The following is a 126,307-nucleotide window of genomic DNA, read 5'->3' as shown; positions in this document are numbered from 1 at the left end:
CGGGGCGGCCAGCGGCGGGGCGGGCATGCTGCCCCCCGAGCCTGCGGGCGCAGCGTCAGCCCCCCCGCCCTCGGCAGGCCGCCTCGGGGGGCTGCCTGGGGGCTCCCCACGCGTCGGAGCTCCCGAGTCGAGCGGGCTGCGGGAGCCCGAGCGCGGGGCACTCCCCCTCGGGGAGCCGGGGGGCTGCTCGGCTCGGGGGAGACGCGCTGGAGGGGACTGCTCTACCCACCTCTTCCCCTGGCCACTCTTACCCGCCTTAGGATCCTTCCTGCTCCGGGGCACTGCTCAGCCCTCTGTCCCAGAGGAGCCTGTACCGCTCAGCTCCCCCCACGTGGACCGGCCACCAGCCCAAATGGCAGGAGCAGCTCCAGAGTGAGGGACAACAACAAACCACCGCCACCCCCCCCCAGCTGCCCATTTAAATGCCCCCTCCTCCCAGGCCAGACACATGCTCCCTGTAAGCGATACTGCTCCTCAGCCTGGGACCCCATTTGTCGGGGTGGCGGTGCTGGGGGAAGAAGGGGGGCGAGGAGCGAACAACATCTGCCCTCCGCAGAAATGTGGGCTGGCAGGACTGGGGTCCTGTTTCCTACAAGGCTTCGCCAAAGCCCCTGAGCCGGCAGATGGGTCCCAAATATGCTTGCCTGTCATTCTCTGCCAGCGCCAGCAATTGCCACCCTGTTCCCACAGGGACCAGGAATGCAGACCAGGCGGGCTGCCAAGGAGTGCCACGGGATGGCCCATGGCACAGAGCGTTGAGGAGCAAATGGGCACTCCCCTGGGGAAGAGCTGGGATCTGGCTCCATGCAGGGCTCCAGAGCAGGCTGGTAACCAGTGTCCCATGCTTTCCAGCTGTGCTCCCAAGCTGAGCTGGCTTGGGGCAAGCAGCCAGGGCCCTACAAACCAGGGAGCACAAGCTAGCCAGGGGGAGGGTGCAGGCAGGAAGGTCCGTAGCTCACGTCTGTGCCCTTCCGCTTCCCTCCTGCACCTAACCTTTGTTTTGTTCCTGGTGGCTGTCTGGCTTCGTTTCCTCCCCTTGTTCCCTTCAAAAACCCTGCCAAGGCCCTGCTCTTGGCTCCCACTCAAGCAGAATTTAGGAGAATGAACAGACGCGAGGGACTGAAATCTACTGCTCCATCTCCCGGCCTCCCTGATGCAAGCTGTCCCTTGCTCAGTGAGTCCCATCCAAGGCTGGTTAGTTCAGCCAGGGTGACCTTTCCCAGCCCTGCGGATTCCTCTTGGGGAGCCAGCCATGGATGAGGAAAGTGGGCTGGCTGTGCCTCAGCACAGAGACGCCATGTGCCGAAACCAGAAACAGCTCCCCAACAGCTCAGCTCCAAGTCCAGGAGCTACAAGGACCGGGGCTGACGTCAGCCCCTTGGGACTTGCCTCCCGGAGGCTCCTGGGCTCTGGGTTTGCCGTGGTCAGAGGGCTCCGGCACAGGCACACTGCCCTGCTGCACGCTGCTGCCGGCCCCGTGCCGGCGGTGTTACGGGAAGTGGGAAGAGCTCAGGCGAAGGAAGCAAGAGCCAAAGCTTTGCTGCAGCTGTGTCAGGGTTTACATTTTTCTGGGAGGGAGCTTCTCCCCTTTTATCAGGGAGGCATGGGTGCAATGCTTGGCCAGCTCTTGAAACTCCTGGGTTTGCTGTGCTACAGCCGATCCCAGCTAAATTTCCGCTTTGCTTGGTGCCTCGGTTTCCCCAGCAGTACAGCCCCAGCCAGAATATCCCCTTCCTGTGCAAAGGGCCCATGCAGCATCCAGCCTCTGAGCAGGCTGGGGAGCACTGGGGGGAAAAGCGCAGTGTCCCTGGCCAGTGGTAGTGACTGTGGTGGTGGAGGAGCATGGAGAACTTATTCCCCAGGGAGCCTTACCTGTTCCTAGGAAAAGCCCTGCCTGAGCCAGGGGAACTGCCCAATGTCTGCCAGGAAAATCCTGTCCTCTGATCCCATGGGGAAAGGGAGGTGCCAGCCAGGTGCAGAAGTGTTGCAGCAGAGTAATTTCTGCATGTTCCTGGGGGCATTGCACCTGAGCATTAGGTGGCAGAGATATACAAGGGAAGGGTTTGAAAATCCCTTGGGAACAAAGGGGCCTCAGTGTGTGGCCTCTGCAGAAACCTGCTCCTTGCCAGTGCAGGTAGCAGCAGGAGGTGCTCTGCTGTGACAACCAGATGTTTGCAACACCCCAGCACTGGGCGGCAAGTGGGGCAGGGCTTGTTTGCCAAGCTCTTGGGACTCATAAAGAGGCAGATTTTTGTCTCTGCCAAAAATGCAGAGACGCTGCTGGGCCACTTTCCCCATCTGGAAGGTCAGGGGCTTTAGCCTTCTTTCACCGTTGAGCAAAAACACAGCCCAGGGAGCTGAAGGTACTTAACCCTGCTCCTCCGGTGAGTCAGGCATAGAGCTGCGAAGGGAATGCAACCTTGACAGAAAATAAAGTCCCACCAGTATCTACTTCCAAACATGAGATTTAGGATACTGGAGTCCTGTGCCTGTATGTTTCTTGGGCCAAGGTGTGTAGAGCCTTGCTTCACGGGAGGGCAAGACCCTCGTGCCACCTCAGAGGCAGGCACAGGGGACAGAGCAACCATTGGCACTTGCCAGTGCTTAAAGTGGCTGTCACATGGTTAAGGCTTCAGAGGATTTAGCAGGGAGCAAGGTGCTGGGAAGGAGAACATGGCCCTCGGGCACCTCTTCGCAAGGTGTGCAAGACTTGCTGCAAATCTAGCTCTGGGCATAGCACTGGGAGCTAACAGAAATGATGGGGAAGGAAGATGAGAGGAGGAGGAAGGGGGAGCTCTCCTCCTTTCTTTCAGGAGACCTCACCCTTCTGGCAGGGACCCGAGAGGGCGGTGGTAATGGTGGGGACACCAGTGTCACCCAAGCACCCAGCCCCATGCAGAAGGAATACGGGCCATTCCTGCTGGGGAGGGATGCGAGCACTATAAATAGTTTGTTTAACACACTACGGCCAGGCCCTGGAAAGCCCCGGCCCATGCACATTCCCTGTTGCTGGCGCTGAGACGGCAGCTGTTGAAAAAGGCCGAATCCAGCAGCTGCTACCCGGAGCTCTCAGCCCCCACCCGGCACCCCCAGCTCTCCCACTCCCTCGCTGGGTGGCTGAGCCCATGGCATCCCTTGGCAGGGATGCCGAGGCTCACCAAGGAGCTGCTAGCTCTGTGCTCGTGTTGGCACTGTTCCCCAGGCCGGCAGTGGCTGCAGGATGCCCCTGCTGCCCTGCTGCTGGTGCTGGAGGGGCGAGGAGGGTGCGGAGGGGGCTTTCCTCCCTGACAGCCCTTGCAGCAGTGGGGATGCTGCTGAGCCTTGCTGGGAGTGGTGAGGCCATGCCCCAATGTGGTGGCAGTTGCTGCCCACGCACGTGCCCTCGGCTGCGGCTCTCCCCAGCTCCGGCTCAGGGTGCTGGGCTGGGCTATGCCCCCCGCCCGCCCGCTCTGCTCACACAAAGGCCCCTTGTGCCCACGGGAGTGACATTCCTGCAGCCATGGGGCCAGGACAGGGCGAAGCACAGCCGAGGGGGAGACAGGGCCAGAGCCCGGCTGCCGGGGCAGCTGGTGGGGCCAGGTGGGGCCAGGCTGCCGGTCCTGCCCCCCCTCCTACGCCTGGAGGATGGACGTGAGCAGCTGGTGGGAGAGGAGGGACCCCCAGGACGGGCAGGCAGCTCTGGACTGCAGGAGGCGGAGGCACAGGGCGCAGGAGGAGATGTTGTGATGTTGGGGAGCAGGAGCAGTGGTGCTGTGCACCCATGGGTCCTGCCTGCTGACCTTGTGCACTCCCACCTAAGGCAGACCTGTGGGATAGGTGTGGGAAAGGTGGGAGTGGGCTGACTCTCGCTGGCGGGTGCCCGTCGCAAGGCAAACCCAAAGCCAGGAGCTGTTTTGGCCACATCTGGCCCCCGGCCCCTCTTGCTCCTCACCTGATACCAGCATTTAAGGACTCTGCTGGGCCTCCTCGTCTCCTTTGCAACTAGGGGGATGAGCCAGGCTACCGAGTGGCGTTAGCTGGCAGCTGGGGACCCCCTGCCGATACTGGCCTGCCAGCTGCTGGGGCTGGTGAGGGAAGGGATCTGCCAGCTGGTGCGCGGAGGGAGGGAGGGGGCACCTGTCATCCCAAAGCCAGGGTGTCACTGTGCCCTACAATCAGGCCTGTGTGTGCGTGACGAGGCCTCGCAGCTGGGACAGCAATGACAGCTCCGCGTGCTTGCCCCGGTGCCCTGTTCCCACCTGAGCCCTTGTCTCCTAGAGACTTTGGGATTGCACGGAGGACCAGGGAGCCCTCCACTTGAAAAATCCCTGGGATAACCACACAGCCCTGCTAACAGCACGCTGCTTGTTCTCACTTTGAAGAGCAGGGCTCCCTTACACCTCTTACGTAGCGCTGCTCCTGCATGTTGGCATTAAGACTCTCCTCCAAAGGAAGAGACGAGTTTTATAAAATCCTAGGGGATACAGACCCGCTCCCCACGGCAAGACCTGCACCTGGTGATGCCCATCCACCCATGCCCCAGGCTGGGCAAGCAGCATGCCCTGGGCTTGGCTCTGCATCTCATCCCCCCCTAACCCAGTCCACGGTGAGCAGAGGGAGGACGTGACCCCCAAGTCGGTGCCCAGGCCACACGTCCAACAGATCTTAGTTTATTCCCGGATTGTGCGGTGAGTAGGTGAGGAAGCGGAGCTGCCAGGCTGGCAGCAGTGGTTATTGCTGCAGGTGCATCCTCCAGCAACGGCAGGGGTCTGGGGGATGCTAACTGCCTGCCTCTGAAGGGCAAAGGATGGCTGCCACCCGCCCCCAAGCTGGAGCCACCCCATTACCTCAGAAGGTGAGTGGAGTGCAGGAGCACAGAGAAGTACAAATATGTTGACACTGGAATCCGTCCGCACTGGGTGCAGGAACCCAAGGGAAGAGAGTGTAACAGTGTGGGAGGGTAAGGGGGAAGAAACCCAACTGTGTGCTGGAGAACACTCCCCGAACCACTCCCCCCTCCTCTCTGGGGGAGGGCATCACCTCCTGGGTGCTGGACCCTCCCAGCCCTGCTGTGGGCCATGAGCAGGGGCAGCAGATGCCCCAAGAGCTCCCAGGGATGGAAGAGGAGGCCAAACTGCCATGATGGCAGTGGCGTTGCTGTGCCCACGCAGAAGAGAGGAGCTTCCTGCTGCACTACAGGGTGGCACGTGCTTATGTGGCAGGGGAGACCCCAAACATTCAGTGCTTAAGTTACAGGGCTTGACCCAGTGGAGGGATGCAGGGGCATGGAGCTGGAAGGGATTGTGTTGAAGGCCACGCAGAAGGAGCCAGTGGGCTCCACGCTTTGGTCGTGCTTAGTGGCGATGAGTGCAGTGCAAGGACTTGAAGAGGAGTATGGCCCTTCCTCCTCCCAGAAGGCCACTGTCTCCCCAGGAACCCACTGCATCTGCCTGAGCAAGGCAGTACCTTGGCAGCTGATGCTCCCAGGTGTGGTCACAGAGACAGGCAACGCGTGCTGGTGGGGATGGATGGGGCAGCACTAGAGCAAGCGATATGAGTGTCCCCCTTGGCTCTTTCCCCTGCAGCTCCTGCTTCTCCCTGCTCCGTAGCTGGCGCTCAGCCTGCTCCTTCACTCCAGCCATGCAGACGTACCCCATGCTGCTTGCCCTCCTCCTGTTCTGGAGTGGGGAGAGGGGAGGGGGGAGTGGAAAGAAGCCCAGCCCAGAAGAGGAGAAGGGTATCCTCTGCCTGCTTTGACCCCTGGTCCACCAGAGAGTGGCGTGAGGCTTGCTGGGAGGCAGGGCTGGTGGCTCAGCGCAGGATGGAGCAAGGGGGGGAAGAGTATCCTATGTCCAGATCCAAGGGGAGGCACTTGGAGTGGGCCTGGCCTGCTGGGGTGTCCCAGTCGCAGTGGATCTGTCGTGGCTTCTAGCCGCACATCGTCAGCAGCAGCCACTGGGAAGGAAAGGGAGAAGGGATGAGCAGGGGCTACTGCGTTTTTGACATGCCCTTATGTGTCAACTTTGTCGGCCCTCCAAGAAACACGGAGCCTGCAGCAATCCTGTCTTCTCATCTTGATCTTTTACAGGTTCTTTCCCTACCCAAGGGGCCGGAGAGCTTTCTACCACCCACCTCAGGCGCTCCCTTCACACTAATGCCTTGTTCCCTTGTCTCCCACCCCACCTCCCACTGAGCTGAGCTCTTACCTCGGATAGGTTCATGACAGCGGTGCCAGTGCCTTCGGGGTCCATGCTGCGGAAGAACCCTGCAGGGGCACAAGAGCAAGGTGAGCAATGCATCCTTCTGTCCCTGCCCTCCCTGCCCCAGAGCCACCACTCACTGAACATGGCCTCCAGCTTCACCAGGCAGCAGACAAAGTTGTCGAAGTCTACACCCATGTCAGCATCTGCATAGCGGGCCACCACCACCTGATGCAGCTTGTTGTTCAACTTGAAACCTGCAAGGCAGAGAGCAGTCGGCACCCTAGGGAGGCTGGAGAGGAGGGTGTAACTATGAAAGTCCATGCCCCAACCTGAAGGGGCCACCAGCCCAGCCAGGGAAGGGCACCATGTCCAGCCTCAGCAGGAAGAGGCGATGCTCTCCCTGGAGCCATATGACTAGTTAGCAAACTATTCCACCCCAGGTCTCTGCTTCGCTAGGATGGGACCCTGCTGGCCAGAGGACAGAAGCTGGAACCACCTTGTGTGCGTCTCTAACTCCAAGGCTCCAGCACTCAGCACAGCTGGGATGGAGAAAGCCCCATGTAGACATGGGCCACATCTCACTATCACAACAAGTTGGCTCCAAGCATGTAATATAGGCTGATTACACTCTTCTCCAGATATTTGGGACAAGGCTCCAACAGCAGGAGCCCCCATCCCAGCCACATCCTTCTCCAGACCTACCGGCTGACTCTAGAGCCATGCGCATTTCATAGGAGCTCATGGTGCCCGACTTATCCAGGTCGTGTTGGCGGAAGATTCCCTGCAAAACATCATAGAGGATGTGAAGGGCAGGCTCTCCTGTGGCCTCTAGTCTGGCCATCCCCTCATGGTGCTGCCGCAGGAGGGGTGCTACCCCTGTGCAGTGTGCCATGTTCCACGCTCCTCCTCACCAGCCAGCTGCGGATCTTGTTCCACAGGATCTGGAACTCCACCAGCCCGAGGCGGGCACTGCCATCTTTCTGGGGAGCAGAGGGTCAAGGAGAAAACAGCCAGCAAAGGGGCTGGTGTAAAGGCAAAGCCATCAGATCCCTGCCACTCGAGGTGAGAAAAGCCTGGCCACACTTGGCCTGCCCAATTTCTCCCCTAACTTCCCCTCTCTGTCCTCCACCATCAGCAAGATCAGAGCCTGCAACCCAGCAGTTCTGCAATGCTTAAACTTGCTGCCATGTCACTCCCTGTGAGCAGCTGTGCCGCTGCTGTAGGTACCACATTGCTGTGGTGTCCTCGGAGCAAAACTGAGCTGGCCTGCAGCAAAAAGGGATGCTGCAGGGCCAGAATAGAGAAAGGCTCGGAGGTGTTCCTCTACACCCGCCTGACCTCTCAGGTGCGTGTCCTCATGCAAGCAGGAGCACAGGCCATGGCTCCTGTTGCTTTACACCCCTCATTCTTAACTGCTGGTCAGGATGGTTTGGGGAGAAAGAAGCCCAACAGCCCTCATTCCCGTCCAGGAGTGCCTTGAAGGCTGGGTGGCATCCTCTGTGGGGAAGGAAAGCACGGGGAGCTTCCTCCCAGAGGGGAAGGTTGAAGGTGTGAGTAGGGCTGGGCTGGGCTTCTGGTGGTGGAGCCAGGGCCCAAAGCAAGCAGGGGAACTGATGGCCCTTTCCAAAAAGCCTGCTGCTAAAGCCCAGGGGTGTAGGACAAGCGGCCCTGAAGCCGCAAGGACGCTTTCCTTCCTTCTCCTGATTAAACAGCCTTGGCACAGCCAGAAAGCCAAGCCCCAGCTCCCACGGAAAAGTCTTGATGCTGGCAGGCTGAGCACCAGGGGATCTGGTCCCTGCCCACAGCGCCAAGAGGATACATCCATCAGGTTGACCATATTGCGGCAGGAGTCCAGGCTGAACCCATCTGTCTTCAGATCTTTGTCTGCAGACAGAGGAGGAGGTTGAGGATATGCATCAAAACCCAACCTGCTGAGCAGGCCCAGGCTGTGGGGAGCAGGGGGAGGATGGGCAGCACTTACGTCTAGCGATGACTCTGTTCAGAATAGTTCGGAGCTCGAAGACGCTGATTTCCATGTCCTGCAGCAGAAGCAGAGTTAGCAGCACCCCTTGCCTGCTCTCTGCCCCACTTGTGGCCCTTTCCCTCCTCCTGCCTAAGCATCTCCACCTTAGTCACAAAGCATCAGGGTGCCAGTGCATTTCCTGCATGCCCAGAAGAGTTTGGGCCACAGCTGGATGCCCCTTCTCCAAATCTGTCCCCATCACACCACCCCTGGGGGCAGCTGGGCTCAGCTGTGGTGGAGATGGACTTGTCTGCAGGATGGGACTGAGTGAGCATGGGGTGGGCTGGAGTTCTCATGGCCAGGTGTCCCCTCCCATCCCCTCTCCAAGCCAGGGCTCTCCAGGGCTTGGCGCAGCTGTACCCACCTCCCCTGCCAGCTGCTGGAACATGTTCTTGAAGCCATCCTCTATGTCATCCTCAGTTATTTCCTCCTGGGGTGACGCAGGCCAGAAAGAACAGGTTAGTGGTCAACCTGGGCTCTGCCCTGCCTTCCATGCTCAGCAAACCCAAACTGGAAGGAAAGCTCTTCCTTGTTCTTCTCATTTTTGTTACTTCCCACATCCCATCACCTTGACAGCCCCTCTCCAGACACTGTGACATCCCAAACCCAGGCAGCCTACAGCTCCTCTTCCCAAGCCCCAGAGCCTCAGCATCAACCAGACCAAAGTGGTGGCTCCTACCTCATCTGCCAGATCTGCCGAGATCTCCTCATCCAGCTCCCTGGGAGCAGAAAGGAGGAACGAAGTGATTAAATGGGGTCCCCAGCCAGCAGGCTGCCTGTGGTGGGGAGATGTCCCACTGTTCACAGACACAGGGCATCCGCTGGCCAGGCAAGGACTCACGCTGTGTCTGACTGCTTCTCAGTGAAGACCCGCAGGATGAAGTCGGCCTCCTTATGTGGCTCAAAAGTTGAGGGCACAACGATGTACTCGCCCGGGGGCAGCCGGATCTGGTTGCTCACCTCCCGCAGGTTGATGAAGGTCTCAGACCGTGCCCGTGACTGGTTTCGCAGGAAGAAGTCCTTCTTCAAGTGCACAGGCTGGCTGCCCTGGGCCTGGGGGAACAAACGTGCTATGGACCACTGCCCCACAACACGGGGGACCCACAGGGAGAGGTGGGACCAAAGCCAGCCCTGTCGGGCAGGACATCCCTGCCCTGTCCATCCCAGCAGGAGCCATCCCTCCTGCCTGCATGGAGGTGCCCAGCACCCATTAGCACCCTAGCCACTGCCAGCACGGTGGGAGCTCCCACACCACTGGGTGCACAAGTATGCATGCATGTGCATTAACCCATTCCTTGCACTCTGCCCAAGAGGGGGTAGGCTCCAGTGGCGCAGGACGTACCTCCTCAGGAACCTGCAGGGAGGAGAGAAAAGGGGAAAAAAATCAGAATCCCTGTACCTGCTCCCTTCCCTTACAGCTGCAGGGAGCACGGGATGGGGGACATTAACCCGCAGATTGGCCGAAGCAGGTGGGAAAGGTTTCCTTGAGGACTGGGGTGCCAGGCTGAGGCAGGACTGGCAGGGCTGACCCAGTCCCAAGGAAGCAGCATCAGGGTGGGCAGGGGTTACCTCGTAGACAGCGAAGCCAATGGTGTGCATGTCGCCCCCGACCCGCCGCTCCCGCCGCCGGTGCTTCTGCATCAGAGCCACCAGAAAGCTGCAGGCTACCTCGTCGTCCCCAGGGTCGTCATCCTCTTCCAGCAGCTTGATCTTAAACTGGGGGTTGATCCAGAATGTGGCTGGGAGGAAGAGGATGCATGGATGAGACATCCTGCTCCATCATGCTGCCAAAAGCGGACATATGGATGGGAGAGGTACCTGGGTGATTCCTGCAGCCCCCAGCAGTGCTCCCCCGGCGCCACGTGCCCTCAAACACCTGTGTGTGCCATCTGCTGAGCTCGTCCTTGGTGAGGGCATCGGGGGTCAGGTTGCAAATCTCCAGCCTGGAGAACTCCCTCATGAAGTCCCGGAAAGACATCCTGTGGGAGGCAGGCAGGGGCTGAGGCTAGGCCGCTGCTGAGGGGGAGGGAGGAGAGCACAAGCAGCTCTGGACCCAGCCAACATTTTGGGAGAATTAAGTGACAGCAAGACCTTCTACCCTGAGTTACAGCTCACTTAAAGCCTGCTGCTGGGCTTGGGGAAGACTGTGTATTTACCCTTCCTAGATGTTTATTTCGCATTTAGTTGGGCTGCATTTCCCTGAAGGGAGGAAAATTATTAACTAGATCAGATGACAGAATGTTAGCAGGCTCTCCAGTGCTGGAATGTCAGCTCATAAAGTCAGGTCATGTGCTTCAGGTGAAGTAGGACGGCAGGATCTCCCTCCAGCTACTCTGCTCCTTCCCAGGCTAACTGCTGAAAAAAAGCAGCACTTTGCTGTGGCACTCACCAGAACTCTCCATCCTCCATCTTCAGCTGCAGCTCTTCCCTGTCATCAGGGTCAATGTTGTCCCACTCAGAGGAGCTGGAATAGCAGGAGAGAGACAATTAAATGAGGACTACTCAAGGTGAATTCAGAGCTGCCCTCAACTGCCCCCCCCTCTCTGATGTGAAGGGCACGGCACACTGAACTTGCAGTGCTCTTGATTGCTGTGTGTGCGGAGCCCACTGGCCTGCCAGCAGCGGGACTGAAGTCTCCCATCTGTCCAACTCACCCATCGCTCCAGGCTCCGGTCCACTCCACCTGACCCCAGGGGTTCCTGATGCGGATGAGCTGCTCCTGCTGTCCCCGGTAGTTCACCTGCCACAGGAGGTTTTATTTTATTTTATTTATTTTAAAGGAATTTTATTGCTATTCAAGTCTCATCTAGCCAACTCACATCTCTGAAGGCTGTGACAGAATAGGCATGGCCCTTCACCAGCTTCTTGAAGGTCACTGCTTCCATATCAAAGGCACTTGTGATCTGAGGAGAGTGTGCAAAACTCAAGTGAATGCAATTGAATTCGTGCAGTCCTATCCCTACCTCTTCCCTCCACCATGTGGAGAATTCCCCTTGCTTTGCACTGCTCCAGCCACGAGAAGCAGAAGGTAGCAACTCCCTGTGCTCAAAGGCTGCTGGCTGAGGAGGATTTAAAGACAGTTTCCCTGCCAGAGGACCCTGGAGATCCAGCGGGGAACCACCCAAACTTCAGAAAGCAAGAAAAGGATTTAATGAGAGGGAGATGGAAAACGCTGTTCCAGCTAATTCACAGACACTGATGCAAGACGTGGCCAGAGCTATAGGCAGACCCTTGCTCAGCAGTCCGCACTTGAGATGGACATTCCTGTTCCACCCAAAGGAGCCCATTCACAGCAGCTGGGCTGCAGCCCCACACACAGTGCCCCAGGGCTGCCACGCTGGCTCTGGAAAGTGTGCTCTGCTAAGAGGGGAAAGAATTAACCTCCTGCCCAGTGTCCCAGCGAGGGGACTGCTGGCACAGTCTCAGGCTGCGAGGGCTCGCTTTGGCCATTACTAGGGCAGAGCCCCTGGTTCATGCCAGTGCACCACTTACGTCGATGGAGCAGCCCAGCAGGGAACCTCTCTCCAGCGCCTTGCGGATGATGTGGCCCATGTTGCGCGGCGGCCGCTTGAGGTCATACATCTCTGCCACGCCGCCGGTGAAGTCCTCGAAGCCCTCGGTGGTGCTGCCCCCTGACAGCGACTCATAGCAGCCGTTCAGCCTGAGCACCGGTGGGTGAGGGGGCACGTGAGGTGACAAGGATAGCACACTGCTGCTCCCCAGGCACCCAGCGCCAGCAGGGCCAGGGACAGAAAAGACCCCCTCGCTTCTGCCCCGCACAGTGAGGGGCCCTGTCCCCCACCCGCCCACGTGCCCACCACAGGGGTACCCACTTGGCATAGGCCTTCTCCAGCAGAGCACTCCAGAACTCGGTGCACTCTGCCGAGTGGACAAACAGGAGCTCCCCGTCCTTGGTGGGCAGCTGGTCATCCACTACCACATCCACCCATTCACCAAACTGCCAGATCTGGGGGGTCAGGAGAGAGTGGGGTGAGCTCAGAGCATCACACAACTTGCTCATCCCTACCCCAGAGGGATGCCCTCACCCAGTGCCCTCCTTCCCAACCCCAGCCCAACCAGCTGTGGAGGGCCAGGAGCTCCCAGCCCACCTGGAAGTGGAAGATGCCAGCATAGTCCTCCTGGAAGCTCTGCCCGTGGGGCACCACACGGTGCAGGAGCTCCTCATTAAGCGTGAGGGAGCCGATGGCAGCCAGCAGCCAGCAGTCACCTGGGGGAGGAGAGGAAGCTGGTGTGAGCACCCACCACCTTCCTAGCTGGCCGGGGTAGGTGGTGGATGTGTAGGACCCCACAGCGTGCTTTTTTGCAAACGTTTGGGGCTTCCCCACTCAGAAAGCACATGAAGAAACCAGAGAGGGTCCAACAGATGAATGGAGCTCAGGGAGCCAGGCTCACTCAGCCTGCCTTGGAGAGAAGTGTTAGCTCAAGGCAACAAGGAACGATCCTCCCTGACTTGGAGCCTGTGTCCAGACCATGACATACAGCCAGCCCTCCTGCAGCCGCTTATCTAGGCCCTCCAGGGACTCATTCATGTGTCTGCCCTCTGTATCTCAGACACGGAGTTCTGCAGCAGAATTACACTTTGTATTTAAAAAAAAAATTCATCGAGCAAGAGGTCTAATGCTTCTGCCCCAGCTTCTCACATTGTGAGCAACACCACTGCACTTTTCCTTCCAAGTGCTCTTAACCACAAGTGCTGCTCCAGGCCAGCACTGCACTTTAAAATCCATTGCCGCAGTTCCCCTTTCCCTTTTGCCTTTGAAGACTGTCGCACCATAGCTTTAAGCCTGGATAACCTGTATGGGACTGTGGTTTGACCAAATGGCATTTTAGACTTTTTAATAACCACCTGAACACCACCGCAGTGCTCAGGGCTGTTATCTGCTCCAGTTACCACTGCAAGTTTGTTCTAATTACTGAATACATTAAATGTGGTCAGCCCTGAAACCAGCGTGCTATATGTGCTAAGGCACATGATACTTCCAGCCAAATGCCTAATTCAGATCAGGATGACACTCTTGGTGGTACCCAGATCTGGTTCTGATGACCATGAAATCCCAGTTGCCAGTCCTTCCAGCCTACCCAGCCCATTAACACTGCTTCCCTTGTCTTAGTGCCTTTGCCTTGGAGAAATGATAAATTGCCACTTGCACTTTGTAGCTCTCCTCTCGGTTCCTTCCTGCCACACTGTGTTCTTTCACAAATACTTTGCCATGACCAGCATGTCCTCACCTCAGTTTGTTACTGTCATCCAGCTGCCACCCCTCACCATTTACCAAAGCAGAGACCTCTTTGGAGCAGCTCCTGGCACTGTCAGCATGTTTCAGGCATGAATACACCCAAAACCTCCCCTGGTCTTAGCATGGTCAAGCTGTGCACACAGCACCCCATTTTCATGGAGCCTTAACCTAGAGCCACCAGGAGGCACAGGGTGTCCCCAGCCTCCCAGTTTCCACCACACTAAATGGGAAGGGAACCTTTGGTACAGAGATGGCTGTGCAGTCTGGCATGAAAATGTGCTGCATGGGCCTGGGGAAAGGTGCTGTGAAACAGGTCCACCCTCAGCCTTACAGAAACACCTCTTCTCCAGCCACGCCAACCCTCCCCAGGCACTGCTCTCCAGACTAAGGTCTGGGGATACAGCTCCAGCACTCACCCAGAGCCCCCTGGCAGATGTCTGTCCGGGTTGCACCGCCAACGATGAACTGTGGGTCATCCACTAATTCCTGCAGGAGAAGGAGAGAATCAGACGCTGGTGCTGAATCTTGGCAGGGCCTAGGCTTCTGTGGGGCTGGCCCCCGCTGCAGCTCTGACTTCGGAGGAAGGGAATACGGTCCCTGAGAGACGCACCCCACCTGCCCTCTGCCAGGGAGATCTGCTTGACTGCAACCCCAAGGCCATCACAGTAAGGCAAGACAAGATCTGCAGTAGCCATGTGCATACACAGCTAGACAGACTAACGGCATTCCCCTTGCGCTCGAGGCACCGGGGAACATACACCCCCAAAAGCCCCAGTAACTGAGGGTGACACATCCATGCCATGACACCTAGAAGCAACGACACAGCCTGCCCACTTTAAAGCCCACAGTCTGCTGCCCAGAGGAAGCAGGACCTGCTAGACACAACGCTCTTCTGAACAGACGCTTATGGGGCATTGCCAGGCCCTTGGGATAGGATGCTGTGAAGCACTGGAGAAACTTTGAGCACTGAGAGAAGCAGGCCAGGGCCAGGCTGCAGCTTGGCAAACCACGTCAGTGCAGACCTTGCAGGGCAGGGACGCCAGCCCAGCCTGAAAAGAAGCCAGCCCAGCACTTACCGATGGACGCTTCCACACCACCCCCCGCGTCTTGCTGGAATGTGGCCCCAGCTCCTTGAATCCGAGGGCAGAGGGGCCGGCTGGGAACTGGGGGTCCCTAAAGAGGGTGCCGCTCTCAATGCACTCCTGTTTGAGGGCCTCATAGTCCTGGTTGAGGTATTTGATAGCGTTGTCGTGTTGGCCAACGCCTTCGGCTCTCAGGCGGTCCCTTTGCAGACGGGCAGCCATCCCACCAAAGGGCATCATGGCTGGGCACCGGCAGCACTGCCTTCAGCTCTGCTCCCTGCAACGAAACAGGCACAGCCAGGCTGAGGCAGGGCCCAGCACCCCTGCACCGCCCTGGGGACGTCAGCCATTTCACACAGTGCCAGGCTCAGGGCTGGATCCCCAGCTGCCCACCACCTCCACGGCGGGGACCTTTTCTGCTGGCACTGCCCAGGAGCAACGAGCAGAGCCTGCACACGGAGCATCCCCAGGGTGTGCCGGCGTGCCAGGAGAGCTCCCTCAGATGCCACCCCCAGCTGCAGCCCCATTCTGGGCCACAGCCTCCAGCCCGGCCACCGCAGCCCTGCTGTCCGTAGGGGACACTGACCGAGCAGAGCGGCTCTGAGGGCCGGCTGGCAGGAGGCAGCCCGTGGCTCTCCCGTTCCATCCCGCTGAGCAGAAAGGCCAAGCTCAGAGGAATTTCAGGCACTTTCGCCACTTTCCGCCCCCATCAACAGCCTCTCCTCCCGGCACAGCCTTCCGGGACCTTCCCTCCTCTCGTCCGTTGCAGCTGTGATGGTGTCAGCGGCCCGCAGCTTCTCCCAGCCCCGGGCTCCGCTCCCTCTCCCGGCTGCCCCAGCACTGAGTCAGTAGGGCCGGGAAGGGAGGAGCCCTGCGGGGGCAGGAGGGCCCTGTCGGCCCGGGGGGGACGGCGGAGGGAAGAGGCAGGACGGCCCAGGGTGACTCAAGTGGAGCAGCCTGCGGGGAGGCGCCGGGGAAGGGATGGGGGATGCCGCGGGGAAGGGATGGGGGATGCCGCGGGGCACCCGGGGACGGGGCAGGGCAGAGCCCCCCACTGTGCCGGTCCCTTGCCCTGGCGAAGGCCTTGCCACAGGCGTCCCCTGGCAGCTCACGGCTGGGTGCTTCGAACCGGCAGGAACAGCACAGGGCGCTGCCCGGGTGGGAAGGAGCTGTCTGGTCCGCGCAGGCAGGGTCACCTGCAGCAGGGCCGTGGGGCAGGTGCCACCACCACGGGCCCACCGGCGTTGCGGCTCACCCTGCCCCGCTCCCCAGCTGTCTCAGCTGCTGCCAAATACTCCAGAGGTTTCTCCGCGTGAGGCAGCGGAGCAGTCCTTGGGCGAGTAACCCAGGAGCTAGCAGCCCACTCTGAGCGGCTGAGGGAGCAGGGTGCAGCCTGGCTCTGGAGAGGCAGCTCTCCTTGGCTGAGGGAAGGCAAGTGACAGCGAGAAGGGTACAAGCCCCTGGCACAGGGCATAAACTTGGCTGCTAACCCAAGAGGCTGCCCTAACCAGAAGCTTTTCAGGAGGAAAATCTACTCCTCCCCGTCACTCTGCCAGTCTGGGGATGCTCTAAACTCGCTATCCTTCTCCAAGGCAGTGCCAGCTCTTCTCTACAACGGCCCCAAATCTATGGAGCTCAGCCCTTCTCCACTGCCTCCTCCCTCACACTCCTGCTCTGCAGCCAGCACCCTGGCAGCCTCTCCCAGTGTCGAGATACTCGTTGCCTGCAGGGCTGGCGGGATGGCTCCTCTGCTCCAAGCACCTGCCCAGAGCCCAGAGGGGCTGTGGGAGGAGGAATCCTAAATACAGCCACTTGCACAGCCTCCAGCACCCACCTCGCCACCTCCCCGGCACTCACACCCCAGCACCCACACCCCAGCCTGCCGAGGGCCAGGAAACTCCCCCTGCCCACAGCCCCTACCCCCTCTTCCCCCCTGCCTACCGGTGCTGGACATGGCCGCAGACATGGGGAGCTGCGTTGCAGCCCAGACACGGGCACCGTACAAGTTATTCTTAGCTCTGTGGCTCAAAATACTTGGGAAGGTTGTGCTTAGTGGCAGACGGAGGTCACGCAAGCGCAGAGCAAGCAAAAACATTTCAGACCCCTGGATGGGACAGGAACCACGCAGGGGCCTTAAGCGATGGGGTCAGTTGCTGACACCCCTGCCAGGCTGATGCTGCAGGCTCTTCTCGGAGGAGGAAAGGCGGTTGCAGAGACAAGCCAAGCCCCCAGGGCAGTTTTCCACACCAGGCAATCTTCATCCACAATATGATGCTTTCCAGTATCATGGGCATCTCTGATCCCTCCCAGGTGGGAGCAGAAAGACATGCTGGTCCCTGCCGGGTCCCTGATACCTTTGCACCTTAGCACACACTGAAAAGCCCCTGGACAGCATCATTGCTGAAACCCAGCCAAAAATCTCTGCAGATCCCTGGTTGCCAGCTGCTCTCGGAGACGGAAGGAAGGGGGAGCTCCCTTCCTCAACACGAGCCAGGCCGAGTCCGGACACCGCATTCTGCCGCATACTCAGCTCGGGGCAAGGGGCCACAGCCGCCCCGAGGGTCCCACACTGCGCAAGCAGCTCTCAAGCCCTTCCCAGCCCCCCGGGTGACAAAGATCCTCCTTTCCCACAAGCTCCCCTTTGTCCTCGCGCAACCCCTCAACGAGATGCGGCGTTGGCTGGGGGGTCGGCAGCGCATCCCGGGTGGCTGCGGTACCCATTTCACTCACCGCCCTGACTAGGAAGCCTCCGGGTCCCTGCGGCTGCGTTACCTAACGCAAAAATCCCCGCGGACCGGCGGGGCCGGGAGGGACCGGGAGGAACCGGGAGCCCGGCGGGAAGCAGCCGCGGGGGCCTCCGCCCTGCCCGCCGCCCGCCAGCGGGGACCGTCCGCGGGGACCCCCGGCGCTGGCCCTATGCTGGGGGTCGGATAAGGGCGAGGATGGAGGAGGGGGGAGGAGGGGGACTTACGGAAGCTGCCGCCGCCGCCACCGCCCTGCCCGCTTCAGCCCAGCCCAGCCCGGCCCGGCTCGGCACGGCCCCGCCGCGGAAGGTGGGGTTTCGGCGGGCAGGATGTGCGAGCAGAGCCGGGAGGGCGGTGGGAGGGGGAATTAAAGGCGCAGCGACTGCTCGCAGCTACCGGGAGATTTACCGGGGCCGCCGGGCTGGGCGCCCTCCTCACCTTTGATCTAAGCAATGGGCTCGGTCCACAGGGAAACCGGGGCTGGAAGGAGTAAAGGAGGTGACCTGCCCCTGGGAAAGGGTTTAGGAGTGACACGGCACTGCCCCGTGCTGCTGGCACCCCAGCTTGGCTGGGCAGAGCTCTGTGCTGCGCCTCATCCCTTGTTGTTGACCTTACGGTGCCACGGCTGAGCCGAGACATCCCTTCTCCTTCCCCTGTGCCCGGCGGGGCTGTGCTCACACCACCTTCTCGTGCAAGCCTTGGCGGCCATGGCCAGCACCCACCCCACCAGCTGCCCCTTGCTGCTGGGTGCCGGCAGGGCCCACCTCCAGCAGGCCCCGCTGCCTGGGGCTGCCCGTACGTGCCCTCCATGACTCATGGCATGGCTATGCGGGGTGGTGGTGGGGTGGTGCCATTGCCAGCGGGCACGGCCACAGCGGGGCTCGGCACAGCACCACACAACCCGCTGTGGTGCAACATGGCTTTGCCTGGCATGGCATGGCCCAGCATGGACTGGCGTGGCTTAGCCCAGCACGGCCAACGTGGCTCAGTACAGCATGGCTTGGCCTGGCATGACCAGCTCAGCATGGCCCGGCCCAGCCCCAGGAAGAAGCTCTGCATTGCCATCCTTCTGGTGCCAGGGCTGAACATGGTGATCCCAACGAGTGTCACCAGCTGCGGGGCTCCTCCTCCTCCCCTCACGCCTGGTTGCAGCCGGGGAAGCTGTGCCCATACCCCCTCACTGCCGGAGCTGGCATCCAGCTGCTCCCCAAGAGCACCTGCCTTCTAACCCACCTGTCTTGCCCCAGGAGGGCAAATCCTTCCTAAGCAGGGAGCAGGTTGCACATGGGATCAAGAGCTCTGTCTCTTGCCTGAGGGAAGGGCAACTAGAACATTCAAAACCAGCTGTAGCCAGGTCCTGCTACACCTACAAGAGAACACGCCAGCCCTGGCTGCCACCCAGTGGCACTGCCATGTTGCCATCTCCAGCTAGGAGAGCCCACCCACCGCGGGCAGCTCATTCTGCCCACCCTGGTGCAGAGGAAGCTTTGGGGTGCCCTGCTCTGGGTTGCCACAGTGGCTGCTCCATCTTACCTTCAGCCAGAAGGCGGCTGCATCACTGCCCGCGGGCTAGAAGCATAGGGGGGTCCCTGCTGGGGCCACCAGCCAGCTCCGAGGCAAGCTGCAGGCAGCAGCATGCTTTCAGAGGAGCAAGCAGACCTGAAGCGCCAGGACTTGTTCCTGCTTTGGGCTTGTGCCTGAACAGCTCTGTAGCTTTTCCTCTGGTCTTGACCACTAGTGATCCACTCAGATCCACCCAGAACAGTGCCTGTCCTTGTTGTGACCCATTCATCGCTTGCCTCATTACCCCTCGATAAGTCTTTAAAGCTGCTTTCACAGCTCACTCTCCTGGGGTAGGAGGCAGCTCCCCCGTAATCCTGTCACACACGTAATCCTGTCACACACGCTGTCTCATGTCCTGGCTCTTCTGCTTGGGAGCAATTTTTGTCAAATGTGCACAAATACCTGCACAATTTCCTTGTTCCCTTCCCTCAAGCTTCCCTTTGCAGCGATGCCTGCAAGGACTTGGCAGCAAGCACTGTTCTTCGGTTCTCTTTGTCTGTGCCCAGGCATCGCCTCTTCCCAGTACCCTGGCTGTGGGCTGCCAGGGGCGGGAGAGTGCTTTGTGCCCAGCTCACGCTGCGCTGCTGGCACACAGAGCCACAGAGCCTGAACACAGCGAGGTGGGAAGGGAGCTGGGAGCCCGGGGTCACTCCGCCCCGCAGCTCCCCTCTCCGCGGTGCCATCCTCTGAGCAACGGCCCCCCCAGCTCCGGCCTGCGCCAGGGCAGCAATCCTGCGGGCTGGCTGAGCTACAAGCAGCATCACATGGCAGGAAAGCGCTCCCCGCCTGGCTGTGCTCCAGGGGTCTGGCACCCCTCACCCCTTCCCAAAGGCTTCAGCTGTCCACCCAAACCAGGCTAGGTGACAGCAGCCACATAAACTGCTATTAGGACCGTACGGTTGGGCTGACCCGTCCCGCCAAGGCTACAGACAAAACTCCCCTCCTCTCCCACACCATTCCCAAAGCATCTTCCCCCACCCAGCCTCAGCGCGTGCAGCTCCCCAGCCACCTGCTTTTAGCAGCAATGCCTCCGATGCCTCCACCAGCCAGAGGGAGAGCCCACTTGGGCTGGGAGAGCCCCCGAGCCACGGCTGGGTTCCCGGCAGCTGCGCAGGGCTTGTGCTCACAGGGGGGGCAGCACAACCCCCCACTCCTCCTTTTGTACCACGCATGCTCCTGGATCCCTGCTGCAGCTGGGGTCCTCTCCTAGGTCCCAGCCCCCAACCTGCTCGACAAAGAAAAGACTGCAAGAACAATAGCTCATTTTTTTCCTTTTTTCTTTTGTACACAAATATATACAGGGTATTATACACATCTCTACACAGACAGTGCCACTCAGAACACACAGCTCTCCGTGGGCAGAGCCCTGATGGCCACAAAGGCAGCCCTGGGCCACGGCCGAACCTACAGAGACTGGAGCATCCCAGTCTGCCTGCTGGACTGGGGGGCAAGGGCAGTAGGTGGGTGCAAGATAGGGAAGCAGGATCAACATCCTCCCTGCCCCAGCCTGGGACTGGACCAGGAGCTCTCGGCTCATATGCTCATTTCATTTCTAGCCCATTCCTGGAGCAGATGGGTGACGCTGTGCCCCTCCGCACCTGCACGTGCTCCAGCCCTAGCCAAGCCCTGGGAGCCAGCATCGCCTGCCCTCCCTGTGTACTGAAGACTCACAACTCTTCCCCTGCGTCCCCCCTTTCCTCCAGGCCTGGGATTCCTACAGAGAGGCATACAGGACAGTCAGCTACACCCTCCCCAGAGCAGCCCCCTGCCTGCTCTGTGGGTCCAGCTCCCCTCCTCTCACAGGGAAGCAAGGGGGAGAAAAGCCATGGGATGTGACCGCCCTTCCCTGGAGCAGAGCTGACGCCTCACTTGTTCAGGTCTGTTAAAGTGCTTGGAGCTCCAGGGCCAGCATGGGTGATCAAAAAGGTTAAGTGACTGTCCCCTTCCAGGTGGCCCATCAGACCCTGGAGGGCACACCCCAGTGAGCCCAGCACCCACAGATGACAGGCAAAGGGAGGGACAGTAGTGTCTGCAATGAGCACCAAACAGGATGGTGGCAGGGGATTGAGGGAAATAAATATAGCTCAATAGCAGGGAGATTTATTATTTTCCTTTACATTTTACACAAGGGGAAGGGGGAAGCAATTGAGGGCAACTGATCCTGACCAGAAACCTCCTCACAAAGAGCCTTTAAAGAGGGTCAGGCTTCCCTGCAGGTGCCAGGGGATCCAGTCCACCTCTCCGGCCCATCCTGACCCCTGCCTGCCTCTGGACACAGCTATTGCCAGGGAGGGGGCAAGGGCAGAGGTAGGGGAGGAATAGCCCCCCTCACTCAGGCTGGGTGATGGCAGGGGAGCCTGCACCCAGTCAGGGCAGGTGAAGAAAGCCAGTACAGCCCCATGAGGATTTTGTGCTCCTACAGATGGTAGTCTTGCTCAGAGAGGGCTCCCAGGGGCTGCTCTCCCAGGGCTCACTCCCTCTCTGACAACCTCAGCTGGGGGAAGACCCTGCAGCAGCTCAGGGAAGGCAGCCTATGGGGCCCCGTCACAACCAGGCAGCACCGACCCCGCAGGGTGCCAAGGGCCTGCAGTCCAGGACCCTTTCTCCCCTCTTCCTAGCACCCAGGAGACCCCCAGCACAGCCCCCCTGTCCCCAGGTCTGACCCTGCCGTGCAGACAGAGGGCAGCAAAAGGGGCTGTGGTACCACACAGGGGTCAGGTTGATTTGTTTGAAAGGGGAGTATAATGTGCAAAAAAAGCCACTTAAAATGATGCTGCAATCCCCTGCCTGTGCCCCTGGGGAGGAGGGGACAGGACCTGGGGGAGAGGCTGCCCGCGCCTCCTCCTGCCCATGAGAAATGCCCTCAGAACCCCTCACCCTGGGAGGGGGCAGCCTAGCTCACACTGGCCCCACACCCCTTCCCTGGGGTGATGTCACCTTTGACCACAAGGCCAGGCTGTCACCTTCCCTGGGGTGGGAGTGAAGTCTGTCGCCAATCCCTGCACCCAGCCCAGCTCCTAGCACATCACGCCAAGTGGATGCTGCAAGGGGTTGAGAAAGGGCACAAGCAGGCACAGGGAGAAGGTGCAACAAAAACCACTCCCCTACCAAGGTGGGGCATCCCACACACTGACTAAAGCTTTTCGTTTACCACCTTCCTGTAAATCTAATAAATTATTAGTGTTCCTTGCCAGGACAGGGGACAGAGGGGCCTGCTAAGACGACCCCAAAGATTCTCCTTGTGCCCCTCCCGACAAAGCACCCAGCCTTCCTCCTCCCTGCAGATCCAGAGCAGCACCAGGGGGGTCACAGTCCCCCTCCTCCCCAGCCCCCAGGGTTTTGGGGTCCAGGGATGCATTAAAGAAGGTAGCTAGTAAAGAGCATGCCCGCCGAGCTGCCAGGCTGGTGCAGGGGTGGAGGGGCAGGGAAATGGAGAGCTTGAGGCAGGGCCCCTGCCCTCACTGAAGGCAGTGGCCCCGGGGGTGGGCAGGCAAGGGCAGCAGCTGGCACCCGTGGGCGCCTCTCCCTAGGTCTCCGTGCACACAGCCTGCCCCGCTCCTGGGCATCCTTCCCCATCTGCCCTCTGAGGTCCCTACTGGTGGATCTCGTTCTCTATCAGGCTGTCCTCACACGACTGGAAATCCGTGTCATTCATGCCATCTGTGTTGATGAGCTCCTCATCCTGCGACCCCTGCTCCTCCGACTCAGTTGCTTCACCCTCCGGTGAAGAGTCCTGCAGCACTTGGGCGATGTACTTCTGGCCAGGGCCAGGCACGGTGTTGGTGAGGCGTGGGGAGAAAACAGAAACGCATGTCAGCCTCAGAGGCTCCTCGTGGCAGCAGAGCACAACACACACAGTGCGACACAAGAGGTTGAGCATGGGGATACACTGGGAGGCTGAGGAAGTGTTCAGACCCCATGGGATGTACTGGGAGAGGGGGTAAAAGCAGGGCTGGCTTGGCCCTACAACAGCGGATGTGCCAAACACCAGCATCCTGGAACAGGCGGCATCCCCAGGGAGCCAGGGCTAGGAGAGCATGGGGTTTCTCAGCTCTTTGGAGCCCATTATGACTAGGAGACTCTGCTCCCTTTTTTTTGCCAGTGGACACATCCTTCTGAGGCTGTGTCTGCCTCCTATGGGGAATCTCCTTTTGGCAAGATGCCACTGCCCTTAGGTACATGGAGACTGGGAAAGAGCCTGGGTTACACGTCCACACCCCAGCCCTGCTCTCCCGAGGAAGCCAGTGGGGGGCTCTGCTTTACACCATCTCTGCATGTATCCCCTGAACAACTCTGCAGGCCTCCAACTAGAAAAATCTTACAGTGGAAGGAAGCAGCTGGAATGAGCCAGTGAGCCAAGAAGAAGTAAAGAAAACAAGACTCTGGGATCTCAGAGTTGGGCAGGGGAGGGGAGAGTCTCCAGAGCATTTTCATGGCCTTAAAGGCAATGCCCACAGAGACCCCATTGCACTGGAACTAGGACCAGCCCCCCAGTGGGTGACAGCCTTTGCTGATGGGCAAGCACGCAAAGATGCTGAACGAGAACGGAGACTGACCCAGCTGGATTCACCGTCCCAGCTGAGAGAGGCAGAAAGTAACACGGTGTCTGGGAATCAGCAGGAAAGAGTTGTGTGGGGTGGGGTAAGCTGGGGAGGTGTTACACTTCATCACCCAGCTCAGGTGAGGGGCACAGCACTCAACACTTGCCTCCCACCCTCACTGGGAGACTTTGGGTGCTGCCTCAGAGAGGTTAGGAGCAAGGTACTTAGGAAGTTACCTCCCCCTTCCCAAACATGAATAAGGAGCGTGTCAGGGTATGGACAGGGACTTACAGCTGATTTGGGAGCTGGCAGACTGGTGGCAGGTCTCCCATTCTGCCTGTTTTCTATGGCATCCACCTCTGTGTGGTCAATCTGGAAAGGAAAGGAGAAACCAAGAGACTGCTGGGGCAACACGTTTGCTGTTCCACCACAGGAGCAGCATATCAGCAGCGTGGACAGCCTTGGGACTGTTGCCTCTGTGGAGCCAGGGTTGAGAGGCTCTGCTGGGGAGCAGGCTGGGACCCCTGCTGTTCTGCAGCTCAGCTGTGCTCTCGAGGAGAAGCATCCTGAACCCCCACCCAGCACTCCACCTCACCTTGTAGTTGTGTGCGCTGAGGTATTTGAAGTGCCCGAAGCAGACGTGACACAGGCAGATCACAATGGTGATCACAAGGACCACGAAGGTGAACATAGAAGTGGGGGCCAGGAACCCTGGGGCAAAGGAAGACCAAAGTGGCAGTGTCAGAGGGATGCTGACCATGCTCCGTGGCTGGGGACTGCCAGGACCACAGCCTGGCCAGGGAAGCAGCTCTGTAGGTGGTCAGGGCTGGCATCCCAGCCCAGCACTCACCTGTGCGCATGGTAGAGAAGAAGAGAAGCCAGAAGAGGCAGAGGATGGGGGCTGCCACCACCTGGTTTACAGCCCCTGAATGGATCTTCTTGTCCAGCTTAGCAGGCAGGTAAGCATAATACAGGTTGTATCGGTCCACCAGGTGCTTCAGCAGCATGTACATGAGCCCTGGGAGAAAGGGAGCGATGCCAGCAGAGTGGGGCATCAGCCTCTTTCCCAGTGCCTCTGACTGGCAGGTAGTATCTCCCCAGCCTCTGACACAGGGAAGTGGAAGGGTATCACTTACCAAAAGGGACAATGATGGGGCAGGTGATGCTGTATGTCATGACCACAGTGAAGACGCACATCATCCAGGCGTAAGCAGCCCCAAACTGGAACTCATAGGCCTGGTGCTGCAGGAGGGAACAAAGAGCCATCAGCATGACCCTGGGAGCTGAGCGAGGGTGTGCAACACCCAGCTGTACACACAACACTGGGCAAGCGCCACCGCAGCACTCCCATCCCTGGGTGGGGCCACGAGCCACCCCGCCAGCCCCGCTACATACTCTTTTGACGTTCCTCCGCTCGGCCGCTGAGCGGGCCAGGCAGAGGCGTATCATGTACATGAGCAACCCAGGGATGCGCAGCAGGTCCATGGCGTTCCCAATGAAGGCAGAGGCAATGACGTAGTTGACAAAGAAGGCCCCGTTGTCGGGCAGGAACACACACCTGGAGAGATGCAGCAAAAGTGGGCTGCAGGAGGTGCTTCCCCCTTGCAGGGCAGCAGTTAGGAGGCCCCAGTACCTTTGGACACCAACAAGAACCTCCCCCACTGCAAAGAAGGGCCTTCTGCCTAACTCCACTTACTCAAATCGCACGGCAGCTTCAGCGAGGAATTTTTTGTCAAACAGCCAGCGGAAAAACACATCCAAGCTGTGGGGGAGGGGGACAAGAAGAGGAATGTCAGAAGCAGCAATATGGACATGCACATGCAAATATAGGGAAGCTGCTTTAGGAGGGCTCAAAGCTCTGACCATAGACTGCTTTGTTCCCTCTTTGGGTCTGTCACCAGCAATTATGTAAATCAGACACTGGAAAAAACAGTGCAGCACCCAGAAGGGTGCATAAAACTTCCCACTCATGTGTCGTCTTCTCCCTTTGCCCTGATCCTATCAATAAACTATTTTCCTCTCTCCCCTGTTTAGGCATAACAACCATGCAAGGAAGAGGTGACTGACTCTACAGAAGAGTACTAGGTACCCTCCAACAGAGATTTAAGGAAATCCCTTAGGAGAAACAAATCCCATTTCCATCAATTCTAATTTTTTGATATAAAATTGTCATCCGCTGGCACCTTGGGTTCTGGTGGAATACAGAGCTCCAGAGGCAACAGCAGGGGGACCAAATCCTCAGAAGGAAGTGCAGTCTGTTTAATGGTATCTGGTCAAAATGCAAATCTGAAAGCATTTACCTGCCCAGATCATAAGGTTATATGCAACAAGGTGTTTTTAACCCAGCCAGGAAACGTTGCTGTAGTCACCCACTGGGAAGGAGGACTATTCTTTTGCCTCCGTCAGAGGGTTTGTCTGTTCTCAGGATGAAGTTCACCACTGAGGGGCTGTACCCTGAATCCTGAATTTGGTGTGTGTGTGTGTAGATCCCCACCTTACAATCTGTAACTCACTCCCTACCACAGTAAGGATCCCCCCCATCTCACTCCCATCCCCGGTTTTTCCTTCCTCACAGTTTCCCTACTCAGCCACTGTTCAGTGCTGGGAGCCGATGCCGATGGCTGGCAGCTGGTGCATTGCTATTTGCCACAGGGCATTTCTATAACCCCTGCAGGAAGATTTGGGGCTCACATACAAACAGATGAGCATTGCTGCAGCCTACACATAACTATCCCACACAGACAGACAGCGCAACCTACTCAGTTATGGCTCTAATGGGGAATTCACTAGTTTTGTGCAAAATCTGGAGTGCACAGAGGTGAGGAGTGCCTCCTTCACCAGAAGACCTCGAGTAGACTTTTCACATGCATCATCAACTGTGCCAATTCTTGCCGAGTTATTTCTAACAACTTGTTACATACACATGTCAATACACCTGCAGGTTAAATCAAAAAGCTCCTAGAGACCCAGCCAGGTATGGTCTGGCCTAGTCCCCCAACTAGAACTAAATGCTACCTTACCACGGGGATGGTGGCCAGGGCACTTGTGCAGAGAAAAGGACGTGGTGCAGGAGAATAACAAAGGGCGCACCTCAACCCTCCCCACACTCCAGGCCTCTGCACTTGCTTTTGCTTCCCATCACCCCTACCTGCTCAGGCCCAGCGATGGCAGCAGCAAGACCATGAAGATGAGGAAGGTGTAACACTTGTGCATGGTCGTCCTGTTCTCCCCAGACCTGAGGGCAGAGAGGAAGCTGTTAACCTTTCACTATCACCCCATCCATCCCAGGGGCTGCCCCCACATTGCCTCCTTATCAAAAAGGACTTCCCAGTATCTAATCTGAATCCCACCCTGTCCACCTACTGGTACATGGATATACTCCCTTTCCCTCCAGTATGTCAGAGGTCTGTTTGCAAGTCCCAGTTCCTCCCGCCTTGTCCCACAAGCCCCCCGCCCCTCCCCCTCAAATTTTTAGAGGAATCTCTGCAGTCATCTCTCTTGACCTGTAATCAGAGCTGGTGACATCCTCCCCACCAGTCTTTGCAACATAGAGTGGAAAACAAAGTTTACATTGCACGTCCTGTGGGAAGAGTGCCTCATAGGTAGCACTCTTCTACTGCTTTGCACTTCAAATACCTTCCCTATGGCCAGAAGCTGTAGGAGCTAAGGCGATTTTCCCTTGGAAAAGTTATAACTTACACACGGGTACAGGCACACCACCCCTGCCCATTCACCTGAGCCAAGGCTTTCTTTGCTACTAGCATTTCTCACAGTAACCAGTTCCAACTCCTCCCAGGTTTCTTCCTGTAGTGGGTTTGCACGGCAAGGCTTTGGTAGCAGGGGTTATAGGGGTGGCTTATGTGAGAAGCTGCTAGAGGCTTCCCCCATGCTCAATGGAGGCAATGCCAGCCAGCTCCAAGATGCATCTGCCACCGGCCAAGCTGAACTAATCTGTGGCAGCGGTAGCGCCTCTGGGATAACATATTAAGAGCTGGAAAAAATATCTGTGCCAGTGGAAGAGAGGAGTGAGACTATGTGAGGGAAACAACTCTGCAGACACCAAGGTCAGTGCAGGAGGTGCTCCAGGTGCTGGAGCAGAGATACTCCTGCAGCCCGTGGTGAAGCCCACGTTGAGACATGCTGTCCCCCTCAGCCCATGCAGATGAACCGTGTAGCAGATCCACCCACAGCCCATGCAGGACCCCACGCTGGAGCAGGTGGATGGGCCTGAAGCAGGCTGTGACCTGCTGGAAGCCCACGCTGAAGCAGGTTCACTGTCAGGACTTGTGGACCCACGGAGAGAAGAGCCCATGCTGAAACAGGTCTGCTGGCAGGACTTGGGACCCTGCGGGGGACCCGTGCCTGAGCAGTGTGTGAAGAACTGCAGCCCGTGGGAAGGACTCATGCTGGAGAAGTTCATGGAGAACTGTCTCCCATGGAAGACACCCCACACTGGAGTAGGGGAAGAGTGAGGAGGAAGGAGCAGCAGAGACAATGTGTAAGGAACTGACCATAACCCCCGTTCCCCACCCCCCTGTGCCACTCAGGGGAGAGAGGTAGAGAAATCAGGAATTAACTTAAGCCCAGGAAGAAGGGAGAGGTGGAGGGGAAGGGTTGGTTTTGTTCTGATTTGGAACGGTAATAAGTTTGACTAATTCTTCCAAGCCGAGTCTGTTTTGCCTGTGACGGCAATTGCTGAGCGATCTCTCCCTGTCCTTATCTTGACCCACGAGCCTTTTGTTACATTTTCTCTCCCCTGCCTGGTTGAGGAGGGGAGTGACAGAGCAGCTTTGGTGGGCACCTGGCATCCAGCCAGGGTCAAGCCACCACACTTCTTGTAGACCTATGTCAAGCTCTGCTCAGCCAACCAGGCTGCACAACAGCAGCCAAGGGTTGGCAGAACAGCTGTCCACGGCACACCACAAGTATCCATGAGGTGTAACATAACACTGCACTTGGGAGTGGAAGGCAGCAGTTCAAGCAGAAGGATCCAGCCGGGAGCTTTACGTCAGCGGGAAGTGTCTAGTGGCCAGGCAGCACACTGGTATGACTACGAATAGGCATTGGCTGTCCTTACCTGGTCCAGTGTGCTTCGAAGAAGGCAGAGTAATACACGATGGTGGGCAACAGAGCAGAGAAGCACCACAGCAGCAGGGTAGGGAAGAACTGGGTAATGATGGGGTTCTGCAATGAGGCAGAGAAGAGACCAAATGTTACATGGTGTGGCAGCTCTTGTACCAGACACGGGTACAGCTGTCTTTGCTGATGCTGAGCCCCCCGCACCACGGCTGCCGCTGCACCCCCCCCTCATGGTCAGGCTGACAGGACCTGGGAAATGCGGGCAATCTCCTTCCCTACCCTCCAGGGCTGTTGTGCCTCAGTGTGGTTCCCATGCTACTCATCCTGCACCCATCTCCAAAGGCCTTACGTTGAGGTACTCCACGGGTTTGGTGACATTGAACTTGTCCATAGTGGTGATGATGATAGCAGGTGTGGTGAGGAAGAAGAGGAGGATGAAGAGGACCACGTTGATCACGAGGCAGCGGATCCACCAGATGAAGCCCCGGATGGAGAGGTGTTCCCTGGGAGGGGGAAAGGAGGGCATCAGGATGGCTGCATGGAGGAAAAGGGCAGGTCCAGGGCCTCATGTGCACACCATGGCCCAGCTTGCACGAATAGCACTTGAGGTGTCAGCCCTATGCCTTCCTCCTCCAGGTCAGATCAGACCTCTAGCTCAGCCCGGCTGGGCTTCAGCAAGAACAACTCATTCAGTCACCAGAGGAGCAGATGGGGAGGAAGAGAAGGTGCACCCCTCTCTCATCGGCAGGGCCCAGTGAGCCCCACAGAGCTGCTCACCAGTAGATGTTTTGTGGGTCAGGGGCATAGCTGACGGTCCAGTTGGAGACGTGGAGGGACTCGCTGCAGGAGGAAGCCCTGGGCTCCCCACGGCATGCACAGCCCTGGCACTTACAAGCGTTGAAATCTTTGAGGATTCTGCAGAAGAAGAGGTAGGTGCTGACACAGAGGCCTGGCAAGGACAAGCTGAGGAGCATGCCTTAGTGCTGGCATTCCTCTGGTTTAAGGTGAGAGCTGGGACAGGTCACCTTTTGGGGGAGGACAGGACCCTTTGCACTCACATGGCTGTGATGGTCTCATTGTGGAAGGTGACAAAGGCCATCCCCAGAGGTTTTTCATTCACCTTCTCCTTCTCCCTCTTGTAGTCATCTTTGAGCTTCTCCTCCAGCTTGGTATAGTACTCGATGGCCTCCACCTGGGCAGGGGGATAGGGGTCAGAGCAGAGACCTGGGGACCCAAGCCCCCACATGCCCCACCACCCAACATCTCCAGCTCTCCCCCCACCTCCTCACAGCCCCTGATGACACAGCAGCACAGATGGCCGCAGGGCTTGGGATTGATCATGGATGGTGTGTTCTCCTTGCTCTGCAGGTTGGTGAAGTAGATTCGCCCACGCTCAGCTTTCTTCCTGAAACAGGAGAGCAGAAGAGAAGAAAGGGAGGAAAGAAAGAGGGCAGCTCAGAAGAGCTCTTGTGGCACTTGAAGGGGGAGCCCGCAGGACCAGCACACCCTGACTTCTCATCCAGACCAGGGTTACCTCTCCGCATCGAGGAACATCAGTCGGGCCACATCATAGCAGGGACGGGCCTCTAGGACGGTGCAGTTGGCGTAGGCCTCCCTGTGGATGCGAAGCACCAGCTCATCACATCTGGCACCAAAGGCTGTACCCTCAAGCAAACCCCACACATCCCAGACTTCGCTCCTGCCCTGGGCCAAGAATCATGACACACAGCAAGAGCTTGCTGCGGGAAGCGGGGGAGCCAGTAGGCCCTTACAGAAGCAGCAAGACATGGGGCAAATACTACATCCCCCGGGCTTTGGCACAAGGAGTCTCTTTGGACTTTTGCTCTGTGGCAGAAAGTAACCCCTCTGACCCCACACCCCCTTCTCTGCCTTCATGGGCCACAGGGCTTATGGTTGAAAAGAGGTAGAAGGGCTCCCAGAGAGTAAAAATAATTTCTCCTCTCCCCCTGGTGCTTCTAAACATGGTGGTGACTGTGTGCTCACTGAAGTCCTGATGGAAAAGGAATTTATTTATTTTTTTTTGTTAAAAAAGGAAAAGACACTTTTCTACAAGTCTGTGACCAGAGCAGAAGCAGAACCACAACATCCCGTAGTCACTGCTTGAGCGCCTCCTACCTGCACCTCATCTCTGAACCTGGACATGTCCTGTCCACTGCTTACCACTGACCCCCTATGGCTCTGCAAGAGATAGCTGGGCATATCCGAAGGACACTGCACATTCAGATAAAGATTTGTGCAGAAAAACAGAAGTGAGATACCCAAAATAAAAGCGTTCACCGATTTTGACTAGCTTTCTGCTCTCAATATATTACTGCCCTTCCACTAGCGCTACCCCAATAAAACCACCCCCATTACCAAGCAGCGTTTAATTAGGGACACAGTGAGACTCACTCAAAATGCTTCTTGATCTTCTCTGGCTCAGCATATTTTGAAATCCCATTGATGAAGAGAGTTCGCTTAACCTGGATGATAAAAAAAAAAAAAAAAAAAAAAAAGAGAGGTGAGGGCAGGTAGATGCAGATGTTGTGGAAGACTGGATTACAGCAAAACCCCAAGGCTAAGGCTCAGGTCAGTGATGGGGAAGGGCAGCCCCATCATTTCTAGCACCCAGAGCTCCCCATCTCCTATGCTTCCACTAGCTGTTGGCATCCTGGTGCACTGCAGATTACCAGGCTAGGGGCTTACACTGCAGCTGCCTGAACAGAAACAGGGTCTACCCTTCAGAAATGAAGGAGGCAAAAGCAGCTGGAGCAACTCTTGAGGAAGGCATAGGGTCCCCCACAGATTCACACAGCGCAGGCCTCTCCTGTCTCCCCACAAGCAGTCAGGGCTGCTGCTCTGAAGGAGATTTACCTCTGGACAGGCAGAATAAGAGAGCAGCCAGAACAAGACAGCCCCAAATTGCTGTGGGAAGGGGGGTCCTCAGCACTCTCTCAAAGGCCACCTGATTAGACAGAAGGGCATGGGAAAATGCGCCTAGGAGAATGGCCAGATCCTGCTCACCAAGTCATCCTCTTTGTAGCGCATCTTGGAGGTATGCCGGCGCATGCTGTACACTGTCAGCAGCAGGTACAGGAAGGCAAAGGACGTGTGCAGCCACAGCAGGTTATTCCTGTAACAAGGGAGACCACAAAAGTCAATGCAAGTTTACCACTACAAGTCTGCGTGTGGCTGGTCAGGCCCTGAAGGTGCTGGGGCCACAAGCAGTGTAACCAGCATGGCACCCACATGCCCTACAACCAAATTCCAGGAGCTCAGCCTGGAAATTAGAGCAGGGACAGCAGCCTCACAGCAAGGGGCAGACATGCAACCTTCAAGGAGGTGAGCCTCTGTAGCAAGTGGACATTTATGAAATAACCCCTGAGGGCCTCAATTATCTATCCCACCCCTACCCACACTTACCCGGAATTCAGGTTCGCTATAGTTGTCCTCCCAAAGCTGTAGGCATTGTTTTCTGGGGAGAAAGAGGCAGACACAAGCATGTTCACTTATAGCGAGTGGCACAGAGCACCACTAGGGTGGGCTACGGCAGAAGTCTCAACTGCAGAACAGCCCAAAACCCCACACTGCTCAGGATTACCCTCTGGATGCATTATGCTCAAAAGCATAATGTGAGCATATGGCTCAAAAGCAGCCAGGATTTGTCTGTGTTAGTCCTGTCCTGCTCTCCACAGCTCCCCAGTGGTCTGGGAGACAGTGTCAAAAGCAACTCCCCCAGCCCAGCCAAAGGCTCCCTGCTCTCACCTAGCAAGTCCCCTGAGAAGTTGACAGGTAACACAATGCCCACGGAGAGCACACCCACAGCCACCAGCAGCCCGATGATGTGCCTCTGGAAGGACAGGTAGTGCACTGCATCACCCCCGCACTTGTCCCGTATCTCGTCATCCCTGCCAGGGAGAGAAAAGCTGTCAGGCAATCTTCTACGTTCCCTTGGGTGCTGGAGAAAAGCACTGGGTCATGGCTCCCCTCCTGGTTCGAGAACACATGGCAACCCTGGTTCTGCCCTACAGAGCTGTGTCCAGGCCCCGGGGTAGGGAGCCCAGAACCAGCCTTGAAAAGCCTGGGCAGAAACCTGCCTGCACAAGGCTTACTGCTGCCCCAGTACCCATGCCCCTGCCCCCCAGGACAGGCAGCTGGACATGAGCAAACCCCACCTCACACCCTTCTGGTGGGCCTTGCCTCTCCTGCTGAGATTATCCCACAATGCTCTGAAGACAAGAAGTGCTCAGGAGACTACTCCTGAGCATCATCAGGCTGGGGGTATCTCCCTGCATCTTCCAGTTCCCTCTTTGCAGCCATTCCTTGGACAGCAGTGTCCCTAGCAGGAATCTCAGGGAGAGGGGCATCTCTGCAGAGCAGTGATCAGTGTTTCTGAGATGGGACCAAGGCAGAGGAGACCTGGGGGCTGGGTGCTCTTCTCTGTCACAGCCTCACTGTGTGACCTTAGTTTTAACTTTAGGACTCATCATCTAGTCCCGTCTTTGCTCGTCCTCTCCGGGGACCCAATTTGCTTGTGCTCTGCAGAGAAGGGGCTGCAGCAAGGGCAGCAACTTCACACAGCTGTACTGTGCTAGGTGTCCCAGTGCCCCACATTGCCTCTCCTCCTTCCCCATGTGGGTCCCCCTGCGCAGGTCCTGGGGCACTTACTTTATCCTGAAGATAGCCGTCAGCCAGGAGCAGAAACCCTGTGCAGGACAGAGACAGGAGGGTCTCGCATCACTCTGTGTTCCCTTATCCCTGCTCCCTCCTTCAAAGGCTCAGGGACCAGGCCGGTGTCCTTGTACCTCCACAGACACGGCTCAGGGAGAGACAGACCACAGGCACCCAGAGGTGCAGAGCCATAGATGGGCCAAGGTGAAAGAGATGACAGTGCTACTCCACGGGGCACAACACAGGCTGGACTCCGCCATGCGGCTGTCCCCTACCAACTAGCAGCTCAACCTCCCAGGCAACCCATGGGCTCCTGGCTAGCATGGAAGATCTCCACAGCCTAGGGATAGCCAGAAAATTCACCACACAGGTACTTTAGCCATCATCCTGGACAAGAGGAGCTCTGCAGGGACCAAGAAGGCAGGCTGGGCCAAGCCAGTGCTTCTCAAAGGACATCTTGGGGAGAAGTATTTCCTGGGAGCTTCACAACCTATCCATCACACCTTGTTGTCCTGCTGAACTGTAACTCCCCTTTAGAGAAGAATACAGCAGTAGAGGTAGACAATGGTGTGAGGAGGAGCTGGCAAGTACTGTTTGTAATGCTGAGATGATAGTTTGGACAGATGTCCGTTAAGCCACAGGAATGTACAGCCTACTTATTTATGTGGCTTCTAGACGTGTGCTTAGTTACGTCTCCTTGAGCTCCATACCACACACACACACGACAAGGTGTGGGACTTAAGGCTTGGGAATGGGCAAAAAGTGTTTCTTCTGAAGAATCCTTGGTTCAGACAAGCTGTGGGCTCCTGGCCACTCAAAGGTGAGGTGTTTTGACTCTTGCTACTACTCACATTGTCCCTCTGGTCGAAGTCCACAGAGCTGGAGACAGAGGTGAGGCGTTCGTAGCGGTCATGGTTGTCAGAGTGGAGGGCGGAGGCTACGCTAAAATGACAAGTGGGAGGTGAGGGAGAGAGTTAGAAGATGCAAGGAGGCAGCCTGGCAGGAACCAAGAACACCCGGAAGATCAGAGGTTAATTCAGGTCAGTTTGCCCCAGTGAGATGGGGAGAGGTGAGATCAGAGAGCAGAGGTAGCAGTAAGCAGAGACCCCTCCTCAGACGGCAGCCCGAGCCTGGCAGCTCCCATGGGCTTGGCCATGGAGGCTACTCGCTCAGCACCTTCCGAGAGGCACCCGCCTGACACAGCAGCCCCTGTGAGGATGGGCTGGCAGCAGCTGCCACGGAAAAGAGTTGAGGCCTGTTTAGTTTAAATAGAGGACAGGAGGTGGGAACCAGAGGGTGCCACAGCCCCTCTGGCTCCAGTGCAGCCACGAGGCGGCAGCCCCGGCACTCCGGAGAGGTGCCGGCAGCAGCTCCCATCCTGGAGGGCCTCACTCACCTTAGGCAAGAGGAAGGCCAGGAGTCTGGTGGGTTATAATATTCCGCTACACCAGTCCTCCCTGCCCTTAGTACTTCAGTGCAGGGAAACCCGGGAGAAGGAACGCAGCTGAGCCCCAGTGGCTGTGCTGCCTGGGACCAGGCTCAGCCCAACGGGCTCCACAGCCTCAGTTGAGCCTCCTGCCTGGAAATCCCTCCAGCAGGAGCAGGGCAGACTGCTAGAAATGAATGACTACAGGCTAAAGGACAGGAAAGCAAGAGAGGTGAATATCCCAGAACTCTTTACTCCAGGCACAGGCAGAGACCTAGATGAAGAACCTGCAGCAGAAGCATTCAAGACAGACAACAGCCCCCACTACAAATGGAGGCAGCGTGCAGCTGGCAAAGGAGACAAGAAAATCGTCCAGAGACCTAAATTAAATAGCACTTGCAAGATGACAACAGCAGGCTGGGATCTTGGAGGTACAAGAAGAGATATGGCTGATCTGAAGGCTAGAAGCAAATGAAGAACCCCAGATGAAAACATGGTCTCCCTGTAACCAGTACAGGCTCAGGAAGATCAGATGGACAAGAATCTGGAGAAGCAGCAGCTAAGAGAAGTGCTAGAGATGAGGGGGATGACACTATGGGAAGAAAGACAAGCAAAGTCCCTGACGACCCTGCCAAAGGAAAGATGGATGGACACGTGGCCTCCCTCAGAGCAGAGCAGCACCTGCTGAGTCCCTAGCTGGAAGTAACACAGAAAAGGAAAGGAGATTAGCTGAAGGTCATGGGACTACAGCAGTGCAGATTAGACAGTGGTGTGCAGCCTTGCGACTGTGTGGCCCGACACCTTGCTCTGCTGGAAGGACAGAGGAAGCTTCAATCAAGCTCTCAGACCTTCAGCCCTTTAAAAATCCCAGAGATGCTGCAGCTGGGTGCAGGAGCAGGGGCAAATTCCTGCTGTCTGCAGCCCCGAGGAGAGCCCAGCACCATGACACTGTGTGGTTTTGGCTCATCGGTACTGGAAAAGCAGAGGACAGTGGCAGCAGATGCAGCACAGGAGGGAACAACTGAGGGGAGTGCCATGGTATGAGATGACCAGGCTAACTCAGCACCATTCAGGGGGATGCAGATGATAATCAGGATGACCTGCAGTGCTCGGAAGACAGAGGAGGCCAAACCTCGCCTAAATGGGAAGCTGAAGAGGGAGCTCCAACGGTACCTGCACTTAGGCGGAGGCTTTTTAAAGCAAAGCACTAACAAAGCAAGTGGGTGGAGGCAAGGTTGCCTTAAACTGCAGGAAGACTGTGGTGGAACCCTGCCTGCTACCCCAAGTTTGGTGCCAGCCCTGCCGCAAGAAGGACAGGGTCTGAGGCATGGCTAGCCTCAGGCCAAGGGAATCACAGGCTCCAGGAGGGGAGGCCAGGCATGCCATGGAAAGGGCTTGTGGCAGTGCGAGGCAGGAGGTGGCTGCGTGGGTGGCAAGCCCCACAGGGCTCTGTGATCGCTGTCCTTACACGCAGAGGTGCAGGCAGGTTGCCATGACTCCTGGTACAGACTAAGTCACCAATTAAGAGCGCTGGATAGCTACCACGAGCCCTGGCAAGGGGCAGAACCTGCTGGTTCTCAGGCAAAGGGACACACCACAGAAGGATCCCCTCCTACACCAAGAGTGATGCTGCACATTCAAGGGCTGGGAGCACCAGGTGGCATACACATGTCCCTAACCCACCACCTACCACTGCGTCCCAGCAGAGAACAGTTGGAACGGGAAGATGCCACCAGCCTTGGAGGAGCACAGCCAGGACAAAGTTTCCTTGCTGAGCTCCACAGGCTTTTGGAAGTTTCTGGCTATCAACACTGTTCCGGCTCAAGCAGTATGTTTAGGGTGGGGTGGATGTCAGCAGAGAGCTCCATGAAGCTCAGATGAAGAATGGCAGCAGGAAGAAGTGGTCCCCTGGAGAGACACAAACACTCATGAGGAAAACTGAGGTGGCCCCCTTGAAAAGCCTCAGAACATGACAGCTCTGCTACTTCTGCCTTACTCCCCTCACAAGGTATTAGCAGTGAAAACTTGCCAGACACACCTGAAGCAGGGCCAACCACCAATGAAACGCTCAAGCACGAGTGAGGGGTCCCCTCTGTGCCATGTACCACAGCTACTACCACCTCTGTTTTCACAGCTCTGACTGCTCTCCTCCTTTGGGGGCAAGGAGCAACTACAAAACCAGGAGCATCCCTGTACCCTCTCAAGGCAACAGCAGTGGCAGGCCCCTGCTTTGCAAGCAATGGAGTATGAGAAGTGAGGCTGCAGCTTGCTGCCCCAGCCTCAGGCGTGTGCCAGCCTGGCTGGAGCGACCATTGCAGACTCTGCACCACCAGCTGATCATCTCCTCTGCAGCACGTACCACCCAGCCAGTCGGCAAGGCACGGGGGATGCTCTTAGGCATAAAAGCAGCAAGAAAGAGGAAAGTGCAGAGAGGGAGGTCCATGGCTGTGCTTAATGGGCAATGCCAGGTCAAGGTGCCAGAAGATGCTCTCAGCAGCACTGAGGCAGGAAGTTTGCTTCTGCAAGGAGAGAAACGACAAAGGTGCTGCCTTGCTGGGTGTGCTGCCAGCCAGGGGTAGGTGGTGAGGGACAAGGGCCAATGCTTGCCCTTGTCCCAGCAGCTTCAAGGGGTAAAAGAAAAAGGAGTTTTCCAACTGCCTGCCAGATAGTCTCTGTGCATCTGCCTGACCTTGCAGCTAACATGGGAACAGCCCTTGCGGCACCCTCACACAGGAGAGGCCAGGCAAAGGAGGCTCCCCTGTACCTGGGTGACCCAAGAGTGCTGTAGGCTCAGGCAACCAGGTTTATTTTCTCCATTGTAAGGCAGAATAGTTGCACATGGGTAGGTAGTGCAGGGTATGTGATGTGGCACCCTCTGCCTCAGCCAGGACTGGGACTTCCTTGGCACTGCTGCCCTCAAGGAGTCTTTAAGGACTTCTAGGGGAAAACAAAGGGTGCATCCAGCTGTGGTAGTGGCTGACACAAAGGGGAGGAAAAGAGAAGAGCACAAATCCACACCCAAACTCCCAGCCACTTAGATTAGTTCAGAAGCAAGACAGAAAACTGCAAGAGAAAAGGAGAAAGAGTGAGAGCAAGAAAGAGAGAAGAAACAAGACCCTGAAAAAACAACATACTATTCCCGCTCCTCTCGCTCCGTCTGCCAGCGTCGGCGCCTGGGGGTACAGAAACAGAAAGGGAAAGGTTACAACCAGGGGAGCAGGTGCTGTGTCTCCTCTGTTGCAGGAAGCTATGCACCCAACACGGCTCCACAACATCCTAAGGAACAGAAACCTGCCAATGGTCAGGCTAGAGAAGACCTTCCTTCCAGAGCCCAGCACTGCCCCAAGCCACAACAACCCGGAGTCCCCACCAGCCCAGCAGCAGAGCGCTTTGCTGTCAGCTAAAGGGAAGCTGGCTTCACTGGGAAGGCAGCCTGGCTCCACAGCATGGGCATCCCAGGGAGCTCCTGAGGGACAGGAACTGTCTGCCACCTGAGCTCCCCTTCCACACCCCTCCTTCCAACCCAGACAGCCAAGACACTTACATCCCACCCTCCTGAAATGCTCATCCCACCCCACGGAAGGGCCAAGCAGCAGGGACTCCTCCCTGGGATCCTGGTCCTGGTGATCCACAGCCCTTGTCCCTCTCCTCGTGCTGTGCTTACCAGCCCTCCCTCACCAAATAGCTGGTGCCCCTCTGACTTTCTGCACGCAGCCACTGCTTGCACTCCCTTGCACCCAAGGTGCTCAAGCACAGCCTCTAAGAAGGGCCATCCCTTTCTCCCCACTGAAGGTCAGAGCTTCCCTTCTCCTCGCTTTCCCCTAATGCCCCCGCACTGCTCATTTCCCCAGCCAGGCCAGGAAAGGAGGAGCAGAGGAGCCACAGGGACACAGCTACTTCTCTGACACTATCCAGGACCATTTAGCTAAACCAGCAGAGTTACTTGTTTGGTGCTGAAAGAAAACAACTCTTACTCTTCCCACTGCTGTGCAGGGAGTGCTCAAGAGCAGCTTGCTTGAATCTGTATTGCCAAAGGAACCAAAGAGGCTGGAACTCAGCCCCATCTGAGCCTTTGGGTGTGCAGGTCATCAAGAGGAAGAACCACCTACCAAAGGCAGCCTTCAGAAGCCACACTTGGCCTCCAGCACATGAAAAAGTACCATTGGCACAGCAAACCACTGCTGCAGAGAGGCTGACTACCTTGCACAACTCCTCTAGCTTAATCAAGGAGAGTTCCTTGTTCTGAAGTGGCATAAGTAATCATTGGCCTTCCTGCTGTTGACAGCAAAAACAAGTATAGCATCTCACTCTGCTGTGGAGCTGCCATCCCCAATGGGCCCCAGCTTTTGCTGACAGACACTGTAGCCCATGAATGTATTGGGCAGGAAGGATCCATACCCAGATCAACTCATCAGCACTTGGGACATGAGCTAAACTAATATTAGCACAGCAGTAGTTCACCTGGAAACTCAGCCTACCACTTTCAAGTGCTCTTAACAAGAGCTGCATCCAGCAGAGCCACAAAGACACCTTCAGAGGCTTAACAAAGACTTCACTGTGGCAGCTCTCACCCTTCCTGTGACCTCTTTTCCTCTCTTCTCCCTCCATCTGCTGTTCCTCTGTAAGGGTCCCTGCACACCTGTGTCACTGTAGGGACTGTAAGTGATATGGAGACAGCAGGGACCATTCCCTGTGTCAAGAGAAGGATGCTGTAACAAAAAAGCTGGTAAACAGGGATTCTTCCTGTTCCTGGAGCTCAGGGGATACTGGCATGCTTGCTTCTCTTCCCCAGCTGCCTCCAGCACATGCGATTTATCCCTTCTGCCCTGCAGCGAAGAAGGGTACCGCTCATGCCTTGTTTTCCTGCCCCTCTCCCATGCTTACCTGTCAGCATCAGTCACCAGGGCCAGGCGTCCATAGTCCCAAGCAACTTTACGCAAAATTGAAAAGACAAACAACAGTGCCTGGAAGAGAGAAAAGGAGGAGCTGTGAGATGAGAGCCACAGGAACAGGGATGGTAGGAGGGGACAGAACTGCTCAGCTAACAGCACACCAAGACCACAGGATACCACAAGCTCCCCAGGACTGTTAAAAGCAGACTATCCTGATGGCTACGGAAGGCAGAGGTCCAGGATGCAACACACAGTAGCTAAGTTAGGCACAGGATTCAAAAGACCCTCAGGTCCCAGGGAGGCAAGATTATGCCTACAGCATCTGTGGTCCTGCAGTTTCTAAGCAGGAACAACCAAAGCCTTTTGGTAGGTAAAGCTGCAGGGACTTGGCACCATAAGTGGGAGTTTTGGGATGCAGGACTGACCTAACCTTACCCATGTCCTTACAAAAGTTTGCAACACCCTTCCACGGGCTCACTGTGGTGGTATTGGAGTTAAGTCAATAGTGACTAAGCCACACAATCAGGACCATAAAGTCAGACAGCAGCAGAGTCAGGGATGGTACCTGGGGCCCTCAACTCTTAACCATTCAACCACAGTCCTCCCTTCACAGCTAATTAGGGGAGAAGGTGCTAAAGCAACAGTAGGTAGACTTACAAGAAAGCACATAAAGTCAAGGGCTAGGACAGTGGGCACCCCACCAAAGGGCAACCCCTGCAGCACAGTGCTGCGGATGCGGGCACTGTAGCAGTAGTCCTTGGTGCTGTTGCTGCATGTGGAGGCCTTGCATGCGGCCCCTGCTGAGCCCAGGGTGGCGATCACGTAGGGAAGCATCTCTACAGCTTCATCGTCTTCCCTGGGGAAAGGAGAGAAACACCTGGTTAGACACACACCAGCTGGACAACAGTATAGCCCTGCTGGAGTTAGGGGCCAGCCCTGCCTGCTACCTCAGGCTCCTCTGTGCTACAGGATTTCCCTGGGAACAAGATCATCTGGAGAAGCCTACCGAGTTTGGGGAGTGCTGGAAGAGCCCAGCTGCTTCAGCAGCTGTGGTCCCACCACACAGTCCCAGAGCTCCCTTCTTTGTTCCCCGACACATCATTTAGGTGCACCTCGTTCTCACAGACTACTCCTCTTCCTGAGGACATGGTGTCTCAGCCTCTCTCCCTCAGCAGGGAGAATGTTTAAGTACAGGAAGGAATGAAAGGGTGGGGTGGTGGGGGCGTGAAGTCACACCTGGATGATGGAAACAAACTGCTACGGACAGTTGCTGCATCATGATTCCACAACTTCCTTTGCCTGGCTGCATGCCATTAGCTTTATTAGGCTTAATCACCACACTCTGCTCACTGCAGGCCTCAGCCCCAGGGCACCCATCAGAGTTGGTTACATCCCTGCCTGTCTTCTTTCCTTCCTCTGACTTGGACCCATTTAGATGCGACTACACAGAAGGAAGAGAGGAGGCTTAGGCTCTGCCATTTAGCTGGTCAAATATTTATTTCAGTGACCTCCCCAAATTGCTACAAGACCCACAACTGGGTATGGGTCAGCATCACTGCTTGGACACCAGGAGATCTTCCTCCTGTGCATAGCAACTCACAGAGAGGACCATGCTAGCAATGAATAAATGCAAATTGAGCATGACTGGGATGCTCTAGAAATGACAAGTCAACAGCAGAAAACACAACCACTTTGTGGAACAGGGGACAGAAAACCCCAGCAGCTGCAGAAGGAAGCAGTGACAACAGATGGAAAGATCTACTAAGGCTGCCGATTCGTGAACCACTCCTCTTATCTAGCACCCAACCACTAGCCCAAATCCTTCACTACTACCACATACGATGCAGAAAGGCACAGCATCCCTTCTGGGCAATGCTCAGGGGCTGCTTACCCAGAAATACCATCCTGGTGGGCTGGGCAAAAGAGCCATCACTTGCCCAAAGTGTAAGGAAGCCACCATGCTGCCTGCCCTGTGTCGGTTTCAGCCTCTTGTCCCAGAGACGGACCCTGCCACCAGCCCTGCCCTTCTAGCTCTGTGTTGGATGGTGACATTAGCAGAGAGGGCACGGGGCTCTTCCCTCCGGATCACAGGTATATCCTGGCAATCTCCTGCCTGGCTGCAGATATTTATCAGCATCACAGCCCAATGCTGACTGGATAATGACCACCAAACTGTTTACTGTGGCATCCTAGAGAGCTTGGCTTCAAAGTTATCCCTCCTGGCACAGCTGGCATGGATGCACAGCTGCAAAAACCAATGACAAAGGGCACCACGGCAAGCAAAAGCCCAGCTAGGTACACGCACTAAAGGGCATGGCTTTTCCAATTTGGCTGACCCAAGCAGCCTGTTAAGAGATATTCCTAGGTACAGGGCTGGAGCAGGGCTGCCAGGAGCCGAAAAAAAGAAGTAGAAAAGCAGGAGAAGAAAGCCAAGCCATGAGATAACAGCTGGGAACCAAGTGGGAAGCCAGGCAGGATAATTCACCCTAGCTGAATCAATGACAGATGTGGAACGCTCCAGGGAAGGAATGGGAAGGGGCTCACCAAAGGAAAGTTATGTGCTTTGGAGTGTGAATGGTTATACCCCTCTGCTTTTACCTCCAAAGTGCCAGTCTCGATGGACTCATTGCAGAGTGAAAAACCTGCCATTACTCTTTTTGGGAATCTTGTAAACTTTTTAGGTTGTAAATGGTGTCTTGCAGCAATGAGTTCCAGATGTTGAATGAAAGACTATGATCCCACTGCAACTCCACAACCTTCAGTTCTCCTTGCACAGTGAGAAAAGGCTAAAAGAAAAGCCTTCACTTTTTCTAGACCTACTAAGCTCACTACTATTAAGTGCCCCCTCCCTCCCGTGTCACGAGGTGTCTTCCAGCTCTAACCACTCTCACCGCACATCCCCAATATATCCTCTCTTCTGACCCTATGGAAAGATGACCAGAACCGCATACAATATCCTAAATAGGGAAATGACCTTGACTGCCAGAACAGCATCTTGATGCTCTCAGCATTTCTCCTTACACTACTGTTCGTGCAGCTGAGCATGACTTACTTCTCCGACAGCATCTTTGCGTATTGAGGAAAAGCATCTCTGTAACTGGCCCGCAATGCTGTGGCCCCGAGTAGTCACGGTAATTCAGAAGCCAGCCATGTCTCGGAACAAATCATTCCTTCCAACACGCGCAGCTGCACGCTTCTCAGTAACCCCTTTCTCATCGCCTCACACCACTCTTGATTCATATGGTGTTACTTTAGAGTCACTTCATCTTGACAAATCTGAATGCCCTCAGGGTATCGGCAGATTTTGGGTACCTTTCTGGACATTACCTTTTCTGCGTCATTAATAGTGAAGGACCTCATCCCTCTGCTCTTGTCACACTGAAATTGCTTATTTGCTCCTAGGCCTTGTTTGTGGACCCTCAGCCAGCTTTTGATACAGGACTCTACATCTCCTCCAGTGGACACTTCTTTTAACAGTTTTGTGGGGAATTTCAGAGGTTTTCTGAACATCCAAGCAAGTTACACAAGCTGGCCGAATATTACCTATTATTTTACCAAAGTACTGAAAGACTTGCAACAAATCAGGAAAGTATGATTTTCCTCTGCAGAGACCAAACTGTTTACCTCATTCCTGCATGTTTTATAGCCCCATTTTCCAGTCACCTTACTAAAAGAAATGAAGCTCATATGCTCATACTGCTCACAACACTATCATAATCATTATTTATACAAACTATTACATGTTCAAGACAAATTTTGCAGGCTTATGGGTAATTTAAGCCACATTTCACAGAGACAGGTCCCAGAGATGGATTTTTCTTCTGAAGCCTAGAGGATGGTCTGGAAGGGACTGGAGATAAACCTTCCTAGCCTCTCCAGTAACCCAGAGCAAACACCCAGTAACGGAAAAGCTGCGATATATGCCCAAGGCTTACATGGCCTTTTCATCAGCCCAACCAGACGGCACAGCAGCAGTCAGCACCATCCTTAGGTATGCAACCTCCCCATCCAGCTGGTAAGCACAAGAAGGGGCTCCCCATGGAGACAGAGGTGCTTTATGCGTGTGGGAAGGCTGGGAAAGCTTGAAGGGATGTTCTTCAAGGGATGTCTAGAGCACTTCTGTCCTTCCAGCTCCCCCAGCTACAGGCTAGAGGTGACCTGCCATCAACATCACTTCAGGTCAGACCCACCAAGGTGCTCAGCTTCCTCTGATGCTACAACACAGGTTAGGCAACGAAGAAAAAGCTTGGTGAGCATCTCTGCAGGTTTCATTGACAGTGCCTACCCAGTATCCTTCATCCAAAGACCTTTTCCAGGTGCTTATCAGTTGAGCGAGAGGCTGGCTACTTTTGCCAGGCACAGTGCAACCTGTGGGCCTGGCAATATCTCTGTCGTCATGCTCAGTCTGCACCTCATGTGCAAACCTCTGCCCCCACCAGGCAGGGCATGCTGCAATGTGCCCTATACTGCAAAAGTGCAGGGCTGGTCCTGCAGGCAGCCAAAACTGGGTGTAGTGTTTTAAGCAAAGTTCAGGCAGGGAGGAAAGGTGGCGCTTGCAGCAAGCACAGCCTTGCAACGCAGCAGTGTACTGCCCAATTACGAAAGGAAATCCCCTCCAGCAGTGTGGGAGGGAGAGGGGAACTTCTCCATCAACAGCTGCCCCCCTCCCCAAATACCCATCAGATGCCCTGCCTCCACCCAAGGCAGAGACGGCTTTGCTAAGCTTTCTGTTCACATCCCACTGCCCACCTCTGGGGAAAGACTCTGCATGTCTCCTTACACCTATGCTGCTGTTGCAGGTAAGAGAGCTCCTGTGACCACACAGGCTGTGCTGGACCAAGACATGGTTGAAGGTGCCCTTCCTGGTCCCTCCTGCCCCTCTCAGGCTGTGGGACAGGGCAAGCTTGGCTCCACCTGGGCTGAGATGCTAACAGCAGCATGAGCTCCTGCACATCAAGACAGCTAAGGTGCAGGGAGTTGGTGAGAAACTGTTGTGAGGGCTGGGGTGGTGGGAACCAGCCCAGCGTATCCAAGCCCTTTCTTGACTGCAAGCATGGCTTCCCACTACAGCACACAGCGGGGCCAAGTAGGCAGTAAGAGGAGCAGGACATCAAACCAGGTCCCATGCAAGCCCCTGGGCCTTCCCCTCCTGCACTCTGTGCATTTAAATGCTGACTTCCTCAAAACAGCAAGTTCAGTGTAGAAAGACTTGCCAAAAGGCATAGGCATTTTTGGCTCTTATTCAGCAATACTGGACTCCATCCCCTTCTCTATAAGCAGCAGGAAGAGGAGACGGAGGAACAGCAGTCCCCCTACTTCCCCCATCCCCAGAAAAGACTGCTCCCTGCCCTGCACCACAGCCTCCACATCCCCAGCAGGAACAGTGTGTCTACACTGCCCCATGCTTCTACCCCCACACGTCAGGAGCAGAGACATCCCACTTCCTAGCTGAAGTCCCTAAAGCACATCCCACCAGGCGCTGCAGTGCATGCAGCCTCCAGCCCAGCTCCCACCTGATAAGCCTCGTGCAAACGCAGCCCTGGGAACTGCTGCTCTCGAGGGCTTGGCAGACCCAGCAGGGCAGCAGCTCTCCTTCTCCTTGCCTTTGTCCTTGGACTGCAGATCAGCACAGCTTGCTGGGTTTTCCTCTGGATGAGCACCCATGTAGGAGTCAAGCAAACCTCCACACTCCCATCTGTCCATTGCAAAGGGAAAGAGGGAAGAAGGCAGTGCTGGGAAGGCCATGATGACATGCCTTGGCCCTTCCATGGCTGTGTCTCAGCCTGCAGGATGAGACACGTGCATCAGGATGCTTGCAGAGTCATCCCACAGCCTGGGCAGGGGGTGACACCTGATAGAGGCCCAAGGGGCTCTTGCAGGGCAGGGGACCAGGAGGTGCCCATGGAGCAGGCTGCCTGCCCCACGCTGAACTCTGTTGCAGCACAGCGTGGCCAGGGCATGTGATAAAAACAGTGCTGTGGGCCCTCCCAAATGGAGTATTTCCCATTCTCCTCACCAGTTCACCCTGGAGTCTTTGCCCCTCATGTCCAGCACTTGCATCCTCTGCCAAACCCCTGGCACCAGGAGGAAATAAAAAGAGAAAGCACTCTGCTAGGATTCAAGCAGGAGTGGTGCAGAAGCTGGACAGCCATCTTACGAGCAGATGAAAGCATCAACATGGGCAAGTGTCTAGCTGTGTTCTTCCAGTCAGACACGAGGAGGTGACCTGAGAAATGCTTGCAGAAAAATATAAATCAATAAAGCATACGCCTGCACTTGCAGCCAGAGTGACGTAAGCACACAAGCTACGTTCATTTGTTTTCTCACCATTAAATGTTAATAACCCCATCTGTAATTAGAACAGTGAGACTGTGCTCCAGTACAGAAGCATTCATTTATGGAAATGTGACAGTCTCACAACAGGCTGGGGGCACACAAACAGGCAGCTGGATACCCAGCATGTCTGGGGCATTTCCAGATTAAAAAAACAAACCACCCAAACCCACAAACAACCCAAGATTTTCTAAATATCCAGGACATGATGTCCAGGGAGATGAGGTGCATTCTGGTTCCTGAGGGTGCCGTGGGCATGGCCTGTACCTTGCAGACCTGCTCCTCTGGGGTTCCCCTTCATCTCCCAAGCACCATAGGTGATCCATGCTGTGACGCCAGAGACCGAAGCCTGGAGGATGTGCCACCCTGAGCCCCTGCCTGCCAGGGCAGCACAGACCTGCCTACACTGGGCACTTGGGGACCCTCACACAGCTGCTGGCACCAAAGGTTGAGGAAGCCTTTTCACCCACCAGTCACCTAGGTTACCTGCACCTTGATGGCAAAACCCAGCAAAACTCCGTGCAAACCACTTTCAGCCACGAACAGACCACAGGAAGAACAGTCCAACTCTTGGAAAGTGAGCAGGGAAAAGCCTCAGGAAAGACTGGGAAGAGGGGGCTGGCAAATTAGCAGAAAGTCTTTCTCAGAGTACAGCAGCAGAGAAAAGGGGTAAATAGCACTTTTGCTGCAGACAGAGTGGTGGGAAAGCTGCCCTGCACCATGCTTCAGACCTAGCATGGGACTTTCAGGCAGCTGAGGGACAGAAGTGCTGATGTGCTGGGTGCAGCAAGGAGGAACATGATCTGCAGGCCAAGGGAAAAAAGCATCAAAGAAGCAAATGTGCTACCGGTGCATTTCAGACAAGCCTGGGCAAAGCACCAATGAGTATACAACAGGGATCAGTCCTGTATCACCAGGAAGGAGGAGGGCCTGCCAAAGCCCTGCATCTCTATCTCCTCTCCATCACCTCCAGCCAACATACAAAGCTCCTCTGCATGCCTTGTCATCTGTATGAGCTAGCCAAGCAGACACCAGGCCTCCAAAGCTTTTATCTGGCAAGCTCAGCTTCTTCAGAGCAAAAACTAAGTGCACCCTTGCCCTGGGTCCAAAGTCCTTCCAGCTGGCTTTGTATCAGGTCTCAAGTATCTACCAGCAAAGGGCATCACACTTTTTTTTGTGTATATCAGCTTCCAGTCCCAGTGGTGGCAGGTACCCTCACTGTCATGGCTAGCTCCTGGCCCCACGCTGCTCAGACGTCCACTTTGCCACAGCTTGCACACTGCTGGCTGTGTACACCCTGCTGCTCAGGAACCCTGGTCTTGCTCCCAGCACAGCCAACCACACAAGTGACTCATCTGTGCTGGGATGGTGCCTGGCAGAGATGGAAGTAGATGGTAACAGCAGGGAGCCTTTGGATCCCTGAGAAACCTAGGTTTAACTTCTTCCTAAAGGCAACCAAGACCCACAGAGATCAGTTCGTAAGCAAAACACGAAGGAAACATGGCTTCCCCACCTTAAAGGAGGAGGGGAACTCCTCCCAACACTGTCCTGAACCTGCTAGAGGGTGACCCTGAAGAGACACAGATGTTTTGGAGACCCCCGCTTACTTCCTGGGGCTCAGTACTGGGTTGCTCCTTCATTTCAAAGGCTTGAGTCAGGGCTGCCTGAAGAACTCCCCTGGGAAAAAACACAAGCTGGGGAATCTCACCATCAGGGAAATCTTCAAGTTTCAGGTGAAACCATGCCATTTTATTTCCACAACTTCATCTTGACAGTCCTCCCTTGACCAGGCCACATAACACTTCTTTCTTGGAAGTTATTTTCTCATCCATGACTTTCAATAAGGAGAACAGCTTTTCGGCACTAACTCCCATGAAGCTTAGGGAACATGCCCATTTCTCAACTCCTGTCCCTTTCAAGATCATCCAGATTAGTCCATCACAAAATCTTGCCTTCAAACATCAGCAAAACCTTTCAAGCTGCCTTCACCCACTGGAAACTGTCTGCCTTGCCAAGCCATACAGATTTAGCTCCAGACAGCTACGTCTTTTTTTTTTTTTTTATGTCTCTTTTACAGCAACTCCCTCCAATCTGCTGGTAGTGCTTTTGGTCATATGGTGGCCTGAACATAACGTACCATGCCAAGAGGAGCTGTACCACAGCTCAAAACCCTAATACACTGTAGTTCATGGTCATCTTATTTCAGCTGGCTAATCTGTCCTTAGTTTCTCTGGCTCTGCCATCTTGCTCCCATGTTGCACCTTGCTGCCCTCCTGCCTGAGTCTTCACATCCCTTTGGACCAGGTGCTCCTGGGCAAGGGGCGTCTGTCCCTGTCTATCAAGAAAGGGCTGATAGTGTGTCCCCTCCCTGTCCAGAGAAGTTTAATGCAAGTGTGGCACCCAGCTGCAGTTCTGCTGCCAAGGTGGCAGCCCAACTGCTACAAGGAACCAGCACAGCTGTGGCACCTGGCATGTCTGCACCACTAAGGAGAGGTTCCCAGTCCCATCTTGCTTGCCTCCTGGAAAAACATTATGGAGTCTTGACACCACATGGACACCCCCAGGGTTCCATCCATGTGTCCCCACCCTAGTCCACAGCAAGGGCCTGTCTCCTCCTCTGCTATTAAGAGGAAGCTCAAACCTATCCAACAGTTCTCCACATCAATCAGCTCTCACTCTGCACGGCAGAGTCACAGGCAACCTGATTTGCATTAAATTTTGAGTGTTAGATTTCATGAGTCACCGAATCAAACACTTTAGTTCCAAATATATCTACCTGTCACTTTGCCTTCAAGCTCCTGGGCTGTAAATCTATCAGAAAGAAATAATTTGTCTGCCAGCTTGTACTTTATAGTCTATAAAGAACTACCATTTGCTGTTTGGCTTCCCTTGTTTCCTGTAGGCATATACTGGTAGTGATACAGAAAACGCAACAAAAATAAGTTGAGTGGTGAGACTGACGAGGCACTGGACTTCACACTGTATATTCTGCAAAGCACTGGCCATATGGCAACCAAGCCCTGGTTGGGAGTAAGTCCCAGAAAACAGGGCTTCCTCACCTATCACCCAACATGCCAGCAGTAGCAACTCTACCAACTCCCAATGGACATTTACTAAACCCGAGGATGGAGACTCCACCATCTCTCAACACCAGCTCTCATCCCTTTTTCCTTTGTTTATCAGTAAGCTCACTTCATCTCAAGAGCTTCTTGTTTATCTCTGATCTTAATGCTCTTGTGCATAGGGAAGTATTAACATACTTGCCTTCCCTCATGCCCCATATCTGTCCTCTACCAGTCACCACAGACTGGGTATTCTCACCTGCACCCAGCTTTTCCTCTTGAGTGAAGCACACTTATCCCAAAACCATGGTTTTGAGCTTGTCTCTCAAGGTCACATTGACCGTCTCCTCCTCCTCAGTTCTGCATGACAGGAGCCTTTACTTCCTTGCAGCACAGTACTCAAAGGCAAAGGAATTTTTGTCTGCTGGGCATGATTGCAATCGCTTACCTACACAGTGTTATCAGCAGTTCCCACCAAGGAAACCCTTGGTGATGCAAGTCACCTCACAGTGGCAAGGAGGATCTCAGAGTTATCCAAGCTGCCCCTCAGGGTTCCACAGCTGGTTCCTCACCAAGGGCTGGTGGGATACCCTACTGCATCAGCCCTGGGAGCATCCCTGCTCCTTACTCTGAGGCATGCAAGCTGCTCACTCAGAAGTTATTGGAGGTAAGCTTCTCTCTTGCCCAGTCCTTTTACCTTAGGCACTGACACCACCACTTGTTGGTGCATGCACCACAGGGTTGAGGCTTCATGACCCTATTTTTAGCAAGTGCTCCATAGAGATCCAGGAAAATTGAAACCGTGCATAAGTTTGGGAATGGTGACAAAGCGGGTGCATGAGTTGCTTAGAGCAGCATCCCTGGAGATGATGCTTAGCAGCACACTGAAAAACCCTCCTTCACATCAGAAGGTGAGGAAGCTTGGCACTCGCAAAGGAGAGCCCACCAGCCTGGCTCTCTCATCCAGCAGGAAACACATGGGATGTAAAATCAGGGAGCCTAGAGGGAAACGCCTTCCCTTGTGCGCACTGGGGGGCAAGCAGCCAGGATGCTGCATGACCTCCACCTGGAGCAGGTTCTCAGCGTTGCTCCCGCAACAACAGGAACTCCAAACCCAAGCACCTGCACCCTTCCTATACAAATAAAAGCTGATTCTTTTCAAAAGTCCTTAAACAGACTGCAGCTCCAAGTGTTTGTATTTTTCAGGCTGGGGACATCCTTGCCTTTTCCTCACAACACTCCTAGGGTAGCACTTGCCTTGCAGGGTTGGTCTACAAAGGACCCAAAGCACAGGCAAGCAAAGGTCAACATAATCACAGCCCTGCAGCAGGCAGAATTGAGCTCCCTTTATGACTGCATGCTGAGAATAGATTTGGCAGCCACAGCAGAAGAACTAAATTGCTCCTCAACAACAGCAGACATCAGGAAAGGGCTCTCCCAGCGAGTGGTCTGGATCTGGCCAGCAAGCCAGGCCAGTTATAGGAGGACATCTAGGAATGAGCATTCTGCATCTGCTGGGGAAATCATGACAGGAGTCAGAGCTCTGGCAACAGCAGCACAGCCCAACCAACAGCACAGCATCAGGGCTCTATGCACAGGGCTAGCACAGCACCCAGTACAACCAAGAGCAACAGGGCAACCTTGGCCACAAGGAAGTCCGAACTAGGACATTGTGACGTTGGAAAAACCTTGAGGCTTTACAGCATGCAGGTCCCCTTATGCACTGTCGCAGCAGCTACTGAACTCTAACAAGGGAGACAGGAGCTGTGAGACACCAATTTTGCTCTGCTATGACCATTATTATTTATTCAGTGCCCAGCCAGAGCTCAATATGGACGTTAAATACAGCCTTGAGACTGTCCTCGCCCGAAGGCCTCACCTATGCTACAGAGAGACACCCACTGGATCTCATTTGGCATATCAGTAGCCAAAGATGTCCCAAATCCTCTTCTGCAGAATGCTTGCTATGATGCTGCCAGAGGGATCTGATCTAGAGGCAGCTCCGTAATAACCTTTATCTGCTGGGAAAAATGAGGGTTGAACACTCCTGCATTTTCAGGGCAGCTCTGCCTGCCTTCGACTGTGGGGCTGGGGTCTGCAGGCAGGAGTCACTTGCATGCACCAGGCCGGGGATGCCAGGCTCTCAGCCAGTCACCAGCACTTGAGAGAGATGCTGACCGGGCTCTTCTTTTCAATGGTTTCCCTCCACCCTGTGGGGCTTGGCAAGAAGAGCTGGGCCTGGCTTGGGAACATAGGGAACAAAGCACCGATTGGGCACTGGGCACAGAGACAACAGCATCTAGCTGAGACTGGGAACACCGAAGTGGTACTTCAAGACAAGCAGTGCAGCTCCCAGAGCTGCAGATAAAAGCGTGCGAGAGAGTGGCTGCTTGACTTGGAGGAAGGCGCTGAATTTTTGGTAAGACATGGCAGTGCAAGCCTCATGTCAACTGGACTCTATCTCAATGTTAGGACAAACAAAGGAACGGTACTTTAACTGGGCAAAGCTGCTCTGAGTCACTGTTTATCCAGGGAGCACAGCTCCACAAGAGCAAATATCAAGCCTATGAAAGTCCACTAAGACTTGCAGTTGGTAACCTGGATGCCTCTTGCCTGCAGGCCCAGCTGAAGCCAAGGTGCTCCTCACACCTACTTTGTTTCCTGAACCACTGAAACCCTGACCTGACATGAAGGAGATGGCTTGGAAGTCACCCCAGAAACAATGTGGAGCACACCAAACACTGTGCAACAAGGGCTACTGGAGGTGGTCAGGAAGGGCCCTCCTGCCCAGATGGACCAGCATCACACAGAAGAACCAAGACTGGATACCCGCCAGGCAGCCCCCTCAGGCATGTCTGCCAGGCAGCCACATCATCTCCTGGCCATGGCACAAAGAAAAACAACAATGGGTGCCTTCCATGGGCTTGAGTCTGGAGAACACCCAGGAACAGCTAAACATCATGGCCTGGAGCTGCTGTAAGGCAGCCTGTAACCTGGAAGCTGCTTTCTATGGAAAGCACTGCCCTAAATAGAGTGCAGATCAGTGGGGAACTGCCTGATCGCAGCCACAGCTGCAGCCTTGAGAGGGACCATGCTCAGAAGTACTGTGCTGCTCCCATCCTGCCGCCCCTGTTGCCAGGCTAAGCCCTTCAGCCTTGATCTTCACAGTGGGAGCCAAGACCCATTGCTTCTTCTGGCCATGCTTCCCTAGACCACCCCTCCCTCCCAAAGCGCTCTTTGTGCTCTGTGCTTCCATAGATGACTTCTGAGGCCAAAAGAAAACAGCATGATAGCACTGATGGCTGGGGTCGAGGTGCTCCAAGCCTCGGGTGAATCTCATCTCTGATCTTGTGTCTCCAACCTTGTCTGAAGCCTTGAAGTTTGAAGGTCAACCTGTACCCACAACCCCAATGTTCACCTGGACACAGGTACCAGCACACAGCACAACACTGTCAGGATGCACCAAAGCACACCACAGGTTTCCACCAAGAGATCATACTCCTGGCTGTTTTCCTTCCATATTCCCCATGGAAAGGGCATCGGACTGTATGGATCGATGTGAAGTGCAGCATGACAGAGGTGGGCAGGAGGGGCAGTACACCCACATAAAGAGGAGCCAGTGGACCCCAAAGACAATCAGGGTACCTTAAGAACATTGAACTGTTGTTTGATAGTTCACATGCTGCAGAGGGTGAACATGCTGTTCCATACCTCATTTCTGGATCAGGACAACACACCACATGTATTGCATGAAAAGACAAATCACTGGTTAAAGCAGTGGTTGAGGTCTTTAATACAACACGACAGAACACCAAGCAGTTCCTCCAGAATTTTCCTTAGAGGTGCGAAGTTTGCCTGGTCTTCACAAACACATTACAGGAGCAGAGATAGAAAAACAATTAGTAGATTATAGCATTCTGAGATTAATTACTAATAAATAACCCAGATGAGGTTACCACTCAGTATTTCTCCCAACACAAATCTAGCTTTGGCAGCTGTATGGGCTAATGCTTGTTAAAGATATTTCTCCAAGGCTCTTCAGGCAAAAGAAATCACACCCCTGCTCAGGAAAGCTCCTAAGTACATACTTATCTTGAAATACTCTCACTGAAGTCATGATAACTTAAGTACATGGCTAAATTAAAGTGTTTACCTAAAAAGGGACAGGCTTGAGCACTGTACTCTGCTTCAAGGACCGGCTGTTTTCCAAGACCATTCTCCGAACCCCAGCTATGTGCAGTGGTTCTCAACCCAGCCTCAGTTGAGCGTCGCAGGGCAGAACTGGCAAAGACCAAGTAGCTTAACCAGAATTTTTCTTTAATAATGAGAAATAGGTTCCTGCAGTACACTTCATAGTGACTGGTTAAATAAATCATCCTAGACCAGAAAATTTTCTTCTCTTCATGGGGAAATGGTTCTGGCAGCCTTGAAAGGCATGCCATTCATCCTGATTCTGTTTCCAGATTCCATTACTTCTGCTTTTGGCTGCTCCTCCAAAAATACTGCTCCCCCTTCTCAGCAAAGGGATTGAAGATCCTTTTCTGTCAGGAGACACCTCACCTGCCTCTGCTCTCATTAAGCTAAGCTTAAGAAGCTCTGTACACCTGGCACTTTTCCCAACACACCCTTCCAGCCTCTGTTTCTGTGGCTGATGTCTCTGTGTGGTCAGCATCTTCCTAGCTGTATTGTGCCTGAACCTCTCAAGTATGGACACAGCCAGAACTGCAAGGAGAATGGTACTGATGTCTTCTTGCTCTACAGCACAACTCCTTTGCATTCATAGCCTGAGAGGCCAAAGAGTTCTCTTTCAGTCACGCTGTGGCCAAGTATTTAAACCCCTATAATGTGTTATCCTAGCTTGTCCTCTCGCTTCGTGTTTCCTTCCGGCACATGGTGCCCAAGCATGGCATCCCTCCCATGGTGCCCAAACTGCCCACAGCAGGAGAGGAAAGCAAATAGTTTAAAATGTTTTTAAAATAAAAACAGTTTGACAAGTGTCAACTGTTACACAGTGAACTTCAGTTTTCCTGTTTGTATCAACAAACACTCAAACATCCTAGTTACCCCATTTTTACATCGTGGGACACACCTGAACCTTGCTGCCAGACTTGCTACCAATCATTAGCATCAGGGCTTGCCTGGCTCTTGGCAAACACTACCACACCACCAACATGGCCTTTGCGTCTCTATTGCTGTTATGAGGTCTTTTGAAAAGGTCTTCTGCACCAAAGCATTGGGTCCCTCAGTTTCCCCAAGCAGCTGTATGACCTAAGATCTCCTGCACTCCTGCCAGCGCAGGCAATCTACAGATGCCAAGAGCAGAGGTGAACTCTATTAACGCATGGAGGTGAGGCTTCCTAACAACTGCTTTTCAGATCTTGGTGTGGAAAGACACGTGCTTACATGCCGGAGATAAGGCAGAAGCCTCTCACAGGACATACTGCTTTTTATCAGTGGAGAAAGTGCAGCCACACTACCTCACCTCACACACCAGTCAGGCTGTTCCTGGGATGCCTTTTGCCTGGCTCTTCCAATGCATCTCAATCAGCTCAGAGGAGCCAGCCCAATACTTCACAGGAAAACACTAGGCAGCTATAGGTTTACATGGCTTAACACACTACCTGGACAATACAGGGTAAGGCCAGACGGTGCTGCATATTTGAGCAGCAGATCAAGAAAAGCCTGCACTCCTCAAATGAGAGCCTTGAGGTTCAGTTTGCACTTTGCAAGCCACTACCACCCTCCTGAGAGCTCCCAGGCAAGCGCAACTGCTCCTACCCCCAGTCACCCTCCTGTTTGATAAGGCAGAAGGCCACAAAGTTAGCAGTCCCCTGCCTAAACATCACCCTAGGAGATATATCCCAGGCACACCAACTCACAGCTCCTTGAATCACGGCTGCTTGCAGTGGGGACATCCCCTCTCCACCCTACACTGCCGGGGCTGGCAGCACACCTTCCAGGATAGCCTCCAGGTGGGAAGGTCCCTGGCTGCTCCCAGAGCAAACCTGGCAGCCACACTTAGCTCCTCCAGGGCCTGAAATAGGAAAGTACAGGGATGCAGGAGAGCAGCACCTCCTCCAGCCTCTCCTCCTGGGTGGCCAGCCCTGCTGCTGCTGCCACCCTACCTGCCTGTTTACACCAGAGACAATCCTGCCGCAGCCCAGTAAGGGAACAGGGAGGCTGGAATTTCACCCCTGGCACACTGCCCCCCACTCAGGCCACCCAGCTGGCAACTTGGTCAAAGCCTCTGAGGAATCCCCACATACAGAAATCAGGCCTCTGCTGAGGCTGCAGTGCCAGCCACCAGGCATGGCTGCCAGGTCTTGTGGCAGGGGGACACATCCTGTCAGGGTCAACGCTGGGACCTCCGAGACCAACCCTGCTGCATGCAGCTGTGCTGGGCTCCACATCTCACACGTAGCTGGGGGCTGACTCATTTACTGCAGCTCATCAGAAATCCACAGCCCCAGCAGTGCTTTAGGGTCAGTGCTTGCTCTCCAAGCACCACAGGGGTAGGGACGTGCATGTATGACTGGGCAGCGATCAAAGAGATCCTTTGCTTGGTGCCTTCTACCCAGCACACCAGTGAGCACTGCAAAGCAGCCCAGGGCATTCCTCTGCTCATCTTCAGAGTCTCACTTGGATCTGGCTACATACAGTCTCCTGAATCAGGGACCATCTCAATAGGAGGAAGCCGACAGCTACCAAGTCCCAAGTTTTAGCACACTGCTGCCAGCTGCAGTATCTCTGTCCTTACATGAAACACCTGCAGCCCCTCAGGGACAACTGCAGCCTAATACAGCCATGTGCATCCCCCTCCTTCCTCCTGAATCCTAGCTGCTTTCAAGGCTCCCCTCCAATGCCCTCCATCCACGTGTCGGTAGGGGTGGGAGGTTGTGGATGGCTTCCCAGGGCCAGATGGACAGAGCTGTTGCTCAGGAAGCTTCCCTCCAGCCATGCCCATAACAGCCCCTTGACAAGGGTCACCAGTACCTCTGCATGTCTGCCAGCCGAGCTCACAGCTTCCAGGCCCAGGTCCCACTACGCCTGTGCTCACCAGTAGAGAAAATTCCTCCCAATATAGCATCAGTTGCCTATTTATAACATGCTGTTTACCAACACCAAGTACACTCTCATTGGAAGCGGAGGATGAGATGAGTCAAGGGAGCATGAGCAAGGGACCCTTCTCCTGTCATGGGAAGAGGAGAGGACTGTGGAAGGGTTACTTAGGGCTGCGGCATGGCTGATCACCCGCAGCTCTCTCACCAATGCAAGCAAACTTGAGGCACGCTCAGCATTTTTTTACATCAGACCCTTAAGCTCTGGGAAGATCTTGCTGTGAAAGGATGAGATCAGACCCAGCACACAGGAGTATGCCAACATCCCCCTGCAGCCTGCTCCAGGCTCAGGAAGCACCCAAGTGCTGCCAGGTGTTGAAGAACAGATTTAACATAAGGTCTCCAAAAACTTCCTGACAGCTCCTAGGGCCCTCTTCCAGCAGCTCAGTGGAGGGCTGCTGGTTGCTACAATGCTCTGACAAGACTTCTTCAGGCAGTGCCTGCCTCTGGGGGAACACAATCCTGCCAGCCAGCAGCCCTCTGGCAGATGAGTGGGAAGGCAGCCCCCACTGCTTTCCCTTGCCCAGCCTCCATACTCTGGATGGTCACTCTGCCCGCTGCATTTACTCAGCGCCCCTGGGAAGAGTTAGATTTGCAGGGCTGCATAAAGCAAGGACATCTGACTGCTGAGGTACCAGTGACACCAGCCTTCAGCACTGGGCAGAGATAAGCACAACAAAGTTTGCTATGGGTGTCAAAGTTAGGTAGTGGAGGAGAGGAATTACAACCCCAGGCTCCCATGGCAATTGTTTCACATTCAGGATACTGTCCAGGAATATGCACCTGAGCAACAGAAGGCAAGAAATAAGTACTTCCCAGGGCTCCTTACATTTTGCAGACTTTCCCTGGTGTCCAAGCTATACTCCCTCCTGGGTGGCTGGAAACAGATCCCGTGTGATGTTATTGAACTGCACACCCATATGGTGGCAGATCAGAGTCTTGAAGCCCATCCAGGCGAAACAACCGGTGCCAGCCCCTGGCTCCTCCCAGAGCCACTACCACATTTTCCATTCTTCCCTCCTGGCTGCATCCAGCCATCTCCCAACGCCAGGCTCATTTTTAGAGCCTCACATTTTCCTCTCTGTCTTCAGGAAAGTTACTACTTTCCTGCCTTCAAATAGCCAACACCTCTTCCGCCCGACCAAACTGGTAATGGACCTCCTGGCTCTGCTCCCCTCTGTCATTTCCCAGCTCCATCTCCTATGCTACTGCACTTACCAGCCCCAAACGGGCTGATGAGGATGCACATACACATTAAGAAGCTGGATCGATTTCCAAGTTTTTAACCTTTCCTAACAGGCACTGGGAGGGCTGGTGTTGGGGGCTTTAACATAAAGCCTCAGCTGGGGGTTGTTGCATATTCAACTAAGGCTTTGAGTCCAGCAGCATGCCTGGAGCACACTGCCCTAGCTGCAGGAACACAGGACATCATGACACATAGGGGCCAGGAACTGCCGGTCAGCTGCACGATGAGTTGTGGCTATAAGCCATCCACTCAGCTCACCCTCACATACCATCCCTTCAGCATGGCTTCTCCCCACCAACAAGCCACAGGTTCAGTGGGGGTGCAGGCTCCTGCACTTGCAAAGGTGGAGGCACCAGCAGCACTGCCCATGTCCAGGGTGATCCTTCACTCTCTTCATCCTCCTGACTCACCTCAGCACCCGCTGCTGGGCCCCCACTCTGCTAGCTTCCCACATGTCCACATTGCAGCTCCTGGACATCCCCACCCATGCCCCAGCCCACCTACTCCTGCCAGCACCAATTCACCCGCCCCCCTGTGCTGACTCACTCCCTGCCACTCACAACCACGCATCCAGCTTGCCTTCGGCATCCCCGCTACCCCAAGTCACAGGGCGAGGTATCAGCACACTGTTTTAGAGAGCAGCAGTGAAACAGCGTGGACTCACAACGCAGGACAGCCTGGTTCTGCTCTGCATCCCACTCCAACCAGCTGCATGACCACAGGCATGCTGCTGGTATGACCCATGCCACTGCTTCTGTCCCTTGGAATCACATACAACCCCTCCCAGGGAGATCACATAGTTAACTCACAAGCATTAGAAAGACACTCCACTTTCCAGATTAGACATCCCAGCAGCACACAAGTATTTCTTGCTGTTTACACCCCCACCCACAGTCAGCTGAAACCCCTGTTGAGTTACTAAGAGAGAAGAGCACATTCTGGAGCCATGGTCCTTCGTTCCCATTGGTAAGGTCCAGGAAAGTGGCTGGGGGCTGTCACTGCCCTGCTGCCCCTTCCTCTGCCCAGGCTTTTGGATTACTCCTCTCCTGGGTGAGCAACACCTTTCCCGTCCCTGCTCGAGTGTCACCAGCTACAGGATTAAAACTAAAAATGTTTTTGAATGGTTTCCCAGCTGTTTGCTGGGGCAACTGCAAGAGCACAAGCTTCATGCCACCTCTGCCAGCTCAGGTCATCTCCAAGCAGCCAGGGAGATGCCCAGGCAGGCAACAGCGCACCTTATGAAGTTTTGCCACCAACTGTTTAATCTCCCACCCAAGGTCAACGCTTAGGCTCTTCAGGACCAGGTAACACTCCCTGCCCTCGAGGGAGGGGGTAGTGCCACTGAAGAGCAAGTTTGTCTCAGAGTGAGAAAGAAGGAACAAAACACTTCCCATCCACTCATGGCCTGAGGCACAGGACGCCCCTGCCAGCCCCAGCATAGCCTCTCCTGTCTGCAAGCAGTGTCCACCTTCATCTTTGGGTACCTGCAAGGAACAGTAGTGCTGCAGGGTACTCAGCTTGGATGTCCCAGCTGCCATTCCCCATCTACAAGCTCTTAGTTCTGTGCCTCTTGGGGCTCCTACATGTCACTTCCTACTACCTGCCACAGTGTCTCCACTGTCACCTTTTCTCCTTTAGTTCTTTTCTACCTGGAGAAGACTTCAGGTTTACATTATGACCAGGTTAAACCCCAGCCCTGGGAGGGGGTCCCAAAAGGGACAGCACATATGCCTGACAACTTTCTATGGTCTGTTATTCTTCTGCCCCAGCATCCACAGTCACTGGAATAGGAGCACAGAAACTATATCTCAGCTGTTCCCTTTGGTATTTGTCTTGGTACCACAGCACTGGGGAAGGAGTGGGATAATCCTCCCCCAGCATGGCAGGTGGCAGAAGAATGCGCCAGCAGGGCTGCCTCCTCCTGGACCTTCTTGCCTGCTGGGTTACCAAGGGATGGGGCAGAAGTTCTTGTCCCACCATCCCCAATGCACATGCTTTAAGAAGAAGTAGAGGCAGATAATAATAACAGTAACAACAACAAAAGAACAAGAAAGCCAGTGCCAAATCACCTCCCTCCTACCACGTTCAAGTCTCAAACCCTCATTGATCCCAAAATCCGACTGGCATGAGGCTCCTGCAGGCAAAACGGGGCACGAAAACGCACAGACATCTAAAGCAAGAAGGCAGAGCAGGAATAACAAGGCAGCCAAGCCAAGGCAGCTCGGGTAGGAGGAGAGGGTGTTACCCCAGAGCTTCGCTTGGAGCCTCCAGAGCCAGGTCTGCAAGGAGGGGTTGGCAGGAAGGGCAGGCTTTGCAATCAATAACATTTGGAAGTCAAGGGATGCTGTTGAGATGCTGGGGTGGGCTGGGAGACAACTTAGAGGTCTACCAGGATGACTGACAGGCTGGAAACATCCAGGATAAGGGAGGGGAGTAGAGGGATGAGCAGACAGGCACCCTTGCTGTGGGCCAGACAGGCTCATCACTCTGCAGTGGCTGGGACTGCATCTCAGGACTAGGCTGGGAGTTTCCAGTCCACACCCCAAGTCAGTCACAACACACAGCTCTACCTGCACCATGGCTTGGATGGGCTGGAGTCTGCCTTCACTGAATGGGTTTAAAAGTCCCTTTTCCTGCTCCAAGAAATGCAGCGCAAACAAGAGACAGCATATGTGCCACTGTCCAAATAGCAAAGCCCCCTCTCCCCAAGCTGTCCAAAATCTGCTTTGTTCTCTATTTACCAGCCACTCACCTCCAGCACATCAGTCACTCCCATGTATTTTGAAAACAGGCTCATTAAAACTGTACACCACCTGTACTTTGATTGGCCCATCTCTTCTCTCCCCTAGATTTCTGAGCTCCAGCTAAAGTCCTATTTGCTCTTTCACACCTAGCCAACCCCAGAGACATCTGTGAGCACAGCTGTGTCAGACACAGAGGTAAAGACCCAAGCGATCAACATGTCTCTACAGGCATAAGACTGCTCATGGAGGTGCAGTTATACTGGCAAAACTGCTTCTTGGTGTTTTGAGGTGGTGGAATAAAACCAGACTGAGAAGCCAGAGCATTTTTGCCAAAACAATGTATCAGCAGAGCAATCAAAACAGGTAATCCTACACATCAAGCAGGACAGAAAAGCTGGAGGTGTTTTGAAGGAGGCACCTAATGCGCTCTACAGACATGGCCCAGACCGTGCTCAAATACTGCCACCATACCATGTTCTCATGAGGTATGCCCCTCACCCCGTATCTACCAGAGGGGAGCTGAGCTATAGCTGCTACTCCACAGGACTCTTCTGAAGTAACTTGGGCTGTTCCACCCAGGAGCACTCTGCTACCCAGAGGAAGACACAAACGCTTACCAAAGCTCTGCCCCCATCAAATGGAACAAAGCTCAAGAGAAAAAAAAAAAATAATAAGGGAGTGAAACACTGGGGGTTTTCCCCTTTCTCCCTTAAAGCATATCAAAGCGTTTGCTCTTCCCTGACTCGCAACCATTGTCAGGAGCTATCTACTAGCTTTGAAATTCCCCTCCTACCCTAGGCGATAATAAAACACGAAGACATGAGAGCGTGAGATTCCAGGAGCATTAGGCAGCAGGGATTTACAAGGGATACATCCTGTGAGGCACACTGGATCATCTTTATTTTTAACAGCATTACAGCGTTAGTGGGTGAAAGGGAAGTTGTGGATGTAGCAAGATTTTAGCAAACCATCTGCTGCGACTTCTCACCCAATCTCTCTCTCAAGGTTTGTTCATCAGGCTAAGGCAGAAACATCACCTCACGGACTGAAAACAGGCATAAAGACCCTAAATAAACCAGCAGCTATAACTGACAGAGCACTGGACTGCAGGCTGGCAGGAACCAGAGGTGACGTTTGGTTTCATTCATCATTTTCACCAGCCAGGGTGCTGAGTTTGGAGAGATGGTAGATGCTGGCTGCTTGCAAGTAGCTGTTTGGCCAAGAAGCAGTGTGCCACTGGTGAAGGGATGCTATAGATCACGCAGAGGCAGATGACAGGCTGGGGGCAAGGAGAGGCAGGGAACAATTTCAGAGGCACATTCAGAGAGTGGGCATAGGCTTATCAGGGCACCACCCTATATTAGCTGGGGTCAGGCTACTGCTTTCTTTTACTGGAGATGCCTCCTCATAAGGTAGAGGACTCTTAAGGAAAGGACTTAAGACACCGAGGCAGAAGCAATGAACAAGGGCAACTTTGAAACCCAGAGAACAGGGGTGAACAAAGAAACTGGCAACAAGCAAATATGGGGACCTCCACTTTGCTTGTGGAGAAGGCAGAGCTGGCTGCACAGCTCTGAAGGTGACTACAGCCCCAGCATCTCACCATGGGTTCTTCTTGCCACTCGTCATGGCCTGGCACTTCTACCCTAGCAAGCTAATGATACACAGTCATAAGGTATGTTATGCTTATGCAGGATAACGAAGCCTCACCTTAATCTTTTCCTTGATTAGACAAACAGATTGATCTTCTTACGTTTCTCAGCATAAAGCTTTCTCTCCAGCTCTTAGATTATCTTGTAACTTTCCTGCATTCTCTTCGATTCATCTGCATCCTTTTCTGAGCACCGACAGCATATTTTATTACCAGTCTCCCCACCACCTCCTACAGCAGTAAAATCTCATTCCTAGAGCTACTCACTGCTGCCTTTCCAGGTATCAAATGTTTCACAAGGAGCCAAGCTTGAAGGGGCCTCTGGTCATCCGGTGAGATTCTCTGCTTGAGGCACAGCCAGCTGCGACTCATCCATATCTACAGACTTTTGGCTAATTTGTTTTAGAACCACCACACACACACACCCAGACCCAAAAACATAAAAAACTTCAAGACAGCCTCCTCTTCTGCTTCACCATCTCAATTGATACTACAGAAAACCATGAAGTCTGAACTCCCTCATTACAGCCGAGTGGCTTCCTGCCTCGTCTTCATTACAACTACAGCCTTCTAGAGAAGTACATTGCTCTACATACTTAAAAGACCATGAAGTTCTCTCTTCTATCTTTTCTTCCTCAGGCTACACAGTCCTAGTTCATCTCATCCTTCTTCCCACACAATATTTCTAAAGACCTTAATAATTTCTGTTGCTTTCCTGGATACCCTCTTGTTTGCGCACGTCCTCCTCCAAGGGTGGCATCTACATCTGAGCTTGGTCCTTCAGCAACACCTCATCCATGTCAAGAACTCTAATTGCTTCCTGCGCTTTAGAGGCATTGCTCCTCATACAGCCTGGCACAAGGCTCACCTTGGGCTTTTCTCCTCCCCCAGCAGAGCACTAACTCATCCTACTCTGGAACTCTGAAACTAGTATCAACATTTTCCCTTGCCCTGCCTAGCCATGGTCTTCTTATCAGATAGGAACCCTTTCGAGTACAGCTTTTCAACTGGTTGTGGGTCCATCTGAGGGATGCTTATCTCCTACCCCTTCCCCATTTGTTTATGAGGCTGACGCTTGGGTTGGTAACAAAGACTGACTTAAGATCTATTACATCCACCACCCCCGCTGAGCCACTAGGCAAGACATCCTTTCAGGCAAGGGCATTCACAGGCTTGATGTGGTACGTTCCAGATAAGTGCACACTGGTGGATTTTTAATCAGCATATTCTCCCACCTTCTTAACAAGATAAACACTAACTGCTTAATTGTTTATTCCAGATTATTTAGACAGGCTGGTTGTAGTCCCATTCTTTCTCCCTGTATTTCAAGGGGTCAGAGCTTGGGTTCTCTCTTTACCAGATGTTCTCCAAGGTGGCTGCTCACCATGCAGAAGTTGTCTTAGTCTGCTATTTAAGTACTTTCAGGGGAAATTTTATAAGGCTTTTCCCACATGGTCACATCTAATTTACCTAAATACTCTTGTCACCTGTTCTGACTGGTGCTTGGATTTACTTTTTAAAATTAACTCCTTTAAGTACCTCATCACTCCTGACCTCCTTTGCAAGGTGAAGACAGTTCTTACTGTCACATTTTATTTGTTCTTTTCCACACAGCCAGGAGCCAATTCCTTCTTCTATCCAGTAGCTGCACCAGCTCCTTCTGCCCTAGCTGGGAGTTCACACCGAGTTTCACATCCACCACAAATTCAGTTCCTTCCTCCCAGATTTGTAACTTTGCAGGTCATGCCAACTCAAGCTGCCTTTTCTGTGTTCTGTAGTAGCAAGCCCCTGGCTGGCTACCACAGCCCAGCTGATGGACAGTAATTAATTTCCAGGTTTGTGCCTCAAGCATAGACAAGAGCCCAGCAAAACCAAGTCACCAACTTGTGCATGCTGCCATTCTGGAGAAGACATCAGCTCTACCACCATCACCTGAGAGCCTCCAGCGTCCAATGGTTTCACACAAAGGGAGTCTAGACCATATGCACAGGGAGTTGAGGATGAATCCTTTTTAAGATCATCCTTGGATCAAATTATCCTAATGTCTGCTGCAGAGACCCTCCTCTGTCTGCGTCACTGCCAGGCTCTCTGACCTCCAAGCAGAAGACATTAGGTGTTAATAATTGTTTCAAGCAGGAGACAAGGCCTGCTTCCACCTGAGTTTCTTCTAAGTACATGATCATGCCAAGATCGTCCCATCCCCTGGCTCTGAAAGGACCCGAGACACAGCCCACTAAAGGCCACCATTTAATTAGCAAAAGCAGGACCAGGCCAACACACAACTGTCCTACTAAATGCACTCTTGTGAGAAATTGCGCTTAGAAAGATAAGACTATCACCCTCCTCGTGAGTGTGTCAGCAACACGTCAGGAGACAGCTGGATGTTCTAAGGGAGCCTGTCAGAGCCGCTCTCCCATGCAGGTCAACAGGAGAGAGCACAACACCACATGGCCTCCTTGTTGGTATGACAGAGCCAGAGGTCACACCACCGGTGGCAGCTGTCTGTCTGCAGGGCCATGCTCTGCGCTGAGCCAGGAGCAGACCTGCATGGAAACCAGCAGTAACAACCCTAGGGGAAAGGGAAGGGGGTGTCAAAGCAAGCAACCGCTCCACACACAGAATTACAGGGGTGCAGAGGAGATGAGCACACCCAACACAGGGACTCACAGGAGTAGCCCTGGGGACATACAGTCCTTCTAGGGAGTGACAGGTAACAGTCAGACAAGAAACGTCTGCAGCAGCCACTCTTCCAGCCAAAGAAAGGCAGGGATGTTTTTTCTCTTGCTGCTCAGAGGCAGCACAGTTGTGGTGGTTCAGGAAGGCAATTGCAGAACATACCAAAAACAGGCAGACACAGATCCTGCCTGCAATTGCTTTCTCCTGGTGTAACGTGCCACCTGTTGAATACAGAGTCCCTTAAGAGATCCAACCCCTTTCTTTCATGCAGTACCACAAACACCTTCCCAGATTGGGCAACACAAACAGGAATCTTCAAAACCTTGCTTTAAGTCAGACCCATACTACAAATGGCCAATTTCTATGGGGAAAAACAGCACACATAAAACAAGACCCTTCTCTCTTCCCAGCACAATAACCACGTGGGTAGAAGCTGATGACATTGAAAATTAGACCAAAGCACATCAAGAACGGGAGACCTTGCTCAAAGGATGCAGTGGGCTATGCCATCTTGACCATATAAGCTGTGTAGCCACTATAAAAGCATGGCTTAAGGGGAGCACTGGGATACTGGGGAAGCATGCCCACTTTGCCACCTGACATTACAAGGGATGGGGAGGAAGGGTCTTGAAAGCAGAAGAGGGAGAACAGCAGGCAAGTAGTATCAACAAGAAAGAGCCACAGGGAGAACAGAAGAATTTCCAGCACTGCTTACCAATCAGGTGGAGGGAACGCACAATGCAAGCAAAGAGAACCCTGCGAAGGGCAGCCAGCACCACACAGAGAAGCATGGAGGAAAACGTTCTGCATCTCACGCTTAGCAAGAGAAGCTTCCTGCAGCTAATCTGTATTTGGAGCAGAGGGCAGACACCCAGCTCCGCGCTGGAAGGACACGAAGTGAGAAGGCAGTGCCAACCACGGGCCTGCAGGCTCACAGAAAAGCCATTTCATACTGCAACTCTTTGCTCTACAAGCTTGGCACCAGCTTCATGGATCTCACCCTCTCTCTGTTGCAGAGCGCGCACACACGTGCGCGTTTCTTTGTTCCTTGATTTTTGTTCTTCTCCTTTCAACCAGCTTTCTAGCCAACGCATCAGGTCTGCCCCCCAGCTAACTCCCAAGCGAGCCAGGGAGCTGCCAACAGGACAAGGGCTGCAGGTGAAGAGGCACCTCCTGAGAAGGCCACGCTCAAGGCAGTTTCTGTGCACACCAACCCCCCATATGGGTGGCAAGACAAGGAGTCCTTCTCAGCAAGAACCTGAACAGCTCAGGGCACAAGAGAGAGGCTCAGGGCTGCAGTTCCAGGCAGCAGGCACTCTCACAATGAACACAGAGCTACCTTCAGAGAGTCCAGCTGTCCCACGCCAGTCCTTCAAAGCTAGAGAGCATCACTACCAGCAACACACTTGCTAGGATCAAAGCGGCAGAGGAACACAGGAACTCCCCTCCCTTTCTCTATCCCTGCCTCCCTCCTGCCTGGAAACCTGCATTTTGGTTTCCAGCTCAGCCTGCAAGCAAGCTCTGAGCTCCCCAAGGCTCATTTCCAGAGCCAGGAGGAACAGCAGACAGCTGTGCTGAGACCAAACCTTCCTCTGACTCACAAAGCATCCCAGAGGCCATGACCCATTCGTGGTTCCACTGCTCCTGCCCCCCCCAATGCACCCTGCACCATCAGACAAGACCTGGTACCCTGCAGAGCCAGTTCAGGTGGTAGCAAATGTGCCCCTATGCTTCAGGCTCTATCCAAGCAAGGCCTCCACCTCCTTCTGCGAGGCAGCATGGAGAACAGGCATCGGGCTGGCACACCAGCTGCTCACTGCAGGGGCCATCAGCCAGGGGGGACGGCTGCTGGAGGGCAGCATGGGGCTGCCCAGTGCCCAGCTCGACACAAGGAGGTAGGGCAGGAGCAGCCTGAGGGACTGTCACCAAGGATTGTTCCCCCTCTCCTTGGTTCCCACCCCCTGGAAAGCTGCTGCTAGATTAAAAAAGCCTTTACGGTACTGTCATTCAAAGACACTGAGACAATCTCCATGTTTCCCAAACATTCCCATCATCTTGTTTCATCTATGCACCATAAAAAGCCCCAGGGAAGATCCGGCCCCAGCATCCAGCAAGCCTTATTATCCTTGCCCATCCTTACCCACCGCGGAGCTCTCAGATGCTTTGATATGCAAATCAGCCACAGGATCCATAACCAGCACCGTCTGCAATTAACAGTGCGGGCAGAGTATACTATGCCCAGGGCCTCCTCCAGCACGAAGCAGGCACCCCACGGCTGCGCAGGCTTCCCAGCTGCCTTTCCTGGGAGTGGGAGGTGCCGACTGCAGAGCCCTTGGGTCCCCAGCATATAGCCTCACCCTGGCTGCCAGGATAGAGACAGGTTGCTTACAGAAAGCATTCGGACTGGGGTTGCACCTCGGTATGGATGGGGAGGGTGGCAGAGAAGCCACCGGCGGGACACTGCAGGGCTCCACATGACCCGAGGCACTCCAGCTACCCTGGGCTCAAGGAAAGCGTAATTAGCAACAGACAAAAAGCAGGCCCTCAGCACTGCCAGCTCTCAGGCTTTTATTGCAAATCTCACACTACCTGGGGTTTTCTTAAAGTCCTAGTTCCCAGAATTAAACAATTTCATGATGATATTTTAAATTTTTTACATAAAAAAATCATAGAACTCCCCCCAAGCCAGTTCTAGTCCATTTTAATGCTGAAGAAAGCTAAAAAATATGACTAAGGATATTTTACAAGCCCAGAAAGAAAACAAACCAAGAACAAACAAGAAGCAAAGCACTCAGTATTTTTCTTTTTTTGGCTCAACTCATGGCTTAGGACATTTCAGGATAGTTGCACCACGCTCTGGACAAAGGAGAAGAAAATGGAGCACTGCAAAGCCTCACAGCAATGCCTTGCTGACAAGAAAACCGACACCCTCAGAAAATACAGTAGCTTCAGTTCCTTCCAAGGTTACTGAAGACAGGAACAGACAAAAATAGAGCAAACTTAGTCCAACAAAACATACTCATGAGCCAAACCAGAGTCTCTTCCCAACCCCCTCAAAGGCATCTTCTTTCATGTTTATCTTGCTCCAATAGCATCCAGGTGAGTACTGCAGAAAGGACTTCTCTCCCTGTAAAGACAGTGTATTCCTAGCACTAAAAGGCTTGAGATGAAAAAGACCTTTCCCAGGTAGATGCCAGCTAATTGCAGCCATTAGAAGCAACGTCTTTAATGTTTTGCTATTTCTGGTTTGAACTGAGTCCTCCTGGAGTCGGTTATGAGCTGAGTGGTCGGCTTTCTGTTCTCCCAGAAGCATTAACAGAATAAAAGGCTATTAGGAACCATACAGCACAGGCGTTTGGAGGGGAAGGGTACCAGTCCCTGCAATGCACTTGCAACGGCTTTGTCCCACACCCGGGTGGGGCATCTGCAGAATCATCCAAGAGGTACCTGTGCCGTGCAACCCTTCAGTGGCTTTGTGACTGCTGCCAACGGGATGCTCCTGCCCTGCAGCCCGTGGCTTTCCATGTGTGCTTACTCCAGAGGATGACACAATGGAGCCAGACACTTCCACAGAAACAGACAAATCCAGGAGGGAAGGAGGGACCTCCTCGTGGACTATGCACAACTAAATTAGTCACGCAGAGCGCGCCCTGATGAGCCTTTTGCTTCCAACTCCTACTATCAAGGGAAGGGTGAGGGAGGGAGGTGCCCAGAATCCCAAATTCTCAGAACACCTGGTCTCCATCCAGCGGAAAGCTATCAAACCTGCTACAGGCACCAGCCTGACTGCAGCCACATCACAGATTTTTGGCGTGATGCCTTCAGCAGGTAGCTACATACAGGGCACACTAGGACAGGAGGAAAAAAGCCATGGCTTGCCGATTCGGAGGGACCGGGGACCAAGACAAGAGCAGAAAGAGACTGCTTGGGTACATTACCACAGACACAAGCCCTATCTGACCGCCAGGTTCTCCAGGGACCAACGGGCAGGGCGGTATCAGAAATTCGCCTGCTGTTCCCACCCTTGGAACATCCCTCCCGCTCCCCTGCCGCTCGCCGCCGTGCCCGCAGGAGAGGCAGGGAAGCAGACAGGCGGCTCCCCAAGGCCGAGCACGAACAAAAGCAGCCTCAGCACCGCCGACGGCGATCGCAGGTGAGGCGGGAGCCGGTGCCACCCCGCGGAAGTGGGCCCGGCGACCCCCGGGGTGCAGAAGCCACACCAGCCAGCAGCGGCCGGGCCCAGGGCCGGCGCAGCGGCAGACATGGGAGGCGGGCGAGAGGCCGCGGAGCCCCGAGCCACCCGGCTCCCACGCAGCCCCGGCGGGGAGCACAGGCCGCCCCGTGGGCGCCGCACCCGGGCGCGCCCCCCGCTCCGCCCCAAGATGGCAGGCGGCGCCCCCCGCCCGGGGCCGCCCCCGCTGCCGGGCTCCGCGCGACGGCCGCGCCGCCCGGCCCGCTCCGCCTCAAGAGGGCCTGAGGTCCGGCCGCTGCCCCCCACCCCGGCAAGCGCTGAGGCGGCAAGGAGCCGCGGCCCCAGGCCCACCTGGCCCAGAGGAGCCACGGCCGTCGTGCCCAGCCGCAGCCCCCAGCACCGGCGGCTCGCTTACCCGGTGTCAGGCGCGGACTGGCTCCCCCCAGGCTGCCGCTCCGCTCCGCTTCGCCCCGCCGGGCCGGGCGCTGCGGTGCTGCGCTGCGCCGCGCAGAGAGCGAGCGGCAACCGCCCGAGTGGGCTCGGCTCCGTTCGGCAGCGCTCGGGGCGGGGCACGGGCCGGGCGGGCGGGGCCCTGCGCAGCGGTGGGCGAGGCCCGGCGGCGGGGCTGCGCATGCGCGCGGGCGCTGCGGCCGGAGGGTCCGCGTTTCCCGTCGGAGGTGCGCGGCGGGGGGTGCGGGCCCTGTGCGGGCGGGGGGCGCGGAGGCGGTCCCGGGAGTGGGGGGCAGTGGAGCGAGGTGGGCGGCGGGTGTAGGCAGCCGTGTGGCAGCGGGCGGCTCCGCCCCTGGGCCGCGGTGCCGCCGTCGTGGGGCCTTGGGCCTGCCGGCCGCGGCCGGCCGCGGCCTGCGGGCCGGGCGGCCTGCGGGCGGCCTGGCCCCGCCGCCGAGCCGGGCCGCTCCCGGGGGTGCTGGCGTTCCCCCGGAGCCGGCGCCGATCCCGCACCGGCCTCTCAGCCGAGCTGCTCTGGGCGCGGGCGGCCTTCTCAGCCTTCCCCGGGTACCGGCCCTGCTGCCCGTGCCTCACGGGGAGCCGTCTGCAGGCGTCAGTGGTCCTCTGCGCACGGGACGTTTGAACCCTGGGCATGTGTTGCGGCTCTAAAAAGAGTGAAAAACGCTGGCCTGGAGGCGGCATAGGGACTGAGCTGGAAGCAGCATGGCAGATGGTCACGGCATCTTGGGAAAGCGGCTGGGAGCCGGAGCCCGGATTGTGCAGGGCCTCGAGCCCACATGTCGCTTGCACACAGGGCACTGCAGATGGGGTGGCCGGTGGCATCTTGCCTCTCTGGCAGGCAGCACCCTCTGCCCCCACTGACCTTCGGCCCTGCCCTAGCAGTCTGGCCTGGGGGCAGGAGGAAAACACTGGTCTGACACTCCTGCATGTGTGTCCTTCAGAGCATTTCTTTGCTTCAGGATTCATGTGGGGCTGTACTGCCGGGATGAGGCTTGTGTGGGTATGAGCAGTCATGCAGCAAAGTTAGACCAAAATTCCTGTGTCCTGACAAGCATGGCATTTACTCGTGTGTGTCATGGGGACTCGGGAAGTGTGGGTGCTAGTCTTCCTTTGCTGGTTATTCTCCAAAAAACCTTTGGAGATTCAGTGAGTAAGGAGAGGCATTTTGGGGAGGAAGACAGGATGACAGATTTCTTAAGAGCGTGAAAGTCTTACTCCTTGTAGTAAAAGCAGATGGGCATCCAGCTTTTTTAAAAGCAGGACACAGATGCTCATTTGAGCTGTGCTCACTTGTCTGGTTCAAGAGTTTCTCCAGTCATACCTGGGAGAGTCTAGTTTGGACAGAGAGAAACTGAGTTAAGGGAAGTGTTTGAGTTAGAAGTGAGGTTTATTGCAGCAAAGCTGCAGGTAGCTCTGTCCTGCCTTGCGGCATGAGTATGCCTTTGCAGGTCACGTTTGTCTTAAGCCTGAGTTCTGTCTGTATTGGGCATCCTTTTCTGGTGTAGCTTTATCAGAAAGGCCTGGAGTCACTGTTGTTCTTTGTTCTGTGAACAACCAGTCAGTGGTTACTGACTTCTTTTTTTTAAGGGGTGAGCCACAGCTCCCCTCCTCTTCCTTCTTGTTCATGTCCTTCCTGCCACAGCTCCCCTCAGCATGGTTACTGCTATCTGGTTTGTAATCACACCTTGTTGGTTGGTATTTGGTCACCGGTCACCCAGGTCAGGGCTGGGAAGAGAATCTGGTCTTGTGGCTTGCCACCTATTGTCTTGTTCCTGACACCTCAACACTTTTTGGAAGTAGTAAAGATATATTTGAGAGGTTATAGCAGCATTAAGTTATGGGAGTGTGGGCAGTTCTCTGTTTTCACCTGTAATTCCAGAAGGCAGAGACAAGGAGGGACCTTGCTGGGCTCCACCTCCAGCCCCACAGACCATACCAGCGCAGGCCTTCTGGGTGCTTGCTCTGCTCATCCTTTCCTTTGACCTCGCACAGGAAGGTGTCCTCTCTGTAGCTTAATTTCCTGCTGCTGCACTAGGAATAATCCCTCCTGTTTTAGTACAGTGCTGTGAATGTAAATATATAGAATGTTTTAAGGTGCTCAGATACTAGAACGGTAAGAGCCATAAGTGCCTTAGAGTTGGAACCTGGTTATGTAAAATGTCAAAGGTAAGTTTTCATTAAAGATACTTGGCTCTTTTTATCTGCCTTCGGTGATTGTCATCTGGAAAATGAGGTTAGTGTGTTTTGCTGCAAAATTGTTAACACGTACCTGTAATGAGTTTCTGTTGGTAACTTGGATCAATAAATATTCTGTTTAGTAGCTAATCCTATTCATAAATGGAATTCGTAAAGGCTTAATTCCTCTGTGTGAATCCTTTGCCTTTCTGGCTGTCATTAAGGTACACAAAGCCCTTAATCACATTGTTTCCTTTATGAGGAGAACTGTGAATGTATTGAGTCCTGTAGTTCACAGTTGGCTCTTGTAGCTCGCCCTGACAGACGGTCTATAAATAAACCTGCAGTGGCAGAGTAGGGGTTTAGGTATTTGCATCACATGTAGTATCTTGGATTTATTTCCTGCATTTTAATGATGGATGACAGATGCAGTTCAAATCTTTGTGGTGCCTAGAGCATGTCTGGTTTGGTCTCTTAGAAGAATAAAGGGAATGTTGGCCCCTACTGTTGGACTGTGCAGGTCAGGTTACTACTATTAAAGTGAAGAATATTTTTCTCTTTTATTTTGTATGTTTGACAGCAGGCTTTGGGTAGTAGGCCTCAGCATTTTCTTTGTAACATCCATTGGCTTTTCCTGGGGCCTGTTTGTGTGGATGAGTTACTAGCTGAAAGAAGGAAAAGAAGTAGCTGAATGGTTGTGGAACTACAGATCTTGGGAATACAGGCAGCAGGTGTCATTTCTGAAACTTGTGATTAAAAAGGAAAGTAATACTGGATTACTAGGTAACAGCACTACTTAAAAGTATGTTTACTTTAGGATGCAGGCACGGTAAGAGCGGCACCTTGACAGTTTTTTAGGGTATACACTGATAAACACTTGGTCAGAGCCATTGCACTGGGCTCTTGAGTGTTCAGACACAGACTTTTTTAGTGCTCCCACGGCTGTGTTAATAGTGCAGATTAATACAGACCATTCTTGTGAAGCACATCAGTATTTTTTCTGAAGTGAAAGAGATTCTTTTCTTGTACAAATATCCTGGTGTTTCTCTGGAGATACTGTCAGAGTGTCAATCTGGGTTGGGGTTGGCAGTGAAAGGAGAAGTCCCTGTCTTGTGTTTTGCCACATTCCCTCGCACCAGCATTCATGCACCTGCAGGATGAGTTGGATCAGGGAACTTACCTAGCTGAAAACTGTGACTAATTTACATTAATGCTAGAGCCAGCATAAGGGAGGTGATGGAAATGTGTGTAGGGGGGGCACAGGCCTTCCTTTCTTGGTACTGTGTGCCCTGACGTTGGTTGAAAGTGAGTATGTAATCCTGTTGTTCTTATCTGGAAGATGTCCTTGCTTTTTATCAGCTCCCGGAGGTGGTCTACTCATGTGTTTACGTGTTTGATGGAAATACTGTATGTGGCCTGCTTCTGTTAGCTGGAATGAAATTTTTCCAGAATTCCTCCACTCAAAAACCTCTCAAGATTGCAATAAATATAAGTTAATTCTTTAATCTCAAGGAGAAACATTGAAGGTGGTAGCTGTGGTATGGCACTTGAAAATGGTGCAATGGGTAAATAACTTCCAGAGGTTTGTAACTGGTGAAGAATTTCTTTGTTGTGTGCTGTTGGAATTCGATGTCGGTCTGTTGCATTGAAGGGTGTCAGGCTGAAGGACCCTTGAGAAGGGACTGTTTGCTGCAGCAGGTTATTGCATGCTCAGGCTTATTCAGTGAAGTAGAAATTGGGTCGTTTTAGTGAATATTTGATTAACAAACTCCTCCCCCCTTTTGGAATCTTACTCCAAACCCTGCCTGAGGTCTGTGCTAATTTTTAACAGGTGTGTGGAGCAGAGAGAAGCAAAGCGTCTCTATGATTCTAGTTTTAAGAAATTAGTCTCTCTAGCGATGAGATAGAGAGACTGCTAGAATTTACAGGCAGCAGGGTAGGAACTGGGAGAGAGGTTTCTCTGCATGGTTCTTTATTGCTGCTTTGGTGCAGCTACACATGGCTGACATTGTATCAATAGTTGTCTTTGTGTTGGACCTTTTATTTTAGGATCGTGTCTGCCTAAATACTGCTCTTGCCTAGCATGAACAACTTGGAAATTAATCCTGCTTGAGCAGGAGGTTGGACTAGGTGACCTCCAGAAGTCCCTTCCAAGATAATTCCTCAGTCAGGAGTGTATTAGTGGCTAAGTACTAAGCAGCATTGGTGTTTTGCCTGTCCAGGGTATTGCAGGGTGCACTCGTGTATCAGTTGGGCAATACCAACAGCAGACTTCTGGGAGCTCCTGCAGATTTTCCTGCAGGAAATAACTTGAGGGTTATTATGGGGGTACTCTTCCCATACACCTCCAAGCACTGAAACCTGACAGCCTGAGGAGAGCTGCCTCCAGAAGCAAACTTACGTCACGTGTGTTCCCCATGCCCGTGCTAAGCGCAGCCTCCTCTGAGCCTTTTTAAGGTCTACTGGTGTGAGGCAACATTGGCACTGGGAAGGGGAGAGGTGCCTGCTGCACTGTGGCTGATGGCTGTCATTGCTTTATAGCGACTCGTCAACTTTGGCACCAACTCGGAGCATTTGTGTGGCAGCAGCCAACATGACAAAGAGTGGCCTCTGTGCCCTTTGGAGTTTAGTTTAGTAATTAGCCACTCCACAGAGGGGAAAAACTGAGGCCAGAGGAGATCACAGCCACAGAGGGAGCAAGTTGGGACTGGGTCTGGTTGAGGTGCACCTGGAGATAGGCCCAAACTGTTGGCTAGTTGTTTCTGGAAGGGAGGCTGGCATGTTACGATAGCTGAAGATGTGATTCACCCTTTGTGAACCCACTTGCACCCTTGAATGCTGTACTCCATGCCACAGATGCATTCTTCTCTTCCCTCCACCCTGAACCTTCCTGCTAATTGGAAGCACCCCCCTGTTTACTCAGTTCTTAACAGGATGCTTCATACCAAATAATCAATTTCTTAGCTTGTGACACATCTTAATGTGCCGAGGAATAATTCTTAGGAAAGAAGGGGCTACTGAGTCATCTGGAAAAATAAACAGTTCTTGGGTGCTTAATGCTGTTGATGCTTCTGCTGGTAGTTTTGTAACTTCAAACCTTCACTGTTGCCATAGGGTAGAAACAAATGATGACTCCTCTCAGGAGTGGGGAGTGAGTTCAGGGTTTAGGCAGCACTTTAGGACTCTGACATGCAACCTTAAACACATCTAGCTATGCTGGTCCTGATGTTTTTGTCCTTCTGACAGCAGGCAGAGTGTGCACCTGTGCCTGCCCTGCCACAAACCAGCAGACCTCTCCTATTGGTCTTATGTAGTGGTGAGGATGAGCAGGCCTGTCCTCTCCTGTCACTGAGGCCACCGTGCCTGCCAGGGGAATAGAGACAGGATGACAGTGCCGGCTGGACTCCCCAAAAAGTGTCCAGCAAAGATGACAAAGAGGCCAACTTGCTGCTGCTGCTTGTTTAGGTTTTCTAGGGGGATCCAAGGCCTTGGTGCGATTCTGGAGGAAGTAGGAGCAATACCCACTGGGTTTGAGTTTCACGCAGGGAAACAGTACACCTGAGCGCAGAACAGGACACAGGCTGGCCTCCTTGCCAACGCAGAGTGTGGGCTTACAGCAAGGCAACGTAGTCGAACTTGCTTAGAAATCCTAGGAGCAGCAAGGCCCAGGTAATTGGATCTTGATTGCCAGCAGCGCTGTAACTACCGCAGGGCCTTGTTTTCATCAGGATCACACAGCTAGGTAAGGAGCTGTGACAAAAACACAGCCTTCTTGGAGTCTCCTTTCAGAAAGGGGGCAGTGCAGGGAAGCTCTGAACTCATTTGGAGTTCTTCCACCCTACTGAAAAGTGGCGTTGTTTAGCAAATAGACGTAAGCTTTGGCTGTTGCTGTTCTCTTCTAAACCTGCCTGTACGACAGATGAGATAGTTCACCACGTATCCTGTGCTTTGCTCAGAGAGTGCTGCTACAAAATTGCTGTGGTGCTCATCTCCGGTGCTTCTCATCTTGCTGTCGGGTAACGCTTACTCTCTTGGACGACTGCAGATCCTAAAAATTACATACATCTCCAAGTAAGCAAGCACACTGGGGGAAAATAAAAACAAAAGAGAGAGTGAAGATTTAGCCTGGGCGTTACTTGGTTGTAATAAGAACAGCTGTGGCATTGTCTGTTGGAAGGCACTGTGGGTACTTTTTTCTCCCTAGAGAAGGTAGGTCAGCTTTGTTTTTAAAATAAGAGAATGGCTTTACAGTGTACCGCTACAGTTAGGTCCTAAGCTCATCAGAATTGGCAACGGGAGATAAGAGGTCAGTGTATTTCTGTTTACTTTAGAAAAGGAGAGAAGCAGAGCATGTGTTGGTTATACTGCCACGGTCTAAGCAAGCAGTGTCCCACAGTGGTAGTTGCAGTCAGATGGAAAGCCTTAGCTCTACCTGAGCCAGCCTGAAGGATGACTGGCTGTCTAAGTAAGTGTTGTTTTCTCCCTTCACTTGGATCTGCCAGCATAGCTGCCTGGGTCATTGCTCCATAACCGATGTCTGGTAAAGTGATCCAGGTTCAGATAAGTCTTTGAGGTGGCGTGTGCAAGCTGGTCCTCATCAGTCTGACAGAACGAGGTTAAGGAACTGCTGTAGATGCAGTTAGGGAAGAAGGTGTGGTAAACTCAGAGGTTACCCTTGTAACCTCGCTCTGCTGCAGTTGGGGTGGTGGTTCAGTTTGGGTTGAGCGAGCACCGTAAAGTTACAGGGAACTGTTTCTTGTGGGCAGCCTTAATGCGGTGAGTTTGGCAGAGGTATGATGCTGATCTCTAAACACAGGCTGCTGAACTCCTCGTGTATGCTGAGAGGGAGCACGCCCTCACCAGTGGTGCTTTGTCTTGTTTCTTGTCTGGCAAATGGTTTCTTGAAACTGATGCCAATCTGCAGAGTATTTCTGGCTTTTTGCTTGGTTTATAGGTAGCATTGGTAACTTTTACAAGTAACTGTGGTAGCTTTTACTGGTCACTGCAGCCTTTAAACTAATTCACATCTGAAATTCTCATACCTGCTTGTTGTTACATAATTCACCGTGCATGCAGAAGAGCCCTTACCTCTTTGTGCAAGAAGCTACTGAATCCAGCTTTGTAGTACACGCATCTGAATTATACTGTCTCCTGAATTCAGGTAGGGGTTGTTGATCTGCTTTGTAGCGTGTTGTGGATGCTGTTACCACTCCATGTGCTGTGGATTGCAGTGTTTAAAATGGTGCTGAGGCTCTAGTGTGTGATTCACATAAGGCAAAGGAAGCAAAACAAATTCTGACCATTTTCCGGAGCATAATTCTCTCTTTTTCTTATGCAGGGTGGGTTACCAGAATCCAAATGGCTCTCTTGAATAGACGATTGGGTCTATCCTTAACCCATCTAAGTGGTACAGTGATCCAGCGACATTTCAGGTAATTTTCAAATCTTGCTTTTGCTTTTCTTTTCTTGATAGAGTTTCCTGATTGGAAGAGATGCTGTTAAGTAGGTCAACATAAGTTATGGTATTTGTAATACAAAAATTATAGTATAATTTAAAAAGATATCTCAGTTGTCCCTTCACGGGTTGTAAAGTGAACCCAAACATGCGCAGTTCTCTGGCAGTCTGAACTCTGCATTTTCACATGCGTGTAAGGAGGCTTTTAGGCCTTTGAGGGCAATGCTAGGGCCTGCAAGCAGAAGTTGAAAGTGCTTGTGTTTCTCAGCCAAGTGCAAAAAATTGTCAGCCAGCCCCTGCGGATGCAGAGCCAATTACATGTTTAAAATGATTCCAGAGTTCATTATTTCAGTTATATAGTACAAAAGTAACCTGAAAAATTACTTCCTTGTACCTTAACAGAGTCTATTTTGTTATTTTTCTTTAGGTCCTTGTTCCAGGCTCAAGGCACTTAAAGCTTCTTAAGTTCATGGACCTCATTTTACAGTGCCTTGTGCAAAGCTTAGAGCGTAATCCCACAGTACACTTGGTGCAAGTGTGGGGAATCTCTAGCATGTAACTCTTTGAAGGGTCAGGGCTTCAGTTTAAAGGATGAGAATAGCCATTCCCATGACTGTGGTCTAGAGAGGGGCTTAAGACAATGCTCAGGGCTAGGTTGTGTGGTATTCCCAGGAGCTTCTGGAGGAGGTGTCTAAGTCTTACCAGCTTTCTCTGTAAATGGGCTGCATGAGAGCATCAGCCAGTAGACATATAAAGTATATATATACACTGACAATGAGAGGGAGGCAAAGTCCACAGAGGCGTGCAGTGCTACTGCAGGATGTCGCCAGTCTGAATGGGGAAACCTTTCCTTTGCGGTGGGCCCGCTTTGGATGTGGTGGTGTTTTGCTCCACGATTCTGGTAGAAATGAAGAAACAAGGGGAAAGAAAAAGGCCTCCTTGTACAGTTACTCTTGGCTAGTGGTACCTGGGCAATCGCACTTAACAGTTGTTTGGTACTGCTGCGTTGTGGATTTGGTCCTGCCTAGGTTCCCCCTTCTCCTTCCTGTGACAATACTCTTGTCCCTTTCCAGCCTCCTCCCTTCTGCCTTCCCTGCTGTGCAGCTGCAGCCGGCAGGCAAAGGATAGGGAGTGTAGTATACCACAGTCCCTCCCTGCCAGGGGATGGGACAGGAGGGGGTGGCTGCTTGCAGAGGTGAGTGACTTTCTGAGAGAGAGGAGGGATGTCTTCTTGTAGGGGAAAGCTGGGGTAGGCCTCTGCTGTGGGAAACAAATCTTGAAAGTCAGCACGACCTCTGGAGCAGTTAGACTAACGCAGACTGACCCAGCCAGCCTTCCCTTACTGTGTGTAAAGATGTCTGCTTCAATTGATGTCCATTCACACCATGTTTGATAAGCAGGAGATGGCTTGCTTTTCTAGGTGGCATTGCAAATACAGGCCCTTCATCTTCAAGAAGGGCTGATGGTCCCCATTGGCCTTTATTTACTGTACATGCTTCTGCTCTGCAAAACAAAATGGACAGTTAGGTTGACTCCATATGCTGTCTATTTGAGTAGTTCAGCTGACGCCAGCTTTGCATTCCTGCAGCTGTCTGGCCAGCATGTTTCTAGTGCCATACTGCAAAGCAGTTGTTTAGCAGTACAAAGGATCTTCCTGCTTTTCCAATGGTCTGTGTTTGAGCATCCTTTGAAAAGAAGTGACAAATCACTTGCATTTGAGCTTACTGGATAAAAGAATAGCCGTTTCTGTAAGGGAGGTTGAATTGTTTCTGTTTATTCCTGGTGTTCCCAAACATAATCAGTCTCAGATCTAACAACTTAGTATTGCACAGTTAATTTTTGTTGTTTCTTACTTCTGACAATCCCACAGAACAAACAGGTACAGAAGAGATGGTGTCTCTCTGGGTTCCTCCCACATGAGGAAGGTGGTGATCTGTTAGATTCTGGGTGGTGGCAGCTTAGCACAGCCACAGCAGGACCTCAGAGGTTTCGCTGAGAGTGGAATAAGATGGGAGACCCTCACAGACTTCACTGAAAAGAAGATAGTTCAGAAAAGTCCTTATTGCTGGGGACCGTGTACAAGATTGAAAGAGCCCAACTTGAGTCTTAGGTTCCTGTAGGCTGTTTGTAGCAGAAGCAAGCACATTTTTTTACTTATAAATTAAACTTTAATGGAATAACCTGCAGTTACTAAAAAGCCCAGTAAATGCAAGCTGCTCTTCACGTCGTCTTTTTGTCATGTTTCAAAGTAGAACAGTTTTGTAGTTTCAAAGTAGAAACGTTTTGTGTTTGACATTTAGCGAAGAGTGTGCAAAGTCCAGAGTAGCATCTGGCTTTCAAAGAGCACATTGAATGCAGTCAGTGTGTCACCCATATGGTAGATATTTGTTGCTGACAACTTCCAAGTGGTTTGTGTAATGGCAAGTTCCTGTGCTGGGTTTGCCCTTGCTCCCCAAGGGTTATTGAGGGGATCTATCTCTCATTCTTTCCTGTCTTTTGCTAGTATCACTGGAGCATGCCGAGCAATACAGAAACTCACCCGCGTGCGAGTGGTGGACAACAGTGCCTTGGGGAACACGGCGTACCACAGGCCACCAAAATGTATCCACGTGTATAACAAGACCGGAGTTGGCAAAGTAGGAGATACAATCCTTCTGGCTATCAAAGGAGAAAAGAAGAAGGCTTTAATTGTAGGGCACAAGATGCCTGGCCCCACCATGACACCTAGATTTGATTCCAACAATGTGGTACTGATAGAAGACAACGGAAATCCAATAGGGACTAGAATAAAAACACCAATACCCTGTATCCTGCGACAGAGAGAAGGAAAGGTCTCCAAAGTGTTGGCCATTGCCCGCAACTTTGTGTGAAAGCTAAGAAAGGTCTCCGGCAATCCTGTTTATATCCTTTCATACAGTATCTGTTCCATGGTCCTAGAAAATGGTGAAATGTGAAAAAATTGAGGTTCATCAAGAGTCTCTCTTCCCATTTAAGAGTTAGAATCAACTAATTTCTATGTTGAAATACCTTGTTTTTCTCCAAAAGGAGGTTGGTTTATTTCACAGAACAACTGCAGTGTGTTTGGGAAATGGTCCTTTGCTCTTACTGCTACGGTGGTGTTAATTTTGTCTCTCATCATTAAAATGAGAACATGAAAACCCTTCTTGTTTTGTACCACTTATGCTCTCTTTTCCCTACTTCTGCCTTTTCCAGTTCCTCAGGAGCAAGAGACAAAGCACAGTCCCTGGCCCAATGACACTGGGGTCTGCAAAACAGATTCACATGTAATGGAGTAGGAGAGAGAGACAATGAGTTATTGGTGCCTTGGGCACATTCAATAGAAGGATTAGTTTTTACATTTTTACCTAAGAAAAGTCTTTAGGAGGAATCAGAATTGGGAGAGCATGATGGCCTTCAACTTCACTGGTGTGTGGTTGAAGAGGGTATGACAGAGAAGGGGGAAAAAGAGGTAGGAAGGGGAGGTGAATGGGGTAGGTTTGAGGTGCAGTGTATGCTCTCCACCTGACCAACCTCAGGAAATCGTGTTCTCTGAGTATGCAAAGGCTGGGTTCAGATGTAACGGTCCAGAGAAAGAAGCTTCCTTCTGGACTGCTTTTCGGGACTGTTTCAGACGTGATGTTTGTTGGCGAGACTGGCTGTTGTCCAGCTTCCTAAGCTTGGCACAGGAGTGGGCAAATGCTACTGTATTGATTTCAGGGCCAGCTGTGATCCAGGAGCCAAACAACTGCCTTTATATGGAGCTGAGAAGAGAAACTTGGTGCTCGTGGCAAGTAAAGGGTCATTGGGGCAGAGTGCTCCTAGAAATAGCTGCGCTGGGGAAGCTGGGGAAGAGGGTGCGGGGGATGCAGCCAGCGGGAGTCTGGCCAGCTTCAGGCCCTTCAGCCGATGGCACAGGTCTGGTGGCAGTGGCGGCTGGCTGTACCTTGTCCTTTCACCTCCCCTCCCTGTTGTGCTGGGAAAGCTCTTTACCTTGGCCTTGCATTGCTGTCCCTATGTGAAGGTCTGAAGACCGAAGTGCTGAGCTGTTCCACATTTTTAACCAGTTAACCCTGACGTGTTATCTGCCCCATGCTCCCCACTGTGGAATTCACCTTGCCCATGGAAGAGGTGAGCCCTGGATCCCCTTGTACTCCATTACTCCAGGTAACGTAGATAAGATGATACTTCAAATTTAAATTCGGTCTCAACATTTAATAGCACTGTCCCACATAGTGAAGCTTCCTGGTGAACTGGAGGGGCCCAAGCCTATGTGCTACCCAGTTCTGTGGGAAAGCAGAATCAGCTGCTGCTAGCAGCATGATCCTTGTTTGCTGCTGCCCATGGGCCAGTGGATGTTGGGTCCGTTGCTTGGAGCCCTCCTGAGCCCCATGGGCATTGCCTTTAAGCTCTCAGCCTGCTTCCTTCACAGGTGTCTGCCCACTGGCATAGCAGAGAGCGGACGCTTGCCTCGCTGATGTCAGTCTTTCAGTCCCTCTGAGCACAGGTGGCTTCCAGGAGGAACTTTCCATGCTGGGAGGTGATGTTCATGCCATTTTGCTAAGCAGGACGGTGAACAACCTACACGTGTCAATCTCGGCACGTGTGCGGGATGAGCGTGCCGGGCTTGCCACCCCGCTGTGGGGATTGCCTCCGTGGTGCAGGGGCATGGCACAGCCTGACTGCTCAGGCACTATTCACTGCCTGGTTTTTCTCTGGTTGAACTTGCTCCCAAGGCTCTTTTTTTTTTTTTTTTTTTTGTGATGAGGAGCGCTGTTCTATGAGCGGCTTCTTCTGCTGTCATCAGATAAATCTTCACAGCCCACTTGAGGTGGGATTTTTAGCCATTGCAGAGCTCATCCTGATAGCATGTTTTCAAGTATTTCAAGTAGAAAAAGGGCATATGCATTTATGCCACTTAATGGCTCTGCAGCCTTGCTTTAGAAAACCTGCCACAACCTTTGAAAAGTCCCCCAAACCTGATAAACACATAAACAAATACCTTTATATTTTTTTTAATAAACAAATCATAAGTCAGTTGACATGTCCGTCATGGCCTTCCTGCAGACAGAAGGAGCTCGGACTTCCTCGATGGAAATCCTTTTGAGAACCGAAGAGGAAGATGGCTTCCACTAACACAGGGCCAGAAAATACGCTTTGAAATGGCACTTGTATGGGCTATTTCGGCTTTGCGCAAAGGCTGTGGGTGTGGTGCAAGTGGGGTGCATCCCAAGCTGAATACCTCGGTCCCAGCTAGCCTGGTTTATAACTCATCTAAAGGGCTGCTTTACTGTGAGGTTTTTGCTTGGCAACAGCTCCAGCCTTGAAGCATCTCCCAGTAGGACCTGGGGGCCTGCAAACAATCCTTGTTTTTCTTGTCCTGACCGTAAGGGCTATGAGTCTCTCATGGGATGCTCAGACCCTGCTGTTTGGATATTAAATATTTCACAGCATATTTGCTAATAACTTTGCAGCGTTTTGCTGGGGAAGAGGTCGTGGGGAGAGGGCACGAGGAAGCGGGCAAGACAATGCAGCATACTTGAGATTAAAATGTGAAGCGATGCTTTATTTCAAGTAAACTGATATGTGGAACTAAATCCTTAACCTTGGAGCTTAATAAGCAGACGTGCAGACAGCTAAGCTAAGCATATCCCATAGAGTGTCTCCTGCAGTTTTTACTCATCCTTCTCTAACGAGGAACGAAGCGTCGGCAGAAATCCCTGGCCCATAGTGACAGCTCTGTGCTTGGCAAATTCCAGGCGCTGCCTGTAGCAGCATCTCTCTGAGGGGACAGGGCCTGGTTCATGGATGAGCCCTTAGCCTGTCCCGCTGACGTTGGCCCTGCCATGGCTGTGGGCTGGTCAGCCCCTGAGCGCCCCGGCACTGCTCCAGCAGCAGAGCCCGAGCAGGCAGGAGCCAATGGATGGTGCTTTGCTGGTGGCCCAGGCTGATGTCTGTTCTACGGGCTCACTCGTCTTTTCCTTCAAACAGGCCCTGTATTCCAGATCCTCTCTTTTGTTTTGGCACAGGGGATGATAACCTGCTTGTTCTCAAGTTCCAGGCTGGCCCCTGCTCTGCTCCAGATGTGCCAGAGCCTTCTGAGCAGCAAGGCAGTAGTGTCCTGGGAGCGGCTGCTGGGTTTCCTGCGCTCTGGCTTGTGGCATTCTTCTTTAGGACTGCCTGAGGCTGAGCTCTCTCCAAATGGGAGGCTTTTCTTTGTGCATCCATCCTGCTAGGGAATCAGGTGTGATTTCCTCTGGGGGTAGCAATTCTTGCAGGTCCTTTTCTTCAACAATGGCTGCAGGCTGGTGGGATGAAGGTCGTTCTGTCCCCTGCTCCCTATTTGTGTTCATTTTTCTGCCATTAACGTGATTTCATATGGTAAATGGAAAAATTTCCCAGTGTGAGACAGTGCTTAGAAGGAATCCTCTCATCTCCTGTGCAGCCTCTGGGGGGGGAGCTGCCACCCGCTGCAGAGGGGAGGGGAAGCCAAAGGCAGAGCCCTCCCAGGGTCTTCCAGCCCCATTACAAGTGTTCCTCCATGGGCAGCTCCGACTGTCTCCCTGGGCTAGTGTCTTATTTCCATGTATTTGGATATGGCCTTTGTGTCAGATGAAGCTCCTGAGAGGGTGCCTATTCCCCGGGCTACAGCGGGACTTCGTGCCTAGATATTCTTCCATGGAAATTGGGGGAGAGGGGTCTTTTTTTCAGGAAATCCTGCATGAGTAGGGAGAGATGGCCTTTGGGGAGATGCTTGCCCAGAAAAGACATCCGACGGGGCTCTGATGAGGGCTGGGGTCTGGAAAGAGACAGGCAAGCAAGGGGGATTAGCTGGCCGTGAGAAGGGGTGTCCCCGAAAGGAAGCAGGCGAGACAGATTATTGCAGAGGGATGCAGCGGGTAGCTGATGTCTTCCATCTGCTTGGAGACCGAGGCTGGGAGACAGGCGGCCCCGTCTCGTGGCCCTGTGCCAGCAGGGTGGATGGACCACAGAGCTGGGGAAGGCAGCTCGTGGCTTGGGGGCCGGGAGGAGGGGGAGGATGGGCAAAACCCTGGCCGAACTGGGGCGATGCAGCCAGAGGCCAGACTTTAGTCCAAAGCAAGCGATGGGCAGGGGTGAGGGCAGCAAGCTGCACATCCCAGAGCAGGAGGCTAGATGGCAATGTGGGCATGATGGTGTGCCCAGCAGCCTGTCCCCATGGCCCCCGCACCGCACGGCGGGCCCCTAAGCCTGACTGACGTGCTGGAGCTGAAATCTCCCTCGTCAGCACGTTCCCCAGCACGTTCCCCAGCCGCCAGCCCACAGCGGGGCAGTGGAGCCGCAGCTGGCAAGGAGGAGGAAGATGGAAACTTTGGGGTGACCAAGCCTGACCTGGTCCCTTGGGGAAAGACCTGGTGAGAGCCAGGGAGCTCTGACCATGGATGAGCCCGGTTTCCACAGAGGGGTGTTAGGTGGCTGGGGGTGGCACGGTCACATCTAACACCAATCTCGTTTTCGTAAGAGCGAGCTGGGCTAGGAGATGAGTGGAAAAACGGATTTGCAAGTGGTGCTGTGACTAACGCAGGGCTCATAGCTGCTCACGGTGGGGAGAAGAGGGACACGATACCCTGGCCAGCAGTGGGATGCTGGCTTGTGGATGGCAGGGGGCTGCAAAGCCGGGGGCAGGGGTGGGCAGTGGGGAGGTGCAGCCTGGGTCTCTTGGGAAGCCTGGAGCTGGGCCGCTCTCGTGATGCAAAACCACCCCTCAAAATGCATTGAAACTCCCTCCCGGGGCCTTTCACCTAGAGGCAGATGCCAAATCCCCTTCCCTGAGGGAGAGGCTTGCCAAGCCTCAGGCAGTGAGCGGGGTTTGCAGGCTGCACAGCGTTTTCCACCCAGGTGCCCATGGAGAGGCAGCGAGAGGACCCTGCTGAGCTCTTCTGAGACAAGTGAGGACTGTCATCTTTCAGATGTCTGCTTCTCTTCTGGATGTGGCTGTGCTGTTTAAGATCTGCATGACCCAGGGAGAGCAGAGAGGACCGGGAGACAGCTGGACCTGGGGCCTCCCTTGTTTATACCCTGCAGCTACTGTTCAAGATAGACAAGGTCAGGGGCAGGGTGTCCACTAGGGAGGCTGTATGGACTGGAGAATTGTACTGGGAAATCTGGAGAGGCTGGAGGGCTAAAGAGCCAGAGTGAAGGGAGGAGGCTGGAGCTGGCACCACTGCCAGGGCAGAGCCCCACGGTTGAAGCTTGTGTGGTCACTGCCCAAAGGGCTCTCCCATGAGTGAGTTAGCACTGACTGCAGCCTTGTGAACTCATTTGCTGAGTGGTTTCTCCCATTCTCCAGCATAAGAAATGTGGTGGTGAACCTAGTCTTAACGCTGTTGCATAAATCACTGGTGGAGCCTCAAGTGAGCTCATGCATGCTGGGCTGGCCAGCTTATCTCAGAAGCTGTCAGGGGTAGAGGATGGGAATTTTCCTAGGCCTGTCACAGATACACCCTCTAACAAGAAAATAAAATTGGAAAGCTCAGGAGTGTCTAGCCTGGAGAGAAGGAAGATTAATGAGGGCTCATGACAGAAGGATAAAAAGAAGGATGTGGAAAAAGCACATCAGGCACATCCATTTACCCTCTCTGAGAGCGCAGTAGAGGAAATGTTCAATCAAACAGGCTGGTGGAGGAAATAAAATTTGATTTTTTTCATTTTTACTTTTATCCAAAACACAACTTGCCTCATGGAATTCATTGCTCCAGGGCACCAGCAAGCTTTACTGCTTAGTACAGCTCAAAATGATCTTGGACGCTCATCTCCATGCCAGTTAGAGTGAGCATACTCGGTATGAATAGTACACATGCTCTCCCCAAAAGATTGTGGAGTGATGTGCCTTGTTATTGTGGCATAGACACCAAGACAGGCTGTCACTAGGGCATCTGAAATATGAGCTTGCTTTGAAAATGTCTGAAGGCTGTAAACTCCATGAACTTAACGTGGTTCTTTAAAAATAAACACACAAGCCCCACGATACGACATGGACCAAGGCAGAGCCTCTGAAGCAAATCTGAGGTCATTTGGTGCACAATCGTACCCCAGACCTGGCTCACTCTCTAGCTCAGATGAGCTGCTCTTCATAGTTATGGCCTTGTAGCCCTCGGGCGTGCAGTGTTAGGGGCACTGTGGTGAGTATTCCCCAGGACCAAGGCCAGGACACGGTGGTCCCACAGCTGCTCTATGGTGAGGCTACTCTCTGCTTGCCTGGAGGCATGGTGGAGTGAGCTCTGCCCGCGTCCCTGCCTGCCGAAGCACTGCACCTCTGGGAAGGGCTCGGCAGGCATCCTGTCCCCGGTACCGGGGTGCTTCCAGTGGTGACCCACAGCAGCTGTACCCAGGCTGCCTGTGGCATGTAGGGAGAGGAGGTGAAGCTGCCTTCAGAGCCCACCAGCTGCTCTTTCTGCCAGGATCTACCAGGGCAGGGCAGGAAAAGGAAATGAGCCAAGTTTGGGCCACCCCAAGGAAATTCTTATCTCCTGCCCCATGTATAGCAGTCCCACAGTTGGGGCTGTCCTCATGCCAAAACCAAGGGCAATGCTTCGGTGGCCTTCCTGACTGCTGCTCTAAGTCCCCGGTATGAATGTAGATGGTGGCTGACCTTCAGCCCCTGACAGTTCAAACATCCCAGCTATGGTAATGTCACCCCGTGACATCCGCCCCTGGCCAAAGAGGGCCATCACAGAGCTCATAGCCATGGCCATGTGGCCCAATCTCTGAATCAAACCTCCTCCTCTGATGGGCCCCAGTTGTGACCATTGCATCCCAATGTGGTTTCCTGTGTTAGATGCATCTCTTGGGATTAAAGGATTTGCTGCTCTAGCTTGTGAGGCTGGGGACTAACCCTGGAGAAGGTAAAAATTAACCTTCTTCCCATTTCTGGGACAATATGATTGGAAATCATGGTGGTCCCTTCTCTGCTCTGAAATGAGGAGTGTTTTATGAGTTGAGAGCAGCAGTCGAGCATTCAGGGTGGCATGTACTGCTGGGGAGCATGTTCCACCTCCTGCATCTGGGAGGTAGGAAGAGCTGCTCAGGTGTCCCCTGATGTCCTGGTCCTGCCAAGCCTGGTCCTGCTTCCTCAAACAGGCACCCTATGCTGGGATGGGGCAGGGGGAGATACAGATGCCCAGCCCATGCTGCTGGCCCAGCTGCAGCTCCCTGGGAGGCACTGACAACAGCAGACCACTCTTGGTTCACTGGGGACGGCAAAAGCTGAACAAGCCAGAGTGCATTTCTTACCACTGTGCCTCAGGCCATCCCTAGGGAGGCCCTGCCTGGGGCTCCCCAGCTGCTGTTTTGTCCTGACTTTCACACTTTGCCCCATGGACCAGCTGTCTGGGATGCACAGGAGGCTTGAGAAGGTGGTACCCATCTCCAGTGCACGATGGGCTATTATTTCTGCATGATGAGCTTTTGGGCTTCTGTACTCCATGTGTGCCTGGAGCAGAGAACTGGCACAAAACTCATTGCTCAGAGGGGTAGATAAAGTGAGGAGAGGAGGTGGTAGGATGGTAGATGGTATCTTTGCCCGTGTTTCCTGAGGCTGATGCTTGACTCTTGGCTCTCCTCCAGGAGGCCCTAGATAGCTCTAGGAGGCCTTGAATCTGTGTTTCATGATGCTGACAGCAGTAAATAGCTGGTTTAACTAGCTTCACAAGTCTGCTGCTTTGCCCTGGATGTGCCTCAGCTCTGTGTTGCAGAGGAGGGACAGGTCCCCAGGAGGCCTCACCTGCAGCAAGGTGAGCTGAGGACACATGGACCTCCAGGGCGTCGAACCCAGACCCACGGAAGCCATTGGTTTGGTGGCTCAGGTGCTGGGGCAGGGGGAAAGGGAAGCCAGGCCAGCTTCCTGCCTGTGAGAGAGGGTCTCCAAATGCCCACCAGGCTCTGCAGGGCAGGATCCATCCTTCCCCTGCTCCCCGGGCAACCTTTACTGCTGGTGTCTCCACCCAGCATGTTCACAGCAGCCTGCATTGCTGGCAGACTCAATGGCAAAAGGCTCTGTCAACACAGTGGTGGCTGGCAGGTGGTATATTGTATCTCTGCAGAAAGTTGAGCAAACTGTAATACGTTAAAGAACAGAGAAAGGTAGAGTTAATGGGCTGTCCTGTGCAAATTTTGGGCAAAAAACAGAGGCTGGGCTGAGCTCCCTTCTACAGCCTCCAGCTCCTCCTATGTGGGGTGGTTGAAGGTCTGGGAAGAGGGGAAGAGCCCTGAGAGATCCTTGCCAGATGGCATCATATGGGTGGGAGATGGGCTGTAGGGAGGGATGTTGCTAGTCAAGGGGAAATGGGCTGCATAACCTGGGAGGCATACAGACTGGTTTTGGGGCAGGTGTGGGCTGCTCTGGCGCTGCGCAAAGGCTGGGTGCTGCTGAGAAACAGAGGAGGTGCCATCCCAAGAGACTTGTGAGCTGGGGCATGAGCTCTGTGTTTCGGGTGCTTCAGGAGCTGGACTTTTACTGACTGACAGGATAGCAGATCCTAGCTGAATTCTGCCATAGCCTTGCTTTTTCCTACATGGGCTGTGTGGGGTGGATAGGGGCTGTTTGTCATGTCCAGGGATAATAGTTAAGTAGTTTATGGTAGTGATGGTACTGTGAGCCTTTTAAAGCATCCTATGCAAAACTGGCCCAAGGGTTTGTGTGGTCCTTGGGCAATGTCTGAAGTACAGGCATGCCAAGAGAGGTGGAGATCAAAACCAGGCTGCCTTTACGGCTCTACAATCTGCCCTTGGTTAGTGGATTTTAGCATATGAGTGAGGCCTGATGCTTGCCTTTCTTTCTCCATCCCTTCACGCACGCCTTCCCCTGGTTGTCTCTTTTGCCTATCCCATTCAGCAGTGAATGTGCTCAAACCGTGCTCAGGCACTGGTGGGACAACCAGCCCATACGATTAACCAGTCCTTACTATACATCCCTCTCACCCCTGCTTTCACTGGGCTGTGACTCAAGCCCACCCCATTCTCTCTCCCTTCAAACCAGCTGTATCTAAGGGACCATTCAGGCAAATAAGCCAAGTCTGATGGGTCTCATGCCTTCATCCTGAGATGCACTGAATTTCAAGACAAGCTGAGGAAGGGGGTGCACTGCAGAGCATGTTAAAGCATATACTTTAACCGTGGGCTTTCTGGTCCCAGGGAGGGCAGAGGGAGTGCTGTGCAGTTCGTGGTCTCACTGGTGTTACAGACCCAAAGCAAGGCTCCTGGGCTTGGATGACTCAGTTTCACACACACTTGACACTGAGCCTGTGGGGTGGATAACTCAGCTGGGGCTGGCAACTTCTCGTCCTGGGGGCTGAGTTTGTTGGGCCAGTATCTGTAAGGTCAAGTGCCTACCCAGCAGTGCAGCACCACCTCACTGACAACATAGCCCCCAGCCTTGCCCAGACTCTGCGTCTGAGCACTACTCACTGGCCTGTCCTTTTAATTAGGAGGTGTCCTCCCCATCCAGGTGTTTGAATGGGCTTTGGATTGGCTTTCTACCAAGTATCAGCCTGACCTGGGTGCTGGCCACATAGGTGCTGAGATCTGGTGGGGCTGTGGCAGCCCGTGGCTCAGCTGCATTAAGGTGTCAAACCTGAGCTGAAAGCCCCTGGTACCACGCAGAAGGGTTAACAGTCTGCTCGCTCCCTCTCTGCTTTGGGGAGCTTTGTTCATTGGAGTATTAAATTCCACAGCTGTAAATAATCTGCAGCAGGAGAGATTATCAAGGCCTTGGGAAGAAGCAGCTTTTATTAATAAGATCAGTTCTCCCTGCGAAGCATCACGTAGTCGCTCTCCACCCTTTCTTTGCTGTCTCCAGGCATTGCCAAGGACTCATGGCATAGCTTCCCCACCTCCATCCCATGCCACCCATCCTCCCACCATGCTCCCTCTGTCTCGCCAGCGCTGATCGGCAAATACAGCTTTTCACAGTAACCAGTGGTGCGGGCTAGATGTGCTCCCTGCTTTGCCTGAATTATAATTGTGGTTTCACATGGCCAGGCTGCTGCTAACTGAGGCAGGGAGGAGGTGGACACGTCCTTGCTGGGACAGGAGCGTGGCACCGCTCACCGTCACAGTGCCTGCAGAGCTCTATGCTGGGCTGGAGGCTGCTCCACCTCTGACTTCTCCATGGTCATGGCTGCAGGCAGGCACGGGTGCTGTCCCGGGAGCAGAGAACAGTCCTGGTGGGTGTTCGGAGGGAACCACATTTCTGGTGATTTAGAACCTTGTGGTTTGGTGCCTGGGAGTTTTTTTCCAGAGCATCCTGGGAACCCCAGGTGAAGGTGGGAGGATCACAGCTACCCAGGGTGGACTAGGCTCAAGCCAGGAGGCCAGCTTGAGAGAGGCTCTGTAGGATGGATGCCAGGGCTTGGCCCTCTTTCAAGCCTCCCAGACTCTGGGGATCCCACGTTTCCATGAGAGGAAAAATCCCTTTGCCAAATTCCTCCTCAAACCCAGCTCCCCCTTGCAAATAATTTCTGGTCTCTTAGCACAACCTGGCAGTGTTGGATCCCCTCTGCCACCAGGGCGTAGAGCACAGCATGGTTTGCAGCTCAGCGGGAGGGACATCAGACCTAGTGGTTGTTCCCACCTCCAGGAGGTGGCTGTGGCTATGGTGGCTCTCCACCACACTGCAATAACCCACCTGGTGCAGGGCCCTCCTGAGCTTTTACTTTTCAGGCAGAGATGTAGAGCCAGCATGAGGCCCCTGTACCCCCAAACATCCAAAAGCAGTGCGCAGGCATCCTCCTTCTCTGTTGGGAGAAGGACTGGTATCAAGAAGCAACAAATGCTTTGAGTTTGGGGGAGGGAGTCCCCCAGTTTGCACTGGGCTTTCAGGGCACTGTAAGCATTGCCCAGAGTACCAGCCTCACGGAGAGGGTTCTGGGAAGCGAGCACCAGCCCATCTTGCCACTTCCCACTTCCCTTGCAAAGCTGTCGAGTTCAGAGCTAACCCGGAGCACGCACGTCTTGCCCTGCATCACTCACCCAGCTCACTCCTCCTCCCCGTCTCCCTGAAGAAGCCCCGTGCCCTGCTGACCAGAGCATCGCGTTTAATTAAAATGGTCCCCCTGTGATGCGCTGTCTGAATGTCTCTGGTTCTCCCCGCTGGGCTCTGGCCAGAGAGACGTGCTGGATGCCTAGTGGGGTGCAGATGACTCTGTTTTACTCCTGTGTAGCTTCTGCAGAAATCCCAGCCTGTGTGCTTTGAGAAGTGGAAGTTCAGCCTTCTGGCAGGAGGTGAGCAAAGCCATGGAAAGGCAGGGGAAAGGCCCTGCCATTCCACAGGGAGGACTCTCTGAGGGGCTCAAAACCCATATGGATGTTCTTAGGGGGCCTCTCATCTGTTGAGGCATTATTATAGCAGCCCCCTGCTGTCACATGCTGCCAGTAGAGCGAGAGGTCTCGTGTGCTCATATGAATCTGTGGCATCAGCTAGCACTAAATTGAAATTCTTTTCCTCCTGGACATGCTGAGCTGAATCCATGGGCACCTATGGAAACTGCCGGGCCACGTGTGTGCTGCTTTATTAAAATACGTAGCATTTTATCCGCGGGTGGCGGGCGGCAGAGGCCGGCCATGCGCTCGCTCTGCGGCTTCCCCCCGCCGCAGCTTTGCCCAGCCAAGAGTCAGTCTGGGCGAGACCCCCTTCCCCCCCTCGCCACCGCGCCGGTCCCCACGGCGGGGCTGGCCCGCCCCCCCCGCGCCGCCCCGTGTCCCTGCAAGGCGGGCGGCGGCCACACGGTGTCAGGCGGGTGCCGGCCTTCCCGCGGAGCGCGGCTGCGGGGGGCTCGGGAAATGGGGCATCCCCGGGGCGCGCCCCTCCGCAGGGCAAGGACGGCTTCTGCTCCCGGTCCTGCGGCACCTAGGAAGGGAAACACGCTTTTCAGGTGCTGGGTGAATTGTGCCCGGTGTTTCGCAGCGGGGGGCGGAGGGGAGGAGGTCTCCTGCCTGGAGCACCCCAGGTGAGATGAGTTGTGCTGCGCCTCAGCCTGTCGCTGCGAAGGGAGGAAGGCTGCCCTGCCAGGGGAACAAAGGGACTTGGGTGGGGAGAGCAGCACTTGCAGGCAGGGAGTGTTGGCAGCACGGCTGCTGTTGCTCGGGGAAGAAAGTGCCTGAGCATGGGCCTGGGGAGAAGCTGAGTTCAGGGGGGTGTGGGTCCCCAGCAGCATCAGGAGGTTTGTGCTGCTGAATGCCCCCTGGAACCAGGGCAGGCACGAACTGGACCTTGAATCAAGTTCAGTTGTGCCTTCCCAGCTCTCTGCTTTGTGGCTGCACCGAGTGTGTTGCGGGAACGCATTTTTCCCGCTGCATTTTCGTGGCGGAGGCGGGGGAGCCGGTGCAGAGCAAGGGCAGGCTGGGGAGGATGCATCAGTAAGTGGTGTGTGATGCTGGAGCGAGCAGTGGCCCAGCCTCGCTCAGGTGCAGCTCTCCGTGCTGCGCCTCACGTACAGAGACGCTGTCTATCCTCCAGCTATTTACCGCCAGCTCATTTTGCAAACGCTGCACTCACAAGATTTTTTCCCCTCCCTCTCTCCCTCCCTCTCTCTCTTCTCTGTCGAGATGCTCAGACAGTGCTCCCCATTCAGCTTCAAGCAGGAGGTTTCCCACCTGCACACGCATTGCACACGCTGACCCACCTGCAGGTTGTTCTGTTGGGCTGGTCCAAATTCACCCCCTTCCCCTTCTCCAGCTCCCCTGGGACTTTAGTTCTGGTGGGGGGAGCTCCAGTGAACAAAGAGGGGAGGCTGGTGCAAGCTGAGATGCTGCCAACAGGGAGACTTGGCCAGGGACCCCACTGCTCCTGCTCACCCGCCTGCTCACCCGGAGGTCTGGACCTGGCTGCCCTACCAGGCTGCTTGCTTCCTGCAGCGTCGGGGGTTGCCATCTTTGCTGCCTGGGGGTAACCCTCCTTAGCAAGGAGAAGGGGGGAAGGAGAGAAGGAAGGAAAGGAAGGCCATGGGGGATTGGGGAGGGTCCCCTCACATGGGTGGGTAGGGCCAAACTTTATTCCTGTGGATGATAGTAAGGGATGTGGGAAAAGACCCAACCAGGGGTTGCCCCACTGCATGCTGAGGAGGGAGAACAGAATGCACAGAGGGGTGGGACGCAGACCCTCCCCAGTGGGGATCTGGAAAGGGATTGCTCATGGAAAGGGACTGCCCCTCAGTGTCTCCTCCTGGAGGGGGCTGCTTGGCCCTGGCAGGGTTTCTTCCCGAGCAGGGACTACGGCTGATGGCTAACACACTTCTCCTGGCAGGCATGTGCTACTTCCATCTTTTTTTAAAGCCTCAGGCCCATGGCTCCTTACAGGAGAAGCTGAGCTTTTATCTCCCCTATCTCCCTGTGCTGAGAAAGGACTTTGTGGTTTTAAGGAGGTGCTTTAAAACGAGCTGAACACGGTTTTCCTGCGGGTGGGAGACCAGGCAGAATAGGTAGGAGACCGCTGTCTCTGCCGCCTCCTGATTTCTAGCTGCTTGGTCAGCGGCGGTGGGGCTGACTGCTCAGCTCTCGGCTGTGCTGCCCCAGAGCACGGGAGACCCCCCACATACAGCTGGGGCAGGCCTGAGGCTGGGGTGAGGGGCTGGACGGAGAGACCCCCAGCCTGGAATTAAGGACGAGGACAGGATTGCCTTTCTGCCCCGTGGGAAGTCTCGGGGGGGCTTTGGGAGTGCTGCTAGGATGAGGGCTCGCCATGGGGCCGGGACCCAGGGGCAGGGCTGGTGGGGTGCCGGTGGGGCGGTGGGCTTGGGGGGCCGCCCCGTGGGCCGAGCGGGGCGGCGGGCTGGCGGGAGCAGGCTACGGTAGGTGGCAGTGCCGCCCGGATTTTATGAATGGAGGAGGAGGAGGAGGAGGGGAGGCAGATGGATGTGGGGAGGTGGTGATGGAGAAGAGGGGGGAGGGAAATTTGCTGGCTGGGCTCCGGCCTCCACCTCCGTTCCCCCTCGCCCCTGCGCCAGGCGCCCTCCCCCAGCCATTAGCATAGGCCTGCCCGGGTTTACATGCCGGGCTGCACGTTGCAGCGGCCGGATCCAGCAGCCAGCAGCGCTGGCAGCCGCCCCGAGTCAGCTGCTTCCCAGCGAGGAGCGGCGCGGAGCGGAGCGGGGCGGCGGGAGGCGGCCGCAGGCACCGACGTTAAGGTGTCCTCGTGGAGATGCCGCCGCCCGGCCGGCCCCCGCCGCACCGGGGTCCCCGGCAGCCCCCCCCACACCCCCCCCCCCGAGCAGGGCCTGGCCCCGGGCGATAGGTGACCTTGGGCCCTGGTGTGCCCCAGGGGTGCTCGCCACGCACCCCTGGGAGAGCAGCAGCGCTGGGGCGGGGGGCTGGGTGCAGGCTGGGCTCTGGGGGGCACAGCTGCCTTTTGCAGACTCCCTTCTCCCCACTGCCCTGGCCTTGCAAGGCAATGCTGGGGCATCTCCCTCCCCTGCAGCTTCTTTGTGTCCTGGGGGGTGTTCACAGCCCCCCACCCTGCTCTCCCATCACCTCTTGCTTGCACCAGACATCCCCTTTGGTGGGGAAAAGCCGGGAGAAGAAGCTGAGTAACTCCCCGCCATTTGCTGGCGGACAAGCTAGAGGTGAGGAGCGCTCTGTGCTCTGAGATAAGGAGAGGAAAAGCCCTTTTTCTGTCTGTGTTTGGGGCCTCTGAGGCATCACCTGGGACTCCACACGCTGGTTGCTTCCAGTTACAGCTGGGATTTCCCACTGCAGGGGCTAGGACATTAGCATCACTGGCACAGCTGGGGGATGGGTGACTGAGCAGCAGCAGTGACCACGCACAGCCCCAGAGCCTCCCCTGTAACGCCTGGCCGGGTGTGGGTCCTGCCTGCAGCGTGGCACCAGCAGCCCTTGCTGTTCCTGGGAGGCATCAGGCCGGGGGAATTGCTGCTTTCCCACCCACTCTGCCCACTCTGCCACACGGGGGATAATATTTCTTCCACAGGCAGCTTTGGCTGCCTACATTGGTGAGGCTTGAGTTTCCTTCTGGGGAGTGGTCAAGGTGCAGAGACGCTCAGGGGGAACTTTGGAGGAGACCCCCAAGAGTGGCGTTTCTCTGGGAAGGAAGCTCTAACATGGCTTTTCTGAACAGCACATAGATCTGGTCCCTGCTGGGGGCACCTACCCTTGTGCATGCCTGTGTCAGAGCACAGGAGCAGAACCTTCCTGTGGCATGGGCCAGGCACCCCACAGAAAGCCCCATCACGGCACTTGCAGTGGCTGGACCCCCCTTGTCAGCAGTGCCTGCATTACTTGTGGGACTGACAAGGCTGGTGCTGCCAGCACTGACTCCCCCAGCATGGCTGGCTGTGCCCCAGGGGTAGTATCCTACAGATTTGATGGTGCTTTCGCCACTGTTTGGGCACTGGTTCCTGCCCTCTGGTCCCACTCCAGCCTGGGTGATCCCACCCGCCTGACCTAAATCCCACAGTGGTTTCAGCAGGATGCAGGGGTTTTCGTCATCCCTTGCCTGAACCAGTTAGGTAGGATTGCTGTGTGCTGGGAGGTGGTTACTGCGTGCCACTCTAAAGGAGTCCGTGCTTCAGTGGCATCCTGGACCCTGCAGGATCCTTCACCCAGCAGGCAGGCAAGAGGGGACTCTCCAGCCGGTGGGGTGAGGTGCCCCCAGGGCTGGGAGGTGATACAGGAGAGCCTGCAGTGGCATGGGTCCTTCCACCTCATGGTCAGCACGAGGTCCCTGCCTGGCCCAGCACCTTATGGCACCTCAGAGCCACTGGCAGCACTGGCCTTGCTGGCGCTCCAGCCCAGGGAGAGCGGGGGCACACCTTGCCACCCCATATGAGCCTGGCTTGAGCCAAGTGGAGCAGCTAAACCTCAGAGCGAGCACGAAGCAGAGCCCAGCTGGGCTGCTTGGCTGGGCACGCAGTCGCTCACCTCTGCCCCGTGACCAGCGCTGGCAATCGCTGCTCGGCCGCCGCGGCTCCCCCCATGCCCTGCGTGTTTGCCAAGCACTCAGATGGTCCCTTGCTTGGAAGAGCTGACAACCCGGGGATTTTTGTTTGCATATTAAACCAGCTAAGTGTTCAGAATCAGCTCCAGCTACCGCCATGGGGAGAGCAGCTCCAACATACCTAGTTCCCTGCCAAACCTGCCTGCGCTACCTTGGAGGCAGTGGTGCTGCTGCCCTCCAGGGCTGCCGGGAGCGGGTGCCTGGCAGGGCTCCGACCCACTAGCCAGCACCCAGCGCGGGGTCCAGCTGAGCTCGTGGGGAGAGCACCTCTCTGCAGAGCTGCCAGCAAGTGTGCGGGGAGCTCACCTCGTGGCTGCTGTGTGGACAGGATTCCAAACACCTGGCTCTCTGTCCTCAGGGAGCAGTCCAAGAGGAGTGGGTCACGCCTGCCTACAGCCCTGGGTGCAGGGGAGCAGGGTGGGGGAGCCAGCATGCACCCCACCATCCTGTTCCTGAGTCCCTGTGGCTGTGGGTAAGAGAGACCCACTCCACATCCATGCACAGGACAGGATGAGACCTCACCATGTAGGACAGTCACTTTCAGGCCATTTGCAGCACACCTGGCACTTTGTCTCACTGGTTTTTCCCCATGTGGTTTGCAGGAGCTGGAGTTGGTTGGCCTGCCGGGCACAGCACACAGCGTGTCCCTTTTCCAGGGCGAGCTAGTCTGGCTCTCACAGTCCCATTTTGGGAAGTAGGGATCAGGGGAGTACATTCTGCCTGGCACGTAGGCTATCCTTGGGTAATGACTGTTTTTGGCCACTCTGATGCAATGAACTAATTAGGAATTTGCTGTCACCACAGGTAGACTTACCTGGCTTGTACGCTGCAGTCGGGTGATTCTTGCTCCATGTGACAGTCCTCCAGCCTCCCTGGGGACCAGGAATAGCAGCAAGGGGATCACACGGCCACTCTGGCTGTCCTCCCTTGCACCATGCCAGCCTCCTGGCAGCCATGTGTGCAAGTGTCATGAGGTGGCTTCAGTGGCTGTGGAGGAACGTGCTCCTCCTCACCAGCCCCAGGGACAGGCAGGTGGCAAGTCTTCTGATGTGCTGGCAGCACATGTGGCTGGGGCACAGCCCTGTCAGGAGGGAGTGGTGGTTGCGGCACTTCTCCTCTCTGGGTTTTAACCAAGATAGCCAAGGGTGCTGGGGTGAACCCAATGCCTTTGGAAATGTCTCCCCCATGGTTTGCAGAGCCCCTCCTGCCAGGCAAAGAGCTGAGCAGAGCAGCCCTGTGCTCCTTGCAGCAGGGAAGCATCCTGCTGCCTGGCTGGGCACGGCACTCTGCTTGTGCTGGCCCCACAGTGGCTGCCCAGAAGTGGTGAGGTGGGGTGAGTACAACATACAAGGACTCCACAGCCCCAGTCTGTCCCAGGTAATACAGAGAATCTGCCAATGTCATTGCATAAATTTAGTACCTCTACAGGTGGCACAGGTTGGCCACAGGGCCTTCAGTGCTGAGGTTAGCCCAAGACATCCCAGCATCACTGGGTTTGCCCACAAGGAACCCCTGGAAAGAGCTCCCTCCTAGCATGTCCCAAGGACTGGGGTCTGTGAGTGGACACACTGAGAATCACTTTGGTGACTGTGAAGGTGAAGGGCCCTGGGGAAGATGTGCTGCGCACAAGCAGAAATCAGCTGCAGCTGCTGGAAGAGCTTCCAAGAGGAAAACTGCAGCCCACGGAAAATGAATTAGTGTTGACGTTCACAGAACATTTGTTTATATTAAGCAATATGTCTCAAAGCTGCTCAGCTGTGGGGAGCCGGTCACCACGGCACTTAGATGTCTTTTGGTGTTGCTGTTCATGGCACTGGCCAAGTGGTTGAGTGGTGGCAGGGAGAGCTGGCCCCATCCTCATAAGCCTCCTCCTCTGCACCGTACCTTTTCTCCCTGGTTGCTCCTCATAGCCAGAGAGATGAGCAAACAGTGATTTTCCTTCCCAGAAGTGGATGCTCTGGGTCATGCCCTCTCCCAAAAGGCATTATCTCCTGCAGCATTTGCAAGAAGGTTGCGGTGGGAGCATTTGCTTCAAGGAGCTTCCCATGGACATGGGTGATGGAGATCAGGAGGTGACAGGCAGTCTTGCCCCAGCTTTGCCCCAGCTCTGCTGGGCTGGTGACACTGGGGTCCTCGCAGTTGTCAGGGCATCAACTCTTCCACCAGCTTCCAAAGGCAGAGAAAAAGCTGTGGCCAGGGAGCGCGGGCTGCGCTCTGCTGGCACCCACGCCTCGTAGCTGCTGGTGTGTGCAGCTCTGCTGGCTGGGGACAGGCACCCACAAAATACCTCAGAGGCATGGAAAAAACCATTATTTAATTCCTGGAAATCTATATAAATTGGAACCATCTCCCAACAAGAAGCACCGAGTTTGGTTTCCTGATGTGAAGTGGCAGCTACAATGAAGAAAAAGAAAAAAAAATAAATGTTGGACCACCCACTGTCTGGGGAGAAGGCGCCCTGGGCCCCCAGTGTGTCTGGAGGGGGAACTGGCCAGGCCCTGGGGTCTCCGCAGGTGGGACACTCGCTGCCTGCAAATGCAGGGAAGCCTTCCCGCAGCCCTCCCCAAACCCAAGGGAGCCACCTTAAGAGCTCTCCCTCCATAGGACCAAACGGGATCCGCCAGGCGTTTCATATACCATATTCTATAGCCAAGGAAACCTTAACAAAGAGCCGTACGCTCTCACGTTTCGCTTCAGGCTTCTCCCTGCTGCAGCTGGGGCTGAGTTTTTTAAAATCTTTGTGTCATTATTTCATTCCTCTTTTGACTCAGCCATCGAGGGACAAGGAGATGCCAAACGAAAAGAATGGGCATTTAAACAGAACTAGATTGAAGAGGCAGTGTGTGCGCCGAACAACAAGTCTTTTTACATTTCATATGATCTTATACATGGGCTCCATTCAGTATATTTCCCCTCTGTTTCATTTGAATGTACAGAATTAGCCATTCACATCCTCTGGAATTACGGCTCTTTAACATTTCCATTCTGAGCTGCCTCCATATTTTGGGGGTTGGGAGCGTTATTAGCTCAGCTGGGGAAGCACAGGCTGAGGTCAGAGTCGGTCTTGCAGGCTGGAAATGAGCTTTTTCTTTTTTGGGAAAGTGCAAGATTTGATGCTTTGATGACTGCGGTCAGAAAAATATACGAGAGTACACAAATATACATATGTGCTGGAGCATGCGTGTATCTGGTTTCAGAGGAGGGGGGTCTTTTTTGCGTTAATCCTGGTGGAGTTATTTCTTCAGATAGAAAAGCGAGCCTTAGTTTTCCAGTGCGGGGCGTGCTTCATGATCGCCTGAGGTCGTACGCGTGGCTGTGTCCTTGTGTGTGGCTGCGTGGCTGCTGCCTCATTGTCTTTTTGAAAGACAAATATTGAAAACAAATATTTACTGTGTTATTTACTAAAGCTCCCTGGATACTTGTACAAATTTAGAAGAGTTGGCCCAGAACACTCTGTTGAACTGAGCTCGGAGTCACAAGAGGAAAACCAGGAGGGCCATGTTTTCAGCTAATCCTGCTGAAAAGCTCAGGAGCTAGCACCGCTCCTGTCCCGAGCAAGCATGGGGCTGTGTGGTGGCATTGGTGCATCTTGCAGCCCACACTGCCTTACCTGAGAGTCCTGCTGCATTCCCATGGTGTTACTTCTTGCACCCATCAGTACAAGGAAGGAGGCTGACATGAGAACATTTCGCTTGTGAGGCTGCCTTTTTTCCTGGCTTTACTTGTCTGCTGGTACAGGCAGGCCAGTGTCCTCTTTGGGGGTGTCCTACCTTCCCCAGCATCTACATGCAGGAGGGTTTCTTGTTAGACAGCTGGGATGTGGCGGTGGTAACAACCTGCAGAGAGGAGAAAGCAGGACCTGCCCTGTCTCTGCCGGTTGCTTTGCAACACCTGTGTGCTGCAGAGAGGTGCTTCCCTTGGGGGACCCCGAGGCTGTGGATGAGGTGGTCCCCAGGGACCGACATCCCTGAAAGAGGTCTCTGCCTCCTCTGCCACTCTTTGCTGTATTTTGAACTTTTTCTATCCGTCTCTTCTGCATCATCATTTCCTCAGGCCACCTCATCAGGTTGCTGTGGAGATGAAGACAAGGTGGCAAACAACAACCATGGGCCCCCAACAAGGCAAAGAAATCCAGCAAGGCTGAGCGTGGCTCAGAAGGCAGCAAGGCTCCCATTTTCCCCCTCACCTGGCTTTCTATAAGGCAAGGTGTAGCTTGCCTTATAGGACGGAGCTTGCCTTAAAGGCAGGAGTTCAGACCTGGAGGCTGGAACTGCTCTGCAGGTGATCATGGCCGGTTGTCTTCACTTTAATACACAGCATCTGCTGGAGAGGGCTCACCTGGGCCAGGTGCAAAACCCGGGTCCCTGGTCACCCACCCCTGAATCAGTCAGACACAATCAGGCTGCAGGCTTTCTTGGAGATTCCTTCAATCACAGCCCCCGCCTTAATTGAACCTGGTTATTTATACCTTTTCCTGTGTGTGTTTAATTATAGTAGAATCTGGCAATACCGCTGTGCTTAACGGTCTGTTGGTGTTTCCATTATGAGCCCAGACTGGAAGGGATTATATAGCCTGAGTGTTTGAACTGAGCCTCAGACAGAGACTTGGCATAGACTTGCAGCCCAAATACAAAGATTTTCAATTGGCTAATGGCAGTTTTGAAAAGGGAACATTTTTCACATGCTTAGGCCCTTCCGTTTGCTTAAGCTGCCTTCCTCCGTTTTAAACTCGGCAAGCAAGGAGTCGTAATTCAGCCTGTTACAGCAGTGACTCACGTTCGTTTCACAGTGATGCCGTAACCAGCCAAGGCAAGGCTTTCTGCCTTAAGAGGAATTACGCTCGGAAGGATGACTGGGAAGTCATCTTTTTCTCTCACCGGCGTCACACCATCTGTGCATCCAAACTGCAGCTGCTGTGGCCAGCACGAGTTGTCTGACCACGTCTCAGGCTCTGCAGTGGAGACACCTAATGTGACCAAAATGTCCTGGGCTTCATGAGCAGCCAGCAGCATTTGTAGGATATCGGTTGTTTCATCCTCAAGTAGAGGTTGAAACAGGTTCACTTGATCAAGTCCTAAAGATGCTTTTTCTTCCCATCGGCTATTTGGGAAGTCTGGGGTAATTAGCTCAGGCAGCAGCATCCATGCTGAGGATAGCTGGGTGGGACCAGTCCCACTTGGAGGGGACTAGAGCAGCTCTCAAGGTGGGATGTGGTGCTTGCATATATCTCCACGACATTTTTCTCTGATGGGATGAGAGGCAGAGCAAAAGCAGGGGAAAAGCTATGTCTTCTTTTAATGCATGGGAACCTTTGGTACAGAAGGGTCGAGTGATTTGCCCATGGTCTCATAGCAGGTCAAAGGCAAGCCTTCCTTGGGAGCAAACCTAGATCTGCACTGCACGCCAATGACTCTGCAATGGCCTTCCTCCATGAGAATGTGTTAAATAAGCAAGTTGACAAAACAACCAAGGGGATATCATGTGCTGGGAAGAGTTGTAAGGTTGGCCAGGCACCAGCAAAGAAAACTAACTAGTGATTTCAAGAGGAGCTATAGCAAAGATCGTAGGTTGCAAACAGCCTTTCTCTCCAGAAAGCTTGGCTTTGGCTTTAGTGGTGGGTGCTCTGAGTCTGTGTCTTAGGGAGAACTGGTCCATCCATTGCTGCTGTCACCGATCTTTTGCCTTTTGGAGCCTGAATGGAGGTGAATACCAAACCCTGCACTCGGCTGAACAAGCAGCAGCAAACCCCAAAGCTGCTGCATTTGCCGCCTGGTCCCGGAGGGGTGCTGTGCAAGGTGCCCTGGCTGCTGCTCCCCCAGAGCTGGGGCCGCACTTTGTTCCTCACCTCAGGGGGGACTGGAGCTGGGGGCACTGACCTGGGCTGTGCCAGGCGGCTGCACCCCCCAACCTGGGAAGGGCTGGTGGGGACGAGGTAGAGGAGACAGCTTGGTTCCCACCAGGACTGTCACCATGGGAACTTCGAGGGATCAAGGCCATTTATGGCTGGTTGTAAACCCTGACTCTGACAGCAAAGGCTTTCTTCGTCTTTTCCTCTGGGCTTGGCCCTGGCTGTTTCAGAGAAAGCAGGCTTGCATTTTACCTCCGGCTGGCTCTGCACACACATCCCCTGGCAGCGAGCGCTGGCCCGCTGCGTGGGAGCTGCTTGCGCCCAAGACACCGTCTCTCCCAGAGAAAGTGGAGCAGACACTCGAGGTCACCGAGCACCGCAGGTCTGATGGCTCTGCAGACACCTGCAAGTGCAGAGGGAGAGAAATGGTGGGCTCACTTTTCTTTCGTGGTGCCGCTGCCCCTTGGAGGAGCTCTCAGATCAATTTGTGAGGCTAAGGATCTCTGCTAAGGTCTGTCTCCCCTCAGCAGGCTCCTAGCTTTGAGGCTGTAAAGGCTCATCTCTCGGCTTGGCCAAAGCTGGCAGTGCTACAGCAAAGAGACAGAGGAACAGCTGGTAGGAGCCAACCTGTGGAGGAGAAGTTGAGGGTTGGAAGGACTTCAGCAGCCAAATCTCATCTGGTCCCTCTTCCAATGCCAAATGCTCCTGTGAAGCTACTTCTGCTGTGCAGTTTCCAAGGACTACCCTGGTTCAGATGCCCACCTGGCCCTCCTCTAGAGAGGGAGGTTAAAATGTAGAGCTGGTCAAGAATTGCTCCTTCTCCAGCCTCTCAGCTCCTGTCAAGAAATAAGTCCCACTCACAACTTCTGGATGCTGCTGTCTCCCGGGAGCTGCAGGTCAAGTGGCTCATGCCCCTCTTGCCCTTCCGCTGGCTCAACAGTCTGGTTGGATGGCCGATCCTACTGTGTGCCAGGACACCCTGGCTAACAAAATGTGGTGGGCTGACCATGGTGCTGGGTGGGAGCCCGGCACAGCAGGATGGCGGGGTAGGGGAGAGCACGGCATGGCAGGGCAGAGCATGGCAGGGCAGGGCTCGGGGACTGGGAGGCAGCCTTGGTGGTTCAGAGTCGAGGCCTGGGGAGGGAGGCCACTTGGCCAAACTGCCTGGCTTCCAGGAGCTCAGTTTTGTGTTAAAAAGCAAAAGTTCCCTGCAGAACCCAGAACCTGCTGTTAAAACAGAATAAAAGATTCAATACAAAGAAATAGCTCCAACAGATAATCTCCGTATAGGGAGCATTTCAGTGGAGAGCTGCCCAGAGACGCTCCCTTTCTTGAAGACCCTTGCATACACAAACACTCCATTGCAGGTTTCCCCACAGCTTGAGGTCCAGCTCTGCCCATCATGTCTGCCAGGGCCTGCGACCCCATCTGCACAGGAAGACATCTCCTAGTGGAGTGACGCACTCGGAATAACATGGACCACTGCTTTCTCCATTCTTTTGCTTCACGCTCCCTGATTTCCATCGCAGATGAGTCACTGGCTGGCGCTCCAGCTGGAAGATGGGCTAGTCACCCTGTGCTGCTGACACAGCCTGAATGCAAACTTTCTGTGCTCGCCTAGGTAAGAGATGAGGAAGAGGAGATGTGTTTCCTGAGAAAAAGTGGTAGGGTTTGTCTTGGGCTTCCTATGAGATTCTGGGGGGGAAATGAAAAGGTATCGCCACTTTGTGAGTGTAAGGGCATTTTTTTTCTGTATGTTGGTGTGGGTTTTTTTATTTTTAAGAAAGTTGTAAGAAAATTTTCCTCCTTAAGAGAAAAATAAAGCAAGAGCAGAGAGTGGTTGTGTTGACTGCTCGTCCGTGGAGAACAGCGGTCCCATGAAAGGCCAGCTAACGTCCGTAGAGGGAGTGTTTGCGTTGGTGCCTAGAGCTAATGAAGTATGACTGTGAAGGGGGCTCTTAACACTAGTGCAGAGAGACTCACAAGCTTCAAATGTTTGCCTGGATGGTCTCCAAACCTTCTGCCCTCCTTTGGGCTAGAGCTGAGGTTGGAGAACTTGGAGCTGCGAAGATTTCAGTGTGGCTGCTTCCAAGCAAAACCAGAGCATCACAATGAAAATAAATAAACAAATGGAGCTATTCTGAGCCTCAGCCACATCGGAGGGTTTCATTTGCACCATACCAAGCAGGATGTGTCCCTCCCTGTTTAGAAGCAATGTCCCAGTTTACAGTTCAATACTTTCCAATGAATTCCCTGCTCTGTCTTCAGAGCATGGAGCCTGTGCACCTCTGTGAGACCCTCAGCTCAGACTTACAGAGCTCTGCTGATTTCCACTAGCAGGGCAGGACCCTGATGTCATGGTGCAGGACTGATTCACTCCTTACTAGGCTGAGTGCTAATAGTAATACTTCCATGATATGCAGCTTCTCCTCCATGCCTTGTATTAAAGAAACCTCTTTGCAGATGTGGTCTTGTCCTGAACACCCCCACATGTGAGCTCTTATACTCCCTACACACCTTTTGGCTGTCACCTCCGCCAGCGACGCCGTCCAAGACCTCTTGGTTTTGCCAGGGCCCTTGCCTCATTTAGTGCTGGTGATACTCAGCAGCTGGCTGTCACCTTCCTCCCACCCCACTCCTCATTTCCTCTGGCTCCCCAGATACCTTGGCTTTCTCAAGGGCTGCATCCTCGCAGGATCCTCTGCATCCTTGTGCCCTGCTCTTGGCTGGTTGCAGTTCTTCATGCCAAGTCCTCATGGAGGCTCACATTCCTTTCTCCTCCTGGATCCAGTCCAGTTTCTCTTCAGCCAAATTCCCATCCCAAATCCTCTCTCCTCCCAGCAGTTCCTGTGGTCATGTTTCTTAGTCTGGTCAGCTCCTTTCCCCGCCTGCCTGTGCGTGCATGGCTCACTCTGCCTGGGCCAGGACGAGGAGTGTGAGGCGGCAGGAGCTGTCTAATCTCAGGGAGGGACTGGATTTGTGCTCTGGATCGCAATGATCCACAGCTTTGCTTATCTGGAAATCCCGCTCAGCCCCTGGCTGGAGCGCATCCTGAAAGGGGAAAAGTTTCAGGGAATTCAGCCGGTGAGCACTATAAGGCTGTCTTAAGCGAGCACATGTGAAATGGAGTATTTCAAAGACTTGGCTAAGTTTGGCAGCAGCAAAGGGTGCATCTGGACTAAACCAAAGGCCTTCCCTGCTTCTCCTTTTGCCAAACTTCAGGTCTGTGTGCCAAAAACATGCAGCTTCAAGAGCTCTTCAAAGAAAAGGTCATCAGATTTCTCTGTAACAAAAGCAAGAGAAACCAAAGTATTTCCCCTTACATTACTCTTGGAAGCAGATGAATCGTTTTGGCTGAAATTACATATTTTATATCTGTATTTGTATAGATAGTTCAGCATTAGGCAGCCAACCAGCAAGACAAAGATCAGCCCAAATGGTTTAAGTATGGCCAAGTTAAAACCGGCTGAAAACCAGTGCTTGGCATGGGAAGAGTGACAGCATGTTCATAGTGCTTGGCAGGAGCAGACCTACCTGCAATGCCTGTCCTTTGTATCTCTGCTTTCACAGAGCTGCTGGAGTGGAAATCATATTTGGTTGGGGTGAAGGAATTATGAGAAAACCCTAAAACTTCCATCCTTTTCTGCCTTCACCTTCTTTCTCCCCCAAGCCAGAATGGTAGTGCCCAGTCTTTAACCTGGGAGCGGTACCCAGGCTCCAGCCTTGGTTTGGAGATGGAGCTCGGGGCGGACAGGGTATGGTTGCTTATGCACAGGAGAGATGCTCAGCTTATACCAGTGCTTTCCAGCTCCCTCAGACTTGCACCTCATGATGTCTCTGGATGGTGTTGTATCCTGCAACGCATCCTGCATCAGGGGGAGGCTGCGTGGTCCTCATGGCAGAGTGAGGAGGGGAGGAGGGAGGGAAGCCAGGCATCACAGGCCGATGTGCTGGGAGGTGTGGCTGTGCAAGAAAAAATGGCAGATGAGGGCTCCAAGGCCTGGCAGGGCTGGGTGAGGCTGTACCACTGCTCAGGTCTGTACAGTGTCCTCTCCTATTTTTTTGCAGTGTGATGAAACAGTGGTTCACTGGCCTCCCTCCTGGTGCTTTGTGGAATGTCTGTGTTCTGTCAAGCTGGGGAGTCAGCATCCCAAATCAAAGTGATGCTGCCCAGGACTGGGAGGAACTTGTGCTGCGAGGAGACCAGGATGTGTAGCTGGGCCACAGCAAATGGCATAGAGCTGCACTGCAGCAGTGGAGACATTAAAGAGGATGGAAGAAGCCTGAAGTCCCCAGTCAGCAGAACCCACTGCAACACTGTGCGCTGAGAGCTGGCTATGGATGCTGCATCAGTGCAGGGCCCTTTTCCCTCTTCTTTCTCCTGCACTGCCACTGTGCCCTGACAGGGGCCACTGCCATCACAGACAAGGAAGATGAGAAGCTGGCCCAGCCATGGTGGAGCTGTGGTGGCTGCAGGCAGGGCTGGGGAGCAGTGCTGCCCTTTGCAAAGGTGCTGTGTGTCCTCAAGTACCTGTTTTGCTCTGCTGCGAGTCTCCGGTAAGCATGCTTTTTGCTTTCTGGGAGACTAAATAGCCTCTGAGCGAGGAGAACCTGGCAGCCATCGCAGGCCCCACTGTGTTGCTGGGGTGTTTTGGAGAGGAGAGAGGATACCCCGGGAGCAGGATCTCGTGATGAGGCAGCTGCAGTTTTCATGATGACAGCCTCCTTGCTCCCCACCTCTGCCATGTGAGCTGCTCGCTGTGCCTCACCGGCACTCAGCCAGCAGCAAGCTGCACTCTCCTTTCTGCCTCTCTGCTGGGTCTGCGGCACCAGGCACTCTTTCCTGTTTAGGCATCTCTCATCACCGGTCGTATGGACAATTTTGATGAAGGAAGGAGGGAGGAGGGACATGTCAGGACCTGGATGAGGAAATAAATATTTAGACTCAGATCCACAGAAGATAACGTGGTGCTTTACATCTGGCTGCCACTAAGATTTGTTAAGCAGCATCTGAGGTCAGGAGAGTTTGCCCGTTCTTGACTTGGGTGGCCGGTGGGTACTCAGCACGGCTCCAGCATTGTGGTATCTCCTGCAGCCTCCGTCGTCTGCTGATGTTCCTTGGTCTGAAGCTGATGGAGGCCAGGGTATGTGAGTCACTGGCCCTCCGCTGGCCTTTGTCCATACTCTCCATTTGGTGCTGCTTTGTGTGTGTGAGAGCGTGCTCCCCTCTCCCAGCTGTGCGTGCCTGCCTGCCAGCGCGCGGCTGATCGAATTTGCAGCTGTGCTGGTTTTCGCCTCTCTTCTAGCTCTGAGAGTCTTGTTCATGGATTAGGGGGGAAAGAGGAGGAGGAAGAGAAGGAGGGAGGGAAAATGAAAAATAAATTAATAAACCACCAGAGGGAGAGATGTCTAATAGAAGGGGATGTCTGCTTTCAGAGCTGTTTTCCCCCCAGGCAGCACGGTGTGCCATCATCCCCAGTGTGCCTTCACTACCAGCAAGCAGAAGATGCTGCCTCCCCACACCTTCCTGGAAGATGAACTGGGGTCCCTGTTGGAAGTCCCCCTGTTTGCTCAGGGGCTGCTAGCTCCTCTGGGTACCACGTTGATTCCTGAGAAAAAGCAAGCCACTGTCTCGTGGCTTTGCACCCAGTTCTGCTGCTTCTGGGTCTGCATCCGATCTCTCTGTGTCGTGAGGGGGCCAGTACCTATCTGCAGGTAGATGGACTGGATCTTTCCTAGTAGGCACCATCAGCTCTTGACCACAGTGTACGGCCCATAGAGCACAGAGGTGGTGAATACAGAGCTGGACAGCCCCTCCAGTGGGAGCTGGCTGGCAGCTGCAGAGCTAGGACACACCACCTCATGATCCTACGCCTGACAGCCTTCTTCATTGCAGTAGGTGCACAGGAGGTCTCCAGCCATGGTGCCTTGCAGGGGAACCATGAGACATCCCAATGGGGAGAGTACCACATGTCAGAAGGTGTTTGGAGGTAAGTTCTGCTCTTTGCAAAAGGTTGGGGAGGGCCTCAGGGTGGACTGCCCAGGCTCCTGATTCCTGTGGCGTGCTGCAGATGGCATAACCCCCAGAGGGTCTGGTGGATCAAGAGGTGAACTGAGAGACATTTTTGAGAGCTTGAGTGCCATCCTCCTCTCTCTACTGGGGTGCTGGACACTTGGGTGCGTCAGTCTGAAGCTTTCCTCTGCATATCACAAAAGGTTTTGCCAAATGATCTGTACCCCGGTGTGCCCCACAAAAACCTGCAGCAGGTCATGGCACCTATTGCCTGGGGTCTTCTGAGGATGAGCAGGACTATGAGAAAAGGGGTGGACCAGCCAAAATGGTATGGTCTGTGCTGCATACTGTCTTGCTTCCCTATGTTTTATGGTCAATGAATTTGTCAAAGACCTCATAACATTCCAAACATTGTCCACCCTCCCAAGACTTTCCAGTAGCAGACTCAGTTTCTGAGGAGCCATTTGGACTTCGCACTGCTTGGCCCTGTTAATCCTGCTTTTTCCCAGGGAACAGCAACAGCCTAAAGCTTGACTGTGCTTTAGCTGGCATGGATGCAGATCTGTGGACTGCAAGGGTTCCCCACCTGTGCAAACGAGATCAGACAAGGCCCTGGGGACACGGGTCAAATCAGGACTGAGCAGTGGCTTCCCAGCGAGGGGCTGGGAGGGCTGTAACTTCCTCAGCAGCTGTGAGCCTGCAGATACCAGGGGGAAGACACCCAAGGGGTCTGGGCTGGTGTTTAAACAGCCTGGAGTGGAACCAGGCTGACTTTACAGTTTACAGCCCAGGTGTACGCTGCAGACAGAGGAGGGTATTTTCCCAGTCTTTCTGGCAGTTCGACATACAGCTGGAGAAATGCTTTGGACATGAGAATCTCCTGGTGAGATGTCAAGACCATGCACTCTGTGGGCTGTGCTGGGCAGGGACTTGGGCATGAGAGAGCCATGGCTGCAGCAAAGACCCCCTCGCTTTTCATCAAGGTGCCCAGGACTAGGAGGAAAGGACTTCTCATGCCCTGATCCCCAGGCTAAACGCTCCCTCCTCTCCTGCCAGCCTGACTTTGCTCGTCTTGTAGTCCATGGACTTTCCCCAGCTTGCAAAGACCAGGGGTGATCGTGGCAGACTTCTGATCAGGGACTTTGCCTCCCGGTCTGGGTGCAGGAGGTGATGTGGTGCCAACCCCTGGCACAAGGCTCTCCTTGCCCTGGCAAGGCTGGCATGGGGGCGGCCCCCACCGTGGTGTTTGGTGCAGGCAAGGAGGGGTGGGTTTCGACTGCATGCGGCACATCTTGCTGTGCTGTGGGGTAGGGTGAGGAGCATGGAGCCTGTGGCACCAGCCCGGGAACAAGTATGTGGGTGAAGGAGGGGTAGCTGCTGTGCTGGTGGGGATGGTGAGAATGGGGAAGGAGTGGTTGGAGAAAGAAGTCCCCCATCCTCTGAGGCGCTCAGCTCCAGAAAGGGATGCTAAGTGTCTCACAGGATAAGCCCTTAAAATCCCAGAGGGGCTTCAGTTCCCCTCAGGTGCTGCATCATCTGCCATCATCCTGGAGGCAGCAGTCTGGGGGCGATTCCGACAGGGACCTTGGGCAGAAGCATTCTTCTCCCTCTCCTGCCCCAGCAGAGATGGCTGCTGGGGGGATATCGAGCAGAGGTGCCAGCTGGGACAAGCAGTGAGGGCTGCAGCTACCAGAGGCAGCTGGGCAGGAGGGGTGGCCCAGGGAGGGGACAGGTACAGCAGCAGGCTGGTGGCACCACAGTGTGCACAGAGGCCAGAGCTGCAGTCACAGGAATGGAGATGGACGTTGCAGCCCTTGTCCCACGCCCCCAGCGCCGTTCAGAGGAAGGCAGGGGGGTGGGAAAACTGTCCTCACCTCCCCTCGCCCCTGTTCTGAGGAGTGAGAGAGAGCGCATGGTACCCCGCGGGAGGGGGGCACAGCGGGCACCCCAGCTCAAGAAGCAAGACTGTCCCAAGCCCTTGGTGCTGGGAGGGCAGGCAGGAGTGGGAGCCCCGGAGCAGCCCCTGCTGCCTCATCCCTCGGGCTCTGGGCAGAGCCGACAGTGGGGTGCGCAGCAGGCACCCACACTTCCATCCTCTGCTCGGCAGCCTGCGGTGGGGAAACCCAGGCAGCGCCTAAAGCACTCCTACAACACAGCCTCTGACCTTCTGCGCTTCCCCCGCCACCTGCAGCTCAGCCCGCAGCCCCCACCCGTGTCCCGGTCCCCCGTGGGTGTGGGAGGCACCTTCCTCCCTTCCCAGATCCTCCGCCGCCCCTCCTCCCCACCTGGGAAACAGGCTCCCTTCTCTTCCCGGCCCGCTGTGCACACACCCGGCTTTGCACGTAGCAAATGGAGGCGATTTCCTCCTCAGCAGCACATGGAAAGTATTGAGCCGTGTGTGTGTGTGGTTTTTGGTTTTTTTTCTTCTTTCCTTTTCTTTTCTTTTTTTTTTCTTTTTTTTTTTTTTTCCCCTTCCCTTGCCCGACACACTGTCAGCATGCTGTTGGATACGGTGTTAGATCTCCCACTCCTCTCTGCTCATGTACATCTGCTTCTGGTCATCCTGCACAGCGCTGAATGTCAGGAAATGACTGAATCACACAGCGAGCACAGCCGGACTGACCTGGCCAGGGACAGGGCGGGAGGGAGCCGGGGATATTGGTGGGGATACTGAGAAGTGAGGGGGGAAAAGGAGGTTTTGGGGAGCTGTGACTTGGCTGAGATCTCTTGTGCTGGTTCTGTCCCAGCAAGAAGAGCTGTGGGGGTCTCCTGTGTCTCTCCTCTCCAGTCTGGTCAGTGTCTTTGGGGATGGTTTGGTCCCAGGAGGGACACAGGAGTACTTACTCTTTCAGTTTTCTGATGGAATATTATTTCCCAGTAACCAAGGAGGGTGAAGCCATCAGGAAAACCCTGGAGAAGAGCCCTTGGCTCACCCTGTTCACGACCTGGGGCCAGAAGACAAATACACTGTGTGTATTGATCACGTGAGATGCCCATCAGCCAGTGGGACTGGGATGGCCAAGGAAACCTTGTACTGGCTGAGGAGGGGTCTCTTTAAATACCCAACACTTCACGTAGTCTGCCCTGACAAGGAAAGCAAAATGCCAGGGACCCAGAAAGGACAGGTGCTATGGGTCATGAACCGAGTGTGGCAGCCAGCTTAGCATCAGTGCTTGTGGGCTGCGTGACGAGGACTGCTGCTGTCATTGTTGTCTTGGGACAGAGTCATTGTCCCCACAGACTGCCTGCAGCATGGGGGAAGGGAGAACTGGGGCACCTGCAGCACAGCTGCTCTGCCCCTCAGCCAAGGCAAGGGCAGGCACTGAGCCAGTGTGGAGGGCAGGACCTGAGCAGGGCACGGGTGGCAGAGCCCAAGCGCGGTTTGTGTTGGGGTATGACTTTGCTCTAGGGAAGGACAGCAGCTAGGTAGGTATAGAACATATGTATAGGCATCTCTGAGCTAGTGGTGCCAAGAGTTAGTCACCACGAGGACATGGTCCAGGCTCCGTGCTGGGGGTAAATGACTCATATTGAAGTCTGTGGAACCAGAGCTTCATTGCTCTTGGCACTTAAACCAGCTAGATTTAATGCTATGTTGGGTACATCCTTCGGGACTAGGTAGAGAGTCCTTTGCAGCATGCTGTGACATTTGCAAGGACAGCACATATGCTTTCTGGAACAAACATCCTATGAGCCCAAGAACCTGTCCTCACCATCAGTAAGTAGTACTCTGTTGTGTGTTTGAGGGTGATACCAATGGAGTCAAGAAATTTGCTATGAATTGTTGCTCCCCCCTTTCTGTTGATCTGAGCTGGGCAGGTAGAGTGAATCCTTACTTCCAGGTGCTGTTTCTGGTTCCTTTTGCAGGAACCTGCAGTACGTGAGGGCCAGAGCATCACTTCAGGAGAGGAGGTGGTGGCCGTTCTCTCCACCTGACTGTCTGGTGTTTGTCCTCTGGACTGTTTCCTTCCTCTAAGTAAGCGCCCATCTGACTCATGCTTGAATCCCTTCCCTGTCGCTGCTCCAAGAGCTCATTGCACACAGGAATTGCTGTGCGTGTGCAGACCTTATGCTGTGCCATCCCTCGGAGCACGCTCCCTGTCCTCCCACGAGCTGCTCTCTGCGAGCTGGTTACAAACTTTCTCTCTTGCTTAGAGTATTTTACATCAAAGCCTAGTCTTTTGTCTCCCAAGATTTTAACACTGTTCAAGTTCTTAAAATCTGAGCCGCCTTCTTCTGCAAGCTGCAGTCCCAGTGTGGCTGGTGCTTGCAGAAGTTTGTAGCCATGCAGAGCATGAGGTGTTTCAGGAAGCTGTGGGGCTCTTTAGCCAGAAGACATCAGTGATGTGCCACCTTCTTATTGTTTTGGTAGAGACCTAATCCCTCAGCGGGGTGCTAGGAGGGTGAACACAGGGTGCTGTCTGCTACACAAGCTGCAGGAGTGGCTGCATCTCACTTACAAGCCAGAAGGATTTTGCTCTCAGAGCGTGTATGGGATCTTTGGGCTGTAGTAAGGGGATTTTTTTGTTTCCAGCTCCACAGTAGCATCCCCAGATGGAACAACCTGGGTTGGGCTGATCGAAACAACACAGATGGACTCAGCTTTTGGTGGCCAATGGTGGAAGAGGCGACTGTGGGGTGACGTGAGATGCAGCCCATCAGGAGCCAGGGGAGGGCCCAGAAGATGGGGCTATCCTGGGGGAGGTACCCTGCATCAAAGGAGGTCTGGGTTCCCCCACCCCTCACCACTGCCACCACGAACAGTCCCATTTGGGCACCCCTGTGCCAGCTCTGCTGTGAGCTCAGGGACATACTGAAGTGGGACTAAAGGCTTTGGAGGGAGGAAGCTTCCCTCAGTGTGGCCCTGGCAGTTGTTGGAGCAGAGCAAACCCGCCCTGACTTCCAAGCACCCCTGTCCCTCAGGATGCAACTGCAGGCCTGTCCCAACACCTGGCCTGCAACACCACTGCTTGGTCCTTGAGGTCCATCCATGCTTTGCTCTCCATCTGAGGAGGGCTGATCTGGGTCCTCTCTCCTCCACATCATCCCCCAAGACCCAACCATCACCTGGACCATCAGCAACTACCATCCTGCATCTGGAAGCTAACCAGCACTGCCCCAGCACCCTGGCATCATCCCCCAGCTCTGCTCAGCTCTGTTAGCCAGTGAGCTGCATCCCTGATGGTTGCCTCCAAGAAGGTGGCACCAGCTCAAAGCCAGTCCCACAGGTGCAGGCGAGAGGCACAAGCGGGCAGCTGCCACCCTCCTGCCTGGCTTTGCCCCATGGCTCTGCCCTGCCTGCCAGGCTTGGGAGTGAGCACCCAGCCTGGCGGGGCTAGAGGCAGCTGGGGTGTGGAGACGGGAGCGCACTGCCTGGGATCCCTAGGCAAGCCTTAGTCAGAGCCCTGCTACCGTACGTGCAGCCTGGCACTGAGACGGGGTGTAAGCCTCCGTGAGAGGCAGGGAGGGAGAGCGGTGATAAATGAGCCTGGGTAATTAATTCCCACTCCTGATGCATGTTTGCTCTCCAAAATGTGTGTGTTGGCATGATCCTGGGCAGGGCTGGGCTCGGTATCCAACAGACAACTTCTTTTATCTTGATTATTTCATCAAATCTGTTAATTGTATCTATCCCAAGCCCTGGGCTCAGGATGGAGATTTCACATCAAACAGCAGCGGCTCATAAAGTGGATCCTAGCTGGGCACTGAGCTCAGCTCCGAGGCTGCAAAAAGGACTAGGAGACCTCCCAGACTGTGATTTCGTCCAAGGCTCTCTGCAAACATCCTCCTTGTCCTGCTGGGGCAGACGAGGTCTGCAGGAGGCTGTCGAACCCTGCATTCAGCAGGTTGGGCAGGGAAGGAGGTTCTTGCACTGATGACTTCTGCTAAAGGATGCCCCAGCCTTGCCCTCAGCAGTGGGGGAAAGTGGCCACCTGATGCTTGGAAACATGTCACATCTGCAGTAGTTTGAAACTGTGAAGCAAGTAATCTCTGCAAAATCCTTACCTGGAAGTCAGGCAGAGTCTCATCCCAAAATGGCTTGCCGCCAAAGCTCCTTGCATAGCACTGACACAAGGCTATTACATATGATGTCCCTCTTGCAGGAGCTGGCTGCCCAACTCTGGGAGGCTCCCAAGGCTTCCAGCCTGCCCTGCACATGCCCTGTAGACAGCTCATTAATTTCTATTCCACTGCCCAATCTCTTCTTCCTCTGACACAATTGCTTAGAAGTTTCTTTGCAGCCCTCCAGGCATCCCACCCTCTTGCTGGCTTCCTTTTCCACAGCTTGCTCCAGCTCATCTCCACAGGACTTTGCCCTGAGCCTCCCTTCAGAAGAGCTTCATATCTGGGGCCCAGGGTGGAGATGCATGAGAAGACTACGGGGGTCTTCCTTGCCTTAAAGCCTGGACCTGTAGCTTCAGACAAAGATGTGAGAAGCCCCTAAAACTGGGCATGGGGGAAAATGGGGGCAGTGCCTTTTTTCCAGGAGAAAACAATTCTGGTCTCTGCTTAGACAGGGCAGGATCTCAGAGGCCCTCCCAGGGCTGCTTTTGGACGAGAAGCTTCAGGCCAGCGAGCTAGGTTAGCAAGCACAGGCTTGCTTCTTTTCTGATGTGCTTGTATCCTGTGTGACATGAATAATAAAAAAAGGCTTTGTAGCCTTTGGTGTCCTGCACCCCTGGGCCACACCTTGTGTCTGGAGTTCAGGAGCTGATGGGGCCATATTTGACCAAGCACTCCTCGTGCAAGCACAGTCCCTGGGGTGCTGCTGGGTCCTACTAAGCTGCAAACACACGAAAGATGGCTCCTTACCATGGATGTACATCTCCCAGAGCTGGCAGCCCAGCAGCAGCCCTGGCCACCAGCCACTGGGGAGGTGGGAAGCACCAGGGAATCCAGTGTGGCAAATGTCCAGCTGGGATAAAGCAAGTGGCTGGGCTCCCTATGCTCTCCAGCACTGTGGTGGTGAAAGTGGTTTGGAGGAGGTGTGTGGGAAGCCTCTCCCAGGCACAAGTGGGCAAGAAGGGAGGGAGCATGCAGGCGCTTGCTGGGAAAGCAGGCAAGCAGTACTGATTGCCTGGTAGGGCTGGCAGAGTGCAGGCAGAACCTGCTCTCTCCCAGGGGTGTACAAAGGTGGGGAGGGACCACGTGGATGCTGGAAGTGGAGGTGCTGTGTGTGATGGGTGGGGAGGAAGGTTGGTGCCTGGCAAAGCTGTAACCACTCACAATCATATGAGAGATCCTGCAGGACACCTCTGGCTGTCCCATAGGCTCCTAAATCACCCCTCAGCTGGCCGCTGCTTGAAGCGCTCCAGCAGCACAGCAATATACTGCACAGCTTCATCTCTTCCCTACCCAAACAGGGGCCTTTCCCTTCCCCCAGCTGCCCTGCCCACACTTGTGGAAGGAGAACCCGGCCCTTTCATTCCAATCACAAATTCTGGAAATGATTAGCGGGCTGTCATCACTCAGCTCCACCGGATATCAGGCACGGGGCATTTCCGTCCCCTGTAATTAATGGTGTGAATGGCTGCCTGGCTTTGCAGCAGGCAGGGGAGAAGCAATTGAGCGGTGGGTGTAGCGCTGCCCCCCCGCCTGCCTATCTCGCTGCCCGGCTGGGAAAACCACTGGACCAAAAAGTGGGGCAAAGAATAAATTCATTCATGGCTAAAGGTAAGAACAAGGCAAAAGGGTTCACCAAAGAACTGGGCTGCTCCTGTCTGGGAAAAGAAATGGAAAATAGTGCAGTTGGGGTGGTGGTGGGGGCAACACTGGGGCAGCCCCTTTCACTGATGCGCAGAACTGCACTTTGTGCGACTGCTGTCGCATCCCCTAAGGGGCCTGGGAACTCGGTGGCCCGATCATCCCCTGTCCCTTCCTGGGTACCCAGAGGCAGCTGCCAGCTCCAGCCTGACGGAGAGGATGTCAGCATCGCACCCGCAGCCTCCCCGCAGTCCCCCGGCAGCCTTTGTTTCCCTCTCTGCCTGCCCCTTTCCCAGGGCGCTCTGTGGCTCCCGGGAGCTGCCCGTTTGCCAGCTGCCTAGCTAGGGCCGCTATCTGCCCCGTGTGAATGTTGTGCATCCATCCAACAGCCTCCCAGCCCTCCACTGAAACGCCTCATTGTGCAGCTGGCTGGACTACGTGAGCCTGGCTACGTGGAGCCTGTTTTGCTTTGAAGCTAACTCTTCCTTTTGAGTCAACAGAGCTGTGTGGTGCAATTGTAAAATTTCCCTTCGTTGGCCAACCTCCTGATGTTAACAAAAGCTCCCTGCTATGTAAACAGGCCAGATGCTATGGGATGCTGTCTGCAGGCTCACGTACCCTCCTCATGCTGTGGGAGGTGCTGGACTCACACCTGCAGGCTCCCTGAGCTGGCCAGAGGGGTTGGAGCTGCGTGCCCCCAGCCAGGGCAGTTACCACTTCCCTTGTCCTTTCGCCGGTGACCTCAGAAGAGTCTCTCCCCTCCTTTTGGATTAGCTGGCCCTGCTGAAATCCTGGCTGAAATGGTCTCAAATGTGGTAGTAATTATCTTACGAAGATGGGGTGAGGTTCCAGATGACTAGGAAAAAAGGCAGAGGGATAGTACCTGTTCTTAAAGGAGTAAAGGGAATGAAGCCATGGGACAGCAGAGCTACCAGGCTGCCTTCAGCACCGGCAAGGGCCCTGGAGCAGATGCCCTGGTTGTAAGACTGACCAAGATAGCCAGGTGAGAAGTAAGAGCCAATATGGCTTTGGCAACAGCCTCGTTTCCTTCCACAACAGGGTTGGAGGGCAAGGCTGTAGGAGATGAGGGAGATGTGTCCTGGCTCTAATGCTATGAGCTACTTGCATGCTCAGCCTGGGTGTTGGTTTCAAAGATGCATGTTACATTCGCTGCCAGTGATGGACCACACGGTGGTTGCAGGCACTGTGGAGATCAGGATGGGAGTTCAGGCAGATGGTGACATTGGTGAAATGGATATGAACAGGACGCAATTCATAAGGGCAAATGCAAGCCACAGTAGGATAATTTGCTCTATGCATATACAAGGGGGCAACAAGGCCTTCAGAAAAGGACATGGCTGTCATTGTGATGACCAGTGTTATTACTGAGTGACTCGGCAACACACAGATAGGAAGAAAAGCAAAGGCCCCTACTAGGCTATATAAACAAGAGTGCCACAAGCATCATGTGTGCTGCAATCATTCTTCTCTACACAGTATCAGGAAAGCCTCATACCTTCTGGATATGTCCGGTTTTGGGCAATGCAGAAAGGCTTACATCTATTAGAGTCCGTGGAAGACAATCAGTAACCTAGTAGCCATGACCTATGAGTAAAAGTTGAAAGAACTACATTTGTTTAGTCTGCTTAGGGGGAAAAGGAAAGGGAAAACATTACAACCTCCAGATTTGTAAAAAGCATCTGAAAAAGGAACAGGATGGATTGTTCTCCATCTCCAGGAGGCATAAGGTTAGACATCCAGAAAATATTTTCAGCTCCTTAAGCCCTTAAGGGCTCGTTAAGACAGAGTGCCTTGCAGTGACCATACAGTCTCCTTCTCCAGAAATTTCCAAAACAAGGCATTACAAATCCCTATCAGGCCCAGTTAGACAGTGGTATCCTTCCTTGGCAGAAACATGTCTAGATGACATCTCAGGTGCCCTGTTCTTGGTCATGCACCACTACATGGTAAGGTGCGGACATGCAGTTCCAGGAGTGAGTTGCTCTTTGCACGCTGACAAGAAGGGCATCACTGAAAATAAGTGAACAGTGATTCTCCTCGCATTGCCACGTTGTCCAGACACCACACCATATCCCCCCTTTCAAAAAGTGGATAGCCTTGCAGGATACTTGGCACAACACCAGCAAGCTGACGGTTGCCCAGATGAAGCTTAACCCACTGTTCAGACAGCCCTGCCCTTCAGCTGACAGAGGACAGCAGGCTGCTATTGCTTCTGGCTGGGAAATGCAGTGGTTTCATTGCACTGTGAAGGCTCCTAACTCTGCAAAACTGTGGGTCAACCAGAAAGGTGCATTACCTCATTCCTGTCTACAAGAATCAGATGAGAAGACTCCCTGAATGGGCCCCTCATCCGGTGCGGGCTAGATAACAAGTAAAGATTTGGGGAAGTGGTGGATGAAGCCTACCCTTTGTTGTGGCTGAAGTTAAACCACTAATCCAGGGTAAGCTGCAAGCATGGAGTAAACATCAGTCCTTGAATGAGCTTTCATGATGGCACGAGAGAGAAGGCCTAGTCTCCACTAGACCTTGCAGCAGTCCTGCAGGAGGAGGACATGCTGAAGCTGGTGAGTCCTCCAGGGGGTCAGTGGGAAAGCAAACCCACAGGAGTCCTTCAGAGCTGTGCCAGACTGCTGCAGCAGGCTGTTTGGAGAAGACCTGAGCTGCCTTCCTTCTGCAGACCTGGTGCCATAGCCTGTGTGGGAAATCCTCCCACGGCTGTGCTGGTTCAGCCCTGTGCTGAAGCTACAAACTGCCCCTTCAAACGCAAATGCTCTGTGAAGGTTGGCTCAAGCAAATCGGTGTCTCTGCCAGAGGGTAAGCATGTTCACAGAGGCTGGGTGGAGGCTGCATGGAAAAACTAGACCCTCATTGACAAGGAGAAGCCAACCCACCGCACGCACTAAAGGAGGCATTGGCAATGAAAGGGCTGACCGTTGCCTGGATTACAGCACTGGGACGAGAGAGGCCACTGTGGTATAAACATCTGTCAAGGGCAGATGAGGGCTGGAGCAGAGGCATTCCCCACAGGTTCATATACTTTTCAAGGACCTGAGGCCAACGGTCTGTTTTCTGTTCCTCGGTGATTTCACAGATGAGTGACCTCAGTGATCTCATGACCCATTAATAAATAATCTTCCAAACTCCTTGGCTGAATCGCCCCTGTGTAACAGTGCAGGATGAAACCACGGGGAATAGCTTCCTCCAAGACTTCATATTGCCGCTCAAGAGCATTTGATAAGGCCATCCCACAAGGAGTACAAAATCCCCTGTGCTTGGAAGGGAGGAGAAAGGGGTCACAGAGGATAACACAGCTCAGATCTTGGAAAGTACCTTCTCTTGCTGTTCTGCTTAGCCAAGATGGAACTGCCCCAGCAGCTGGTTCAGTTCAGATGGATGCAAAGGTGTACGACCATCCCAGCAACCCTGAGAAGCTATGGCTGCCCCTCCAGATATTCCCAGATTTCACTGGAAACCAAAGGGGATTGTGTCTAAACTATTTATTTCTACCAGCCAGCACAGCTTTGCTGCTCAAGGGTGTGAAGCAGGGAGACCAGCCACACATCTCATAACATGTCATTTTGGTATCTGGCAAGTTTGTTCCAGGGGCTGGGCTTGGAGGAGTACCACAGCCTCCTCCCCTGCATGTCTGACTGTGGTGCTTGGGAGAGTGAGTCATCCATTTTTCATGTGGAGCTCCCTGTCATTCCAAGGGAAAAGGCTGTGCTTCCGGCATCCCTTGGCGTGTGGGTTTCCATTCATCTGTTGATGACCAGGCAACATGCCATCCCCAGGACAAAATGGCTGCTGCTTAGTTCCTCTGCTATTAGTGCATCCCTTAGGATTTTGCTGAGCTTCTCCAAGGTCTCCAAGTCTTTTGGACAGTCTGTCTGAGCGGAGAGAGAGCAGTGTCTGGAGATTTTGGTGTCAATCCCTCAGTGCACTGTGGCCAAGCCAGAAAGGCTGCCTCTTCTTTTCCCTTGATTTCTGCAAGTCCTGCGCAGGGCAGGAGGGAATCGGACCTTTTGCTGCTGGAGCTCCATGTTTTCAGGCAGCAGAGACGCATCTGCCCCTGTGGCTTGTTGACAGGCTCTGTTAGCAGGAGACCCTTGGTAAAAGCTTAAGGAACGGTATCCCCACTTGTGTCCCAGTGGGAGGAATATTAGGTGAATAAATATCCCAAGGGGCAGGCCAGCCAAATCAGGCCCTCCTGATTCGGAGAAGTCAATCAAAGCGGACCAGGTGGTCATCAAGTGGTCTCCTCACTTTGGGGAGCACATAACGCATGGCTTCTTGGTGGGATCAGCCAGCTTTCTCCTTGGCGTGGACAAAATTCCCCTGTTTCACAGGAGGTGGTAAACAAGCCCTGGACCTCATCCCTTGGCTCCAGGGCACACAGTTGCAAAGCTCCTCTGATCAGTGTGGGAGGAAGCGCCTCCACCCTCTTTATGGCTGCCTGGTAATCAGCCCCAGCTGTAAGCCTCTCCCTTCCATGCCTGGAAGCCCAGGCTGGCCTCCCGGGGTGGGGCACGGGCGGTTTAACCCATTCTCTGGACAGATGGACAGATGGATGGACAGACAGACAGATGTTCCCCAGCTGCCACTGAAGCACTGGGAGCCTCTTTCTGCGGGGTTGGCTGGCCGGGTTGCCAGAAAGGGACCGCGAGGCTTTGGGGTGCAGAGGCGTGCAGGTTAGTGCCCTGGGGGAACGGTGATGGTTTTGCTCACTCCTTGCTTGAAGGTGCTGCAGGGAGCGACCTCTTCCCTGGGCTGCTGGCTCTGCTGGCACCTGAGCGTGGCTGGGAGGTGAGGGGCTTTGCAAGGGGATGGTTTGTCCCCAACATCTTCTTCACAGGACTGTTCCTGGTGGCTCCTGCCAGCACCATCAGGCGGAGGATGTCCATCCCACGAGTGCGTGGGTCTGTGGGTTACTGCAGGGTGCTCTGTCCTTCTGCAGACCAGCATCCCAGCAGCACCTGGGGCTTTGGCTCCTTTTTTTAAGCAGCTTTTGTCCCTTAGAGAAAACCAGCCATGAGGAACTGTCTCCGGGTGGCTCTCCGGTCCAGGCGCAGGCGAGTGGCCAGGCAGCCGCTGGTGTGATGCCTACGTAGCACCGCGCCATGGAGACGGGGCAGGGGATTCCTGAGGTGATGGGGCTGAAGCGCGAGAGCAGAGTGGCGCTGGATGGTGAGAGGCTTTCTCTGCTCATATAGCTAATAGACTAATTAGCAAGGAGCTCGAAACTTGGCTGTGTTTGTTGTCAAATGCAGGCCCCTTTCCAAGTGGTGTTAACAGCCTTCCCTTTTCACTCTGGGTGCATTGTAGAGCCGGGGCTTTTCTGCTGCTTCACAGAGGATTCTTCATTTAGTAATGGATATAGGCTGAATAGCTGTTGCAGCTATAGGTTACACCAGGATCAGGAGCGAGGGGTGGCAGGAAGGGGGCAGGGTCCTGGGGCTGGGAGAGCCATGGGAGGCTGGAAGAGGGGATGGAGGGGGCACTGACCCAGCTGTGTGTGACACGCAGCTGGGCTGGGGGCTGCGGGGGGCTGTGGGCATGCTACAGGCTGCCAGGGTGGATTGAAGGGCTTGGCCAGCTGAGGTCCCCGGGAAGCTGGTGGCAGAGCCAGGTGCCAGTTAAGAGAGGTGAGAGAGTTAAGCCAGGTGAGAGAGAAGCGCATGGGCAAAGGTGCGATTCTGAGCCAAAGGTGCAGCTCCTTGTGCCGTTCGCATGCTTCTAGTTAAGATGCCAGTGTTTAAATGATTCCTTTGAAAAATGCTGCCCTTTCACATAAGAGACAAAAAGTTCACAGAGGCGAAAGGCTACCAGTGCTGGCAGGATGCTGGCAGTATGTGGGCAAGGGGCAGGCGAGCTTCCCTGCCGCCCTGCTGCCAATGCAAATCTGCCGGCGCAGCTGAGCCGAGCCCAGGGGAAACTGTGAGGGTTTCCGCTGGGTTCCCACAAGTGCAGGAGCCGAGGCTGTGCCTGCAATCACGTCTGCCCACAGGCAGTGGCCTTTGTAGGCTGCCTGGATAATGGTTATTCACTGCTGGTGGGAGTGGAGACTCTTGCCTCCATGGGGCCACCCCTCCATCCAGACACCTGGCATCTTGGTTCCCTCCAGCCTCCCAACTGGCATGCTCCTGACTCTCCAAATTCAGCTGCTCCTTGGGAGCATCGTCCCTTGTTTTCCCCCGGGGTGCCTGAGAATGAAGTGGCCAGGGGCTTCTGGGGCGGCCCTATTCCCCCAGGCTGGTGCATTTTGCACAGAGGGCAGGGCAGGGAGGCAAGGGCTTCGCAGAACATTGCCAGCAACCAAGTGTGGAGGCATGGGTGATGCCTGCAGCCCTGGCTATCCCTCAAGCGCTCCACAGTGCCTGAAACAGGCTGTAATTCACACCTTCACCACATACTCAAACACCACCCCAGCTGAAGTGAGGTGAGCACCTGCCAGCTGCACACAAATATTATCTGGGTGTCACGGCAAATATTAGGCACAGGGCCTGGAGCGTGCCCAGCCTCCCTCCGAGCTCCACGGAGGCTGCTTGCCCACAGCAGGCCTGGCTTTCCCGCAGACGCTTGCAATGGCATGGCATCACTGCTGCTGTTTTTTTTGGATTGGGGCCAACCGCTTATGGAAAAGCAGTCGAAGCAGCGCGGACGGCAGGTAGGGCAGAGCCGGGGTGAGGGGTGCCTTGCCGACGCAATGGCTCACATCCCCAGCATGGTGTGGTGGAAGTCGCCCAAAACCTCAGAAGTAGGATGGTGGTTTGGCAGAGTCATGACTCCGTGACAAAAGCCATGACTGAAAGTGTTTGACATATCCACACTCATTCATGTGATGCTTGGAGCCAGAAAAGACTTCCAAAAACATGTCCCTTCCTGCTGCCAGAGAAAGGAGGAATCAACTCCCTTTAATAGCAGCCAGGAGACCTAATATCAGACCAGGTATTTGAACCCTCTTTTGCCCTTCCACTTACTGCCAGGCTATGGCCCCTGTAAAATCTGTCTGAAAAGACCATCTGATGAGCACTCCATGCAAACCCAAGGTTAGCCAGCCCATGGGCTGCCTGGGAGCTGGTCACGGTGTGTAGAGCGTGACTAGCCATGGAATCCCACTGGCTGTGCCCCCCTTCCCCAGCTGAGCCACCAGCCAGGCTGCAACAAGGCCAGAGAGACTTCTGAGGCTGCCATGCAGCCTGCTGAGGTGTTGAACCCTGGCACCGACAAGCTTGGGATCTCACTGTTTGGACCTTGGGGCTGAAATTTTCCATGAACATCAGCTTCTAGTCTGGAAAATCAGTTTGGCGACAGGGTCAGATTTCCAGCTGAGAAGAACGAATGATCTCACTACCAAGTAGGCTATTTCCAGACCAGCATTTCCCAAACGGAGTGCTCCGGTGCTAAGCTCCCCTGAAGCAGCGCTGGTGGTACATGGTGGGGCCAGGCTGTTTCCCAGTGTGCCAGCTTGGCTTCATCAGTTCCTTTGCTGTCCCTCCTTGCGTTAGGGATTTCAGTGCAGAGACCTGGCTGCTTTTGCATTTCCAGCTTCTTTCTGTGTTTGCCTTTCTGGGTCTGGATGTTGCCTTGGCTTTCTGAATGCCAGTAATTCCCACCCATTCACCTCCCTTCTAAGTTCCGTTTTGAGTTCACACATCTGTTTGTTGCTCATTTGAGATCCAGGCTTAGAGGCTGGGCAACCATGGAGGCAGTCTCTGTCCCAGGTAGTTCCCAGTTTGAACAACCCCTGTAATTCCCTTTGAGAAACCTCTTTCCCTTCTAATCCTTTCAGTTTATCCCTCAACTTGGCTCCTTCCTTCTGCCCCTTCCCCTATCTGACCCCACAATTTCTTTCACTTTTCATCCCTGCTTTCTATTCATCGCAGTTCCTCCATCTGCTTCTCCTTGGCCCCTTTTCTTCCTCTCCCTCAGTGACCTGCTTGCTTCCCTGGAAGAGACAGAGAATAGGTACAGGGGTCCTTGCTGTTCTCATGTCTCTGGGATGAAGTGGTGAATTCAGAGGTGTAGCATCCCAAAACTGGCAGCAGAGGGGCAAGCATGAGACTGATACCGGAGAAACTTTCAAGGTATTTGGACAGACAGCCCCAGTAGGTAGCCTCAGTGCAATACACCCTGTTGGAGCTGTGTCCTGGCTGTTCAGAGTGGTGCTGGTACGAAGGCAAGGAATAGGTGGAGGATGGGTGGGAAGCCTGCCAGCAGCACAAAGCTCCCCTGCCACAAATTCAGCCGTGTCTCCACCTTTGTCTGGAGTGTGGCACTAGGAGGACATCATTGCCCATGTGCAGGCAAGGGGCTGGGGGTGGGAAATGCCCTGGCAGAGCTGAGGGCCCCTGGGGAAAGCAGGAAAAAGGCTGAGCAGGCGATAAACCTGGCGCACAATGCCCTGGCTGAGGTCTCCACACAGACACAGTCAGAGAAACTGCTGCTCCCATTTCCTACAGCAAACAGCAGCCTCCCAGCAGCTCTGCCCCTGGGAAGGTCTGTGCTTGCTAAAGGGCCGCTGGCATAGGGGAAGCTTCGATAGCTGACAGCAGATGAGGATCTGTCCTTGTCACCTGGCTGGACAGACAAGCTTAGCTTCTTTTTGCATCTCCTTTTTCTGTGTTGTCAGCAAGACCCAGATTCCCTCACCCGCTTTTAGGTGTAATGCTCCCAGGAAAGTTATGCCTGACTGGTTTCCAGCGGCAGAAAAGGAGAACTGAACCTCTTCTGACATCCATTTGGTGTAAGCACCCACCTTTTCTGCCGTTCACAGCAGAAAGCACAAAACCATCAAACAAACAGATCTTGGAGAACATGGGAGGGCAGGTTCTCTGCAGTCCCACTTTCCTGTCTCAGCAGTGCCCTGCTGAATTTGCTCCACAGACACCAGAAACAAGTCTCTGCAGTGGCTGGCCTTGCCTGCGTGCAACAGGCTCTTGCAAATTGGAGTGGGAACGTCCTGCTTCCTCTGCTGCTGTTGGCACAGGCTCTGGGCGCACCTGGTCATGCCCTCTGTGGTCCTGCCCCTGGCATGACAGGATGAGGAGAGCTGTACAGGACAGCAAGGCCTTTTGCTTAGCCCTGTGATGACAAAAGGTTGTCACATCACCCCAGCACTGTGCCCAGTGGTATGAAATCAAGCCCAGCATGCTTGGACCTTGCCATGCCTTGGCCAACAGGCCAAGATGCCTTCCCACTAGAAGCACGACAGCGAACAGCCCCCACATTTAGAGAGTTCTCTAGGGTTGGTTTGGACCCAGGGGCTTGGACTTTGTTTGCATCTTTACCCATCTTAGCTGTGCTGGTCAGGCCACCTGGGGTCAAAGGCTTACCCTTCCTCGCCGAGCACTGCGAAAGCGGTTTGCAGGATGGGGTGAATGAAGGATGTCATTAAATCTGCCTCATCTGAGCAAATGCAGGTGCAAATGGCAGTGCAATGCAGCTGACAGCCACTGGCATGAGAGCTGTGACCCACAGAGGCTGCTGTGGGTCCTATCCCTGCATAGCTGTGCTGCTACTACCTCCCCAGAGGGCTGAAGTAGTACATGGTCTCCAGGATCTAGGGACACCTTGGTTGTGGTGTTGATATATTCTTAGTTGTGCCAAGGATGGATTTGAGTAGCCAAGTTACTACGTGCCTATTGTCCAGTGCCTGATATTACAGGGACTTTCCTACCCAGCGGTGTCACCCACGTGTGTGTAACTGTTGCCGACAGCTGCTGACTCATGGGTTCAGCACACCTCAGGCTCTGGAGACTGCTTGCTGGTCTCCAAAACAGCTGGAAACCTCATTCATTTTCAGGAGATGAGAAGGTAACAAAGACTTAGTTAACTCCCAGCTGGCCTATGACATAATGCACAGAAGTGCACATGAAGAAATCACATATTATAAAATGCTTCACTGTGTCTTCCCCTTCCCTTCCCTTCCCTTCCCTTCCCTTCCCTTCCCTTCCCTTCCCTTCCCTTCCCTTCCCTTCCCTTCCCTTCCCTTCCCTTCCCTTCCCTTCCCTTCCCTTCCCTTCCCTTCCCTTCCCTTCCCTTCCCTTCCCTTCCCTTCCCTTCCCTTCCCTTCCCTTCCCCTTTGTGAATTTGATAGGAGTCAAGGGAAATTGTACCTGAGTGTGGAATATGAATTTGGGGTGCACTTGTGGAGACATTTTTGAGTGGGGTGTGCACGAGACCTATTTTCACTCCTGAATCAGTGGCTGAGAAGTGGGAGCAGGGCAGGATGCTCCGGAAGAGGGATGCAGAAGCACGGCCAGGCTGCAGGGGTTTGAGCAGAGGGAGGGAGCTCTTTGGACTCAAGGGTGCGGGAGCTGTGCTGGGCTGGGAACTGCTCTGAAACTGCTGACAGAGGCAGAGGGAGCAGCAGCAGTGTGACCCTCAGTGTGGCATCGCCCGCAGGCCAGCGGGAGGAGGCGTGTGGCCCGGGGACAGAGGAGGTCACAATTTCTTTTTTAGGTCAAAAGTGGGCTCAGGCTGGCATGATAGAAAAGCACACCCGCCCGCTTGGAAACTTGCGGTCACCTGGATGGCACCAGCCGGCGGCGGGGCTGGAGGGGCTGCCAGGGATGTACGTGGTGGCACGTGCTGCCCTTGGGGCAGGTGCAGCCCCCACCAGGGCTGGCTGGGCGCCGTGGGGGGGGGCCGGGGATGAGCAGTCAGTCGCCAGTCACCTGCCCCGCTGCCTGCCAGCTGATGGGGGCTGCGTGCAGGGAGCCTCAGCTGACGGGCGCCGGCTGCCAGCGCGGCCCTTGGCACAGCGGCCCGCGCCTCCCGCCCCGGCACACAGGGGCTCGCACGTTGCTGACCGCACGTACGTGTCCCGCAGCCCAGAAGGCCCTGGCAGCGGCCGCCTGTGCCGCGCTCCTTGTCTGCCTGCCAGCCAGTGCCCAGGATCTGCTTCCTCCCTCTCTTTCTCTCTCCCCCACCCCCGCCTCGCTTCTTTTTTTCCTCTCTCCCACTTGCAGAAGGCAAGGGGCGGGGAGAAAGAGGGGATGCCAGCAGTGAATGTGAGGCAAGAGGGGACGGGAGAAGTGCTGGGGGCATCACTGCTCTGCCTGTCTGGAAAGAGATGGGTGCTCATCCCGCCACTGCAACTGCTTCCAGAGAAGTCACTTCCTTCCCTCCCTCCGCTCTTTGTTTCATGCCACAAAGG

At 54.2% G+C, this 126,307-nt stretch overlaps 3 protein-coding genes across 5 annotated transcripts; 1 reads left to right on the top strand and 2 right to left on the bottom strand.

The window, feature by feature from the left end:
* Window positions 1–4,633: 4,633 nt before the first annotated feature.
* Window positions 4,634–17,635, bottom strand: CAPN11 (calpain 11). The gene is made up of 22 exons (XM_055726022.1): window positions 17,517–17,635; window positions 14,540–14,822; window positions 13,880–13,949; window positions 12,315–12,433; window positions 12,039–12,172; window positions 11,698–11,866; window positions 11,025–11,108; window positions 10,860–10,945; window positions 10,595–10,669; window positions 10,024–10,184; window positions 9,775–9,944; window positions 9,548–9,559; window positions 9,047–9,258; window positions 8,885–8,924; window positions 8,570–8,635; window positions 8,164–8,221; window positions 8,002–8,066; window positions 7,094–7,162; window positions 6,885–6,963; window positions 6,320–6,436; window positions 6,186–6,244; window positions 4,634–5,934 (listed from the first exon to the last, which is right to left on the bottom strand). The coding sequence occupies exons 2-22, from the start codon at window positions 14,783–14,785 to the stop codon at window positions 5,908–5,910; spliced, it is 2,118 nt and encodes a 705-aa protein (XP_055581997.1). The 5' UTR covers window positions 14,786–14,822; window positions 17,517–17,635; the 3' UTR covers window positions 4,634–5,907.
* Window positions 17,636–20,112: 2,477 nt separating this feature from the next.
* On the bottom strand, window positions 20,113–69,048 carry TMEM63B (transmembrane protein 63B). Of its 2 annotated transcripts, XM_055725682.1 has the most exons (24): window positions 68,899–69,048; window positions 40,119–40,317; window positions 39,454–39,533; window positions 37,704–37,742; window positions 33,995–34,085; window positions 33,141–33,178; window positions 32,238–32,380; window positions 31,896–31,947; window positions 31,497–31,605; window positions 30,885–30,955; window positions 30,007–30,087; window positions 29,754–29,877; window positions 29,531–29,664; window positions 29,250–29,387; window positions 28,822–28,975; window positions 28,471–28,577; window positions 26,542–26,628; window positions 25,090–25,155; window positions 24,789–24,951; window positions 24,530–24,635; window positions 24,244–24,411; window positions 23,989–24,104; window positions 23,685–23,765; window positions 20,113–22,609 (listed from the first exon to the last, which is right to left on the bottom strand). In XM_055725682.1, exons 2-24 carry the CDS (start codon window positions 40,293–40,295, stop codon window positions 22,445–22,447), a joined length of 2,490 nt encoding a protein of 829 aa, XP_055581657.1. In that variant the 5' UTR covers window positions 40,296–40,317; window positions 68,899–69,048; the 3' UTR covers window positions 20,113–22,444. The 2 variants fall into 2 exon arrangements, with proteins under 2 accessions (XP_055581657.1, XP_055581658.1); XM_055725683.1 differs by lacking the exon at window positions 37,704–37,742.
* A 30-nt stretch (window positions 69,049–69,078) lies between these two features.
* On the top strand, window positions 69,079–79,744 carry MRPL14 (mitochondrial ribosomal protein L14). 2 transcript variants are annotated; one of them, XM_055725685.1, is made up of 3 exons: window positions 69,079–69,160; window positions 76,465–76,558; window positions 79,085–79,744. In XM_055725685.1, the coding sequence occupies exons 1-3, from the start codon at window positions 69,115–69,117 to the stop codon at window positions 79,449–79,451; spliced, it is 507 nt and encodes a 168-aa protein (XP_055581660.1). In that variant the 5' UTR covers window positions 69,079–69,114; the 3' UTR covers window positions 79,452–79,744. The 2 variants fall into 2 exon arrangements, with proteins under 2 accessions (XP_055581660.1, XP_055581659.1); XM_055725684.1 differs by lacking the exon at window positions 69,079–69,160 and adding an exon at window positions 76,182–76,287.
* Window positions 79,745–126,307: the final 46,563 nt, after the last annotated feature.

Source organism: Falco cherrug, chromosome 13 (assembly GCF_023634085.1).
Source record: "Falco cherrug isolate bFalChe1 chromosome 13, bFalChe1.pri, whole genome shotgun sequence".
In the NCBI taxonomy this organism is placed as follows: Eukaryota; Metazoa; Chordata; class Aves; order Falconiformes; family Falconidae; genus Falco; species Falco cherrug.
The sequence above is the reverse complement of the archived record's forward strand: the minus strand, read 5'-3'. Positions and strand labels throughout refer to the sequence as shown.

Excerpts from the sequence above, each read along its gene's own strand:
- CAPN11 (XM_055726022.1), bottom strand. The coding sequence starts at position 14,785 with ATGATGCCCTTTGGTGGGATGGCTGCCCGTCTGCAAAGGGACCGCCTG. Across the intron at positions 8,925-9,046 it reads GAGAAGCAGTCAGACACAGC|GGAGCTGGATGAGGAGATCT; the intron begins GTGAGTCCTTGC and ends TTCTGCTCCCAG. Across the intron at positions 8,222-8,569 it reads TCCAGCAGCTGGCAGGGGAG|GACATGGAAATCAGCGTCTT; the intron begins GTGGGTACAGCT and ends CTTCTGCTGCAG.
- MRPL14 (XM_055725684.1), top strand. The coding sequence starts at position 76,197 with ATGCAGAAGAGCCCTTACCTCTTTGTGCAAGAAGCTACTGAATCCAGC. Across the intron at positions 76,288-76,464 it reads ATACTGTCTCCTGAATTCAG|GGTGGGTTACCAGAATCCAA; the intron begins GTAGGGGTTGTT and ends TTTCTTATGCAG. Across the intron at positions 76,559-79,084 it reads GTGATCCAGCGACATTTCAG|TATCACTGGAGCATGCCGAG; the intron begins GTAATTTTCAAA and ends GTCTTTTGCTAG.
- TMEM63B (XM_055725682.1), bottom strand. The coding sequence starts at position 40,295 with ATGCTTCCCTACGTGATCGCCACCCTGGGCTCAGCAGGGGCCGCATGC. Across the intron at positions 30,956-31,496 it reads GCTACAAAGAGGATGACTTG|GTTAAGCGAACTCTCTTCAT; the intron begins GTGAGCAGGATC and ends TTTATCATCCAG. Across the intron at positions 28,976-29,249 it reads GACCCACAAAACATCTACTG|GGAACACCTCTCCATCCGGG; the intron begins GTGAGCAGCTCT and ends TCCCCCTCCCAG.